The sequence below is a fragment of the Calonectris borealis genome, chromosome W (assembly GCF_964195595.1).
Source record: "Calonectris borealis chromosome W, bCalBor7.hap1.2, whole genome shotgun sequence".
NCBI lineage: Eukaryota > Metazoa > Chordata > Aves > Procellariiformes > Procellariidae > Calonectris > Calonectris borealis.
In genome coordinates, this window is record NC_134351.1 from 23,773,621 (window position 1) to 23,917,799 (window position 144,179).

The following is a 144,179-nucleotide window of genomic DNA, read 5'->3' on the forward strand; positions in this document are numbered from 1 at the left end:
ATAGTAAAGTATACAGTAATTACAACAACTTCATACCACAGTTCCTTAGAGTTGCAAATTATTGTAAAAACTCTGAGGTAAATTTCAGCAGAGATGTCCAAACTGAAGCAGTGCATATCAGCCACCATTTACCTTCCTGAAGGACAGCTGTGACACATATGCTTTGTAAATCAATGATAGAAAATGGACTTACAAATTACAATAGGCAGTAACAGGGATTGGTGATCATTCCTAAGGAATGATGCAACTCTCTTTGGAACAGATGATGATTAATTCACAGCAGGCTTACCACAGAATGCCAGCAAATGCATCTAAATGCCTTCTTTAATTTTAAAACATTTTTTATTCAAAATATATCCCAAGACATGAGAAAACAGAAAAATCATAATTGTTAAGTTGGAGACACTTGTTATTTATCATAAGTTATCAAACATACAAGAAATTCTGACTTTGGAGAAGAAATCACAAGGAAACATTGCATTCTGCTTGACTTATCTCCTTAAAGAAGCAAAAATACAGTTTTCATTGGCACACATTAAGTCTCACATTTAAAGAATATTGAAAAGCTTCATAAGAAAAAATCAAACCTTGTTTTTTTTATTAAAGCAAGCCATGTTGCCCTCTTACATTTTGTAATTTCTTTTGCCTAAAATTCTTCAAATGTGTTAATATATATCCTGAGAATTAATTAGAGATGCATGTATGGTTAACTATTTTTGGTTTTCCTCTTTCTTCTTCAGAAATGAGCTTACTCGTATTGAGTTGATGTTCATTCTATAAACTGCATGACCAAATGTTGTATGAAAATCTGAAATCGTTATCTTTATATTGTACTGGGTCAGGCCAAAAGTCCATCTAGCCCAGAATCCTGTATTTGTCAATGGCCAAAAGCAGCTGCTTAGGGGAAGAGTTTGCAAGCAAGACAGGAATATAGTCATGTTTCCTTTAATGTGCCCTTCTAGCTTCAGGCAATATATGACTTGTGAATGGAAATTATAAATGTGTCTTCGTGTTTAGAGGCTTTTACTTGATTTTTTTCTTCCATTATTTAGTCTAATTGCTTTTTAAATTCCATTTATAGTGTTTATGTTCAGAGAATCCTGTGGCAGTCAGTTCCAGCATTTAATTATTCACTGTATGAAAAATTTTGTCTGTTTAAAGATTTCTGCCTGATAATTTAATTTGATCCCCTGCAATGTTTTTTTTTGTAATAGAAGAAATTTTGGGCAGTCATTCCATGTTCACCTTCCACGTAGCATTCATCATTTCATAGCCCTTAATCATACCCCTCTTATCAGCTGACACTTTTCCAAGTTTTGTCACCTATTTAATCTCTAATTCTGTGGTAGATGTCTCATCATCTGTGTTGAATGCGCCAAAATTGTCTAGTTCTATTATGTTATTTTCAAGGTAGAGGCTGTCATGTTATGCAAGCTGTCCCTTTGCTACTTGGCCATTCAGCCTGGAGTCAAAATCAGTACAATACCGACCTTTTTTTTTTTTTTTTTTTTGGTAGGTGCAAAAGGTTGATTTACAAAGAGCTTTTGAAAGCTTACCAGCAGCAACTAGAAACAATATCTACAGCACTAATTGAACTGTTGGATTTTAAGCCCCATGCTCTGGCTGTGACCCCATCGGAGTAATTTCTTGGATTCTCAATCCTGTAGACTGATTTTATTAAATCAAAGTCCCTAAAAATTATGTGAAATATTACAAAAAGAAAAAAATACAACTTCAAAAAATACAAATGTATTACATTTAACTTATATATGGTCTGAGCCTAAGTACTTTAACATTTACACTCCTTGATCTGTAATGATACTATCATTCATGTTTCCTTTCAGAATACAGAAAGGTGGTTCTTCATACACCACTGTAGATCTGGTTAGACATGGAAACTCCCAAAGAGATAATTATTAACCATTACTAACCATAAAGTGATAGAGACAGCTCAGATGGGAGTTTTAAAATCAGTCACTCAGCATTGGTAAAATCCTTTTGCTGCAAGATGAATAGAGCTAGATTAGTATTAAATAAAGCATATTAATACATATATATAATATATATATTAGCGCATATATATATAATTGTCGTGGTTTAACCTGGCAGGCAGCCAAATACCACGCAGCCGCTCACTCACTCCCCCCGCCCCCCCAGTGGGACGGGGAGAGAATCGGAAGGGTAAGAGTGAGAAAAACTCGTGGGTTGAGATAAAGACAGTTTAATAGAACAGAAAAGGGAGAATAATGATAATAAATAATGATAGAATATACAAAATGAGTGATGTACAATGCAATTGCTCACCACCCGCGCTGACCGATAACCAAGTAGCGATCGGCCCTTCCTGGATCACGCCTACCCTTCATATACTGAGCATGACGTCACATGGTATGGAATACCCCATTGGCCAGCTGGGCTGGCTGTCCTGATTATGTTCCCTCCCATCTTGTGTACCTAGCTCAGTCAGTAGGCACGGGAGCTGTCCTTGGACTAGGAGGGCACTTAGCAACAACTGAAAACATCAGTGTGTTATCAACATTCTTCTCATACTAAATCCAAAACACAGCACTAGGAAGAAATTTAACCCTATCCCAGCCGAAACCAGGACAATAATATATATATTAGCATTTCTTTGGGAATTCTCAGTATGTGACAAATAGAATAGAATAGTTCAGTTGGAAGGGACCTACAACAATCATGTAGTCCAACTGCCTGACCACTTCAGGGCTGACCAAAAGTTAAAGCATGTTATTAAGGGCATTGTCCAAATGCCTCTTAAACACTGACAGGCTTGGGGCATTGAACACCTCTCTAGGAAGCCTTTTCCAGTGTTTGACCACCCTCTCAGTAAAGAAATGCTTCCTAATGTCCAGTCTAAACCTCCCCTGATGCAGCTTTGAGCCATTCCCACGTGTCCTATCACTGGATACCAGGGAGAAGAGATCAGCACCTCCGTCTCCACTTCCCCTCCTCAGGAAGCTGTAGAGAGCAATGAGGTCACCCCTCAGCCTCCTTTTCTCCAAACTAGACAACCCCAGAGTCCTTAGCCGCTCCTCAGAGAACATGCCTTCCAGCCCTTTCACCAGCTTTGCTGCCCTCCTCTGGATGCATTCAAGGACCCCTTCTGTGGGGCCCAGAACTGCACACAGTACTCAAGGTGAGGCCGCAGCAATGCTAAATACAGCAGGATAATCGCCTCTTTTGACCAGCTGGTTATACTGTGTTTGATGCACCCCAGGATGCAGTTTTGCCCTCTTGGCTGCCAGGGCACACTGCTGACTCATATTGAGCCTGCTGTCAACCAGCACCCCCAGATCCCTTTTTGCAGGGCTGCTCTCCAGCCACTCCTCTCACAGTTTATACTTGTGCCCAGCATTACTCCATCCCAGGTGCAGAATCTGGCATTTGTTCTTGTTAAATTTCATGCCATTAATTGATTGCCCAATGCTCCGATCTATCCAGATCCCTCTGCAAGGCTTCTTGTCCCTTGAGAGAGTCAAAAGCGCCTCCCAGTTTGGTATCATCAGCAAACTTGCTAATGGTGCATTCAACTCCTGCCTCCAGATCATCGATAAAAATATTGAAGAGAACTGGCCCTAGAATTGAGCCCTCAGGAACACCGCTGGTGACCACTCGCCAGCCAGATGTAGCCCCATTCACTACAACCCTTTGAGCCCTGCCGTCCAGCCAGTTCTTCACCCAGCGCACCGTGTACCTGCTCATCCCACAGTTGGACAACTTGTCCAGAAGGATGCTGTGAGGGACAGTATCAAAAGCCTTACTAAAATCCAGAAAAACTACATCCGCCTTCCCTTCATCCACGAGGCAGGCGACCTTATCATAGAAGGATATCAAATTAGTTAACCCATGTTGAGTGTGCCTGATGATTGCATTGTCCTTTAAATGCCTTTCAATAGCACCCAGTATGATCTTCTCCATAATTTAATCCTATGCACACTGAAGTTTTGCAATTCTTTATTGTAGTTGAAATGTATAACCTTTACTTTACTAAAGATAATTAATATGCTTTTATTAATCTAATCTAATCTAATCTTATCTTATCTTTCTTGTTTAATCCAAAAAATGCTTTTTTACAGTTCATGAGAAATATGTAGATATAATAATTCGAATGATGAGGAACCTTCTTACCAAAATCATAAATATGTGTCTTAAATTGAAATCATTTTATATAGATCAGCATTTTTATAGATAAAATTGGTAGTTATATGTATGGCAAATATGAGTATTTTTAGTTGTTGATATTTATTAGTTGTTAATATGGAATAAGTGTTTGTTTTATTCACAGCAAATCATTTCCATTCTGAGCATGCTGATTAGCAGGATGCTTTGTGAACAGAAGCCAGCTCCATTGCTGCGCTTGATGGGCAGAGCTTTTTAAGTCTGTGCAGTTCAGTACTGCCACCTAAATGCATGCCCATAAGCCTAAATGTGCATTTGTGAACCACTGAATAAGATAATTTTGTTATCCTAAAAAGGTTATTATTTAAAGTAGATAGGATTAAAAGAACATAGCAGATGGGCACAGAAAAGGTAAGGAGAAATAATCAGGAAGAGAAAAGAGCAGAAAGCATTTCTAGGAAAATGTTTTTTAAGGCAAGATTTTGAGAAAGAAGAGAATGGAAGAACTAGAAATGAGAATGGTAAGGAAAACAAGGGTGTCCTAGAGTTGCTAAGAAGGAAGAAAAAACAATATATGGCTTGGATGTATGAGACAAGGGAAAAGGAAGGAATACTTGTTTTCAAGATATAATGGACAGATGATAAAACTTCCCATGATACCTTCACCTTTGTTTGTTTTTTTTCCCCACTATTTTGCTAAGAAAACTCCTGGGTCAGCTAAGCTCACCTCCCACCCCATTCTGAAAAGCTTTCATGTGGTGGTCTTGACTGTGTCTGCACTGTGACTTCTTTTGCTGCCTTCCTTTACTGTGCTGCATGAACACAAAGCATAGTAAAGGAGAAAGGAGAAGGTGGCAAGGGTGGTAATGCAGTGCCTTACTGTTCCCAGACAAGAGTATTTTTCCCTGGGAGTCTGTGGTAGCAGGAATAACTTAGTTCAGATCTGAGGTATGAAGGCTTAACAAAGATTTGTAAGCTGCATGCTCCTTAGCTGTAACCAATTTGCCTTCCTTTTATCTGAACACTAGTGATAGGATTACGTCTCCCTGCCCAGTGTTATGCATTCAGTGCTTAGTATTTGAAAACATCTGCAGTTTTGCTGGAAATATGATCTCAATTTTGATTGACCTTTCTAATCCTTCTACACTTCAGCTTTTCTATTTTTATGCAAACTGGGAGATTTGTATTCCTTCTTCCTTGTCTCACATATTTAAGCTGTTCATTGCTGCTTCTGCTCCTTTAGCATCCCTTTTTCTTACCATTCTTAGTTGTATACCTTTAGAGCAAGCCTCAGTTACACTCTGCAGTAACTACTGCAACATTCTTTTTCTTGAGCTGATCCTTTAAAAATGCTGTCGCTGAAAGCCATGTTCCTGTCCCTCTATCTGATCATGGGCTTCCCATCTTTGCAAACTTTCCATCTGCCATCTCATTAGATTCAAGCTTCTTGTCCTTCATAACTTCTTACAATTCATCATTTTTTCTAGCATGAAGAGATTTCCCTATGTCAGGAACAACCTTCAGGCACAAGGAATTGTATGACCCATGTATTTGCCTCTCAAATATTACAAAGACTCTGAGCCTAGGCAGATTGTTCCTGTCCTTTTGGGGGATACTGAGGATCAGGGGGCTATCTATGTATCATTGTTACTATCAGGTTGCAATAGAGTTGCAAGTCTGTGTTGCTATTTGCAGGGTTTTTTTGTTAACTGTCAGATGGCATAATACCAAAATTTGGAATCTAAGGCTGTGGCTGGAATCTGACTCGTGCTGATTAGCTTTCCCATGCCCAGCAATTGAAAGGATGATTTTCACTAGATGATTTGATTTATAGGTTGTAAGATGAGAAAGTGCCCATTGTGGTAATGTAGTTTGATATACAGCTTTATAAATGGCTGTCTTAAATTGCATACTATTTGGGTATATCCATTTTATTAAGTGACCCCATTCTGCACCAGTGACCCATCTTTTTCATTGCTTACTACTCCTCCAAACTGTGTCATCTACAGGTTTTAGCAATGATGATTTTACCTTTTCCAGATATCTGATAATAGCAGTAAACAGTCATTAGGGAAAGAAATGATCTTATTCATATTGAACATCACATTGTTCAAATTAACCAGTTCTTAATCTTTGCAATACTCCTAGTTTTGTATTAGTCAAAATGCTGTGCAGTACAGAGTCAGTTGTCTTACAGAAGTGTCAGAACCAATACTCCAGTCTTGGAGTCTTAGCCAAAAAATAGTCGGTTGGGTTGTCAGGCTCTATTTTCATTAAGTTTCTATTGACTGGCCATATTTTAGTACATTTTAAAAATTCTATATTAATTGAGGCCTCTATCAGTGATTGATTTTGTTAGAATAAATCTCAAGTTGATAAATATGTAATTATCTGGACTGTTGACCTTTTAAATACATGTTCAACATCAGCTTTTTTCCAGTTTTCTGGAACTTTTCCATTGTTCCAACAGTTACTGAAAATGAAGTTATGGTTCAGATAACTCTGAACTCTCTAGTTCTTTAAAACTTTTAAATGCAAATTACATTGACCTGCTGACTTAAACATGTTTTTATTGTTTTCTAGTATTTGTATGGTATCTTTGCTTAGTTTTGGAATGGAAGTTGTATAATTATCTTCCTGGAATATATAAATCATCTGCTTTTTTCCTCTGCAGATACAGACCAGAAATAATAACTGTATGCTGCTGCCTTTTATTAACATTCTACCATATCTGTGTGGCCATTGTATATATCCAATATTAGGAACCTATTCATTGTTCCTAATGTATGGAAAATCTCATTATTGTCCTTGTACCTACTAACCATAAATTTATCCTTAGAGCTGTTGATTCCTTTACCAGTTTTCTACACTTTCCAGATTTTAGTTTCTTTTTCTTGCTGACACTTTCCTGCTTCTTCCATTTCTATATATAGTTTTGTATATAGATACAGACATACATACATGTCGTGGTTTAACCCCAGCCAGCAAAAATAAATGCCACGCAGCCGCTCGATCACCCCCCCCCCCACGGTGGGATGGGGGAGAGAATTGGGAGGGCACAAGTAGGAAAGCTCCCGGGTTGAGATAAAAACAGTTTAATAATTGAAATAAAACTAAGTAGAACAGTAATAATAACAGTGAGAACAACAACAATAACAGAATACACAAAGCAGGCAATGCACAACAGAACCGCTCACCGACTGCCGACCGCGTGTCACGAACCGGGGGCGAGCCCCCCCCACACACCTGGTTTTTATACTGAGCATGATGTCACATGGTATCGAATACCCCATTGGCCAGCTGGGTCCACCACCCCGGCTGTGCTCCCCCCTCCCGGTGCAAGCATCACCCAGCAACAGCCAAAGCATCAATGGGCCATCAACGCTCCTTTCACACCGAACCCAAAACACAGCACACCCCCCAGGCTACTGGGAAGAAAGTTAACCCTGTCCCACCTGGAACCAGGACAATATCCACCCCTTATTCTATACCATCTACATCATGCCCAGGTCTCACATTTTCCCATACATTCCAATTAGTCACCGCTACTTTTCCCTGCCTTTTGATATATATACGCACACAGAGATATCATTCCCTTAGTCCATGGGCCATCCCTCTAAAACGTCCGTTGAGTTCATGTAGTCCATGACTTCGGGTTCCACCTGTCATAACAGTCTTGCAGGGCAGGAGAGATGGTGTGTGGTGTCGGGCTCTTGCATGCGGAGGCCAGTTCTGGGCGCTCGTCTGGTTCTATCATTGTTGCATCTTGCTCAGTTTCATCGGCGTTCATCCTAAAATAATCTGGGTGATTCTTACTGTAATACTGTTAATATGGCATATGGTAACCATAAAAGTGATGACATACAGTACTATGTAATAACTAACATCGTACAATTCAGTTCATTGGCTATTTTCACCCAAAATTAAATCCCCCTGAGGTACACACCGGACTTCCCCATCCTTTCTCATCACCCACCAAGTGCACCCAGGTCCCTGAGCAAAAGCAATCCCACGGATGGGTTTTCCCTTGCCAGAGGCAGGAGCAACCCAGACCGTCTTCCCCAGCATATTTCTCATATGCACGACAGGGACTTTATCCCCCTCTACAGTACGTAAGGGTTTTGATTGGGCAGGGCCAGCTCGAGTGACAGATCCCCTAGTGTTCACTAACCAGGTGGCCTTTGCTAAATGTGTGTCCCAATGCTTGAATGTCCCACCACCCATTGCCCTCAGTGTTGTCTTTAACAGCCCGTTGTATCGTTCAATTTTTCCGGAGGCTGGTGCATGGTAGGGGATGTGATAGACCCACTCAATGCCGTGCTCTTTGGGCCAGGTGTCTATGAGGGTGTTTCAGAAATGAGTCCCATTGTCTGACTCAATTCTTTCTGGGGTGCCATGTCGCCACAGGACTTGCTTTTCAAGGCCCAGGATGGTGTTCCGGGCGGTGGCATGGGGCACAGGATATGTTTCCAGCCATCCTGTGGTTACTTCCACCATGGTGAGCACATAGCGCTTGCCCTGTCGGGTTTGTGGGAGCGTGATATAATCAATCTGCCAAGCCTCCCCATATTTATACTTCAGCCATCGTCCTCCATACCAAAGAGGCTTTACTCGTTTGGCTTGCTTGATTGCAGCGCATGTTTCACATTCGTGGATAACCTGTGCAATAGTGTCCATGGTTAAGTCCACCCCTCGATCACGAGCCCATCTATATGTTGCATCTCTCCCTTGGTGGCCTGAAGTGTCATGGGCCCACCGAGCTATAAATAATTCACCTTTATGTTGCCAGTCCAGATCTACCTGAGCTACTTCGATCTTAGCAGCCTGATCCACCTGCTGGTCGTTTTGGTGCTCTTCACTGGCCCGACTCTTGGGTACGTGAGCATCTACGTGACGTACTTTTACAGTCAGGTTCTCTACCTGGGCAGCAATATCTTGCCACAATGCGGCAGCCCAGATGGGTTTACCTCTGCGCTGCCAGTTGTTCTGCTTCCACTGCTGCAACCACCCCCACAGGGCATTTGCCACCATCCATGAGTCAGTATAGAGATAAAGCACTGGCCATTTTTCTCGTTCGGCAATGCCCAAGGCCAGCTGGATGGCTTTTACCTCTGCAAACTGGCTCGATTCACCTTCTCCTTCAGCAGTTTCTGCAACTTGGCGTATAGGACTCCATACAGCAGCTTTCCACCTCCGATGTTTTCCCACAAGGCGACAGGACCCATCAGTGAACAGGGCATATTGCTTCTCGTTTTCTGGTAGTTTGTTATATGGTGGGGCCTCTTCAGCACGCATCACCTCCTTCTCTGGGGATATTCCAAAATCTTTGCCTTCTGGCCAGTTCGTGATCACCTCCAAGATTCCTGGGCGACTGGGGTTTCCTATTCGGGCCCGTTGTGTGATCAGCGCGACCCACTTACTCCACGTAGCATCAGTTGCATGATGTGTAGAGGGGACGCTCCCTTTGAACATCCAGCCCAGCACCGGCAGTCGGGGTGCCAGGAGGAGCTGTGCTTCAGTGCCAACCACTTGCGAAGCAGCTCGAATCCCTTCATATGCTGCCAATATCTCCTTCTCAGTTGGAGTGTAGCGGGCCTCGGATCCTCTGTATCCCCGACTCCAGAACCCTAAGGGTCGACCTCGAGTCTCCCCTGGTGCTTTCTGCCAGAGGCTCCAGGTAGGACCATTCTCCCCGGCTGCGGTGTAGAGCACATTCTTCACATCTTGTCCTGCCCGGACTGGCCCAAGGGCTACTGCCTGAACTATCTCCTGTTTAATTTGCTCAAATGCTTGTCGTTGCTCAGGGCCCCATTTGAAATCGTTCTTCTTCCTGGTCACGTGATAGAGAGGGCTTACGATCTGACTGTAATTTGGAATATGCATTCTCCAAAAGCCCACAACGCCTAAGAAAGCTTGCGTTTCCTTTTTGTTAGTTGGTGGAGACATGGCTGTTATTTTATTGATCACATCTGTTGGGATCTGACGACGTCCATCTTGCCATTTTATTCCTAAAAACTGGATCTCCTGTGCAGGTCCCTTGACCTTACTTCGTTTTATTGCAAAGCCGGCCTTCAGAAGGATTTGGACTATTCTCTCCCCTTTCTTGAAAACTTCCTCTGCTGTGTTGCCCCACACGATGATGTCATCAATGTATTGCAGGTGGTCTGGAGCCTCACCCTGTTCCAGTGCGGTGTGGATCAGTCCATGGCAAATGGTAGGGCTGTGTTTCCACCCCTGGGGCAGTCGGTTCCAGGTGTACTGGACGCCCCTCCAAGTGAAAGCAAACTGTGGCCTGCACTCTGCCGCCAAAGGGATGGAGAAGAATGCATTAGCGATATCAATGGTGGCGTACCACTTGGCTGCCTTTGACTCCAGTTCGTATTGAAGTTCCAGCATGTCCGGCACGGCAGCACTCAGTGGTGGCGTCACTTCGTTCAGGCCACGGTAGTCTACTGTTAGCCTCCACTCTCAATTGGACTTTCGCACTGGCCATATGGGACTGTTAAAGGGTGAGCGAGTCTTACTGATCACTCCTTGGCTCTCCAGTCGACGAATCAGCTCATGGATGGGGATCAGGGAGTCTCGGTTGGTGCGGTATTGCCGCCGGTGCACTGTTGTGGTAGCGATCGGCACCTGTTGTTCTTGGACCTTTAACAACCCCACAACAGAAGGGTCCTCTGAGAGACCGGGCAAGGTGGACAGCTGTTTAATTTCCTCCGTCTCCAGGGCAGCTATACCAAAAGCCCACCGGTACCCTTTTGGGTCCTTGAAATACCCTCTCCTGAGGTAGTCTATGCCAAGGATGCACGGAGCTTCTGGGCCAGTCACAATGGGGTGCTTCTGCCACTCATTCCTGGTTAGGCTTACTTCAGCCTCCAATACAGTTAACTCTTGGGATCCCCCTGTCACTCCAGAAATACAGATGGGTTCTGCCCCTTTATAGCCTGATGGCATCAGGGTACACTGTGCACCGGTGTCTACGAGAGCCTTATATTCTTGTGGATCTGATGTGCCAGGCCATCGATCCACACAGTCCAGTAAACCCGGTTGTCCCTTTCCTCCACCTGGCTGGAGGCAGGGCCCCTCTAGTCCTGGTCATCATATTCGCTATCTACTTCTTGTAAGTATGAGTCAGAAGTCCCTTTGTTAAGGTCGGAAGTGGAATCAGCCCTTCTACTCTGTCTGGGGAACTCACTGGAGACTGGAGCAGCGGTTTTCCTGGAAGAACCCCCTTTTGTGGTTGTTTTCCCTTGCAACTCATGTACCCGTGCCTGTAGGACTGAGGTAGGTTTTCCATCCCACTTCCTCATGTCCTCTCCGTGGTCACGCAGGTAAAACCACAGGGTGCCCCGGGGTGTGTACCCACGATGTCTCCTCTCTTGAGCAGAGGGACGTTTGCTCCTAATGGCTGAGACGCTGGCCCGTGCAGGGGGGGAGCAGGACATATCCTCTTTGAGTTGCTGGACCTCCTGAGACAGTTTCTCCACAGCAGAGACACAGGCTCGTAGGGAGGAAGAGAGACTTTCTTCATATTGCCGGAGTTGGCCAGCCAGTTCATCCACTGTTTGTTCCTCTCCATCTCTCCAGGTCATTACTGCCAATGAGTTTGCATGTGACGCTGGTGCGCTCCGTACAAACTTCCGCCACATGGGTCGGGTGCATTTGACCTCATCTGGGTCTTTGGATAACTGCTCGTTGTTCAGGTCATCATAAATCACTTCCAGCACGGCTAATTCTCTCAGGTACTGGATACCTCTCTCCATGGTAGTCCACTTGCCTGGGTGGCATATAACATCTTCCTTGAAGGGATACCTTTCCTTCACACCTGACAGGAGTCGCCTCCAGAGGCTGAGGACTTGTGCCCCTTGTCCAATTGCTTTGTCAATGCCCCCTTCCCTAGCAAGGGATCCCAGCTGCTTGGCTTCCCTACCCTCTAATTCCAGGCTACTGGCCCCGTTATCCCAGCATCGGAGCAGCCAGGTGACAATGTGCTCCCCTGGGCGACGGCTGAAGTCTTTTCGCATATCTCGCAGCTCACCCAGAGATAGGGATCGGGTGGTCACCATCTCATTTACGGGTTCTGCCTCCTCCTCCTCCTGTTCTCGTGATGGCCCTGGTTCATCTTCATCCCTTACTAGACAAGCTGATTTTCTTGTGCATTTTCTTTTTTGTATAGGGGCGACTGATACCGGCATGGGTTGGTTCTCTGTCGCAGGGGGCGGAGTAGCTGCCGTGCCTGCCCTGGGGGGTGAGGGAGCCGCTGTGCTTGCCGTGGGGGGTGGGGTAGCCACAGGGCCTGTTGCTTTGTCGTCAGCTGCAGAGACGTTTCCTTCCCCTTGGGGGTTCTGAGTGGTGTTAAATAGGGCTCGGTAGGCGTGGGCCAGGCCCCAGCACATTGTAGTAATTTGCGTCTCCCTGGAATGGCCAGGGTGACAGCATACTTCTTGCAAATATTCTACTAATTTTTCAGGGTTCTTCACTTGTTCAGGGGTAAAGTTCCAGAACACTGGGGGTGCCCATCGCCCTAGGCATTTGCCCATGCTATCCCACTCGCCCTGCCACTCATAACTATCCAGCCTTGGGGCAGATCTCTGGATGACATTCTTAAATTGCTTACTAACCTTGGATAAAACCACAACAATATTCCCAAGGAGTACCAAGAGATGTATCTTAACTACCCAGGGATGTTCAAGGTACTGGCAAGTTATTTTAACAAAGGAGATGAAGGTAGTGAGGGTGCCATTCTCTATTTCCTCCATAAAAAATCTCTCAGAGGAAAAGGTATAATTGCTAATGGTCTCCATGAGGTGGTACCCGAAATGCAGAAACGGCTTCATTACGAATCCCAAATACCAAATAACCCCCAATGCCAGCGTTTTAGTAACAAACCTCCCAGGCAAAACATCATTAATCACGGCAGAGCACAACAGACTACAAAACCCAACTCCAATTTTTAACAGGTACAGTAAAAACAAAAGCATGGTGCAGAACAAACGAATATGTTACCAGATATAAATTCCTTAATATGTTCTAAATAATCTGTCGTTATCTCAACCCTTCGTGCCCCACGTTGGGCGCCAAAAAGGACTGTCGTGGTTTAACCCCAGCCAGCAAAAATAAACGCCACGCAGCCGCTCGATCACCCCCCCCGGTGGGATGGGGGAGAGAATTGGGAGGGCACAAGTAGGAAAGCTCCCGGGTTGAGATAAAAACAGTTTAATAATTGAAATAAAACTAAGTAGAACAGTAATAATAAAAATGAGAACAACAACAATAACAGAATACACAAAGCAGGCAATGCACAACAGAACTGCTCACCGACCGCTGACCGCGTGTCACGAACCGGGGGCGAGCCCCCCCCACACACCTGGTTTTTATACTGAGCATGATGTCACATGGTATCGAATACCCCATTGGCCAGCTGGGTCCACCACCCCGGCTGTGCTCCCCCCTCCCAGTGCAAGCATCACCCAGCAACAGCCAAAGCATCAATGGGCCATCAACGCTCCTTTCACACCGAACCCAAAACACAGCACACCCCCCAGGCTACTGGGAAGAAAGTTAACCCTGTCCCAGCTGGAACCAGGACAATACAGATCCTTGCTGCTGTCACATTTTCCCAAAAAATTCTTTGTTTTTCAAATTTTTCTTGATTGTGACTTTGTGCTGGTTTTGGCTGGGATAGTGTTAATTTTCTTCATAGCAGCTAGTATGGGGCAATGTTTTGGATTTGTGCTGAAAACAGTGTTGATAGTACGGGGATGTTTTAGTTACTGCTGAGCAGTGCTTACACAGAGTCAAGGCCTTTTCTGCTTCTCACACCACCCCACCAGCGAGTAGGCTGGGGGTGCACAAGAAGGTGAGAGGGGACACAGCCAGGGCAGCTGACCCCAACTGACCAAAGGGATATTCCATACCATATGATGTCATGCTCAGCATATAAAGCTGGGGGAAGACGGAGGAAGGGGGGACGTTCGGAGTGATGGTGTTTGTCTTCCCAAGTAACCGTTACACGTGATGGAGCCCTGCTTTCCCAGAGATGGCTGAACACCTGCCTGCTGATGGGAAGTAGTGAATGAATTCCTTGCTTTGCTTTGCTTGCATGCGCGGCTTTTGCTTTACTTATTAAACTGTCTTTATCTCAACCCATGAATTTTCTCACTTTTACCCTTCTGATTCTCTCCCCCATCCCACCCGGGGGGAGTGAGCAAGCAGCCGTGTGGTGCTTAGTTGCCGGCTGGGGTTAAACCATGACAGACTTTCAGTAAGATATCCTTAAAATGTTTTCTACTACCATTCACATTTTTCTCCCAGGCAGCTAATTCACTGATTTTTAGCAATATAAAATTAGCCTTTTAAAAATGCTGATAGATGTATAAATACATGCATGTATATTAGTAGCTTGAGTTTTCTTCCACTCGCATATAAAAATCTTCTCAAATTAGAGTTCCTTGCCACTTAACTACTGCTAATTCTTCTTTCAATGTCCATGTCTTCTTTATCTGTGCAGTTTCTTTAGAGTTACAAAATTGTTACTGATAATTATTTTTATTAATAATTATTGTCACTATTTCATTAGTGATACTTGGATATTAAAAAGTTGGAAAAATAAACATGGATATATTCTGTTCACACTAGGAGAGAGTATACTCCATTACCTGCATTTAAACTCCATGACATTATTTATATGTTTCTCAGATCGAAGCCCCCTGTGATAATATAGCTTTCTAGTCTATATATTATGGACTGGTTCTTAGTCATGATCATCGTGCTCCCTAGTGTGATAGGTATCAAGACCCACACAGTATATTGCTTTGTTTATCCTTTAGGACATTGATTTGTAAGCATTCAAGAACTTTTTTCTAACTTCTCAGTGACTTGGAAACAGGTAATGCCATTTTTGACATAGACTGAGACTCTCCTTCCATTTTTTGACCACTCAATTCTTCCTAAATAGTTGAGACTGAGTGTGAAGTGGAAAGTTACAGGTATGCCTGGGAGTAAACCTTCCAAATTTCAGGCCGAGGTCAGGGAAAACTGTGAGCAGTATCCTAACAGTTCTTTCAAATGAGAGCAAACAAAGCTTCAGACCTTGTAAAATATTTAAAGCTGTGTGAAACTCAGCAGTTTTTGTTGGGAGCATAATGTATATCTTTAAACTAAAAAATAAGTATATTATCTTGGCATCTTTCAACACAACTTTCCCCTGCTCGCATTTTTCATAACATGTTCCTTTCCATGCAGTTGGAGCAATTCACCATCAGATACAAAATCTACTGCTTACAGATCTGAATGTTCTCTTCTCTCCCTTTTACCAGAAGGAGGAAACTTTTTAAGGACTGAGTAGCAGTTAGAGTGGTTGTGATGCCTTTTTTTCAGGTTGGAGGTCTCTGGATGCTGGGGGGATATCAATCTCTCTTGGGTTTTGAAATTAAATTATTGTTAAGGCTGATTAGAAAAGCTCCCATGTGACAATATAGTACAAAATGTCCCTTGCAGTACAGCAGATAAATTGTTCATTATTAAAAAAAGTTTTCATATAAATTAGTAAAATGGCCATAAATTAGAGATTAAAACAGTGTTCCGTTTATAAACAACTGCATCCTCAGCATCCTGAAGGAAAACTGAATGGGAAAGACAGGATGTTTTTTCATACAAGAGCATGCTATGTCTTAACGTTAAGTAAAAAATGTATGACACCATGTTTCAGTGAAACCCAGTAATACTTTGTCCTTTCTGGAAACTGTTAACATAAAAACAAACCAGTTTCTGTCACTGAACAGTTAAAAATCCAGTCAGTTCCTCACTTCACTCATGATTTTCCTGCCCAGTTTACATTCTCTGACTAATCTGGACTGTGTCTGTAAATTTTAAAAGATATATATGGAAGTTACAATAGCACCTGATTAAAAGAACACTGTGGAAACCGAGCTTTCTGTAAAGATAGAAGTTTACAGTTGTCTAGCAGCTTGTTATTTTTATTTTTAAAAACATTTTCAGATTTTAAGGGACAAGATTATGGTCAGATGAACAAGGAAAATCAGATGGAGTAAATGATTATAATTATAAAGGCTGTTATGAATCCTATAATAATTACAAGAGAATCTAATGTTTTTACAGCTTTAAGTAATTTAAAAAGGAAATGATCTATATCTGGTCTCCCTCGAACTTTTTCACTTTTAAGTCTTTTGACAACAAAATTTGTAATTAGGGATGGATGTCACTGTATTTAAATGTATATATTAAAATTGCATATAATTCATTACATCATATTGGTATGTTTATATTGATAGATTTAGTCTCTTAGTAAAGAGGCAAAAACTGCAAAAGTGACAGAAGCATAAGAGTAATTTATAAATAGATATTATGATGTTCAATAAAATAAAACTTCCTTCTTGCAAGGAAATTTTAAAAGGCCCACCTTCTCAACATGTCTATTTTTTGTGGTTTAACCCGGCAGGCAGCCAAACACCACACAGCCGCTCACTCACTTCCCCCTCCCCGCAATGGGATGGGGGAGAGAAACAGAAAAAAAAGTAAAATTCATGGATTGAGATAAAGACAGTTTAATAGAACAGAAAAGGAAGGGATAATAATAATAATGATAATGATAATAATAATAGTAACAACAATAATAGTAGAATATTCAAACTGAGTGACGCACAATGCAATTGCTCACCACTCGCCCTGACCGATAACCAAGTAGTGATTGATACTTCCTGGACCACACCTCCTACTTATATACTGAGCATGCCGTCACATGGTATGGAATACCCCGTTGGCCAGTTGGGTTAGCTGTCCTGGCCATGCTCCCTCCCAGCTTCTTGTGCACCTGGCAGAGCATGGAAAGCTGAAAAGGCCTTGACTAGCAGGGTACTTAGCAACAACTGAAAACATCAGTGTGTTATCAACATTCTTCTCATACTAAATCCAAAACACACCACGAGGAAGAAATTTAACTCTGTCCCAGCCGAAACCAGGACAGTATCCACCCCTTATTCTATACCATCTACGTCATGCCCAGGTATCACATTTTCCAATACATTCCAATTAATCACCACCACTTTTCCTGCCTTGTGATATATACACACAGATATCATTCCCTTAGTCCATGGGCCATCCCTCTAAAATGTCCATTGAGTTCATTTAGTCCATGACTTTGGGCTCCATCTGTCATAACAGTCCTTCAGGGCAGGAGAGATGGTGTGTGGTGTTGGACTGTTGCATGCTGAGGCCACTTCTGGTTCCATTATCACTGCGCTTGTCCGGTTCTATCACCGTTGCAGTTTGCTCGGTTTCATCGGAGTTCATTCTTCATTAATCTGGGTGATTTTTACTGCAATACCATTGATATGACATATAGCAACCATAGAAGTGATGACATACAGTATTATATAGTAACTAACATCATACAATTCAGTTCATTGGCTATTTTCACCCAAAATCAAATCCCCTTGAGGTACACACCAGACTTCCCCATCCTTCCGCATTATCCACCAAGTGCATCCAGGTCCTTGAGCAAAAGCAATCCCACGGATGGGTTTTCCCTTGCCAGAGGCAGGAGTAATCCAGTGTCCTGGTTCCGGCTGGGACAGGGTTAACTTTCTTCCCAGTAGCTTGGGGGTGTGCTGTGTTTTGGGTTCGTGTGAAAGGAGCGTTGATGGCCCATTGATGCTTTGGCTGTTGCTGGGTGATGCTTGCACCGGGAGGGGGGAGCACAGCCGGGGTGGTGGACCCAGCTGGCCAATGGGGTATTCGATACCATGTGACATCATGCTCAGTATAAAAACCAGGTGTGTGTGGGGGGCTCACCCCCCGTTCGTGACACGCGGTCGGCGGTCGGTGAGCGGTTGCGTTGTGCATTGCCTGCTTTGTGTATTCTGTTAATGTTGTTGTTCTCATTGTTATTATTACTGTTCTACTTAGTTTTATTTCAATTATTAAACTGTTTTTATCTCAACCCGGGAGTTTTCCTACTTGTGCCCTCCCAATTCTCTCCCCCATCCCACCGGGGGGGGGGGTGATCGAGCGGCTGCGTGGCGTTTATTTTTGCTGGCTGGGGTTAAACCACGAAACCCAGACTGTCTTCCCCAGCATATTTCTTATGTGCACGACAGGGACTTTATCCCCATCTACAGTACGTAAGAGTCTTGAATGGGCAGGGCCAGCTAGATTGACAGATCCCCTAGTATTGACTAGCCAGGTGGCCTTTGCTAAATGTGTATCCCAATGCTTGAATGTCCCACCACCCATTGCCCTCAGTGGTGTCTTTAGCAGTCCATTGTATCATTTGATTTTCCCAGAGGCTGGTGCATGATAGGGGATGTGATATACCCACTCAATGCCATGCTCTTTGGGCCAGGTGTCTATGAGGGTGTTTCGGAAATGAGTCCTGTTGTCTGACTCAATTCTTTCTGGGGTGCCATGTCGCCATAGGACTTGCTTTTCAAGGCCCAGGATGGTGTTCCGGGTGGTGGCATGGGGCACAGGATATGTTTCCAGCCATCCTGTGGTTGTTTCCACCATGGTGAGCACATGGCGCTTGCCTTGGCGGGTTTGTGGGAGTGTGATATAATCAGACTGCCAGGCCTCCCCATATTTATACTTCAACCATCGTCCTCCATACCAGAGAGGCCTTACTCGCTTGGCTTCCTTGATGGCAGCGCATGTTTCACATTCATGGATAACCTGTGCAATAGCATCCATGGTCAAGTCCACCCCTCGATCACGAGCCCATCTATATGTTGCGTCTCTTCCTTGATGGCCTGAGGTGTCATGGGTCCACCAGGCTATAAATAATTCACCCTTATGTTGCCAGTCCAGATCCACCTGAGCCACTTCAATCTTAGCAGCCTGGTCCACCTGCTGGTTGTTTTGGTGTTCTTCAGGGGCCTGACTCTTGGGTACGTGAGCATCTATGTGATGTACTTTTACAGCCAGGTTCTCTACTCGGGCAGCAATGTCTTGCCACAACGCGGCAGCCCAGATGGGTTTACCTCTGCGCTGCCGGTTGTTCTGCTTCCACTGCTGTAACCACCCCCACAGGGCATTTGCCACCATCCATGAGTCAGTATAGAGATAGACCACTGGCCATTTTTCTCGTTCAGCAATATCCAAAGCCAGCTGGATGGCTTTCACCTCTACAATCTGGCTCGATTCACCTTCTCCTTCAGCAGTTTCTTCGACTTGTCGTATAGGACTCCATACAGCAGCTTTCCACCTCCGATGCTTTCCCGAAAGGTGACAGGACCCATCAGTGAACAGGGCATATTGCTTCTCATTTTCTGGTAGTTTATTATACAGTGGGGCCTCTTCAGCACGCGTCACCTCCTCCACTGTCGATATTCCGAAATCTTTTCCTTAACACGCTTTGCTCAGATCTATCGTTATCTCAACCCTTCGAGTCCCATCTGGGTCGCCAAAAAGGACTGTTGTGGTTTAACCCGACAGGCAGCCAAACACCACTCAGCCCCTCGCTCACTTCCCCCTCCCCGCAGTGGGATGGGGGAGAGAATTAGAAAAAAAAAAGTAAAATTCGTGGATTGAGATAAAGACAGTTTAATAGAACAGAAAAGGAAGGGATAATAATAATCTTAATAATAATAATAATAATAATGGTAGAATATACAAAGTGAGTGATGCACAATGCAATTGCTCACCACCCACTGACTGATAATCAAGTAGTGTTCGCTACTTCCTGGACCACGCCTCCTACTTATATACTGAGCATGATGTCCCATGGTATGGAATACCCCGTTGGCCAGTTGGGTTAGCTGTCCTGGCCATGCTCCCTCCCAGCTTCTTGTGCACCTGGCAGAGCATGGGAAGTTGAAAAGTCCTTGACTAGCAGGGTACTTTAGCAACAACTGAAAACATCAGTGTGTTATCAACATTCTTCTCATACTAAATCCAAAACACAGCACTAGGAAGAAATTTAACTCTATCCCAGCGGAAACCAGGACAAACAAAATACAAGTAGAATTACTAATTACATGCCATTTTAGAAAGATAGTGAACCAAAAGCTGTTTAAAAAGTTTTAAGACATCTGGAAAAAAAATTCAAAAACACCAACATCTTAAAACTCTTATAATATTTACAGCTTTTTCAGGTGAAAATTCTGTAAAATGGCATAATATTCTGTGTGCCAAATTTCAGGAAATATGACTTCATCTGGATGTGCTCATTTAGGAGGTATGCACTTAAAAACTGTGATTCTGATGCAGAGTTGGCTTCATTTTTTATTCTTGTTGCTTCTTACTTTATGTTTATTAGAAATTGTCCTTACAAATATCAAGTGCTGGTTGTCTTGTGAATATTGGCTATATATTATCTGCTTTTCTCCTTTCTGAGCTCTAAAGGACAAAGGCAGCAAAGCAAAAGTTTTTTACAAAGCCATTTTGAGATTTATGTGTATATATTAATTACTGTAGAAAGGCTCTCCCTTCCCATCTCCATAAATGTGCAGCTGATCTTCATCACATTCTTCTTGCTTCTGGCATCATCTCCCAATTAGATCCGTTCTCAATCTTGTGTGCTCAGTTGTACCCTCTCACTGTATCTATCTACGGTTCAGGAGCTGTTCTAGCAACCATGATTGCATTCTGAAGTCTTTTGTTTCCCTTATTGTAATTCTTTTGTCTGCTGCTCAGTGACCTCGGACTTCCTGTAGCCAGGGGCTCTGTGTTACATTGCCGTTGTCCTCTCTTTGTTTCATTCTCTACACTGATGGCTGCCCAAATGCTATTAACTTTCTCTTCTCCTTTCCACTCCTTCAGTCTATCCAAAACCACCCTTTCCTCCATCTAGAGTATTCAAGTTCCTTTTCTTCTCTTTTCCTGACTTCAGAGGATGGTTTGTTTTCCATACCACTTTAGCTGATTTAAGCTGGTTTTTAAACCCCCGAAGTCATCTTTCTGCTCATTTGTGTATGTGGATAAGTACAAATGGTATCAATCCAAGCAGTTAAGCTGAGTATTCTTCATGCAGAGGTCAGATTGTTCAAATGTTATTTCACTTTGAGTGGGACTTTTAGTCAAATGCTTAAAAACAATTAAATATAGAGTGGTTATTTTAAATGGTGTAGACAAAGAAAATTACTTCACAACTATTGTTGGAGCCAATAGTGTTTTTTGAAATTTGTGCAAAGGGCAAACTGTGCAAAATGAAAACTGAACATACTTATTTCTGACAGCTGGCAGTGTTAGTCATGAGCTGAAGTTGAAAGTTCTGGCATAAGTGTATTGGAAGTGGAGAAACCTATTTAAAGATTGAAAGATTGAAGATGATCTGCTTGTCTAGATGTCTTTTATGAATATTTTACATGGAAACAATTAATCAACAATTAAAACCTAGGCAGTTAAACTTTTTTCATATGTGCTAAAGCTTATTAATATATAGTAGTACTTTTGATAACTGATTTTCCTTTGTGGTATAACTTGCACCTTTTGACTTTGAAAAATTAGACATAAAATGTACTTCAGAGTCAAGAAAACTAAAGCAAGTTGATTAAAATGTGCATGAAACACAGCAAAGAGTTAAACTGAATTTCTCAAAACTGTTGTAGACTCTAAAGCTAATATATTTGAAGCCCTGTAGAAGCATTACACGTATATGATTAACTACATTATATATAAAGGGAGGCAGGAACCAGGAGTCATACTATCCCAGGAATATCATCTAGTCTGGAAGAAAGCCCTTATGATGGGAATCAAGTAGGGCCTGACACTCCCAGTCAGGTGTTAACACATTACTTGTGATTTTAAGAGATGGTACTGCCAAACTGGACTGAACCGCATGCAGCACAGTCCTGGTGCAAACACTGACTGCAAGAGTGAATACTTCACAGTGGCAGTCTGAATATTCATGTGATTTTTAAAAATTCCATTTAAAATGGATCTAATTAAAGAGCAGACAGGAAATATCCAAGCTAACAAATACAACTTCGATTTTGAATTTTAAATATCAAATACAACAAGCTGTAGAAGATCAAAATAAACAACTTGACCACATTGTGGCATTAGATTTTTAGCAAGTAGATTTTTGGAAATTCTTTCCTTGAATTTTCTGTGTGAATGTGACGATGTAAATTTTCCTCTATTTTAGCCCTCTAAGACAGTTGAGACATAAAGAAAAAACTTTTAGACAAACATCACAGGGTAAGGTCAGGGCATGGCTGACCTCTGCGGTACATTACTGTGACTGTGTAGTCTAAATACTTAAAGACCCATCCTGTTAATGCATTGACTCATTCAGATGAGGGTACATGCTCCTTTCCCTTTCTAAGACCACTTGTTAGGCTCAGGTGGTTGCCTTAATCTGTGATTCATGGGCTCACAGAACCAGAGCGCAGGAAGCATTGCAATGCTACACTGAAGCCAAGGAGTGTACCCCCAGCAGGGTTCCATTTCACCATCCTACCCCAGCATTGCAGTCCCTTCCCTGTTATGTTGCTCCATATGTCATATAGGTACCTGCCCCATGTTCCTAAATGTGTAGTATCCACGTGGTGAGATACCTCAGGTCTATTAGTCTCTATGCTCTACTAAAATAAAGAGAATATTGAACAAAAGGGAATCCTTGAAGGAAATTTTTTCATATCATCATGGTCTCCATTATTTCCAGAATTAAATCCAAATACATATTTTCTTGAATGACCTTTTGCCTCACTGGATTTATCTTCACTGCAGAGTTCATTGGAATCATAATGTGAGTGCTGTCCCTGCCTTAAATCCATTCACCCAGAAATCCTAACTCTTCTTTCAACTCAAGTTGGCCATTTACTGTGGGGTGAACTGGGTAAGAGCTCAAACCAGCACAACTCACCAGCAGCTAACACAACCATTCTGTGGAAGAGTTACTGGCTCATTTCATTTACCACTGCTAGGCCTTCATCAGTAAAGGGCACATGAGATCTTCCATGGTTCACTAGGAAGGATTGTGTTGAGTGGTTTGGTTAGCTGTGGTGCTGAGAACTCGGGGATGTGTTTCTGGAAGGGTAATTTCTATACAAGGGAAGGTAATACCAGCACAGACAGAACAGCTCAAGGCTTCTGACAACAGTCACAGCCAAACTGAGATTCGGCAGCTGACGTGATTGGAGTCACCAGTCTTCTGCCCTGCTGGGCTACCAGAAATCACTGCCTCAATGGCAGGACTGTTGTTTGTTGCTGAATGGAACTGTCGTATTTGTTTCTTAGCTGCATCAGTCCATAGGCCACTATATTAACACAGACTATCACTGACTCAATTTTGCATTAATACATGAGCTCTAGACTGCTGTGTTCAGTTACCAATTGGTGGCTTCCAGCACAAGGCCTGGGCAGCTAGAAGGGGGTGTTAACCATCACAGGTAAATCCCTTTGCAATTATCTGCAGCACATTTAAGGTAAAGCCATCATTGATTTTAGTTTGTTGTAGAGCACTGTACTGACATTTAAGTCAGCTGTTTTATGAAACAACTGTTTTATGAACAGTTCAGCCACCATTGCATCAGGAACGGGCCAAACTGAAGATGGAGATAACTTTGTCAGCTGCCTTCGTTCATTGATTTGGGCCCCAAGGTAGATGAGTTAACATCAGAACTTAATCTCATTATTTTAATCACCATTAATAAGACAGACACAGTGATTCACTTTTTCAAAATATGACCCCTATTAGCTGCTTGAATTTGCAGGCAACTAATTGATTGCTATCCTTCTGAAGACATTATAAGAGGTAAAGAACTGCTGGGATTTACACTTGTGGCTTTTCAAGTTTTGAATGCACATGGGTACAGTTAGGATAAAGCCATTGTCAAATCCAAGTCATTAAGTTGGTACTGAGTAGGTGATTTCCAGATAAACCTATCCCATTATATGCTATACAGATGCATTATGGAAAAAAGGGAACATTATCAGTAAGTCTGACTTGTTATCAGAAGTCATTGTTAGCCATTTGTAAGTGATTTATGATATGACATTTCTTTCACAGCTTCCCAGCATCTCAGTCAATTTAGCCTTACTGATGGGTATTTAGTTAGTTACTGGCAGAGTGTAAATAAATGAGCCCAAGAGAGGCTTCGCACCTTTCACTTTCTCTTTTTCTGGTTTATGTTATGCAGTAGATCCTATAGTCAATCAGTAAAGCCTGTTATTTTGTACCAAGCAAAAGTTTCCCAAGTTTCTTGGGCACAGCCCATGGAGAAGTCATATAGAAAAAGAAGCCATACAGAAGTCATATAGAAAAAGACAGGCTTCAGAAATGCTTTGTCAGTTTAACAGTACACAATAGAATGGCATACATTTGGATTATCTATGTCTTCTCGAACCCTTAGTGCTTTCTGTATTATTCACAAATACCCACTTTGACGTTGGTATGGGAAACATGTCTAAGGCAGGTTGAAGAGTAATAGAACCACTGCACATGAGAAGCTTGAATACAGAAATAATAAAATTGCTACAGAATTAATAATAGAATTTTATTGCTTTTAACTTTTAGTCAGAACTGGGCACATTTCTATTGCTCTTTTATAGTTTAAGCAAATGTTAAAGCTTTGTTGCAGAAATTAGTGGGTGCCATAATAATTTTTATGGCCATTATACAGCATGGCTGGCTATATTATTATAATCATATTGTAAGCATTAGGATTCTGTGAAGGTAACAAAGACTTTCCACCCTTTCTTAATACAGCAGTTTAAGTATGAAATTATGTAAAGAAGGTACATCAGCAAAGATTGCATTTTAAGCTATATATTGCTATTTGAAATATGTGGGTTGTGAATTATTTTGTGTCTGCATCATACACATCCTCTCAGTTTATTTCTCCTTTGCAGAAACCTCCATGGAAACATTGTTTGTAACTGTAAATAGCATTATCAGCCTCTATTTCCACTTAGTCATGGCTCTTGTTCTTTTAGCTCTGGAGACAGATGAAGACTTCAGTGGGCAGAATGAAGTGCTGAAGCAGATAACATTTTTCCAAAGAAATCAAATGCGGAAAAAGTCCTTACAATTTGATCATGACAATGAGCATTTTGCAAGATGCTAAGATTTCACATGGGAGTGCCAAACCTACCATGATGTCTTCAGCATGGCATGCAGGTAACACAATGATAAGCACATTAGAAATGCACAAAATAGGTCAGGCCAGATAAAACTAGTGTAGTTGCTTAAACTTTAATAATTGATTTCGGAATAATATTAAGTAGATCAAATTCCTGATTTGCAACTGTGAATTCATAAATTTGAATATTTATTTAGATGCTGTAATAATATGTACTAGCCATTTGATATATATGCTGACTTCACCAATAAGCTTGAATAAGCTAATACTTGGCACCTTCTGACCTCCATAGTCAGGAGACAAGCAATCAGCTAATCAATTTAAATTGTATATTGCTCCTTTGATCTGCTTAGCAATTCTCAGTCAGTTATTCCTGCACACTTCTAAATATAGACTGATTGTTCCAGGGTTTTATACAATTCTGATTATACTTTAGAGCCTCTGTAGTAAAATGAATTTAAAAATAGAAATATTAATATAAAATTTATTCTGTGAAAAACTCTGTCTTTCATGTTGCAGAATTCCCTCTGGGATTTGCAGATAGGGATCTTACATTTTGGAGTGTCAGATCCTTCAGCAAAGTGTCATCGCAATGAAATATCATTCTTCCTTTGTATGAGGGCAATCCTTCAAGCTTCCTAACTTAATATACATTTATCTCACAGGAAGCAAAATATACTTTCTCATCAGCTTTTGGAAAGCAGTGCCTCACACCATTTTACAACCACTTGATTTAGAAGTGTCAATATGCTCCAAAAGATTTGTAACCTAACTTTTCCGACTGGAAAAAATATCTACCTGTCTTCACAGGTTTGACCACTAAAACAGGTAGGGTAAATGGGGGATACCTTCGGTTCTATAAAGACAATCCCATGATCCATTACAAAGTAACGTTAGTTTGTGAACTCTTTGTTAACAGATTAGATTTGTGTATGTGTTTGAACAAGAACAACTGTCGTAGGACTTTTACTTTGAATGAGTCCACTGGGTGTAATTTATATTGTGCCTTGTTATTTTTAATCACATGAATCTAGATTTTTCAGTATTTGAGGCAGCACCAATAATTCATTGTCCCTAGTAATGTATATTCTGCCACAATATAGCTGTATTAACAGTCATGTATTTCTTTGCTTCTCTGTCTTTCATTTGAGAACACAATTTATTAAAGGAAAACATGGTGTTACAGATAGCTGGGACCCTGGGCAGTGGAGGCCCACAAATCAATACATTAAGCCAGTAGCAGCTAGAATGAGAACTGAGGCTGCAAATTCCCAGTTCTTAGCAATAGAAAAGTAGTAAAAGAACCTTATTGAAAAAGATGCTTTTTGAGTTAAATGTGTGTAGGGAGATCATATACCCAAAGTTATGCAATAATCTGCTTATTGTGAAACAGTGGATCATCCTGAATTCAAACAAGACTTACAAGAAGCAGAAGAAAGTAAATCTGGCATCAGTTTCTCTCTATCATTCAGGCATTTATATTTGAAAATTGAGCAGTAGCCCAGAAGGAAACAGGAAAACATTGAAGACCTCACCTTGGCTCTCTTTATGACTGGAATTCTCTGGAATATACAAAGACACTGGAACTACTGATATGATTAAGTAATATACATTATTCATATTTATTAAGCACTCTAGAACTGAAACCTGTTTCACTGAAAAAGCATGAGATATTCCTGATAAATTTATGATTGACAATAAGAATGTACATTCAGCCTTCTAGTTAAACTTGGGCAATACTCACAAGTAACATTGACTCCCTTTAGAAAGAAAGCAAAAGAAAGAAGGAAAAGTATATATCCTAAAGTGATTGGGTACGTCTCTGATAGTTGCTACTGAAAACCTAAATGGACAGATAACATTTAGAACCTGATAAATCTGATTAAATGTATATGATAGAGGAATGATCATATGGATTGGAAAAAAATAGTACAGTAAAGGCACCACAAACATAAAACTTGTGAAACAGTAATAGTAGGGCAGGTATATATGAAATCTATTCTCATCTTTCACATTAAAAATAATAAAAGGAAAAAATGGAGGGAATTCTTTAAGTTTAATGACTGAGATTTTCTGAACATATGTATAAAGCCAGGTTCCAGAGTTTTATCAGAGAACCTAAATAGTGGTATTTTCCAAATAAGTGATAAATTGTGTTCCAAATAACTGATAAATTGTGGTGCCTGTTGAAGTTAAAGGGGATTTTTTCATTGACATCAGGGAGACCTGGATTGGTCCCTAACACCTAAAACTGCCAAATAAAATGGATGGTGCATATTAGTGAAAGGCAGAGTATAAAGGATTCAGTCTGGTAACAATCTTTTTAATGAATGAAACATAATTTAGCAATCATCATAACATATACTTAGAGTAGGTGTTCTATAATAAAAGTTTTTCTAATGATTAATGGTTTGATTAATATCAAAATGCTTTACAAGTACCAATTAATTATTCGGGTGACTGAGGAGACAACATTCTTTCCATTTTATATATGAGATACTAAGACAGGAAGCTGATTCACGAGTGAAGGCCAAGAACAAATGTCAGAGAGGATCAGAACATAAAATTGTTTAATTCTATGCAGAGATCTCTCTCCACGGGAAGGAGCAAACAAATAAAAACATGTTTCCTTTTTGCCTCTTCCATTCTCTCCCTTTCCTTCCCCCTCCATACTCATTTTTCCTGTAAGGCTGCTCACCTTGTCAACTTTTACCCAGGAAAAACAACTGTTGGGTTAAATGAGAATACTGACTACACAAAGGTTCAGTAAGGAGGGGAAGATGTGGCTGTACACTGTACTGTAGCTGCCAAGAAGAGCATATCTCAATTGATGTCCTGTACAAACTGCTTCCATTCAGCTTTATTGCTCATTCTTCAGAAGAATAGTTTCTTGAGAAGCTATTTTTACCCAGGAATGTCCTTTTTTAGTATTGAAAAGCTATGTGAAGAGAAACATTGCCTGAAACTGCTAGTACCATTGTGTAGAAAGAAGGTCATGATTTCATTCCTCATCATTTAAGGCAACAATACACCATTCTGGGTACAGTAGGTTTGAAATAGCACTTGGAAAAGCTGTGAAGGAGCAAAAGAGGTTAACTAACTTCTGGCAAGCAAAATAGTATCAATGACTCAAAGTACAATTCTGCAGTTTCTGATTGTCATTTAAAAGTCAAATACTGGCAAGCAATCAACCCACAATGGTCAAAGCTGTTCTACTCTATTGTAAAATAATTGGGATATCTTTGGCTACATTTAAACTAATGGGCTAAAACAGAATGCAACCAGTCTCTATAAGTTACAAAGAAAAAACATACGCACTAGATCAGTGACTTTTGCTTGGCTTCCTCCCTTACCCAGAACTCATGGTCCATCTCCATAATGGGTCGACAGATGAAAAGACTTTAGATACTCTCAAATCGGGTCTACAGAGTTTTCCATCACTCATTCCACTCATTCCCAAACCTTCACATTACAACTGATTTTGTTTAGGAGAGATACAGCTCCCAGATTCATAGAATCATAGAATCATAGAATCATAGAATCATAGAATCATTAAGGTTGGAAAAGACCTCTAAGATCATCGAGTCCAACCGTCAACCCAACACCACCATGCCCACTAAACCATGTCCCTAAGCACCTCATCTACACGTCTTTTAAACACCTCCAGGGATGGTGACTCAACCACTTCCCTGGGCAGCCTGTTCCAAGGCCTGACCACTCTTTCAGTAAAGAAATTTCTCCTAATGTCCAGTCTAAACCTCCCTTGGCGCAACTTGAGGCCATTTCCTCTCGTCCTATCGCTAGTTACTTGGCAGAAGAGACCAACACCCACCTCGCTACAACCTCCTTTCAGGTAGTTGTAGAGCGCGATGAGGTCTCCCCTCAGCCTCCTCTTCTCCAGACTAAACAACCCCAGTTCCCTCAGCCGCTCCTCATAAGACTTGTGCTCCAGGCCCTTCACCAGCTTCATTGCCCTTCTCTGGACATGCTCCAGCACCTCAATGTCCTTCTTGTAGTGAGGGGCCCAAAGCTGAACACAGTATTCGAGGTGCGGCCTCACCAGTGCCGAGTACAGGGGCACGATCACCTCCCTGCTCCTGCTGGCCACACTATTTCTGATAGAGGCCAGGATGCCGTTGGCCTTCTTGGCCACCTGAGCACACTGCCGGCTCATGTTCAGCCAGCTGTCAACCAGCACCCCAAGGTCCTTTTCCTCTGGGCATCTTTCCAGCCACTCCTCCCCAAGCCTGTAGCGTTGCATGGGGTTGTTGTGGCCCAAGTGCAGGACCCGGCACTTGGCCTTGTTAAACCTCATACAGTTGGCCTCAGCCCATCGATCCAGCCTGTCCAGGTCCCTCTGCAGAGCCTTCCTACCCTCGAGCAGATCAACACTCCTGCCCAGCTTGGTGTCATCTGCAAACTTACTGAGGGAGCACTCGATCCCCTCATCCAGATCGTTGATAAAGATATTGAACAAGACCGGCCCCAAAACTGAGCCCTGGGGAACACCGCTCGTGACCGGGCGCCAACTGGATTTAACTCCATTCACCACAACTCTCTGGGCCCAGCCGTCCAGCCAGTTTTTTACCCAGCGAAGAGTGTACCTGTCTAAGCCGTGAGCCGCCAGCTTCTCTAGGAGAATGCTGTGGGAGACAGTGTCAAAGGCTTTACTGAAGTCCAGGTAGACCACATCCACAGCCTTTCCCTCATCCGCTAGGCGGGTCACCTGGTCATAGAAGGTGATCAGGTTGGTCAAGCAGGACCTGCCTTTCATGAACCCGTGCTGGCTGGGCCTGATCCCCTGGTTGTCCCGGACATGCCTTGTGAGCGCCCTCAAAACGAACCGCTCCATAATCTTCCCCGGCACCGAGGTCAGGCTGACCGGCCTGTAGTTCCCCAGATCCTCCTTCCAGCCCTTCTTGTAGATGGGCGTCACATTGGCAAGCCTCCAGTCATCCGGGACCTCCCCAGTTAACCAGGACTGCTGGTAAATGATGGAGAGTGTCTTGGCAAGCTCCTCCGCCAGCTCCCTCAGCACCCTCGGGTGGATCCCATCTGGCCCCATAGACTTGTGAGCGTCCAAGTGGTGTAGCAGGTCATTAACTGCTTCCTCTTGGATTATGGGGGGTTTATCCTGCTCGCAGTCCCTGTCTTCCAGCTCAGGGGGCTGAATACCCTGAGGATAACTGCTCTGACTATTAAAGACTGAGGCAAAGAAGGCGTTAAGTACCTTAGCCTTCTACTCGTCCTTGGTGGCAACGTTCCCCCCCGCATCCAATAGAGGATGGAGATTCTCCTTGGCTCTCCTTTTGTCATTAATATATTTGTAAAAACATTTTTTGTTGTCTCTCACTACAGTGGCCAGGTTGAGTTCTAGCTGGGCTTTTGCCTTTCTAATTTCTACTCTGCACAACCTAACAAGATCCCTGTACTCTTCTTGAGTTGCCTGCCCCTTCTTCCAAAGGTGATAAACTCTCCTTTTTTTCCTGAGTCCCAGCCAGAGCTCCCCATTCAGCCAGGCCGGTCGCCTTCCCCGCCCATTCTTCTTAAGGCACATGGGGACAGCCCGCTCCTGCGCCTTTAAGACTTCCTTCTTGAAGAACATCCAGCCTTCCTGGACCCCTTTGCCCTTCAGGACTGTCTCCCAAAGGACCCTCTCGACCAATGTCCTGAGCAGGCCAAAGTCTGCCCTCCGGAAGTCCATGGTAGTGGTTTTGCTGGCCCCCCTCCTTACTTCACTAAGTATTGAGTATTCTATCATTTCATTCCTCCCAGGACCACCAAAATCTCTCAGCGTTGTGTCATTCTCAATTCTTTTGTGCCGTGCTTTAGGAAGATACAGGCCACTGAGGCACAGGCAAGAGTAGACAGCGTAAGTAATGGAGTCCATGTATGGGGTGAAGGAAAAACTTAAAGATGGTCTGGCTGACTGTTTATGAATAACAGACAATAGGTAGAGAAAGGAGCCTGGGCATGAAGAGAGGTGGAGGTTTGTTAATCTTATAAGCACCCATGGAGGCATGTGTAGCGAATCTGTAGATCCTGAAACCACTGACTGCAAGGCTGAAGTGTTACTTCTGAGAATACCAAAGAGGAGCAGTGACCTGGCATGCAATATGAGCAGGAGAATGAAAGGGTATTCACAGAGCATCTTCTGCCCGAGTTTATTATTTCTCCTCTAGCTTCACTGTCGCAACAGGATGTGGCTGTTTCCAGGGCAACCTGTAACACTTTGCCAAACCCCAGAACGTGAGGGCTCTAAGGTGCCACCGCGAGAACATTTTGCTTATTAATGGCAGTCAGAAAACACACCCCAGGCAGTGGATGCAGGGTTATATTAGCATCATTCTGCTGTCACTATCTCCCTGCCATGGATGGCAGCACGTGGAAGCCAGGCTACAGGGTGCTGCGGGGCTGAAGGAAGGGCTATATTGGGGCCCGGTGTCTTCACAGGAGAGTGCTCTGAGCTGTGCTGCTTCAGAGAGCAGGTCAGCTGGGAAACAGCCAGGGTTTTGCAGCTTTCTGTCAGCAGTGTTGCTGGTACTGGCAGCCTGGAGCTGGCAGGAAGTGAGGAGATTAATGCTGAGGGATGGGGTGGGAGAAAGATGAGTAGTTTGGGGAGGGGGGGTGGTGGTGGGGAGTCCAGGTACTCATGTTTTATATACCAGTCAAGGCGATGTCTTGTCAGTTTTTATCTTTCTGTATAAAAGGAGAGAAAAAACACATCCTTCTGTAAGCCACGATGTTGTTTATTAAAAAATGGTGTGGTGAGTCAGACTGTCAGAAGTAGGGAGATGGAAAATAGCCTGAGAAAGCACAGCCGTGGCTATAAATGGTAGCTGCTGAGGAACAAGATGGTGTCATGTCTGTCAAGGCATGCTAACCATGGCTGTTCTGGGTTTTGAGGTAGCTAGTTGCTAGGCAGATTTGGGTCACCTGGCAACCTGGACTTGTTTTCTGACAGCTGTGTTAACTCTTTGCTAAAGCCCAGGGCAGCCCTGGACATGGCATCCAGACAGCTCTCTGTGCCACTGCTGGGAAAGAGGCCGGCTCTGGCTCTGGAGGTGGCTGCTTGTGTGGTCCTTTTGTAGGGAGAGTCTGTGAAGGGTTTATGTGGTGTGAGGGACCCTTATTCTTGCTGCTGGCCAGCATGGTCAGTAACGGTTAGAGCCAGAAACCACGCCTGTGCCAGAGGATGTGTGTGGGGCTCACCATGTACTGGTAACCAGGGGTATGATGTCATGGAGGAGCATGTTCAGCCATGACACAATGGTGGGATGTTTAAGACTCATCTGGGAGAAAAGCCTATGGGGGACCTACGTTGCCAATGGAAACAAGCCAAAAAGTACCAAACAACTGCAAATTGGTTAGGTGGACCACCATGGACAGAATCATGTACCATAGAGAAATGTCCGAGATACAGTCTAAAAAATAGGGGATACTTTCACCTAAAGGTGTTTGAATAAATGTATAAGAGGACTTACACTCCTGCTGACTGCCAACTTCTCATTACCTCATCCCTTTATTAATTTTATTCCTTTTAAATTGTCTTCTTTTATTTCTCCTCTTATTTATCTTTTTAACTGCTTTCCCTATTATTATTCCTTCATTCAGTATAACTTTGGTATAGATATGGTTGGTCTGTCAAATACAAATAATTGCCATATATTAAGAATTCATATCATGCATAATTATAAATGGTATGGATATAGATACTGCATTATTATGAGTGTGTATAGCTTTTTATATTTCATTTACTTTATTTATGTAAATAATTAGAAAAGAATCTGAACAGCTTTTTCAGTTTGTAGAGGATATATAACACATTCAGCTCTGGATCACTGAGATTTTTTTAAAACTGTATTTCTACATACATAGCCTCTTAGTTGGCTTGCCTTTGTGTTTTTCTTTTTACTGGGTCTGCCAGTCTGTTATCTAGGTAAACAAATCCTTTGCAAATTTCTGAAGCGCCTGTCCAGTTTTTACTCATCTGTCCTGGTTTCGTCTGGGATAGAGTTAATTTTCTTCCTAGTAGCTGGTAAAATGCTGTGTTTTGGATGTAGTATGAGAATAATGTTGATAACACACTGATGTTTTAGTTGTTGCTAAGTAGTGTTTACCCTAGTCAAGGCCTTTTCAGCTTCCCATGCTCTGCCAGGTGCACGGGAAGCTGGGAGGGAGCATAGCTAGGACAGCTGACCCAACTGGCCAACAGGGTATTCCATACCATATGATGTCATGCTCAGCATATAAAGCTGGGGGAAGAAGAAGGAAGGGGGGACGTTTGGAGTGATGGCGTTTGTCTTCCCAAGTAACCGTTACGCGTGGTGGAGCCCTGCTTTCCCAGAGATGGCTGGGCACCTGCCTGCCGATGGGAAGTAGTGAATGAATTCCTTGTTTTGCTTTACTTGCATGCGCAGCTTTTGCTTTCCCTATTAAACTGTCTTTATCTCAACCCACGAGTTTTCTCACTTTTACCCTTCTGATTCTTTCCCCCATCCCACCCGGGGGGAGTGAGCGAGCGGCTGTGTGGTGCTTAGTTGCTGGCTGGGATTAAACCACGACATCATCTTTTGTCTTTTCTGAGGTAAACTCCCAATACAAATCTGCTGGACGTTCAGCAGAAGTTCATGTCACTTGATTAAGTAATAGATCTTGATTTAGGACCAAGACTTCAAGAAATGTATTTTTTATATTTTATTTTATGAAGTTTACATGAAAATTAACAGCTGTCTGTAGAGTTTAAGAAGTACAGACTATTTATTGCTTTAAAAACTCTAGAGGAAAGATGTCTCATACATGTATATCCTTAACTGGGATAAGCATAATCTCATTTCCAATTCCTAAAAGTGAAATACAAGCCAAATATAAACCAAGTTATTGTAAAATCAAATAAGTGTGTCTGAATTTAATACTAAGGATCTCCTGAGAAGAATAAAACTCATAAAGCTCACAGTTTCAATTACCAATAAATATCTTTTCATCTTAGGTCTACCTTAGGCTTTTGTGTATCAGCTCACTGTAAACACCAAGACTCAGCACTAGATATAGCAGTTAATTATTTCTGCAAAGAGCAGTTCTAGTAAGCGTTTCAGAATGTAAGGCTAGGATTTCAAAGGAGCCTAACTGAGTTAAGTGCTCATCTCCCAACGGATTTTAAAGCGCCTTAAATCCCTTAAGGATTCCTAAAGGGAACATGAGGACGTCTTGAAAGTAGAAACAGTAGGCCTCTTTGTTACAGTAGAAATAAGAAGAGTCTGGATCCAGGCAAATTTACAAACACAAAATATTTATTGTTCACCAGCAGTAAGTTTCCTGTTAAAACTGCAAGAGTAATGAATCTGATTTCTTTTCATATTTTACTGGGAAGCTAAGAAGTTACTTGAAGACAACAAGGAGCTCTCCTGGCTACCCTTAAAAACATCTATGTGAAAACAGTTTGAAATATTTTACCACAATAAATAAATAAAACAAAATGGACAATACTACACAAAATTCAAAAAAATCTTTCCTGGCCTTTCAGCAACAAGGACAACAGAGATTATAAAATAAAGAAAAAAAAAATTATTTTTTGTTTATCAAAGCTCCTAAACTCAAATTAAAATAAATTAATTCAGAAAACAGCCAAGCCAAACAAAACTTTCAACCAAAGATTCAGGAGAGTTTTCAAGCCTTTTGTTTCTTCTCCTGAAATTCTGCTTCGGCTAGGCTGTATGGCAGAATCTCTGGTATCCTGTGAACAACACCCTGCGAACGACACCCTACATTGTGCAGTGCTGAATATTCTCCTGAAAAGGCTCTATGTACTTCTGGGAGGCTGCAATACACTTCCATCACATCATAAGTCGAGACCACCTTTCCAGATATACTCTTCGCCTTCCCCTTTGAATCTACTGTCGTGGTTTAACTTGGCAGGCAGCGAAATACGACGCAGCCGCTCGCTCACTCCCCCCCACCCCAGTGGGACGGGGAGAAAATCAGAAGGGTAAGAGTGAGAAAAACTCATGGGTTGAGATAAAGACAGTTTAATAAAACAGAAAAGGGAAAATAATAATTATAATTATAGAATATACAAAATGAGTGATGCACAATGCAATTGCTCACCACCCGCACTGACCGATAACCAAGTAGCGATCGCTACTTCCTGGATCACGCCTACCATTCATATACTGAGCATGACGTCACATGGTATGGAATACCCCAATGGCCAGCTGGGCTAGCTGTCCTGGCTGTGCTCCCTCCCAGTCTCTCCTTGGTAGCATGGAAGCTGTCCTTGGCAGGGTACTTAGCAACAACTGAAAACATCAGTGTGTTATCAACATTCTCCTCATACTAAATCCAAAACACAGCACTAGGAAGAAATTTAACCCTATCCCAGCCAAAACCAGGACAGTATCCACCCCTAAGTCTATACCATTTACGTCACGCCTAGGTCTCATATTTTTCAATACATTCCAATTAATCACTACCACTTTTCATGTCTTTTGATATGTACACACAGATATCACTCCCTTAGTCCATGGGCCATCCCTCTAAAATGTCCATTGAGTTCATTTAGTCCATGACTTCGGGCTCCATCTGTCATAACAGTCTTTCAGGGCCGGAGAGATGGTGTGTGGTGTTGGACTGTTGCATCCTGAAGCCAGTTCTGGTTCCGTTATTGCTGCGCTCGTCCGGTTCTATCATCGTTGCACTTTGCTCGGTTTCATCGGAGTTAGTTCATTCGTCATTAATCTGGGTGATTTTTACTGCAATACCATTGATAGCAACCATAGAAATAATGATGATATACAATATCATATCACATTTAACATCATACAATTCAGTTCATTGGCTATTTTCACCCAAAATCAAATCCCCTTGAGGTACACACCAGACTTCCCCATCCTTTCGCATTACCCACCAAGTGCACCCAGGTCCTTGTGCAAAAGCAATCCCACGGATGGGTTTTCCCTTGCCAGAGGCAGGAGTAACCCAGACTGTCTTCCCCAGCATATTTCTTATGTGCACGACAGGGACTTTATCTCCATCTACAGTACGTAAGAGTCTTGAATGGGCAGGGCCAGCTCGATTGAAAGATCCCCTGGTGTTGACTAACCAGGTGGCTTTTGCTAAATGTCTATCCCAATGCTTGAATGTCCCACCACCCATTGCTCTCAAAGTAGTCTTTAGCAGTCCATTGTATTGTTCGATTTTCCCGGAGGCTGGTGCATGATAGGGGATGTGATAGACCCACTCAATGCCGTGCTCTTTGGCCCAGGTGTCTATGAGGGTGTTTCAGAAATGAGTCCCATTGTCTGACTCAATTCTTTCTGGGGTGCCATGTCGCCATAGGACTTGCTTTTCAAGGCCCAGGATGGTGTTCCGGGCAGTGGCATGGGGCACAGGGTATGTTTCTACCCAGCCGGTGTTTGCTTCCACCATGGTGAGCACATAGCGCTTGCCGTGGCGGGTTTGTGGGAGTGTGATATAATCAGACTGCCAGGCCTCCCCATATTTATATTTCAACCATCGTCCTCCATACCAAAGAGGCCTTACTCGCTTGGCTTGCTTGTTTGCAGCGCATGTTTCACATTCATGGATAACCTGTGCAATAGCGTCCATGGTCAAGTCCACCCCTCGATCACGAGCCCATCTATATGTTGCATCTCTTCCTTGATGGCCTGAGGCATCATGGGTCCACCAGGCTATGAATAATTCACCCTTATGTTGCCAGTCCAGATCCACCTGAGCCACTTCAATCTTAGCAGCCTGGTCCACCTGCTGGTTGTTTTGGTGTTCTTCAGTGGCCTGACTCTTGGGTACGTGAGCATCTACGTGATGTACTTTTACAACCAGGTTCTCTACCCGGGCAGCAATGTCTTGCTACAATGCGGCAGCCCAGATGAGTTTACCTCTGCGCTGCCAGTTGTTCTGCTTCCACTGCTGCAACCACCCCCACAGGGCATTTGCCACCATCCATGAGTCAGTATAGAGATAAAGTACTGGCCATTTTTCTCGTTCAGCAATATCCAAAGCCAGCTGGATGGCTTTCACCTCTGCAAACTGGCTCGATTCACCTTCTCCTTCAGCAGTTTCTGTGACTTGTCGTATAGGACTCCATACAGCAGCCTTCCACCTCTGATGCTTTCCCACAAGGCGACAGGACCCATCAGTGAACAGGGCATATTGCTTCTCATTTTCTGGTAGTTTATTATACAGTGGGGCTTCTTCAGCACGCGTCACCTCCTCCTCTGGGGATATTCCAAAATCTTTGCCTTCTGGCCAGTCCGTGATCACTTCCAAGATTCCTGGGCGACTGGGGTTTCCTATTCGGGCCCGTTGTGTGATAAGTGCGACCCACTTACTCCATGTAGCATCGGTTGCATGATGTGTAGAGGGGACCCTCCCTTTGAACATCCAGCCCAGCACCGGCAGTCGGGGTGCCAGGAGGAGCTGTGCTTCAGTACCAACCACTTCCGAAGCAGCTCGAACCCCTTCCTATGCTGCCAATATCTCCTTCTCAGTTGGAGTGTAGCGGGCCTCGGATCTTCTGTATCTCCGACTCCAGAACCCTAAGGGTCAACCTCGAGTCTCCCCTGGTGCTTTCTGCCAGAGGCTCCAGGTAGGACCATTCTCCCCGGCTGTGGTGTAGAGCACATTCTTTACATCTTGTCCTGCCTGGACTGGCCCAAGGGCTACTGCATGAACTATCTCCCGTTTAATTTGTTCAAAGGCTTGTCGTTGCTCAGGGCCCCATTTGAAGTCGTTCTTCTTCCTGGTCATGTGTTAGAGGGGGCTTACAATCAGGCTGTAATCTGCAATATACATTCTCCAAATGCCCACAACGCCTAAGAAAGCCTGTGTTTCCTTTTTGCTAGTTGGTGGGGACATGGCTGTTATTTTGTTGATCACGTCCGTTGGGATCTCACCATTTTATTCCTAAAAACTGAATCTCCTGTGCAGGCCACGGTAGTCTACTGTTAGTCCCCACTCTCCATTAGACTTTCGCACTGGCCATATGGGACTGTTAAAGGGTGAGCGAGTCTTGCTGATCACTCCTTGGCTCTCCAGTCGACGAATCAGCTCATGGATGGGAATCAGGGAGTCTCGACTGGTGCGATTTTGCTGCCAGTGCACTGTTGTGGTAGCGATTGGTACCTGCTCTTCCTCAGCCCTCAGCAACCCCACAACAGAAGGATCCTCCGAGAGACCAGGCAAGGTGGACAGCTGTTTAATTTCCTCCGTCTCCAGGGCAGCTATACCAAAAGCCCACCGGTACCCTTTTGGGTCCTTGAAATACCCTCTCCTGAGGTAGTCTATGCCAAGGATGCCCGGAGCCTCTGGGCCAGTCACAATGGGGTGCTTCTGCCACTCATTCCCGGTTAGGCTCACTTTGGCCTCCAATACAGTTAACTCTTGGGATCCCCCTGTCACTCCAGAAATACAGATGGGTTCTGCCCCTTTATAGCCTGATGGCATCAGGGTACACTGTGCACCAGTGTCTACTAGATCCTTCTACTCCTGTGGCTCTGATGTGCCAGGCCATCGAATCCACACAGTCCAGTAAACCCGGTTGTCCCTTTCCTCCACCTGGCTGGCGGCAGGGCCCCTCTAGTTCTGGTCATAGCATCCATTACTCACTTCTCATAAATACGAGTCAAGAATTTCTTCAGTAAAATCCAAAGTAAGATCAGCCCTTCTACTCTGTCTGGGGAACTGTTCACTGGAAACTGGACCGTTGTGAGACAGATTTTTCCTGACAACTGGAGCAGCATTTTTCCTGGGAGAACCCCCTTGTGTGTTTGTTTTTCCTTGCAACTCACGTACACGTGCCTCTAGGGTCAAGGTAGGTTTTCCATCCCACTGCCTCATGTCCTCTCCGTGGTCACGCAGGTAAAACCACAGGGTGCCTCGTGGTGTGTACCTTCTATATCCTCTCTCTTGAGCAGAAGAACGCTGACTCCTAATGGCTGAGATACTGGTCCGTACAGGTGGAGAATAGGACATATCCTCTTTGAGTTGCTGGACCTTCCGGGACAGTTTCTCCACAGCCAAGACAAGGGAGGAGGAGACAGTTTCTTCGTATGCTAACCACGTCATCCACCGTTGGCTTTGTCAATATCCCCTTCCCTAGCAAGGGATCCCAGATGTTTGGCTTCCTTCCCCTCTAATTCCAGGCTACTGGCCCCATTATCCCAGCATCGGAGAAGCCAGGTAACGATATGCTCGCCTGGATGACAGCTGAAATCTTTCTACATATCTCGCAGCTCACCCAGGGATAGGGATTGCGTGGTTTCCATCTCATTTATGAGTTCTTCCTCTTCCTCCTCCCCTCCTCGTGATGGCCCTGCTTTTCCATCATCCCTTTCTAAATGACTTGACTTCCGCTTCCAAGATTTCTTCTTCTGTACAGGGGCGACGGATACCAGCAAGGGTTGGTCCTCTGGTTCAGCTGTAGTGCCTGTTGCTGGGGTTTGGGTAGCTGCATTGCCTGTCGCGGGGGTTGGAGTAACTGTAGTGTCTGTTGCCGGGGTTTGAGTAGCCACAGTGCCTGTCATGCGGGTTGGAGTACCCGCAGTGTCTGTTGCTGGGGTTTGAGTAGCCACAGTGCCTGTTGCGGGGGTTGGAGAAGATACAGTGCCTGTCGCAGGGGTTTGAGTAGCCATAGGTTTTGTCGTGTGGGTTGAAGTAGCCGCAGTGCTTGTCGTGGGGGTTTGAGTAGGCACCGTGTCTGTTGCCGGGGTTGATCTCTGGACAGTATTCCTGAATAGTTGTTTAACCCTAAACAAGGCCTGAACCCCATTCAGGAGACATAGCAATATGAACACGCTTGTTTGAACATCCCAAGGATATTCAAAATTCTCAGGGAATATTGTGGACGTCTTCATGAAGAGGATAGAAGAAAAAGGAGTTTCTGACGATATGGAGGGGAAGATGAACAAGTGGGAGAAAGTGTCCCATCCTGTCTCCCCCTTAAATTCATTCTCCGAGGAGGAAAAAGTGTAATTACTAATAATTTCTAAGAGGTGGTTCCCGAGGTACAGAGATGACGGCAGTGCCGAGTACAGATACCAGATTAGACTTACGACCAATGATTTTATCGCCTCATAAATCAGCAGCAAAATGATAACCTTGACCCAGTTCCGAATAGTGATAAACAGCACAACTGGGAACATATACTGCAAGCAAGGTATTACATGACCCAACATTGAGAGCCAGCCCCACAACTTTGACAGCCAATACATCAACATTGTGACCAATCAATATAATGAATGCTTATAACAATTTTGCCTTAACACACTTTGGTCAGATCTATCATTATCTGAACCCTTTGAGCCCCACGTTGGGTGCCAAAAAGGACTGTCGTGGTTTAACCTGGCAGGCAGCCAAATACCATGCAGCCGCTCGCTCACTCCCCCCCCCCACCCCAGTGGGACGGGGAGAGAATGGGAAGGGTGAGAGTGAGAAAAACTTGTGGGTTGAGATAAAGAGAGTTTAATAGAACAGAAAAGGTAAAATAATAATAATAATGATAGAATATACAAAATGAGTGATGCACAATGCAATTGCTCACCACCCGCACTGACCGATAACCAAGCAGCGATCGCTACTTCCTGGATCACGCCTACCCTTCATATACTGAGCATGACGTCACATGGTATGGAATATCCCGTTGGCCAGCTGGGCTGGCTGTCCTGGCTGTGCTCCCTCCCAGTCTCTCCTTGGTAGCATGGAAGCTGTCCTTGGCTTGTCCTTGTACTTAGAAACAACTGAAAACATCAGTGCGTTATCAACATTCTTCTCATACTAAATCCAAAACACAGCACTAGGAAGAAATTTAACTCTATCCCAGCCAAACCCAGGACATCTACAGAGGCATGCAAATGTCTTTAAAGCTAAAAATCAAATGTTAAAGAGAAAGTATCCTGAATATACTTTTAAAAATCTGAGAATATTTGAAGAGTCACTTTTTTTTAGTCAGTGGGAGCTGGTAATACTAGTTTGACTTCCCTGGCTCACACCAATTGGAAGAAAGATATGGGCCATGTTAGTTTATTGCCTGTCCAGTAAATTGCTGATACTTTTTTGCTTTTTCTTGTGCTCCTGACTGTCCAGGTATTTGTGTTAGGACAAAAACTGAATCATTTATATTCATAGGCAATTCCTTTTCACATGGAAAGAAGATAGCAGTTGATGAGATTACATCATGGATGAAGTAGGCAATTTTGAATGAGAATGCATTTGAAAGGAAATGCTTCTCTTGCCATGGAAATGTTTTGGGTCATTAGCATTGATAGGAAAGGAAATACAGATTATAGGTTTTATCTGTATGAACTACCAAATTCTAAGCAAGTACACTTGTGTAATAAAAGCAGTTTAGCCTTAGCATAGATCTTTTCTATTGTTGCTATATCACTGGAATATATTGGCAATACACTGCAACATTCCGTGTAGACACTCTCAAAACAGGTTCACAAAGCCAGTGGTTGGCTATTACCCTTGAAGAAGATGAATCTTGCACTGACTGTTAGAGGGTAATGAAGATTCCTAAAACAGTAACAAGAGTTAATTTTTTCTATTTAAGAAATCCTAAACACAAAGTATGATGTTGAAAAGGTAGTCAGCAGAAGAAAAAAAAGGACATTCTCCTCCTACAGCTGTGAAAGCATTCATGTAGATGTGGCATGAAGAATAGTACAAAGGATACTTTTGGAATGTAAGTGTTTAACAGCTAACTGGAAGGTGAATATAATTAAGGTTTTTAATATCCTAAAGAAGGTGGTTTGATGATTCCATGTCTGTGAGTATTATAAGCCATTGTACTTTCCATCATATAGCTAGTTCTGCTTCAATACCTGTGACTTTGCTAATGTTGCCTTTGGTTAGTGTTTCCTTTAACTGCCTTCAGGTGTTTGCCAGCTTTTGACTAATACTATGACAGATTGTGAGATACCAAATCCCTGTTTTTATTATCATTCACTATGGTGCTTACTTTAGTGTTCTGCTGATAAATATTTTCACAGGCTCACCCTTGTACAACATACTGCTGTGTAGCATGTGTGGTATTAGTTCTGTACACTCTTCCAGACTAACAGTTGTGACTTTTCCATAATGTAGCTGTGAACAGACAGCACATATTTATATCAGGTGCACACTCCTAGATTGAGCTCTTTATTTAGCTTGGGTTTGTAATGTTGTGTCCAGATGTGAAATTGATTAGTCAAGCTTACTTCCTTTGAAGAATTTCAGCCTTTGAGTTCTGAGGAGTACAGGTCCAATTCTGCCTCAGAGAAGGAGAGGTGAAAAAGGACAGAGACGGACCCAGGCAAGATCAAGTTAATATTCTACTCTCAGTGAGGAACCAGAGCTGTTAGCCACAAAAGAGGAGTAGGATGCACACCTAAAGAGACATAATAAAAGGGTACAATTTATATGAACTTGGGAGATGCAGAAAGTACCTGCCTGTGTTCTTACTAGGGTTCTGCATGTACTCTTTTCAAAGGGTTATATATGACTGCCAGATAAACCTTTGGGAATCCTGAAGTCCCATTTATTTCTCTGGGAGTCTTGCCACTTGATGGAATACAAATTCAGGGCTTTTACATTATGTAACATTGTTCTCCATTGGATTGAAAGTAGACTGAAGCAGTGGTCCCTAGTAGTTGGATTTCCATCCCTGCCCTTGGCCTGGGCTCCTTTGCTTGTAAACCTCTAGTTTTCATTCATTTGTCATGTCTTGAATTGTTTTTCTTCTTCCTCCAAATCCTTCATTTATTTCAGCACCCTCTTGCTTTTTCCCTTCCCTTATGGGTGAATCACTTTTGAGGAGGAATGTTTGTGCAGATGGTTTTGTCAGTTGTTTTGTCTTCCCCATCTCTTCCCAATCCTCCTAGTTATTTTATCTTTTTACCTAATTATTCTCAGAGTGTGCTCAGGTCTTTAGTAAAAGTCACCTGATAAATGAAGTCAGAAAATAAATAGTAACAAAATCATAGTATCAGAGAATCCATGCTTTGATAGGAAGCAGAAATAGTTTCTTTATGAGGAAAGACATTGTGTGACTAACATGTTACAGTTCTTAACATCCCATAGGGATGTTAATACACAGCTTTCTGAATCAAAAGAAATCCAATATTTCATAAAATGCTTCACACAAATCTAAACGCAGGACTTAAAAGAAACCAGATCCTGTTTTAAGGCTGTTATTTTTAGACACATAGGAGATCAATGGTTTGTTATTCTGTCCATGAAAGTAGCTTGAGTGAACTTCAGAGGAAGGTGCAATCCCATAACATCTCAATGGGGAATTTCTTCCCACCTCTTGTAAATGCATGGGTGGTTTATGCCTTGGGTCATGAGAATTTATCCCTTACTCATTTATCAGTCTATATAATGTGTTATTCCTATATATAGTACCTTTTACACTCTTACTATCTTGTTAAAAGTATGTCTTGTGGCAGAGAGTTCTATTTGTCCATTCTGTAAAGAACTGTTTTTCTCAGTTTTAAGTTTTTTTATTGAGCAGTTTCAGAATGAGCAGCTGTTACCTGAGCTGGGGCTTGGTGCAGGAACACTCAGCTCAGAGTACAGAGAGGTATCTATTCTTTTGACTCGGGAAATTTTCCCATTTGGTCAACTGATTGGTTGAACTGCTTTAATGTAGTTGCACAATAGGATATAACACTGGCCAGATCTCATTTCTCACTAGTTTTACACAAGTAAATTATCTCCATCATTGTTTTCAATGAATTTAAGTCCAGTTACAGAGAAGCAAAGGCATGTAATTACTTGTGCTTGGACAGTATGAAAACACGTTTTATTTTATAGGCCAAACACAAAGGGAGATGTCTGTCATTACATTTCCTGGGGGAAAAAAAAACCACAATTATATATTTAACAATGCTGTCTTTTACCTTTTTTATTTATCCTCAGCAACTGTGCTTTTTATCATTTGCATTTCTCTGGCAACTTCTGTCCAGTCATACTGAGGAGCTCTGCAACCATTATTAATGAATTAAACCTTTCTGGACCATAGTGAAATCTGTCATTATCCACTATTCTTGTTATTGTTATCTCAATTCAACCAAAAAGGAAACTGATAAAGCATCTGTGATTAGGAGAGACAAAACTACTTGCCTTTCCATGCTGAACTTGTTCTACCTCATTTCCTTTCAAAAGAACATAAATGCTTCTCTTTTTCTCCCTGATTTTCTTTTCACTTGCTGATCTCTTACACAAAATCCCAAACAATCTCTCAATCCCCACACTTGCCATCAGTCCCAGTGACTCACTTTAGGCTTTCTGAATTTGTATTTATTCTAACCTTGAGCAGTAGCTTTTGTTTCCAGCCCTTACTTTGTGTATTAGCCTGCTTGACTCTCTGATTTTCTTGGAATAAAGGATAATAAAAAGCCAGCATTTGTAACAGTTCCTGTTTGTGTTTGTCTAGTGATGAAAAACTCACCTGATAATAAGTTAATAGTTTCCACTGTAGCAATGCTAATTATAGTAATTTTAATATACTGTATGACAAGCTATCACATGAAAACATATGCATGCAAAGCTACTTCCTTTAGGGTCTTGTTTACTCTTAAATACTATGAACTGGCAACTGTGAGTAGTTAGCTACTTGATCAACTGTGTACTAGTACAAACAAAGGTAAAATAATATAAAGATGTTGACACTAAAACTAAAACCAAAACAAATTACTCATTGATGGGGAGATTATATCAGCATAGTAGCTTTTGTGGGGCTTGATGAAGTTTCTCTGCCCAGAAAAACTATGTTTATTAAGAGGAAGTTCAGAGCAGCAAAATACATCCTTGCCATGTCTCTGTGTCAGCAAGGTCCACCAGCCACTGTGGGATGTGGGAAGTGACCTTCTTTCTGTCCTTTGTGCTGAACATTAAGAAACCATTCACAGATGTTGTCCGAAAAGCGGATTCGTGCCCGGTGTGCAAGTAACCAATTCCACACGCTCAGGAGAGATATTGTTTTATTCAGGCCTGGGTGCTCAGTGGACTTGCCACAAATCAAGCACACCTGGTCTAGTCACCTTTCTGTTTATATCCATGCTTCTCATACATATTTTAAGTTTCTCTTTTACATATTCATTACATTTCCGAGAACTAATTATAATATTACATCATCTTAAACACATGTGCACTAAAGCCTTTAGGGTCTTCCTGAGGGTCTCGGGTGGTCTCTGGTGGTCGGCAGGGTAGTGAACTCTTCATGAACTTATTTCCTCTTTACCTTATAGGGTCGCAGTTTGTCCCTGAGCCATGCTTGGACCACGTTTGTTTATAGTTTCCAAGGTTATTCTTCACTAGAGCCTAACGATGCTTCCAGGATACACAATTTAGACTAGTTACAATTCTACACACCTGCAAACACAACACCTGCTAGTTACCTAACTTCTAAGCAACAAGTCTTCACTGTTTAGAATTACAGAAGCGAACAGTATAGAATAGTAGATACTGTACCTACTACATCACCGGGATGGGCCTGGGTGAATGAGACCGGGCACCAGAAAATATTTCCTTCCTATTGGCCTCTGATCAATCGCATGAAAAATATTACCGTTGTTGCTGAAAAATGTTCCTGGAGTAATGATACCAGTGCTTGGTCCTGTTCCATTTACAAGATATCTGGCAACAACGTACACATACCATTAAACCATCCACTCGGAGCAGACAATACCACATATTTCCAATTACCACGGACCCCCACATGTCTGTTTGAAAATGGTACCTGGGCAATGAAAGGACATTATTGGATCTGTGGACAACACGCATACAAGCAATTGCCCAAAAATTGGACTGGGGTGTGTTATGTGGGGCTAATTCGCCCCTTGTTCTTTTTGCTCCCTGTCCTGGTTTTGGCTGGGATAGGGTTAAATTTCTTCCTAGTGCTGTGTTTTGGATTTAGTACGAGGAGAATGTTGATAACACACTGATGTTTTCAGTTGTTGCTAAGTGCCCTACTAGTCCAAGGACAGCTCCCGTGCCTACTGACGGAGCTAGGTACACAAGATGGGAGGGAACATAATCAGGACAGCCAGCCCAGCTGGCTAATGGGGTATTCCATACCATGTGACGTCATGCTCAGTATATGAAGGGTAGGCGTGATCCAGGAAGTACCGATTGCTACTTGGTTATCGGTCAGCGCGGGTGGTGAGCAATTGCATTGTGCATCACTCATTTTGTATATTTTATCATTATCATTATCATTATTATTTTCCCTTTTTTTTTCCCTGTTCTATTAAACTGTCTTTATCTCAACCCATGAGTTTTTCTCACTCTTACCCTTCCGATTCTCTCCCCGTCCTGCTGGGGGTGGGGGGAGTGAGTGAGCGGCTGCATGGTATTTGGCTGCCTGCCAGGTTAAACCACGACACTCCCGGAGGATGAAGGTGACGGTTTGGGTGTTAAGTTATATGATGATCTTAATCGATATCGGCGGTCCATTGATACCTCTATAACAGGTGGAAGTGGTCAAACCTGGGGTAAAGACGAGCGGACCCCTCAGCGTATAATCCAGCATTATGGACCTGCCACCTGGAACCCCAATGAGTGGATTAGCGGTGCTCAAGAACCTATCTATAATTTAAACCGCATCATCCGGCTACAAGCCGTCCTAGAAATTATTACTAACAAGACGACCCGTGCCCTGGATCTATTAGCAGACCAGGCTACACAAGTGTGAACAGCAATATTCCAACACCGCATGGTTCTCGATTACCTGCTAGCTGAAGAAGGGGTGTCTGTGGTACACTGAATGATTCCAACTGTTGCTTAAAAATTGATGACAGCGGTAAAATTGTTAAACAAATTACCGCAGGAATATGAAAACTGGCCCATGTTCCTGTCCAGACATGGAAAGGCTGGGATGTTGACTTGTTTTCCTGGCTCCCAGGCGGCCCATGGGTTAAGCAAGTCTTATTTTATTTGTTATGTAGTTTTGCTATGCTGTTGTTTTCACCATATATTATTCCATGTTTTATACAGTTAATTCAACATGTTATAACCAATATGCAATTTGTAACTACCATTTCACCTGATGGCGTTAAACAAATACGCGCTGTGCGTCAAACCACGCCGTCAGTAGTGCGGATTGTATGAATTGCTCTTTTCTAGCCTTTTCTACATAACTATCTTTCTCAAAACCGACATGGGTCCTGAAGCAATCTTTGAGCCACGGGGTGGTGTGAAAGACTGAATTGTAGAATTTTTGTCTCAAAGACTGCTTATCTGGGCGAGGGTTCCTTTGACTGCTGAATATTATAATGGCTGCAAGGCCACAGAGATCTCCGGCTGGCAAGGTGTGAAAGACTGAATTGTAGATCTGGGGGAGGATTCCTTTGGCTGCTAAGAACGGCTGCAAGGTGTGAAAGATCTCTGGCTGGCACGTGCTTGGACGGTCAAGACTCGGGAATGTGGAGATGTGTCATTGCCATGGAAACCGCAGCCCTCGAATGAGAATAAAAGGAACTGCCAAGAGGGTCCCGGCGCGATTGCCGCCCCCGCCGAAACACCGCGGACCCCGGAGCTACCGCCCACCGCTGGAACACCGAGAGACTTGGACCCCCGGGACGCTGCGGATCCATGGTGGTGACTATTCTTGCAACTCTATCCTGAATGCCTGCTTGACTTCTGTCTTTTTACTCTATTCTATCCTATCGCTACTAATTTTCTACTTTTGATATTAAAAGTTGCTTTTTTGGGTATACGGCATTTGACCTCGTTTATGTCTTAATCTCGCTCTTGGGATCATATCGAAACCTCCCCCGACATCAGATCGGGACATTCCCGACATTGGATTGGGACAGGCCGCACAGCAGAAGAAGTTTTTGAGAAAGGGGAGGGTGCTGTATGGAGTCCTATATGCCAAGTTGCAGAAACTGCTGAAGGAGAAGATGAATTGAGTCAGTTTGCAGAGGTGAAAGCCATCCAGCTGGCCTTGGACATTGCTGAATGAGAAAAATGGCCAGTACTTTATCTCTATACTGACTCATGGATGGTGGCAAATGCCCTGTGGGGGTGGTTGCAGCAGTGGAAGCAGAACAACTGGCAGCGCAGAGGTAAACCCATCTGGGCTGCCGCATTGTGGCAAGATATTGCTGCCCGAGTAGAGAACCTGGTTGTAAAAGTACATCACGTAGATGCTCACGTACCCAAGAGTCAGGCCCCTGAAGAACACAAAAACAACCAGCAGGTGGACCAGGCTGCTAAGATTGAAGTGGCTCAGGTGGATCTGGACTGGCAACATAAGGGTGAATTATTTATAGCCTGGTGGACCCATGACGCCTCAGGCCATCAAGGAAGAGATGCAACATATAGATGGGCTCGTGATCGAGGGGTGGACTTGACCATGGACGCTATTGCACAGGTTATCCATGAATGTGAAACATGCGCTGCCATCAAGGAAGCCAAGCGAGTAAAGCCTCTTTGGTATGGAGGACGATGGTTGAAATATAAATATGGGGAGGCCTGGCAGATTGATTATATCACACTCCCACAAACCCGACAAGGCAAGCGCTATGTGCTCACCGTGGTAGAAGTTACCACCGGATGGCTGGAAACATACCCTGTGCCCCATGCCACTGCCCGGAACACCATCCTGGGCCTTGAAAAGTAAGTCCTATGGCGACATGGCACCCCAGAAAGAATTGAGTCAAAAAATGGGACTCATTTCTGAAACACCCTCCTAGACACCTGGGCCAAAGAGCATGGCATTGAGTGGGTCTATCACATCCCCTATCATGCACCAGCCTCCGGGAAAATTGAACGATACAATGGACTGCTAAAGACTACTTTGAGAGCAATGGGTGGTGGGACATTCAAGCATTGGGATAGACATTTAGCAAAAGCCACCTGGTTAGTCAACACTAGGGGATCTGTCACTCAAGCTGGCCCTGCCCAATCCAAACCCTTACGTACTGTAGAGGGGGATAAAGTCCCCGGTGCAAGCACCACCCCGCAACAACCAAAGCATCAATGGGCCATCAACGCTCCTCTCATACCAAACCCAAAACACAGCACACCGTGCAAGCTACTGGGAAGAAAGTTAACTCTGTCCCAGCCAGAACCAGGACAGCAGGTTAATTAAAGCCAAGCCTTTTGTACATAGCATTAAGTAATGTAACAATGTCCTAGAATATCTATTACAGAAACACTGGAAAGTGACCAGGGCATTGAATGTGATGTAGTAGGTACAGTATCTACTATTCCATACTGCTTGCTTCTGTTATTTTACTGTTCGCTTCTGTAATTCTAAACAATGAAGACTTGTTGCTTAGAAGTTAGGTAACTAGCAGGTGTTGTGTTTGCAGGTGTGTAGAATTGTAACTAGTCTAAATTGTGTATCCTGGAAGCATCGTTAGGCTCTAGTGAAGAATAACCTTGGAAACTATAAACAAACGTGGTCCAAGCATGGCTCAGGGACAAACTGCGACCCTATAAGGTAAAGAGGAAATAAGTTCATGAAGAGTTCACTACCCTGCCGACCACCAGAGACCACCCGAGACCCTCAGGAAGACCCTAAAGGCTTTAGTGCACATGTGTTTAAGATGATGTAATATTATAATTAGTTCTCGGAAATGTAATGAATATGTAAAAGAGAAACTTAAAATATGTATGAGAAGCATGGATATAAACAGAAAGGTGACTAGACCAGGTGTGCTTGATTTGTGGCAAGTCCACCGAGCACCCAGGCCTGAATAAAACAATATCTCTCCTGAGCGTGTGGAATTGGTTACTTGCACACCGGGCACGAATCCGCTTTTCGGACAACAAATGGAGCTAATTTTTTCATGTGACCTACAGCAGAACATACAGTATTGTAACAGTGACATTGCAGCACAGTATCAAACAGTCTGATGTTACACATTGTAATGTCATGATGCTGTTAACATAGTGTAAAATAAATTAGTTTGATGTGGTAGATAGACGATGAATAACAAGAAATTAATCTTTCTTTATACCTTATCTTTTCACACAAAGATACTCCAGTGGTAAATGACTAACAAATAAAATAAAAAACTAAGAAGGCCTGTCTGTTGTAATATACCTCATTTTATAATAAGAAGTGGTGCTAAGCATTTTAATGCATATAAAAAATAGGTATGATTCTACAAATACTTGAAACACTTGGCTTTTTATGTATTTATGTTTATGCATAAGTTATAGCAAAATGTTCCAGAGACTTCAGAGGGTCAGTTCCCTAAGTGTGGACTATTCAAGATAGTAATGATTTTCAGGATTTGCATAGTTTACTAAATACCAGCCAAAGAGGACACAAAGTTATCCTGCTAGCTTCAGAATTCTTTTTAAAGAAACCTGATGCACACATTCTTCTTGTACCTTAATTAAAATACTTTTCCAAGTGAGCTCTTTTTTTCTAAGTTGAGCTTCATTACAATGAAGCTTTCTAAAGTTTGGAAAAAAAAGACTGCCTGATTTTCATTAACAAGCCCTGCTGATATTGCTTGGTAGTCAGTTTCCTAAACTGATTTTGAAATATGTTCTACATAGTGAAATTTTCATGTTGAGGATGGGATCCATTCAACCTAACTGCAGTTAGTAGGCATCTACAGCTGGGGCAATGACCCTTGGGTTCTTTTACAGTCACTGCAGGCAAATTTACATCTCTAGGGCATGAGTCATCTGACCTTTTTCAAACCTCTCTCTTTAAATGACTATACATACAGTGCCTTCTTTCCTTATGTTTGGAGTGAGAGCTACCACAGCGGGGCTTTGGCGAGTCTTTATATTATGGCTTAAGAACGCACTGCTCCCAGTAGAGTTACTAACCCTATAGGTACACTTGTGTTTTCACTCATCACAGTTCAGAGTCTGGCATTAAACTCACTGTCACTGGCCACTTAAACCAACACACACTAGCCCATCAGCTGGCATGCAGGTACAGATTTCATTCTATTACAGGACAGTAAACTCTGATGCGTGAAAAACTGGGAGGCAGTAAAACATGAAACTGCCACAGGAACTAATTTCAAAATATGAGAGTCAAAACCCTAGCTAGCAATGCAGTTAGCAGCACAGTAATGTCCACTCTTAAAAGCAATGGAATTTTCTTTATCTGTATTATTGCTATGTACAGGAATAAAGCCCTGCACATGCTCTGCTTTCAACACCTGACATAGGGCTCACAGAAGAGATTCTCACAGATGATTTGCTGGAGAGGAGGAGAGTAAAGAGGGAGAGAGAAAGATAACAAAGATTCCCATCCCTTGCTTCGCAGGCTGTATCTATCTATTGAATTGCTTTTAACTAAGCTTCATATTATATTCTATCTTTTCTTAGATGTGAATTCATCTATCTCACTTTGTAAACCTAAATGAGATGTCTGAAGGAAGGAACCTTGAGAATCTAGGCTCCTTCCACAGTCAGTGGAGAGAGAGTGTCCATCCAGAGGCAGTTCAGACCACAGGAATAAATCACCCTCTTTGAGGTACAATATAGAAAAAGAGCAATGAGGCTCTTAATTTAGATGCCTTACTTAAGTGCCTAAAATTAGATGGGTGTAATTTCAGGCAATAGTGCTTTGGATACACAGAACTGGAATGTGTTTTCCTTGAGTAACTACGCTCTCCAGGACCGCAGCGGGCTGCACCTTGTATCTCCCTCTGAGTGGGACGCCTCTCAGAGCTTTGTATCCACCCCTTATTCTATACCATCTACGTCATGCCCAGGTCTCACATTTTCCAATACATTCCAATTAATCACCACCACTTTTCCTGTCTTTTGATATATACACACAGATATCATTCCCTTAGTTCCTGAGCCATGCCTCTAAAATGTCCACTGAGTTCATTTAGTCCATGACTTTGGGCTCCATCTCTCATAAAAGTCTTTCAGGGCAGGAGAGGTGGTGTGTGGTGTTGCATTGTTGCATCCTGGAGCCAGTTCTGGTTCCATTATTGCTGTGCTTGTCCGGTTCTATCATCGTTGCACTTTGCTCGGTGACGTACTTTTACAACCAGGTTGTCTACCGGGGCAGCAAAATCTTGCCACAATGTGGAAGCCCAGATGGGTTTACCTCTGCGCTGCCAGTTGTTCTGCTTCCACTGCTGCAACCACCCCCACAGGGCATTTGCCACAATCCATGAGTCAGTATAGAGATAAAGTACTGGCCATTTTTCTCATTCAGCAATGTCCAAGGCCAGCTGGATGGCTTTCACCTCTGCAAACTGGCTCGATTCACCTTCTCCTTCAGCAGTTTCTGCAACTTGGCATATAGGACTCTATACAGCAGCTTTCCACCTCCGATGCTTTCCCACAAGGCGACAGGACCCATCAGTGAACAGGGCATATTGCTTCTCATTATCTGGTACTTTATTATACAGTGGGGACTCTTCAGCACGCGTCACCTCCTCCTCTAGGGATATTCCAAAATCTTTGCCTTCTGGCCAGTTCGTGATCACCTCCAAGATTCCTGGACGACTGGAGTTTCCTATTCGGGCCCGTTGTGTGATAAGTGCGACCCACTTACTCCACGTAGCATCAGTTGCATGATGTGTAGAGGGGACCCTCCCTTTGAACATCCAGCCCAGCACCGGCAGTCGGGGTGCCAGGAGGAGCCGTGCTTCAGTACCAACCACTTCCGAAGCAGCTTGAACCCCTTCATATGCTGCCAATATCTCTTTCTCAGTTGGAGTGTAGCGGGCCTCGGATCCTCTGTATCCCCGACTCCAGAACCCTAAGGGTCGACCTCGAGTCTCCCCTGGTGCTTTCTGCCAGAGGCTCCAAGTAGGACCATTCTCCCCAGCTGCGGTGTAGAGCACATTCTTTACATCTTGTCCTGCCCGGACTGGCCCAAGGGCTACTGCCTGAACTATCTCCCGTTTAATTTGTTCAAAGGTTTGTTGTTGCTCAGGGCCCCATTTGAAGTCGTTCTTCTTCCTGGTCACATGATAGAGGGGGCTTACAATCAGGCTGTAATCTGGAATATGCATTCTCCAAAAGCCCACAACGCCTAAGAAAGCTTGCGTTTCGTTTTTGCTAGCTGGTGGGGACATGGCTGTTATGTTATTGATCACATCCGTTGGGATCTGACGACGTCCATCTTGCCATTTTATTCCTAAAAACTGGATCTCCTGTGCAGGTCCCTTGACCTTACTTTGTTTTATGGCAAAACCGGCCCTCAGAAGGATTTGAATTATTTTCTTCCCTTTCTCGAAAAATACTTCTGCTGTGTTGCCCCATACGATGATGTCATCAATGTATTGCAGGTGTTCTGGGGCCTCACCCTGTTCCAGTGCGGTGTGGATCAGTCCATGGCAAATGGTGGGGCTGTGTTTCCACCCCTGGGGCAGTCGGTTCCAGGTGTACTGGACGCCCCTCCAAGTGAAAGCAAACTGTGGCCTGCACTCTGCCACCAAAGGTATTGAGAAGAACGCATTAGCGATATCGATTGTGGCATACCACTTGGCTGCCTTTGACTCCAGTTCGTATTGAAGTTCTAGCATGTCTAACACGGCAGCACTCAGTGGCGGCGTGACTTCGTTCAGGCCACGATAGTCTACTGTTAGTCCCCACTCTCCATTGGACTTTCTCACTGGCCATATGGGACTGTTAAAGGGTGAGCGAGTCTTGCTGATCACTCCTTGGCTCTCCAGTCGACGAATCAGCTTATGGATGGGAAGCAGGGAGTCTCAGTTGGTGCGATATTGCTATCGGTGCACTGTTGTGGTAGCAATTGGCACCTGTTGTTCTTTGACCCTCAGCAACCCCACAACAGAAGGGTCCTCCGAGAGACCAGGCAAGGTGGACAGCTGTTTAATTTCCTCCGTCTCCAGGGCAGCTATACCAAAAGCCCACCGGTACCCTTTTGGGTCCTTGAAATACCCTCTCCTGAGGTAGTCTATGCCAAGGATGCCCGGAGCCTCTGGGCCAGTCACAATGGGATGCTTCTGCCACTCATTCCCGGTTAGGCTCACTTCGGCCTCCAATACAGTTAACTCTTGGGATCCCCCTGTCACTCCAGAAATGCAGATGGGTTCTGCCCCTTTATCGTTTGATGGCATCAGGGTACACTGTGCACCAGTGTCTACGAGAGCCTTATACTCCTGTGGATCTGATGTGCCAGGCCATCGAATCCACACAGTCCAGTAAACCCGGTTGTCCCTTGCCTCCACCTGGCTGGCGGCAGGGTCCCTCTAGTTCTGGTCATAGTCTCCGTTTCTCACTTCTTGCAAACGCGAGTCCAGAATTCCTTCGTTACAATCCAAAGTAAGATCAGCCCTTCTCCTCTGTCTGGGGAACTGTTCACTGGAAACTGGACCGTCGTGAGAGAGGTTTTTCTGGAAACCGGAGCAGCATTTTTCCTGGGAGAACCCCCTTGTGTGATTGTTTTTCCTTGCAACTCACGTACCCATGCCTCTAGGGTCAAGGTAGGTTTTTCATCCCACTGCCTCATGTCCTGTCCATGGTCACACAGGTAAAACCACAGGGTGCCTCGTGGTGTTGTCTACCCTCTATACCCTCTCTCTTGAGCAGAAGAACGCTGACTCCTAATGGCTGAGATACTGGTCCGTACAGGTGGAGAATAGGACATATCCTCTTTGAGTTGCTGGACCTCCCGGGACAGTTTCTCCACAGCCGAGACAAGGGAGGAGGAGACAGTTTCTTTGTATTCCCGGAGTTTGCTAACCGCATCATCCACCGTTGGTGCTTCTTCCTCTTTCCACCACAGTACTGCCAACCAATTGGCATGCGACGCTGGTGCACTCCATACAAACTTCTGCCACATGGGTCGCGTGCACTGGACTTCATCTGGATCTTTGGGCGTTTGGTCGTTGTCCAGGTCACTATAAACCACCTCCAGCATGCCTAGTTCTCTCAGGTACTGGATACCTCTCTCCATGGTGGTCCACTTGCCTGGGTGGCATATAACTGTTGGAGAAAGTTAGCCAGACTAGGCCGCGGTGGGAAAATTCTGAGTCATGCTGACAAGGGAGAAAAGAAAGTTATGCTGACCTTGCTCTGTGCAGATAAGCAACTTTGAGAAAGTATAGTATAGGGAAAACAGGATGGAACCCGGACCACGTAGCAGTAACCGAAAGTAGGAGGAATATGATAATGTAATTTTTAGAGCTAAGCCAATGATTGTGAGACAAGTATGCATAAGGTAGAACTTAGTGTATAAATATGTGTAGGGTTTTACAATAAAGTTGAAGCTGGCCTTATCACTCACATTGAGTCGACTGCCTGCCTTCCCTCGCTCGTCGCATATAACATCTTCCTTGAATGAACATGCCTCCTACTTATATACTGAGCATGATGTCATATGGTATGGAATACCCCTTTGGCCAGTTGGGTCAGCTGTCCTGACTGTGCTCCCTCCCAGCTTCTTGTGCACCTGGCAGGGCACGGGAAGCCGAAAAGTCCTTGACTAGCGTAAGCACTACTTAGCAACAACTCAAACATCAGTGTGTTATCAACATTCTTCTCATACTAAATCCAAAACACAGCACTAGGGAGAAAATTAACTCTATCCCAGCCAAAAGTAGGACAAAGGCATTGACAGCTCTCACAGTATTTGTTAACAATTTTTTTTTGGTTCCTGTTTGAAAACCAGATATGTCAGGATTTTTTTGCTAGGTTTTTGCACTGTATTGAATGCTTTTTTGGATACTTACTTATGTACTCTAAAATGTTAGAACAAAGTAATATTGTTGTCTTGCAAATTGTCATGATTTATTTAAAATAAACGTCCAAATATTTAGACTTTAATCATAAAATTAGGCTCTGGAGTAACAGTTATTTAGTACATCTGTGTTTAGGTTAATGATATGGTCCTTATATATTTTCAAATAAAGTTTTGCAAGACTTCTGATTTAATACTGCATCATGTCCTGATTAAAATGTTGTACTCTACAATATAAATAGAGCACATGTAGAATGAATTAAAAATTGCCTGGTGTTGCTTAAAAAGTATTTGTCTTTGGGGAATGACCAGTGAACATGTGTGGGGTTTTCCAGAGACTGGAAGCCTGCAGCTGTTCTACATTTGCATCAACAGTGTATGGATGGCATAACGATTTTGGAGGGGGGTGTCTAGATGGCTTTGTAACTCAGGCCTATTCAGACAAATAATGTTTTAATATGGCAAAATATAAATTACAAGTCTAGCAGTGGGAATGTGTGCATATGCACACAGTGGGGAAATGTATTGTGGACAGCCCTAACTCTGGAAGGACTAGAAGTCATACAGGGTGCACTTGTAATGTGGTGTTAAAGCAGTCCTGGTCCCCAGCCCTGCATGTTCAGAGGATGTGCTGGAGGGAACTAAAGGTCTGTGTCTGCTTAGATTTCCTTGGTATGAAACCAGAGCATATTGGGGGTAGAGAGTGGGAAGAATAAGGGGAAAAAAGTAATGATAACAGTGATTTTCCAGGTTTTATCAAGACAGGAAGTCAGCATGCAGCCTGAGCACACACACGACAACTCAAGAGCTGGGAAATGCTCTTGGTACCACGATATAAATGTAAGAGAACAGCTCAGGAAACAGTTTGTAAGCTTGCAGGTTGTTTTACAAGACATTGTAAAACAAGCTAATGGGTGTTGTGGGCTAAAGAGGTAGTTTTATTTCTTTATAAAATATGGATGACCAGATACTGGATAGTACATATTATTTCATACTACATTATTTTATATATTCATGGCATATGAAGGAGAAGGTGATTGGCAGTTGCCAATGTGGGTGATTATTCCCCCTTACTCAGCACTTAGACTGCACATGGAATATTGCGTTCAGTCTGGGGGCCCCCAGTACAAGACAGACATTGATAAACTAGAGCAAGTTCAGCACAGGGCCACGAAGGTGATCAGCGGTCCGGAGCACTTGCCATGTGAGGAGGGGCTGAGGGAGCTGGGCTTGTTCAGCCTGGAGAGACAGCTTCAGGGGGATCTTGTAGCAGCCTTCCAAAACCTTAGAGGAGCTTATTAAGAAGATGGAGCCAGACTCTTTACTGAGGTGCACAGCAGGAGAACAAGACAGAGTGGTCATAAATTGAAATGGGGGAAGATCTCACTGAATATAAAGAAAAAAGAACAGGATGTCCAGAGAGGTTGTGGAATCTCTGTTCATGGAGGTTTTCAAGACTCAACTGAATAAAGCCCTGAGCAATCTGGTCTGATTTCAGTGTCCACCCTGCTTTGAGCAGGAGGTTGGACTAGATAATACCCTGAGGTCCTTCCTAACCTGAAGCATTCTGTTATTCCATGATTTTGATACATAATTTTTGACATGGAAAAACAAAAGAAATGAAAAAAATCCAAGCCAATGATTTAAAAACTGAAAAAAATTACTTATATTGACATATATATAGTTCCAGTTCTTTAGTGCAAAATATGTACTATAAATATATTCAGTAGTGCATATAATACTTTCACAAATAAGTACATGGGAAGCACTGCACATGCACAGTCACACAGACAGACATCTTTGGAAAATGTGCCCTTAAAATAAAGTGCATTCCCCCAGTCTTACATAGGATTACTAGTAATAATACACTGTATTTTTATAATGTCTTTAATTTTTGGACTTCAAAGTACTTGGAGGATGATATAACAAACATAGAGTTAATTCTGAACTGGCTGCTGTCTCTTAGTCTTTAATGAGTTTGATTTGGCAGCTCTGGGGAGAAAAAATGAATGCGTATGTTCTGAATGAGCAACATGCCTGGGAAGTCAGTTCATTTTCCTGAGCTGTTGGTTAGCAGAACACCACATGACCCCAAACTGTTAAAAATACTCTTGTTTTGCACTGCATGTTTGTTCTGGAATACCATAGTGGAAATTTAAGTAGCAACTTACTGCCAAACACATCCCATCAACAGTCTTCACCAAGCTTTGTACCTCCTCCTAATCCCTTGTCAGGCAGCTGTGCTAAGTGACCCAGCAGGGCTCAGAGCCTCTTTCCTTTCCTTCTGCGTGACTCTGCCAAAGTTAGGAGCTAGATCTCACTTACCAGCCCTGAGGTTGCATAAACATCCAGTCAGTAGCTCTCCCCATGTGTGTAAGCAGTAACTAGAGCTGGCAGCAACATGCGCTCTCTCACCACATTCATGCCTCCTTCCCATTCAAAGGCCGAGTGTGTTGCAACCCAAGCTCTAGTCCTTGCCTTCGGGGCAGGTGAAAGGAGAACATGCTGTGAATACTCACAGCATAACAGGCACATACATACTCAGTTACCTCACTGAGCTCCCCTCTGTTCAGCTGGTTTACCACGAAACTGAACAGACAGGCAGGCCAGAAATTCTGGCACACAGACCCATCTCAAATACAGCATTGCAACTGGTCTGAGAAAAGAAATGTGGGAAGGGATTAAAAATAAAAAAAATGTGCCACTGCATTAGGCCAAACCGAACAGAGTATAAACTCTGTGTTATGGGAAATTATGAAAGGACAATGAGTAAAGTACTAAGAAAACTGCTTTTTAAGTATTTGTTACTTGAAACTAGATGTCGGCTGTTATGAAAAATCCCATATCCGTTCTTTTGTTGTTCAGATGTGGAGAACAGAAATGTTGCCGCAGCTGCAGAGTGCCATTATAGACTTTATTTGTTCATTAGGGTGGGGAGCAAGGTGACAGATACTGTCAAATGAATGATATTCCCTCCTAAAATGTTAATAACTGGAGAGTGCTTAGAGCATGGGTGTTGTGGTTTAACCCGGCAGGCAGCCAAACACCACACAGCCGCTCGCTCACTGCCCCCCGCCCCCAGTGGGATGTGGGAGACAATCGGAAAAAAAAGTAAAACTCGTGGACTGAGATAAAGACAGTTTAATAGGACAGAAAAGGAAGGGAAAATAATAATAATGATAATGATGATAGAACATACAAAATAAGTGATGCACAATGCAATTGCTCACCACCCACCGACCGATGCCCAGCCGCTCCCCAAGCAGCGATCGCTGCCCCCCAACCAACTCCCCAGCTTATACACTGAGCATGACGTCATATGGTATGGAATATCCCTTTGGCCAGTTTGGGTCAGCTGTCCTGGCTGTGCCCCCTCCCAGCTTCTTGTGTATCTCCAGCCTTCTCAGTCGGTAGAGCATGAGAAGCTGAAAGGGCCTTGATTCTGTGTAAACACTGCTCAGCAATAACGAAAACATTTCTATATTATCAACACCGTTTCCAGCACAAATCCAAAACACAGCCCCATACTAGCTACTACGAAAAAAATTAACTCTATCCCAGCCAAAACCAGCACATTCTCCACCCCTCATTCCATACCATTTACGTCATGTTCAAGTACCACACTATCCAATACATTCTCATTACCCACCATCCCCCTTCCCATCCTTTGATATAAAACACAGATATCATTCCCTTAGTCTATGGACCACCCCTGTAAAATGTCTGTAAAATGTCCACAAATGCCCACTGAGTTAATTTGGTCCATAACTTTGGGCTCCATCTGTCATAACAGTCTTTCAGGGCAGGAGAGATGATGTGTGGTGTTGGATTGTTGCATCCTGAAGCCAGTTCTGGTTCCATCACTGCTGCGCTTGTCTGGTTCTATCATTGTTGCACTTTGCTCGGTTTCATCAGAGTTCATTCTTCATTAATCTGGGTGATTCTTACTGCAATACCATTGATATGACATATAGCAACCATAGAAGTGATGACATACAGTATTATATAGCAATTAACATCATAAAATTCAGTTCATTGGCTATTTTCACCCAAAATCAAATCCCCTTGAGGTGCACCCAGGGCCTTGAGCAAAAGCAATCCCACGGATGGGTTTTCCCTTGCCAGAGGCAGGAGTAACCCAGACTGTCTTCCCCAGCATATTTCTTATGTGCACGACAGGGACTTTATCCCCTTCCACAGTACGTAAGAGTTTTGATTAGGCAGGGCCAGCTCGATTGACAGATCCCCTAGTGTTGACTAGCCAGGTGGCTTTTGCTAAATGTGTATCCCAATGCTTGAATGTCCCACCACCCATTGCCCTCAGCGTAGTCTTTAGCAGTCCATTGTATCGTTCGATTTTCCCAGAGGCTGGTGCATGGTAGGGAATGTGATATACCCACTCAATGCCACGCTCTTTGGCCCGGGTGTCTATGAGGGTGTTTCAGAAATGAGTCCCGTTGTCTGACTCAATTCTTTCTGGGGTGCCATGTCACCATAGGACTTGCTTTTCAAGGCCCAGGATGGTGTTCCAGGCAGTGGCATGTGGCATAGGATATGTTTCTAGCCATCCTGTGGTTGCTTCCACCATGGTGAGCACATAGCGCTTGCCTTGTCGGGCTTGTGGGAGTGTGATATAATCAGACTGCCAGGCCTCCCCATATTTATATTTCAGCCATCGTCCTCCATACCAGGGAGGATTTACTCGCTTGGCTTGCTTGATGGCAGTGCACGTTTCACATTCATGGATAACCTGTGCAATAGCGTCCATGGTCAAGTCCACCCCTCGATCACGAGCCCATCTATATGTTGCATCTCTTCCTTGACGGCCTGAGGTGTCATGGGCCCACCAGGCTATAAATAATTCACCCTTATGTTGCCAGTCCAGATCCACCTGAGCCACTTCAATCTTAGCAGCCTGGTCCACCTGCTGGTTGTTTTGGTGTTTTTCAGTGGCCTGACTCGGGTACGTGAGCATCTACGTGACGTACTTTTACAACCAGGTTCTCTACCCGGGCAGCAATATCTTGCCACAGTGTGGCAGCCCAGATGGGTTTACCTCTGCGCTGCCAGTTGTTCTGCTTCCATTGCTGCAACCACCCCCACAGGGCATTTGCCACCATCCATGAGTCAGTATAGAGATAAAGTACTGGCCATTTTTCTCATTCAGCAATATCTAAAGCCAGCTGGGTGGCTTTCATCTCTGCAAACTAGCTTGATTCACCTTCTCCTTCAGCAGTTTCTGCGACTTGTCGTATAGGACTCCATACAGCAGCCTTCCACCTCTGATGTTTTCCTTCAATATGACAGGACCCATCAGTGAACAGGGCATATTGCTTCATAGAATCATAGAATCATAGAACAGTTTGGATTGGAAGGGACCTTTGAAGGTCACCTAGTCCAACCCCCCTGCCATGGGCAGGGACATCTTCAACTAGATCAGGTTGCTCAGAGTCCCATCCAACCTGACCTTGAATGTTTCCAGGGATGGGGCATCTACCACCTCTCTGGGCAACCTGTTCCAGTGTTTCACCACCCTCACTGTAAAAAATTTCTTCCGTATACCTAGTCTAAATCTACCCTCTTTTAGTTTAAAACCATTCCCCCTTGTCCTGTCGCAACAGGCCCTGCTAAAAAGTCTGTCCCCATCTTTCTTAGAAGCCCCCTTTAAGTACTGAAAGGCTGCAATAAGGTCTCCCCGAAGCCTTCTCTTCTCCAGGCTGAACAACCCCAACTCTCTCAGCCTTTCTTCATAGGAGAGGCGTTCCAGCCCTCTGATCATTTTCATGGCCCTCCTCTGGACCCGCTCCAACAGGTCCATGTCTTTCTTGTGCTGAGGGCTCCAGAGCGGGACGCAGTACTCCAGGTGGGGAGCAGAGTAGAGGGGCAGAATCACCTCCCTTCGATCTGCTGGCCACGCTTCTTTTGATGCAGCCCAGGATACAGTTGGCCTTCTGGGCTGCCAACACACATTGCTGGCTCATGTCCAGCTTTTCATCCACCAGTACCCCCAAGTCCTTCTTGGCAGGGCTGCTCTCAATCCCTTCATCCCCCAGCCTGTATTGATAGCAGGGGTTGCCCCAAACCAGGTGCAGGACCTTGCACTTGGCCTTGTTGAACCTCATGAGGTTCACACGGGCCCACTTCTCGAGCTTGTCCAGGTCACTCTGGATGGCATCCCTGTCCCTCAGGCGTGTCAACCGCACCACTCAGCTTGGTGTCGTCTGCAAACTTGCTGAGGGTGCACTGAATCCCACTATGTCATTGATGAAGATATTAAACAGTACCGGTCCCAATACAGACCCCTGAGGGACACCACTCGTTACCGATCTCCATCTGGACACTGAGCCGTTGACCATTACCCTCTGGATGCGACCATCCAACCAATTCCTCATCCACCGGACAGTCCAGCCATCAAATCCATACCTCTCCAGTTTAGAGAGAAGGATGTTGTGGGGGACCGTGTCAAAGGCCTTACAGAGGTCCAGATAGGCGACATCTGTAGCTCTTCCCATGTCCACTGATGTAGTCACTCCATCATAGAAGGCCACTAGGCTGGTCAGACAGGACTTGCCCTTGGTGAAGCCATGCTGGCTGTCTCGAATCACCTCCCTGTCCTCCATGTGCCTTAGCATAGCTTCCAGGAGGATCTGTTCCATGGTCTTCCCAGGCACAGAGGTGAGACTGACTGGCCTGTAGTTCCCCGGGTCTTCCTTTTTTCCCTTTTTAAAAATGGGGCTTATGTTTCCCCTTTTCCAGTCACCGGGGACTTCACCTGACTGCCACGACTTCTCAAATACGAAGGATAGTGGCTTAGCAACTTCATCCGCCAGTTCCTTCAGGACCCTTGGATGGATCTCATCGGGTCCCATGGACTTGTGCACCTTCAGGTTCCTTAGATGGTCTCGAACCTGATCATCTCCTGCAGTGGGCGGCTCTTCATTCTCCCAGTCCCTGCCTTTGCCTTCTGCAGCTTGGGTGGTGAGGCTCAAGCACTTGCTGGTGAAGACCAAGGCAAAAAAGTCATTGAGTACCTCCACCTTCGCCATATCCCAGGTAACCAGGTCTCCCCGCTTCGTTCCGGAGAGGGCCCACGTTTTCCCTAGTCTTCCTTTTATTCCCGACGTACCTATAGAAGCTTTTCTTGTTGCCCTTGACATCCCTGGCCAGCTTTAATTCTATCAGGACTTTAGCTTTCCTAACCTGATCCCTGGCTGCTCGGACAATTTCTCTGTATTCCTCCCAGGTGTCCTGGTTTCGGCTGGGATAGAGTTAACTTTCTAGTAGCTGGTGGGTGCTGTGTTTTGGGTTTGGTATGAGAGGAACATTGATGGCCCATTGATGTTTTGGTGGTTGTTGAGCGGTGCTTGCACCGGGGACTTTTCTGCCTCCTATGATCTGCCAGGTGCAGGGGAAGCTGGTGGGGGGGAGCATAGCCGGGGTGGTTGACCCAACTGGCCAATGGGGTATTCTATACCATGTGACGTTGTGCTCAGTATATAAACTAGGAGGCGTGGTCCAGGAAGAGGGGGACTCTCACAGCTTGGGACGGGCTGGACGTCGGTCGGCGGGTGGTGAGCCGTTGCATTGTGCATCGCCTGCTTTGTATGTTCTGTTATCGTTGTTGTTATCATTATTATTATTACTGTTCTACTTTGTCTTATTTCAATTATTAAACTGTTTTTATCTCAACCCACGACTTTTTCTACTTGTGCCCTCCTGATTCTCTCCCCCATCCTAGCGGAAGTGGGGGGTGAGCGAGCGGCTGCGTGGTGTTTAGTTGCTGGCTAATGTTAAACCACGACACCAGGCTACCTGTCCTTGCTTCCACCCTCTGTAGGCTTCCTTTTTGTGTTTGAGTGTGTCCAGGAGCTCCTTGTTCATCCATGCAGGCCTCCCGGCATTTTTGCCTGACTTCCTCTTTGTTGGGATGCATCGCTCCTGAGCTTGGAGGAGGTGATCCTTGAATATTAACCAGCTTTCTTGGGCCCCTCTTCCCTCCAGGGCTTTGTCCCATGGTACTCTACCAAGCAGATCCCTGAAGAGGCCAAAGTCTGCTCTCCTGAAGTCCAGGGTAGTGAGCTTGCTGTGCACCCTCCTCGGTGCCCTAAGGATCTTGAACTCCACCATTTCATGGTGACTGCAGCCAAGGCTGCCCTTGAGCTTCACATTCCCCACCAGCCCCTCCTTGTTGGTGAGAACAAGGTCCAGCATAGCACCTCTCCTCATTGGCTCCTCTACCACTTGGAGAAGGAAGTTATCATCGATGCATTCCAGGAACCTCCCGGATTGCTTATGCCCTGCCGTGTTGTCCCTCCAACAGGTATCGGGGTGGTTGAAGTCCCCCATGAGGACCAGGGCTTGTGGACGTGAGGCTGCTCCTATCTGTCTATAGAGGGCCTCATCCGCTCGGTCTTCCTGGTCGGGTGGCCTGTAGCAGACCCCCACCGTAATGTCACCTGTCCCTGCCCTCCCTTTAATCCTGACCCATAAGCTCTCGGTGGGCTCCTCATCCAGCCCCAGGCGGAGCTCATGCACTCCAGCTGGTCATTGACATAGAGGGCGACACCCCCTCCTCGTCTCCCCTGCCTGTCCTTCCTAAAGAGCCTGTATCCTTCTGTCGTGGTTTAACCTGGCAGCAGCCAAATACCACACAGCCGCTCGCTCACCCCCCCTGCCGGGTGGGATGGGGGAGAGAATCAGAAGGGTAAAAGTGAGAAAAACTCGTGGGTTGAGATAAAGACAGTTTAATAGGGAAAGCAAAAGCCGCGCACACAAGCAAAGCAAAGCAAGGAATTCATTCACCACTTCCCATCGGCAGGCAGGTGTTCAGCCATCGCCAGGAAAGCAGGGCTCCATCACGCGTAACGGTTACTTGGGAAGACACACGCCATCACTCCGAACGCCCCCCCTCCTTCTTCTTCACCCAGCCTTATATGCTGAGCATGACGTCATATGGTATGGAATAACCTATTGGCCAGCTGGGCCAGCCGCCCTGGCCACACTCCCTCCCAGCCCCCTGCACATCTGGCAGGGCATGGGAAGATGAAAAGTCCTTGACTAGCGTAAACAATACCTAGCAACAACCAAAACATCAGCGTGTCATCAACATTATTCTCACACTACATCCAAAACACAGCACTATACCAGTTAATAGGAAGAAAATCAACTCCATCCCAGCCAAAACCAGGACAGTATCCACCCCTTATTCCATACCATTTACATCATGCTCAGGTCCCACACTATCCAATACATTCTCATTACCCACCATCCCCCTTCCCATCTTTTGATATAATACACAAATATCATTCACTTAGTCTATGGACCACCCTTGTAAAATGTCCATAAAATATCCATAAATGTCCACAAAATGTCCACTGCGTTCATTTAGTCCATGACTTTGGGCTCCATCTGTTATGGTGGTCACTCAGGTCAGCAGAGGTGGTGTGTTGCATGGAGTTACTGGGCACCAAAGCCAGCTCAGGTCGGGTCACTGCTGCACTTGCGCTGCTTCTTGTAAAGTTTGTCCTCCGTTGGTTCAGGTGGTTCCTGCTATAGTAATTCCTATAACATGCAACTCAAATCATGGGTTACAACAATTTAAAGGTATATCCATTACAATCTCCACCCCTGGTCCCTTTGGGCCAGATCATAGGGTTTAACATTGCAATGAACTCCTCCCCTTGCCCCTGCTCCGGCTTGGATTTATCCACAGACTGCAGTCCCTTAGGGTGTACCTGCTCCAAGTGGAGCCTTACCTATGAGCCACAGTCTCTCCAGGGGTATACCTGCTGCAGCACAGACTTGTCCACAGCCACAGTCGCTTCGAGGTGCACCAGTTCCAGTGTGGCCTTCTCCATGGGCCACAGTCCCTTCAGAAGTAAACCTGCTCTAACATGGCCTTACCCATGGCTGCAATCTCTCCAGGGGTGTACCTCCCCTGTCATGGGCTTATCCACGGCCACACGCTTTGAGGTGCTCCAGCATGGCCTCATGCACAGCCACTGACACTTCAAGGTGTACCTGCTGCAGCATGGACTTATCCACAGCCACAGATGCTTCGAGGTGTACCTTCTCCAGCGTGGACTTATCCTTAGGCCACAATCCCTTCAGAGGTATACCTGCTGCGGCACAGACATAATCACGGCCACAGATGCTTCGAGATGTACCTGCTTGGGCATGGGCTTATCCTCGGTCACAGATGCCTCGGGGTGTCCTGTCCCGCATGGACTCAGCCACAGGTCACAGTCCCTTCAATTCGAGTTCACGCTGCAGTTCCAGCCTGTCCAGCACAGCAGCACAGAAGCAGCAGCGATGCCATGGCCATCTGCCAGCCCAGGCGCATCCCCATTGCTGTTATCAGAGTGTTCCCAGGCACAGCACAGTAAGACGATAAGCCGTGCAGCAGTACAGCAAGCAGCGAGAGCAAAAAAGCAGCCACTAACGAGCACAAGACTCTAATACACATTAAGGCAAGCAAGCCCCATGGCAAGCACAAGAGCCTGCGAATTAATAGCTAAACAGCAGTAACAGCTATAAATTCAATCTAGCACATTCCAATCAAACCTGTCGTTATCTCGAACCCTTCGAGGCCCCACGTTGGGCGCCAAAAAGGACTGTCGTGGTTTAACCTGGCAGCAGCCAAATACCACACAGCCGCTCGCTCACCCCCCCTGCCGGGTGGGATGAGGGAGAGAATCAGAAGGGTAAAAGTGAGAAAAACTCGTGGGTTGAGATAAAGACAGTTTAATAGGGAAAGCAAAAGCCGCGCACACAAGCAAAGCAAAGCAAGGAATTCATTCACCACTTCCCATCGGCAGGCAGGTGTTCAGCCATCGCCAGGAAAGCAGGGCTCCATCACGCGTAACGGTTACTTGGGAAGACACACGCCATCACTCCGAACGCCCCCCCTCCTTCTTCTTCACCCAGCCTTATATGCTGAGCATGACGTCATATGGTATGGAATAACCTATTGGCCAGCTGGGCCAGCCGCCCTGGCCACACTCCCTCCCAGCCCCCTGCACATCTGGCAGGGCATGGGAAGATGAAAAGTCCTTGACTAGCGTAAACAATACCTAGCAACAACCAAAACATCAGCGTGTCATCAACATTATTCTCACACTACATCCAAAACACAGCACTATACCAGTTAATAGGAAGAAAATCAACTCCATCCCAGCCAAAACCAGGACACCTTCCATCCCAACACTTGAGTCATAGGAGCCATCCCACCACGTCTCCGTGACACCAATAAGATCGTAGCCCTGCAGGCGTCCGCACGTCTCTAACTCCTCTTGTTTATTCCCCATGCTATGTGCGTTTGCATAGAGGCATTTAAGTTGGGCCCCCGATGAAGCTGTCTTACTGGCTGGAGTTCCTTTTTTGCTGCTCTTCAGGTGCTCTCCTGCTGACCTGTGGTCCTTCTCCAGGCTCTGGGCATCTATTGCTGGCCCTGGCATCAAACTGGTAGGAGTGGGATGGATTGAGGTTCCCCTCCCCCAGCAACTTTAGTTTAAAGCCCTCTTCACCAGCTTGGCAAGCCTATGCCCGAAGATGCTCTTCCCCTTCTCTGACAGATGTATCCCGTCAGCCCCCAGTAGACCAGGTTTCTCAAAGCGAATCCCATGGTCTAAGTAGCCGAACCCCTGGCTGGGGCACCAGTCCCGTAACCATTTGTTGATTCACCAGATTCGACTGGCCCTTTCAAACCCTTGCCCTTTGACTGGCAGGATTGATGAAAAAACCACCTGCGCTCCAGAGTCCCTTACTGTCGCTCCCAGGGCTCTGTAATCCTTCTTGATAGTCCTCAGACTGCTCCTGGCTGTATCACTGGTGCCCACGTGAAACAGCAGCAGCAGATAATAGTCAGTGGACCGTACGAGGCTTGGTAGTCTCTCGGTGACATCCCCGATACGAGCCCCCGGTAAGCAGCACACCTCTCTAGAGAGTGCGTCCGGTCAGCAAATGGGTGCCTCCGTACCTCTCAGAAGAGAGTCACCTACTACTATCACCCGTCACCTTTTCTTAGTTGCGCTGGTTGTTATACAGGGGGCAGATCGGGCTGCCTTACTCAGCTCCAGTGCCTCTCCTGGTGTGGTGGGTCTTTCCTCTTCAGCCTGCAGAGCAGTGAAGCAGTTCTGCAAGGGCACCTCAGGCTTCGGGGCAAGTCTCTTCCTCCCGCCGGTCCTTGCGATTGCAACCGTCCATACTTCTGCATTTTTGGCCCCCCTCCCTTCTGAGTGTGCCGGTGGGGGAGTTTTTGGCTGTTTGGCCGTGGGCTGCGGGTCCACTGCAGACTGCGCTTGGAACCAGCTATCTAACTCCTTCTCCGCCTCCCTGATGTTACGCAGCCTTCTCACCACCTCCTGCAGCTCAGCCACCTGCTGCAGGAGGTCCTCCCCCTGGGCACACCTTTTGCAGGCAGGTCTGTCGCCTGTCCCTGTCCCAGGGGAGAGGTCTAGGCACTTCCTGCAGTCTGAGGTCTGCACTGCAGCCTCTCCCTTCAGCAGCTCCGTCTGGGTGGAGCATCGGGGTAGATGGTGCAGGCCCCAAAGCCGGAGCTGCAGCCTTTGATCTCAGACGACTGCCCACAATTCTGCCTTGAGGGTCAGGTAGGATGAGTGCCCTTGCCCTGTGCAGATGGTCACAGAACGGTGCCCGGTTGCTGGGTTATGTGTACGTCGAGTCCCCCACTCGGCCCGTGGAGTGCCCCTCCTTCGAAGAGGCGACCTCCCGCACAAACTGCCGCGCCACGCCCTGTTTGCCTGTCCTGTTCGCAGCGCTCCTGGTCGCGAGCGCTCCTTGGGGCTGCCTTTAGTGGGAGTGGGGGTGGCTGCCGTTACTCCTGGCGCCGCCCACACCTCGTCAGCTGCCCTCGTGGGAGCTGCCGGCTCCTGGCGGGTCTCTGTGCTCCCCTGGGGTTTCCCCGGCTCAGGAAACACCCCTGTACGCATCGATCCGCCGCTCTGCTGCGGGACGTGCCTGCACCGGAGCTGATCGCCTCTGCGATAGTTTTATACTATCTTTGTGTCAGTAGCAACAAATTATGAGGTCTTGCTGAACATGTCAAAATTATAAGCCAAGCCAAGCCAAGCAGAAATGCCCAAACCAGTCTTAAAGGAAGAACTCGCTCCTTGGAGCAAGGCAGGCATAGACTTGATTGAAAGGCTCTTCAAAGGATCATGCACAGATTTTAAACTATCATTCTTAAGAAGAAATTACAGTAGCAAAACAGCACAATCATTTTTGTTAGATACCCTATATCCTGTATCTAACAAAAAGCTCCTGGACATGCATTTAAACAACCTGTACTAATTTAAATCCAAATGACTTTCAGTGCAATTTAAGCAGATGTATTAAAGTTACTGATGGCTACTGAAAACAACATTAAAATGATAAATAAACTACTCATTAATGATGAAGAGTCAGACCCTTATCCATCCTTAGCGTTGTTAAATCAAGGACAGCACTAATGAAATCTGGTTTGTCACCTTTCAGTTTAAACGAAGGCTAAGAAATAGAAAGCTTACTATGATCAAAACAGGGTTCAAAAGGAAAAGTATACAAAATCCCAACACAATATGAGATCATGAAGCTACCATTGCTGAATGAACAAAAGATCATGCTTCTGGGGCAGAAATTAAAATGGTCACGAAGAGTGGTGTTCCTTGTGTGGTCTCATGTGTCTCTGATGTGACTTGTCATCCCAGATGACATACATCTATATGTGAAGAAGAGGAAAGTAAGACACAGGGTACCTATAATTTGGCCTGGAAGAAATTAAAATTATGCAACAATCACACCCAAGGCAGGCAGTTAGGACATAACCAGACCAAATGAGCTTGCAAAAGGTGTAAATCATCTGCTTGGATTTAGTTCTGTTAATAGAAGGAGATAGGGGAGCATATTTCCATTCTCTAATAGAATTGGTACTAAACTTGGTTAGCCACGTGGTAAGGAATATACTGCCATAATGAAGAAGTAAAGCAGCAGGTAAAGGGGAGGTTCTAAGCACTGGTACCACATGGCTCATGCAAGTCCTTCCCCTTGGATGTGCTGCATCATATGGTGCTGCACTGCATGCTTTTGCAAACAGAACTATCCAGGCACAGCAAGGTTTCTGCTGAGAGACAGCAATGCCACCATCAGATTTCTTAAGAAAATTGTGTACCTGTGACTCATCAAGAGTTTAGTAAACATTTTCTAAAATAACACATTCAGCCTTCTGTTTCCACTAATGAGATTTCATCCCTTCTTCAGGTCACTTACAATTCAGTTATGTCAAGAAAAATAAGGCAGAAATGTAGCAAGAAGTAAGAAATCTGTTTTAATGATGAATGCTACTACTAAATCATAAAAACTTTTCTAAACTGATGAAAACAGAGGTCAGGAGACAACATTGGATTTCACATCATATTTCTGATGTCAGAAGAAGAGATTGGAATTTATTCTGAAAAGTAACATTGTTGATATAATCAGTTACATTTACCTAAAATTGACACTTCAATGTTTCAGAAATTGAGACAAGAAACAAAGAATTTGTTAGGAGTTGCTGGTATTTGGAAGCTTTAGACACATTGCACCTTTCACCTTGAATGTGAGGCCTTCGATCCTTTACAATATCTTCTTCTGAACTGATAAGATTTTTTAAAAACAGCTCTTATTATAATAAATGTAACTAAGATCATGGCAAATATTTTTAAGGAAAGATGCAATTAACAATCAGAAAAAGAAGTCCTTCTCAGAAACAAAGTTTTTAATGAATTCTAAAAATTCAGGTCTTAACAGATGTGCAGTGACATATTCTAGTTCAAGCTGACCTTTTTATCAAAAGGCCAGAGGCAGACAGGATATCTGGAGTTAGGGCACAGTAGAAGCACTACGCTACTTGTGGTAATGAGAAAAAGTAATATCCACTGGGTACACTTGGAGATGACAAATATGGCTACTTTGGATTAGGATTTATGGAATCTTTTCGAGACTTAAAATAAGGTATTACAAAAATGCCTTAAAAAGATGACACCCAAGACTCATTGTTTTTAAAGGATACAAGCATCTGATTTACCTGAAACAATTACAAAAGGTTCTTAAATACCTTAGAATCTCACCCTGTCCTCACTGTAGTGATTGTTCAAGGTTTGTATCAGTAGCATTTATAGTCTTAATTTCTGATCCGATCACACATCCTCAAATCAAACATGTTCTAACCCTTTCTATAAAAGAAAGGCAGTCAGATAGTATCATCTTTTTGGTAATCCAGTACATGCTGTGACTATAATAATCTCTAACATATTACTCACTTTGCATGCTTTATTGTTTACTACACAATTGGCGGGCTTGGTGGATGAGGGGAGAGCAGTGGGCGTTTATCTCAATTTCAGTAAGGCTTTTGACACTGTCTCCCAAAACATCCTTATAGACAAACTGATGAAGTACAGATGAGATAAGTGGACAGAGAGATGGACTGAAAACTATCTGAACTGCCAGGCTCAAAGGGATGTCATCAGTGGCACAAAGTCCAGCTGGAAGCAAGTCACTTGACCGTAGGGATCAGTACTGGGACCAATACTGGAGTGAGTCCACTGAAGGGCCACAAAGACAATTAAGGGATTGGAGTGTCTGAATACAAGGAGAGGCTGAGAGAGCTGGGACTGTTCAGCCTGGAGAAGAGAAAGCTCAGGGGGATCTTATCAATGTGTAATAAATACCTGAGGGGAGGCGGGACAGACTAAAGAAGATGGAGTTGGACAAGAGGCAACAGGGAGAAACTGAAATACAGGAAATACCGTTTAAACAGAAGAAAAAACTTTTTTACTGTGAAGGTGATTGAACACTAAAACAGGTTGCCCAGAGAGGTTGTGGAGTTTCCATCCTTGGTGATATTCAAAACCTGAATGGACACAGTCCTGGGCAGCCTGCCCTAGCTGACCCTGCTCTGAGCAGGGAGGTTGGACTAGACAATCTCTAGAGGTCCCTTCCTACCTCACCTATTCAATAATTCTGTGATTTAATTCAGGTCATAAATTCCTCTAAACAGGCATCTTACTGTCTTGTAGTATTAATAAAGTGACTGATTCAATTACACTCTGAAGTGATCTAGAAGCTTTCTGTCATGTTTCCCTAGTGGGACACTTGGAAAAGGAGGGTCTTCTACTTTCTCTGATATGCTTTTTCCAAAAGCTGAAGAATTATTACCACCTGCAAAACATTAACTGAATAAACAACACCCAATAATTAAAAACATCTGCTTTTTGTGAGCAAATCTGAAAAAACAAACTAAAAGCTTTCTAATAAAAATGCTGTATATCAGCATAATCTTGAAACAGTCTGACAAGTTGCCCAATTCTTTCATGGCTGGTGCCTTTTAAAACTACTCCCTGTTGTGCAGCTGTTTGCTGAAGTTCCTAAAGTCTGTTTTGTCTTGCCAACGTGACTCTCCTTGCTCACAGTTCAAAGACATGCCATGCAGAGCACAGCATTTTTATGACATTAATAATTATCATTGTTTATTATTTTATCTTACCCTGAGTATGCCAGACATTTCTCAGAATATGTATCACAGAAACACATGGGCCTGCCTTTATCTCATTGATAGTCTGCATGCCTAACATGGCACATTTCCTTTTTGACATGTTGGTGTCGTGGTTTAACCCCAGCCAGCAAATAAACCCCACGCAGCCGCTCGCTCACCCCCCCACTCCGGTGGGATGGGGGAGAGAATCGGAAGGGCACAAGTAGGAAAGCTCCCGGGTTGAGATAAAAACAGTTTAATAATTGAAATAAAATGAAGTAGAACAGTAATAATAACAATGAGAACAACAACATTAACAGAATACACAAAGCAGGCAATGCACAATGCAACTGCTCACCGACTGCCGACTGTGTGTCACGAATTGGGGGCGAGCCCCCCCCCCCCCCCCGGTTTTTGTACTGAGCATGATGTCACATGGTATAGAATACCCCATTGGCCAGCTGGGTCCACCGCCCCGGCTGTGCTCCCCCCCCCCGGTGCAAGCACCACCCAGCAACAACCAAAGCATCCTTTCATACCAAACCCAAAACACAGCACACCCCCCAAACTACTGGGAAGAAAGTTAACTCTGTCCCAGCCGGAACCAGGACAGTTGGGTATTTGGTGGTACAGAAACAGCAGCTTCTAGCATTCGTGAAATCACTTCCCTTATCATCTAGAAAACTCAGGACCAGTGCAGCCTCCTCCCATAAGCAATTACCATCTGCAATCAGAGCTACAGACTGGAGCAATACAATGAACAGTCATTTTGCCCCTTCACTGGGATGCAACAAGAGAAGAGGTTGAAAAGCCCGTTCATTCCTCCCTCTCTAGCCCCTGGCAGGTGACAAGTTCAGCACACCTGAATTACTACGTAACCTCAGTCTTACACTGAGGCTATGCTTGATTACCACCATTTTTTTTTCTGAAAAGCAGAGATCCCTATTCACTTGCATAGCAAAACTCTTCAAGCTTTATTATCATATTTCTATTAGTGCTTTTCTGCCTTTGACAGATGATATGTTGTCTTGCTCATATGTATGAAGAAGAAAACTTTTTTCAACTTGTTATTTTGGCCCTGATATAATCTTCTGGGCAGTTTTTCACTGACATATTTTTCTTCTTCTCTAGAAAATATGAGCTATTGTCTTCTTTCCCCATCTCTAAGACTCTTTAGGACCCACAGCCCTATCTACTATGTCCCATTTTTACTGCAATATTGACTTCAGTATTCCATCAACTGCTTTCTCCTGAAATATCCTTGACACTTGTAAGCAACACTCTAAAAGAGTCTTCACTAGACTGCCTACAAAAGCATGATAATTCAGTTTGTGGTTTGTTTATCATGCTGACCAACAATATCTCAATGTTCCCTTGTACTTGTCTGATGGTAACTATCTAATGTCACTTGTTCTATATTGTTAGATTTTTGACAACCATCTTTTGGGGACTGAATTTGTGCAATGCCTAGCACAGTGGACTCCTGGTCCATGAGTGAGGCTTATTGGCATTAGAGTAATGCTATTATTACTTTATGAGATAATGTGAGTAATTAGGTAATAATAGTTATTATTATTAATGTAAATAAATTTCTTTAAGATATTTATCTTGCTACAGTGTAAAAACTGACAATATCATAGAGTAATAAATCCAAATACAGACTTTCATTAATAAACAAATGGGATCTCCTCTATTCCTATAATTCCTGAGAAATACTAGTTTTTACCAGAAGGTGGTGCTTATGTGCCACTAAATAAAAACGACGACACAGTCCTCCAATTTCAGAAAAGTTCCCACACAGTAGGACAGAAAATAAAAAAATCATTTACAATTCCTGCGCTTTTTTTTGAAAAGATAGACTGAACTGTGAAGATAAGGAACCAATATCTTTCTTCCACAGCAGAAGACTTTTCCAAGTTTTTAAAACTGGGCTTTCATCTCATTTTACATGCAGACTGATAGTGAAAAAGGTTTTTAGTGCTGTCAAATATTAGTCCTTGCACAAAACAATGAGAAATAATTTATAATTTAAAAAAAAAATTAATTTTTTACAGAAAGAGAACATGTAAGATGTAAGTATGGATTATTTAAGATTGTATTGCTAAATACCTGACTAGAAGCTGCAGTTTTGATAACTGATTTTTACTATTTTGGTTTAATAAAATGTTTTTTAAAGCCAAAAAGTGAAGATAAAAATATATTCTCAAAAATTAACTCAAAGGGGCTCTTTGAAATTAAACTGTGAGGAGTCTGGATGTAACAAGCTTCTATAAAGAAACCAATTTCTTTTAAACAACAACATTTTCATTTATGCAGTATCTTTCATTTCACAGGAACACAGAAATTATTTTAGAGGCTTTGGTGTCTAATATTTAGAATTTCAGAAGTTCTGTTTAGAAAGCTGATTTGGAGGGGTGGGGATTGTATCCTCTCCTTCTGTTATTAGTTGCTTGTAAATTCTTGAAAACTACCTGTCTTGGTCTGAAAATTTGCTTAGTCTGCCTTAAACAAGTGGTCTCATTCACTGATTTCAAACACAAGACTGAAGGCACAAGAGACCAGAAATTGCTCTTCTGTCATGCCTGTGCCTCCACAGATTTGCTGCTAGCTCAGAGCACAGCATCTCCAGAGATACCCAAACTCAGAAGCTATACTGGTATCTAAAATGGCATGATGCATAGCAGTGCTACGGTCATCCCAGTTTTTCCTGGCCATATGCCCTAATTCTTGCACTGTAAGCATGTAGCCTTCACTGTAGACCTCTGTGTCTTGCTAAAGTTCTCTACTGGGTAAGTGCATTTAGTTGAGTTTATAGATTGGATTGCAACTCTGTGATGAATCAGGCAGATACCTCTCCAGTCTTGGTATGGTAGAGTTTGTCTGTATCTTTTCCTCCAGGAGGAGACCATTATTCTGTGAACCTGAATTAATCTAAAGCTTTAAAAAAACCACAGAATTACAGTTAAAGGGAAACAGGCAATCCGGTATGGCTGAATAATTTCGGTATTCAAATTTGGATGTTCATTACACTAACTATCTGCTTTTTTGGCAGAGCCTATCATCTTCACACCTCTATGTATTGTCACACTACTGGGCTGAAAAGTTAGCCAAAATTCAGGGCCCTGCTGGGTTGTTTCCATTAGGATCAGGAATGGGGAATCTGAGTCAGGTAGTCTCCTGATCTATTTACAGAAAAATGCAGTTGAGGTTTTGTTTTCTTGAAGATACTAAAACCAGCAACAGGTAGATTCTTCAGATAGAAATTGGCCAATCCATTACCCTGGCAAGTTTTGTGTTCAGGAACTTCTATCTCTCTTCTCAGGTTCACATTCACAATTGTTTCGCCTCCAATTTAAGTACATGCTATGTCTGTTCTAAAAGTTTTGCCATTAGAAGCTACTTTGACTTGCTGCTGAAGGTGACCGACAGCCAGAGACAGTAAATCCTGCCCTAGGCCTGGGGAAAAGCAGGACATCACCTCCATTTCCTTTACCTGCCTCACCATGCACATCCAATGAGTGTGGATATAGTACTTTTACCCAGGGTGCTGGCAGCTGGACCACATTTGGTGCTTTACAGGAAAAAATAAGAAAAGAAAAATATCCTCAAACAACTCAAATGTGCTATCTCAGTCTGTGGTAGGGCAGCAGAAAACTACAGAGATAGCACTGTTTTGCTTCGTATCCCTACTGCTTGGTTACCAACTGAGTAGGCAACTATACCATTGAGAGGAATTGGGCATTATGTGGCAGAAGACTCAAATCTCTGAGCTGCAAAAGGAGTGAGTGCCTGCAAAATAAACAGCACTTTCAGCCCTGTATTATTTGTTGTATATGCATGAGCAACAAAGGGAGTTATTTTCAAACCTGGTTTGGTAGAAGGCCAAAGGACAAAAGGAATATGCTGCATGAGGAGGAAAAATTACATCTACCAGAGCTGTCCTCACTTTAGTTTGTTTCCTGGAACTAACTCTACCTCTTTTGAACTGTATTTTTAATAGCTTAAATAACTTAAAGTCTGAATGAAATCTACCTAGACCTTGCCCCTTCCTGGTTAGGAGGTTCTTTTCCTTTTATTTCACCTCTTCTCTATGGAGCTGAGAAACATGGTATCTTGCACAGTTGCAGCTGTGCAGTGTGTGCCCCCCTTAAAAGAACGATATGAGGCTCCCTACAAGAAGGAGCCTGTCTCAACAGCTGCTCCAGATTTTTTGGCCTGATTTCTGGAGGAAACAAGGCTCATAAGAGATCACACTCTCACAAGTCTTTGTGAGCCAAGGATTCTCCTCTGTTTAGGCTCTCCGGTATCTCACACAACACAAATTTCAATTGAACCTTTTCCCACAGCACAGACATTCCTAGTATTTTTCTCTCATTTTCTGATGTCTGATAAGGGCTGAGCTGAAAGCATAACCTCAGCATGATTCAGTTAAACAGTTAACATACAGGAAACCAGGCTTTACTAGGTCCAGCACTCACTGAAATACTTCTTGTTCCACGGAGTCACTTCGGTATCTCTGGCAGGGATGTGGCACTGCCTCTCATCCCACCCTTCTACCTGGTGCTTGAAAGTCCTTCAGTAACTGACTGTAGATATTTCTTTCCCTGAGTTTCCCAGGAAGTGTGGCCTGCATGGTCACTGACCTTTCTTCACAACTACTTGATCTACCAACATAATGGGATTGTAGCATTTGTTCCTCTTTAAACACTTGGATTGGCAAAATCACACTTTTTATTCAAGGCTTCTAAGGGGAGCTTCTGCTCAGCCACACCTCAGCCAGCAGAGCTGAAACCTCTGGCCAAGAGGTTGGCATAAGGCATTGTGGGACTGTTATTGCAGAATTGTTAAAGGCAAGAAGAGCAAAGGCATATCTATACTGGATGTGGAGTTACTCAGCCCACACAGAGCTGAGGACTTGCTGCCTCATATGTGGAGGCATATTGGGATCCTTTCTAAGGAAAGATCTGAACCACAGACCTTGATTTTTGCAAGTGTACACACAGACCGCTGACCAAACCAAAATCACAACCTCCCCCTTAAATAAAATGCAATATTTTACAAAATACGGGCTTTTCCATCCTAATGTACCCTAAGTAGATAAAATAGATTAAAATATTAATATAGATACTGTTCTTTCTATAACTGTAAATCTTTTGCAGGATTTTTTCATCAGTAGTTCTGAGAGGCTTGATAGCACTATACATCCATGCAGCAGCAGCATGAAGGTTACAAGACTACCCTGTGTTGGATCGTTCTGGATCCCAGTTTGCCAAACACCTATTTCATATGTTTATATGTTGTTTTATATATTTTTGACTGACATTTAACTTTTAGTAACACTACATTTGCCTATTACTCTTATGTTTCTTTTTCATCTTCAAGCACTCTGCATACATTAACTAATGTAATCCTCTTAATCCTCTTAATTAATCACTTCAGTACTTCTTGTTATTTCTGTTCCCCCCCCGAAATGTTAAGGACCAAGCTGAAGAGTTGCTGCTACAGCATTAATTCCATGTCTTATAGGAATCAGCACAAACCTCACCAATATGCCTGTAAAACATTTGATTCTACTGCAGAAACATTTGAGGCTTTGCATGAAAGCAGTGGAAATTTACAGTACACTGGAAAGAAATTTGATAAGACTTTCTTACCGCATACAAAATAATGAAAGAGTTTTTGAGAAAAGTTTGTCATTGCAAAGGAGTTAGAGGAATTAAAAAAAAAATCTCTAAGAAAAAGCCAAATACTTATGAAACACTGGTGACATATGCATACATATGTTCAAGGATTTATTTTAAAAGATCACTGTTTTATGTGCATCATCTTTTACACAAAACCAGTATTGAAAAACACTGCATATTGAAGAAATAGGTTAATTCTCTAACTTAATACATAAGATGTTTTCTTCAGAGGTAAGAAAGATGAACATGGAGTTAAAAGAGAGAAAGGACTGGTTAATTAGGACAGGCAAAGTTACAGGTTTTTCTGGAATTCTAACTTGAGATCAGACAAAATGGATTAACCTTTTAAAAACAAACAGAAGGTTTGATGCGAGAGACTTCTTTGAGGAGAAAAGGATTTTCAGAGAAGTTACGTGCTTGGGGAGAAAATGAAACAAAACTAATTCTAAGAAAAGTTTGAAAGCTGAGAAAAGAAAACCTACCAATTCTAATAATGTTAAGTGCTGTCAGTGGGAATGTTAATTTTCTTTTGGTTATAAAATTTGGATCAGACTGGAAAATGAAGTGCCTGAATTTTAAGGACTGAGTCAATCTTTAGAATATTTTCTGCTGTTATGCTCTCCCCATAATTCTTTCTCTAACTTTATCCCAAGTAATCTTCACATGCGTGCATTGCATTCTAAGTCATTAAGGGTTTTTTTCCACCTTGTTTTGAACGGACCAAGGACCTGCTCCAATAGGGCAACTGCTGTACCCTAAATCAGTAGTTCTCAAACTATTGTTTGCAGTCATCCGCATTTGCTTGTCACATGGTGCTGGCTGTAACCTTGTAAACAGAAATAAAAGACACTAAAAAGATGTATTAAATACTTTCCCATGACACGGTCTCAGCAAATAAAACTGAAGTGACCATGCAGTGCTGTAAGAGAATTGGGAGTGTTCTTTGACAAATCTTGGATGCTGGATGTGATTTTGTGCACTTGTAAAAATTCAGAAGCCTACCACTGCTTCTCTGGAATATCAGAACTACTTACCACAGAGAAATCTGTTATGAGAATAATGGTAAAGAGCAGTGAAACCAAAGATAGAAAAGCAAAATAAAACCAATAAACTTCAGGAAGGTAGATTCCAGTAAACTCAGGGAAATGTTAGTTAAGAATTTATGGGAGGCAAGTTCATGGGGAAAAGGAGTTAAAGAGATCTGGCAATTCCTCAAAGAAATGGTATTGAGGCACAAGTACAAACTGGCCCAATGCAGAGGAAGGATGGAAAACGTAGAAAGAGACCAATATGGCTAAGTCATGAACTTGTTATTAGCCCCAAACACAGGAAGAGAGCACAGAGAAAGTGGAAATTAGGTTAGACTGCTAGGGAGAAGTATTTTTCAGAAGACACAAAACTCAGGCCAAGGTACAAACAGCCGCAATTAGCAAGGAAGACCAAGAGTAACAAGAAAGAAATATATAAGTAATAATTACATTAGTAAAAATAAGAAGAGAGAGGATAATAGAGCTTTGCTCCATAGGAGAGATGAAAAGTTACAGGGCATCAGAATTCACTAAAGAGATCATTTGTGAACAGGAAGCTAATACAATTAAGTGAGGAAAACATATGACTTTAGCTTAAAATAAGGAAAGAACAAGCTAGACAATTTTTAAATATGTTAGAAATGAAAGCAGCTTAAAATAATTTTCATATCAGTTTGACCCACTATCAAAATGTACTTAGCAAAATGCCTGATATAACCTCATGGCATAAGCAGTCCTCTAAGTACCTGTGAAAGAAAACTGAGAGAAGACCCTACAGAGGGAAAATGCAATACACAACTTTAAGGGGGGAGGAGGGAGATGGAAAGAAGAATTAAATTTTCAGTTACTGGAAAAATCCCACTGACAAATAAACAACTTGCAAATACGTTGTCAAGAATAAATCATGTCAAGTCTTTTATTATAAAGTAACAGGACTTGTAACTGAGGATGCAACACATAATGCCATGTTTCCAGACACTAGTAAGGCTTCTGACAACTGTCCCATATGACATCCTCATGAACAACTTAGGAAAACTTTTTCTTGACTTTACTAACACAGCGGGTGCATAATTTGTTGGAAAATCATACCCAGAGTGTACTTATTGAGTTTTCAAATATTATACAAACTACTACTTTTTCTGCTGTCACCAGCAGATAGTAAAAATTCAGTCTCTCACAATATATGAGTGCAAGAGCACATATAAGTGCAGGTACACAAGTGCAATCATATAGGTACAAGAGCACGATAGCACTCTGTTTATTGCATGAGTGCAGATTCTTGTGTTCTTGACGGCAAGGGGCTTTAAATACTTACAGACAATGGCTAAACAACAAGCAAATGGGTTAGATGCAGTAGTTCCATATTTAGGAAATAGCTATGAAAACTTGATTAACATTGCAAAAAACAAGCACTGAAGAATTAGGAAATCCCCTCTGCAACCTTAGCTTTTACAAGTTCACAGTATTTTCACACCGAATATCCTTGCAGATATCCTGCTCCAACAAATGGCACGTTCCTGACCCAAAACATTTTTGAGTTTTTCTAATATGATGTGAGGAAAAGATATCTTCTTCTAGTGTCATTTTGGAAACAGCTAAGCTGACACTCCCACAAGAAATTCCAGCCCAAGACACTTAAAGTTGGGAAACATTCTGAGCAATGAAAATTTTATAAAGTTTTGACAGAAATGTGAAGGAAAAATTGTTAATAACAATTATGAAACACACACACAGATGCAGGCACATACAGACATACACAACTTTTCCAGATTGGCAATAACAGAGAAACTTTGTGCCATTCTGGCAGTTACAAGGATACTAAAATAGGCAAAGGTATAATTTGTAAAAATATTCATAAAGTACGCCTAACATAAACTTGTTCTGTAGGTAACATCCAGGCAACTTGTTTTTTGTGGTGACACTTAAATTCTGGTTAGATATAATATAATCTATTTTTTTTTCAATTTAGACCAGTGGTACTTTTATCATGTAGTGATCTGCATAATGCAGTGTTCAGACTTTTTGTGAAGGATTGTACTGTTTTTTCTTCTTCATTTCAATGTGCTTCCTTTCTCACAGAGTGCTATTCTCTCTTTCATGGTGAATCACTTGCAAGTAACCTAGAAATTCTACATCTTGCAACTAATCTGAAGGCTTATGTTCTATCCCTTGTTTCGGGGGTCTCTGTATTTGCTGCAAAAGGGATGACAGTTACTGTAAGCTCAACTAATTTTTTTAAGGACCACATTTACTGGTTGCCTAAGAAAAGGGTAAAATCACATACCTGCTACTAAGCAGGTACTGATAAAATAACATTTCTGTTACATTTCTGTGCTACATGATTCAAAAGGTCTTACAAAACACCAGATGATAAGGCTGGCAATGAAAGGAGGTAATTCAAGTAATTTATCTAAAAAGGAAGGAAATAGGTTTTTTGAGGTTGAATCGCAGTTCCTGTGAAATCAATTGCTTCAGTGAGACCAGCTATTCACTCTGGTAAGGTAACTTTGTAAAGGTAGCTCTAGTATGCATTTACAGATTGAAGAAGTACAATTGAAGTTCATATTCTATTATTTAGAATTTTCCCCCTGTTTTGGTGAATGAATACACACACTATTCCTTTAGATCACAAGTCTTATTTTATTCACTAAGCACATTTTTGAGGAAAAGAAACACTTCATTTTATCAACAGAATTCTTATATACTAATATTTCTCTTCAACTGTACTCATAACACCACAACAGGCACAGCAAGTCTCTGAGCTGCTCTTTCTCTTTGCCTGCTCTTTCTATTCTCCTGGCTTTCATTTATGACCACTGCTGGAGACAAGAGTTTGATGGACACCTTTGGTGTGATGCAGAATGGCCATTCTCATGTTCTGATGTGGTGATCCTTCCTGTTCAGGAACAAAGAATGACTGATGTGATTAGGTGCAGTTTAGCAGATGGAAACTACACTGCAATATGCTAATCTTTGATTCAGCTCAGACATTTGATCTTGTCTTAGCTGTGTAACTTAGGCTACTCTCAACTCCTGGTCTGTAAAAATGTAGAATATATATCCGGGAGGCTTAAATCAATTCATATCACTATCATAAGAACGATCAGAGGTCCAGCTAGTGGTTGCTTCTATTGTAATTCCATGTGTCAAACCTAATACATGGCTCACATGCCCACCTTTTTCTAAAGAGACTTCTGAGATATTTGCTCCATTCATCTACATAGTCATTGCAATAAAGTTGAGATGCATCTTTAGACATAAAAAGTTACCTGCAATAACATATTAAACACTGTCCAAATTAGAAGTGTTTAATACAAGTTAAATTAAAGAGCATAACACTGGAAACAGAAGACTATTGGAAGCTTTAGAAAGGTAAGTATTATAAAAGGAATATAGTCACATTGCCTGGATTACTGGTGGGTTTATGAAAATATTTTCCAGTGCAAAAGGAGCATAGTGTTCCATTTCCTGACTAGAATGCCTAAAACTTCCAGCCTGCAAGCAACAAGAGGAAATATCTGAAGGGTCCTACAATAGCACAGAACCTCAGTCTTTGTCTTGCATCACTAGTGTGAGACTTTTATCATTTGTTTCTATGATTGTCCTGGTTTCGGCTGGGATAGAGTTAATTTTCTTCCTAGTAGCTGGTATAGTGCTGTGTCTTGGATTTAGGATGAGAATAATGTTGATAACACAGTGATGTTTTAGTTGTTGCTAAGTAGTGCTTAGGCTAGTCAAGGCCTTTTCAGCTTCCCATGCTCTGCCAGGTGCACAAGAAGCTGGGAGGGAGCAGAGCCAGGACAGCTAACACAACTGGCCAACGGGGTATTCCATACCATATGACATCATGCTCAGTATATAAGCTGGGGGGCAGCAATCGCTGCTCAGGGGCTGGCTGGGCATCAGTCGGTGGGTGGTGAGCAATTGCATTGTGCATCACTTGCTTTGTATCTTCTTTTATTATTGTTGTTGTTGTTGTTATTATTATTACTACTATTTTACTTTATTTTATTTCAATTATTAAACTGTTCTTATCTCAACCCATGATTTTTCTTACTTTTACTTTCCCGTTTCTCTCTCCCCACCAGAGGTGGGGGGAGTGAGTGAGCGGCTGTGTGGTGTTTCGTTGCTGGCTAGGGTTTAACCACGACAATGATGTATTTGAATTGCTTTTATTGCAGGCATTTGCTGCCTCCAAGAGTTGACAGCTCAGTTCCCGTGGTGCTGTGTACTTTCTTAAAAGATGTTTCATGCATACAATATTACGTGTTTCTGTGGTTGCTATGGTAATGAAAGTACTTGTCTTTTACAAAATTGTAGAGTGAAAAACAGGGATATAAAACATGAGGACTAAACAGCAGAGTTTTAAGTTAATTTCTGATGTTTTTTTGGCTAATTCGGTACTTCTTTTCTGTTTAATATTAACTTGAAACTGAATTAATATAATGAAAATAATCCCTATATCCAGACAATAGAAGTACTGCATATTTGATTTGTGCATTATTTGCACAAATGCATACTTGAATGTGTACATTTGTGAAAAATGTATCAATAACTGATCAGAAACCAAATATCTCATTAATTCTGCATTTTCTTCTACAATATATTCATCCCATTACTTTCTAATGCATATCTTTATTAGTGTTTTTACTGAACAATGGCAATGTGGCTATTTGTGTCCAAAGTTAGAACAGAAAGCAATCCCTGCACTATAAAACTAATATTTTGAAGCTTAAATGCCCCATCCAGTCTCATGTAAAGAGGGGAGCACAGTGCCCCTCACCAAAGGTTACTAATCTACAGAGGAAGAGAACCAACTGGGATACTGTATTTTGGGAGAAATCCAAATATCAAAGAAGGCAAGGAAACAAAGGACAGAGACACTGACAAAACAGAAGTATGAACACAAAATAACAAAACAAGATCTATTTGGGGAAAATAAAAGCTAATCCACTGTGGAAGTGATTCAGCACCTCACACACATATTGTTATATACCTTATATGCAAACACACAGAAACACATGTAAACATAGTCCTATACACACAAAGTATAAATGCAGCATATACATAGGAAAGAGAGGAATGAGAAAAAGTGGCAACACAGACAAATCAGATAACAGGCCACGGAGTCTATGTGAGTTAGCTATAGTGCCATACAGCAAGTCTGTAAGTAAGCCAAGACATGATCCCAGATCACCAGGGTCTCAGGTCAAAGCCTAAACTGCAAGACAGTGCTTTGTGGGTGGGAGTAATGCTAAGCCACCTAGTCCCTAACACCATCACTGACATGACAAACTTTTTTTCTTCCTCTTAATGATATCAATGGTAACAATTTTATTTGCAATAAACATTTGTCACATGTAAGCATTATCTTGCATTGTTTATATATCACAAATATTTTTTCTGCTTGTTCAAAGAATAATGGGGGTGTTTCTCACTTAGTAGTACTTCTAGATCTTATTTAGCACATACTATTAAAATCCTGTCTGACAACAAGAATTATTACTTTCCTTGTGTGCTTTTCTCTGGCATTTATGAATATAATATCCAAGTTGTTCATTCATGTTAATTAACTTTTACAACACTCATGTGAAATGAAGGGGAGAGGTATCACTTTACGGATACAATAAAGTGGCTGAGTAGAAAGATATTTACTACTTCTAGGTAATTACTCTGAGGCATGCGTTATTTCCTAGGCTTTCCCTGAAAGCAAATGAGAAAAACCAAACAAACAACAAAAAGCCCCCAAACTTCATCATGGGGTTTCCTTTTTTTTTTTTCTCCTTTTTTTGTTTGTTTTTGGGGTTTATGTTTTTAAACCAAGAGAACAAGAATTTTAGACTTATGGCACAGCAACTGTGCTAAAGGAGTAACTCGCATCATTAGCAGTTGCTATCCTTAATAAGGCCCTGAGAGGAACCAAAACAAACTGCTACTTGTCCAGATGCATGGATACTTATTGAGAGAAGAACAGTGAAACACAGAAAACCTGGACATGAACGTTCTTTAATGCACTCTTTTCCACATCTTCTGTTCTCTCCATACTGCATTATGCTAAAAGGTGCTAACCAGATGCTATTAAGAATGTGTCATGTATTCACACTCACAGGTCTTCTAAAAATTGTTAAGCAATCTATATTGCATCCACCCTTTGGAGGGAAACAGTTCTAAAGATACATTGTTATCTTCTTAATTTCAGTCCCATTCCCCTTGCCTACCCAATCTACCACAAATTGAATGGGGTTATCTTTTGTTTTCCCCTTTTCATTTTCTCCATGTTTTGACTTATAGTCCCTAAGTATACAGTGATAAAAACAAAAAGGAAGTAAATTCACCCTCTTGGTTTACCATTCACTTTACCATTACCAGCAAAATTCCTAAGTATCAGTCAAATCCCATACCCTTTTCAGACCTTATCACTTGTCTTTTTGTTCCAGTCAAACCCATCTTGCTTCCATACTAAATCTTGTCAGATTTCTCTCCCTTGACCTGCAGCCCATCTCCTAATGTTGCTTAAGACAAACTCAGTAGAAAAAGCTGGGTAGGTTTCTACTGAATGTAGTACGTTAAGGCAGCTAAGGGAAGCATCATCAGCATCAAGGCAAGGGATAGGATAATGTATCTAATGCAAGAAGGGGAAGGTGGAGGAGCAGGAAGGGAGTGGGGATTAAGGGATGTGGCACAGATGATCTCTGTCTTGGTTGGCTCACTCTCATAAGGAACTGCAGCCTAAATCTTGTTTGCATCTACCTCAGCATTTTCCAGTCTCATTTCTTATCAGTTCCCTGCTCATAATGTCACTGCCCCTCCCCCCCAATTCAGTATTCCATTCCCCTTGCCCGTCTGGCCCTCACAAGTCAACACTCAGCTCCCCATACTGCCCCTGGTTCAATCCTTGTCTCCACTGCACTCCATTCAGGTGTCTTTTGCCCCTGCATTGTCTGCACAGGTGAGTGCAGGAGAGACCCCGCTGCTCCTAGCATTTGCTTGCCTGGAACTGAGCTGGCCCACAAGCAGCTGGGAGTAACTATGCCAAGAGAGGTTTTGTGCCTTGGCTACGTAGCACACACAGCTGTGTTTTCAGAGTGACGTGTACAGGCTAGCCAGGATCAAGAACTGAGAGATGCCGTCTCCATCAATCTTCAATTTAAGGTGCTGAACTCTTAAGAAGTCTTGGAGCATGTTCCAAGTAAGATAATTCAAAGTATAACTTGACTATGTGTGGGTGGAGCTCCACGCGAATAGCTATATGCACACTGCCAAACTGCAAATACCATAGTAAAGAGATGGCAGAGCTTTTCAAAGAAAAGGTTGATATAGATAACTTTTTATAATTTGAAAGAGAAAAGGTTTCTTCCATCTGAATGGAAGCATTACATACAAAAACATTCCTCCAAATATTCAGTTTATGACAGACATTCAGTCTGAAAAGTGAGTAAAAGCTTGAAAAAGTTATAAGCGACCAAAGGTAGATTCTTAATAAAAATGTCAGTCAGCTTTCATAAAAGAAAGTGCTACCATCCCTACCGATAATTATTGTTATATACATTACAGCTACAGGGTTGTGTGTTTTCCTACTAGTTTACACAAGTTACAGCCTATTTCTTGCAAGTTCAAGGAAGTGGGTCTCACAGAATTATCTGATAGGAGAAAATAATTCCACATGAATTAGTTTAGGCAGCGCATTTGCACAAAGAAAAAAAACAAAACCATGATGTTTTAAGAAACGGTCAAATTCACAGTAGAAGTCAGGATTATCAGCATTTGTAATGGGACAATATGATATAAGTCAGTGCAGACAAACAGGGAGAAGTAAATTATGAAGGGCCTGAAATGCAAAGACAAGAACTATAGACAATGGGCAGAAGTTAGCTAATCATGTTATTCCAAAAGGTAAGTAATGTGATCAGACAGTGAACTAGAAAGATTTCATTAATTGCTTTAAATGCTGTAGTGGGTTATAGTATATGTACTCAAAAGGCTTGTTTTACTACTAAAGAAATCTAGCTTAAAGCAATTTACATAGCATACCGAGACAGCAAGAATTTTACATTTAGACTTCCTTAAAACCAGACCTTCCTCCAAGTTTTAATAACTAACATTCAGTATGTTCTGGAAAACCAGCCTACCTATGTGAGAGGTTATTTCTCTTTTTGCCTTGTCATTAATAAAGTTTGTTCATCCTTTTAGATTGAGTTTATGGAAACTAGACACCAATGACTATTTTTTTGTATAGGCATAAATGAAGTGAGGATTCACTCGAGATTACTTTTCCAGATGACACTTTATTTTCTAATTCCCCCCCGCTCCATTTGTTCACTTATGTTTTGAGTCTTGGTTAAACTGGTTGATTGTGATTATTTAAAAATTTATAGATTCAAATGAATTCTATTTGGGAAAATGTTAAGCAGTAATTTCTTTTATAGTTTTAAGAATTTTGTTCACCTGTTAACAGTGATAAATGTAGTAGATGCAGTTCAAAACAGCAAAACAAAACAAGAAAAATCCCCAAATATACCAGATTACTGTTAAAACTTGTTACATTGATTACCTTGGTTCTGCGTATCTCTAAGAAATACATGATGAATGAAGAAAGATAACAAAGATCAATAGCAGCAGGCATTGTTTCTGAAAAGTAGCCAGCACTATATGACAAAACTAAAAGCTGTACCCTTGTAATGCTGTTGGTCATGAACTTGATCAAAAAATAAAATGTGACCTAAACTAGTCCAATCTTTTTTTGTGAAAGTGACAGAAGTATTCATGTGCACTACACTTCCTCTGTTAACAGAGAAAATACTATTATCCATCGTGGCCAGAGTAAACACTGTCCAGATTCTTTTGAATTCCTATTGAAAAAAAAACATGATGGAATGATACACTTCTCCCAATGTCGCTGGGGTTTTTTCTTTGTTTTTTAAACAGAATTTATAAGAAGTCTCATTTTTTTGAACATGGTAAGATCAAACTACATCCAGCAATTTTTTGCTCACAATTCCAAGACTGTCTTTCCAGCCAGCACGCTGCCTGCTTGCTTGTATCATAGTATGTGTGTTTCCACTATCCCTCTGCTCTTTAGATAGTTTTAATACATACACACACACCTTCGTCCTCACCTTCCCTTTCATAGATATTGTACAAGACACAGCAAGTATCTGAAGTCTCAGCTAGTGATCTACAAACAACTTAGCCTTTAGATACTAAAAGGGCACTCAGTCATCATCCTTCATCTGCCCAATAAATAGCTCACATTGCAGAGCTCAGCATCACTGAGAAACAGCAAGGGGAGCTGGAGTCAGTATTATATGTTAGCAGCATTTATGCTTCAAAAATTTCTGGCAAACTTTTCTTTCCTAATTGGGGAAATCAGAGTGGCCTTGTTCACAGATGAAGCCAAATCATTCCCCAGGTTTTGTATTTGGATGATGTCTCACTCTGTTTTAGCTATCAGTCAAAGAACAATAAATGTACTTGTTTTAATAAATTGCTTGCCTGGCCAAAAGAACTTGCTGCGAGACAGGGAGACACAGAGGGGCACAGAACATTTGGGGAGAAAACTAGTGACCACTGAAACAAAAGCATCAGTCTGTTTGAGGCTGTTTGAGAGTCAGTTTGAGACCAAACTGATATTTGAGACTGAACTGACATCATGGAGGCTAAACGGACTTGGATACCAAAGCACATTCAGTCACAGACATGTTGTTGAATGTTAACAAGTGCCAAAACTTGCCTGTTGTGTAGCAGCCACGACACAGCCCAGGAGAGAAACTGGGCTGGTCAGCATAATGGTTTCTCACACGACCTCCCTGTCTTTCAGCAGGGCACAGTGTGGTCCAGAAGAAAAGTCCAAGTGGGCCAGCGCAGTGGTCCCAGCCAACAGTGCACACACAAGGCATGAGGCTGCGGGGTCCCCCCCCTACTGCCATTAGCCCTCAGGCACTTAGGAAGCCTCTCAGGGGTCTCTGCTGAGTCATCCTAGCAACTGCAGAAGGGGTGGAGAATGCCTGATTCTGATTGGCTCAAAATAGTACAGTGCCTGCCAATTGGCTGTTGCAATGCTCACAGTCTGCCCTTCTAGAAGGTTCTCCACATGTCGGCAATGACTCAGCTATGGGCAGCTTAGTTATAGGGGAGCAATTTGCATGATCACAGGGGGACTGGGGTTTGTACCTTTTTGCTCACAGGCTTCATTTAAGGAGTGCGGACCCTATGTGACACAGAGGGTACATCCATGGGTTTGGGTTACCTTAGCAAATTACTGTCTGTTGTCTGACCCATGGTGACTGACCGCTAAGTTTCAAGCTGGTTTATAACTAGTTTAGTAATATTTATCACAATTTAAAAACCAGAATAACTGCATTAAGGTATGCAGTGTATTATGGATGAGGTGGCCTGAGATCCACCTCTGAACACACATCCGCTTTGTCCTGGTTTCGGCTGGGATAGGGTTAAATTTCTTCCTAGTGCTGTGTTTTGGATTTAGTATGAGGAGAATGTTGATAACACACTGATGTTTTCAGTTGTTGCTAAGTGCCCTCCTAGTCCAAGGACAGCTCCCGTGCCTACTGACTGAGCTAGGTACACAAGATGGGAGGGAACATAATCAGGACAGCCAGCCCAGCTGGCCAATGGGGTATTCCATACCATGTGACGTCATGCTCAGTATATGAAGGGTAGGCGTGATCCAGGAAGTACCGATCGCTACTTGGTTATCGGTCAGCGCGGGTGGTGAGCAATTGCATTGTACATCACTCATTTTGTATATTTTATCATTATCATTATTATTTTCCCTTTTTCTGTTCTATTAAACTGTCTTTATCTCAACCCACGAGTTTTTTCTCACTCTTACCCTTCCGATTCTCTCCCCGTCCCACTGGGGGGGCGGGGGGAGTGAATGAGCGGCTGCGTGGTATTTGGCTGCCTGCCAGGTTAAACCACGACACACTTGGACATTTTTTTCCATATTTGAGTCATATTCAACAATGCTGTTACACTTTTGAGATATTTGGTATTTAATATATTATAAATTATGAACAGCCTTATTTTCAGCTGTAGAAAATATAACATACAAACAGTCTGAACTGTATTCATGCTTTTCGATTACTATATTACTGTATAATATATGAAAATCTTTCAAAGAAAGCTACAAAATAGTGGGTAATAAATTGTGATTCCTGCCTTAGGAAGGTTAACAGAAAACTCTAAATGAAGATTCAAAGCCAGACACTGTACTTCCTGTCTTTTAGATCTTCTAACATGTAAATCAACCGTTACAAAGAAGATTAACTATTAGAATTGTACGACTGAAGTCCAACATTCAACCCTGCTCTTTATTCACCGCCAGAGCAGACCAGGTGTCCAGAATCCTAATGCTCAGCTTTACAGTTGAGGTTTGTATGGTCCGCATACTAAGCACAAGTCACCATTGTTTTCTAGCCTTAATTTATTGGTGGCCTTAACAACTGGCTATTTTACTGCTAATTGTACTTTAAATTGCTAATATAAAATCAAACAGCAATTGGGACTCTAAACACGCACTTTCATGAAGTACAGTTATTTTTAAAAATAAGCTATTTATTTTACTTCACAACTGTTTATTTTAGCAGAGAATTAGATTTATGCTCAGAACCTTCAGGCTTTCTCACAGAAAATTACCTTGTGGTATTTTAGTTATGTTAATGGATTAAGCTTATCATTATTTTCTTAAGAAAGCTTTAGAAGATGTACTAGAATTGGGATGATGGTGTAAGAAATCGTCTTCAAAAGCTGCAATAATTGAATCACAGACGTATCTGTGTCATTGCAAAATGAAGCCTCGGGCATTTGAGAATCTCCCCTCTTAGCACTTCTTGCAAAAACAGGCCCAAGTATTCCGACAAATTCCATTTTGGAAAATCTGTCTTATCTACCAAAAGTCACCACATGGCTTCAGTTTGTAGTTTAAAGTATATCTTGTCCTGGTGGCTGTGGAACAGAGCTGAGGGCTGGCAGGGAACAAGGAGTCCAGCATGCCTGACGGCAGATCTGGATGTTATTCTGGTATAGTCCAGTCCATATCTTCTAAGAAGTAATTTCCACTTGGAGGAAGTGAATTTAAACTACATGGCTTGCCAGATATTTTGGGATCTGTCTTGCTGAAAGACACCATGAAATAATAATATCTAGCTTGTATCCCTGGAGCTCAGAGCATTTTACAGGTCTAGAAATAGATGTCTCTTATTAGCCCATTTTTGTAGATAAAAAAACCTCAGGTTTAAAGAGTGTAAGTAAGTAAGTGACTTATCCTGGGTCACACTTGGCACCCCTTGCAAAGCTGGAGACAGACACTCAACCTCTCATTTCTATCCTGTGCTTCGATATGTCAAACAGTTGTGTTTCCATCCTGTGAAATATGGTCTTAAAAGTCTTCATGTTGTCAGCCACAGAATAGCCTGTGATGCTGTGGTGGTGCATTTCCCCCCCCCTCCCCGGACCACTCTACGATCTCAGGAACCCCCGTTAGGCCTTAGCCTTTGTGTAATGAGTTGGGCAGTTAAGCGTCCCTTGACTGTACCAGGCACTCTTGCATGGCTAAGGTGGGGAGCAGCACTGACAGTACCAGGAACACCTGTTGCCTGACCAAGGTAGGGAACGAGAGCGGGCATAATTCATCATCCCTGACAGCCTTGAAACATTCCCTACCTGGATCGTAGCTCGAATGGAACAGTACCATTGTTACTGTTCCAGATTGTGGCCAGGATGGAAATTTACTGATGACTGAAGTCAATCATCTTGCGAACCTATAAACAGTGGTCCTAAGTGAGACCCTTTGAGTTCTCCTGGACCGCAGCAGGCTGCGCCCAGAGTCTCCCTCTGAGTGGGACGCCTCTCAGAGTTCACAAACTCTCGAGTCTGCGATATTCGGAGGACCATCGGGACCTGGGCTGAAACACTCCTCAGCCGAGACACTCCTTGGGGCTCAACCCTTCGCCTGTTGAGAAATGCCAAGACATTTAATGTATTTCATGAGACTCGAGGGGAATTTTTAACAGGTACCTTTATCTAGCTTTGGGCCCTTGTGTGTGTGAATTGATTTAGATAACCCTTGTGTGTGTGTGTGTGAATTGATTTAGATAACCAATAGTAAGCATAATCTGTAATTAAGTCACTGTTGTGATTGTAGCAGACCTTATTAACTCACTTTGTAAATGTTAAATTAGTTAATGATTAAGTGCTGCTAGAATCTTGTGATCCAGCTTAAAACTGTGAATGAACCTTAGATTGCTGCTAAACACATATAACCCCTTAGACATAAACCGTTGCCCAAGTCTGAGACTAGGGGTAGATCCAGCCGCACCTAGACTCCTCTCTGAGAAGGAGTTTAGAAAGCAAGGGGGGTCTACTCTGAACCTCGTGACTCAACGAGAGGGTCTCCCTTACCCTTTTTCTCCTCGGTCTCTGTATAAATCATTCCAACTCAATTCTGATATGATTTTCCCTGTGTATGCTTAATCCATGTAGTAAGTGATAGAGTGAACCTTGCTATCGAATTCTGTTAAGTCACGCTTTTATACATTTCTATTAAAATCACTTTCTGCTAATACCTTTGACGGTGATTCTTTAAGCGGCCTCAAACCACGCATTCACAACAAATTGGCGTAGTCGGCAGGATGGCAAGTAATATCACTGATTACTTACAAAAACATGGAATAAGTCCAAGTCCCAAATTCTTGGATGAATGGGCTTGTGATAATTGGCATAATTGGGAAGCTGTGGAAAAACAACTAAAAGTAGCTAGAGGCCATATAAAAGATGGAAAAGGAAAAGGAGTTATTTTCAAAATGTTAGGCACCTGTCTAGAAGCCGCTTGTCAGTTCAGGAAGGATAGTAATAAAAGGGACCTGGACCAAAAGGGAGAAATAGAAGGCAGAAAGGCAGCTGAATTAATACTATCCTTGAAAATCGAGCAGCTGCAAAAACAATTACAGGAAGAAAAGGAGAAAACACAAAAGTTGGGAAAAAAGATCGAGATGATGCTTATGCGGGCTCCCAATCCCCCTGACATTGTACAGATTAGGAAATTAATTGTATCCCCTGAGGAATGGGATGGTGATATTTGGGGTGATCCTGATGACTATGATGAGGGAAATGATGACCCCTTGTTCCCCTCAGATTCCTCTGAATATGAGGCTAGACCCATCATTAAAGCAAAATATATTCTGATTCCAGTTGGTCCTCGATGACAATTGGTAAAATTTCTAATAGATATGGGAGCACAAATTTCAATACTAACACAACAGAATGCCGAGAAGCTGGGTGTGCGACCCGGACGGCAGAGAGTTAAAGTCACCGGAGTGAACAGAGCAAGTGTTATGTGCCAAACTGCAAAAGTTAATTTATGACAAATTGGTGTAGTCAGCAGCATCCTAAATAAGTATTTTGCGACAGATGCTCCTAAAAGCAATGAAGCAGTGTCCTAGTTTCGGCAGGGATAGGGTTAAATTTCTTCCTAGTGCTGTGTTTTGGATTTAGTATGAGGAGAATGTTGATAACACACTGATGTTTTCAGTTGTTGCTAAGTGCCCTACTAGTCCAAGGACAGCTCCCGTGCCTACTGACTGAGCTAGGTACACAAGATGGGAGGGAACATAATCAGGACAGCCAGCCCAGCTGGCCAATGGGGTATTCCATACCATGGGACGTCATGCTCAGTATATGAAGGGTAGGCGTGATCCAGGAAGTACCGATCGCTACTTGGTTATCGGTCAGCGTGGGTGGTGAGCAATTGCATTGTGCATCACTCATTTTGTATATTCTATCATTATTTATTATCATTATTCTCCCTTTTCTGTTCTATTAAACTGTCTTTATCTCAACCCACGAGTTTTTCTCACTCTTACCCTTCCGATTCTCTCCCCGTCCCGCTGGGGGGGCGGGGGGAGTGAGTGAGCGGCTGCGTGGTATTTGGCTGCCTGCCAGGTTAAACCACGACAAGCAGTTTAAAGTGCTTGGAGTAAAAGAATGAACAAAATGAAAATAGAAACATAAAATTTAATGCCAAGAAACAATACTAAAACCAAATTATATCTGACTCACATAGTAAAAGTTAAATCCTGGTTGCAAATGCCACTTGTAAAAATATAAATTTGTTACGAAATACTTTAGAAGGATATTTTAATTAAATTCTTAAAAACATTAAACTTAGTTTGAAAACTGTAAAAATTGGATGGGTTTTAATATGTGATAAGCAGTAGATTTTAAATTCTCTGGGGAATATGTAAGCTCAAGTATGCTCTGCTTTTTAACTCCCAGAACTGAAATCCTCCCCAAATGCATTGTAATCTCTGTAATTTACTTGAATCAACTCACCCACTGCTGAAATGCAGTCCTCCCCCTCAGCCCCCCGCTCCTTGAAGAGGCACACAGTAGTTGTTTCATACCATGCAGCAACTCAGCGAAGAGTGGGATAAAATTGTAGGGTTACTTCAACAGATAGTAACCAGGCTGGATTTTCTTTTCTTTTTTCTTTTAACCTTGGCAAAGACACAAAGGTAATAACACTACTTTTAAGAATAGTGCTGTAAATATTTTCACTATTCAGATGAGGGCAAGGGCTTGATTTCATACTTCATTTGAGTGGTACCAGCAGCTATTGTGCTATAACATTACTGAGACAACATGTAAGATAATATCTAGCGCAGAGAAACTACTATGAGCTGAAATGCTAACATGGTAGCAATAGCAGCAACACTTTTTTCAAGCTATGTCAAAGAACTATTGAACCTATCGGAATAATTTGAGAAACCTGTTTAGATTACAGACTGACAGAGGATTTGGTTAGTCTATGTAAAACCTACAGCATTTTCTCCAAAGAGAAAGGGTTGAGCAGCTGGAAGGTGACACTTTAAACTGTGTTATTGGAAAATAAGTGTTACCTTGTTGCTGCTACTCCACTTTGAAAGCAAGAAGAATTAAACCACCATTATTTATAAACTCTGACAAACATAAACAGAGTACTGAAATTTTACTGAACTTTCTGTTTTAAAGATTCTTGGTTATTTGTCTTTAGAAATTTGATACTGCCATGTGACAGAGGCTTGGCACAGCTCTAGTTTGTGCACAGTCATTTTTTTGTTGGTATCTAGAGCTGAATTAAGTTGTATTAGAAACACCAATTTATGATTCTTTCCCATGCGTTTAAGGCGTATTGTGTGTAAATAGAAATGAGGAAAAAAGCCTGGAACACGGATACAGTGATTCAACCTGCTGTTGTGGTTTAACCCAGCAGGCAGCCAAACACCACACAGCCGCTTGCTCACTCCCCCCAACACACAGTGGGATGGGGGAGAGAATGGGGAAAAAAAAGTAAAATTCGTGGATTGAGATAAAGACAGTTTAATAGAACAGAAAACAAAGGGATAATGATAATAATAATAATAATAACAATAATGGTAGAATATACAAAGTGAGTGATGCACAATGCAATTGCTCACTACCTGCTGACCAATAACCAAGTAGCGATCGCTACTTCCTGGACCACACCTCCTACTTATATACTGAGCATGACTTCATATAGTATGGAATACCCCATTGGCCAGTTGGGTTAGCTGTCCTGGCCATGCTCCCTCCCAGCTTCTTGTGCACCTGGCAGAGCATGGGAAGCTGAAAAGGCCTTGACTAGCAGGGAACTTAGCAACAACTGAAAACATCAGTGTGTTATCAACATTCTTCTCATACTAAATCCAAAACACAGCACTAGGAAGAAATTTAACTCTGTCCCAGCCGAAACCAGGACAGTATCCACCCCTTATTCTATAACATCTACGTCATGCCCAGGTCTCGCATTTTCCAATACATTCCAATCAGTCATCACCACTTTCCCTGCCTTTTGATATATACACACAGATACCATTCCCTTAGTCCATGGGCCATCCCTCTAAAATGTCCATTGAGTCCATTTAGTCCATGACTTTGGGCTCCATATGTCATAACAGTCTTTCAGGGCAGGGGAGATGGTGTGTGGTGTTGGACTGTTGCATCCTGAAGCCAGTTCTGGTTCCATTATTGCTGCGCTCGTCCAGTTCTATCATCGTTGCACTTCGCTCGGTTTCATTGGAGTTCATTCTTCATTAATCTGGGTGATTCTTACTGCAATACCATTGATATGACATATAGCAACCATAGAAGTGATGACATACAGTATTATACAGCAATTAACATCATACAATTCAGTTCATTGGCTATTTTCACCCAAAATCAAATCCCCTTGAGGTACACACCGGACTTCCCCATCCTTTCGCATTACCCACCAAGGGCACCCAGGTCCTTGAGCAAAAGCAATCCCACGGATGGGTTTTCCCTTGCCAGAGGCAGGAGTAACCCAGACTGTCTTCCCCAGCATATTTCTCATATGCATGACAGGGACTTTATCCCCCTCTACAGTACGTAAGGGTTTTGACTGGGCAGGGCCAGCTCGATTGAAAGATCCCCTGGTGTTGACTAGCCAGGTGGCTTTTGCTAAATCTGAGTCCCAATGCTTCAATGTCCCACCACCCATTGCTCTCAGCGTAGTCTTTAGCAGTCCATTGTATCGTTCGATTCTCCCAGAGGCTGGTGCATGATAGGGGATGTGATATACCCACTCAATGCCATGCTCTTTGGCCCAGGTGTCCATGAGGGTGTTTTGGAAATGAGTCCCGTTGTCTGACTCAATTCTTTCTGGGGTGCCATGTCGCCATAGGACTTGCTTTTCAAGGCCCAGGATGGTGTTCTGGGCGGTGGCATGGGGCACAGGATATGTTTCCAGCCATCCTGTGGTTGCTTCCACCATGGTGAGCACATGGTGTGTGCCTTGGCAGGTTTGTGGGAGTGTGATATAATCAATCTGCCAGGCCTCCCCATATTTATATTTCAACCATCGTCCTCCATACCAAAGAGGCTTTACTCGCTTGGCTTCCTTGATGGCAGCGCATGTTTCACATTCATGGATAACCTGTGCAATAGCGTCCATGGTCAAGTCCACCCCTCGATCACAAGCCCATCTGTATGTTGCATCTCTTCCTTGATGGCCTGAGGCGTCATGGGCCCACCAGGCCATAAATAATTCACCCTTATGTTCCCAGTCCAGATCCACCTGAGCCACTTCAATCTTAGCAGCCTGGTCCACCTGCTGGTTGTTTTTGTGTTCTTCAGGGGCCTGACTCTTGGGTACGTGAGCATCTACGTGATTTACTTTTACAACCAGGTTCTCTACCCGGGCAGCAATATCTTGCCACAACGCGGCAGCCCAGATGGGTTTACCTCTGCGCTGCCAGTTGTTCTGCTTCCACTGCTGCAACCACCCCCACAGGGCATTTGCCACCATCCATGAGTCAGTATAGAGATAGACCACTGGCCTTTTTTCTCATTCAACAATATCCAAAGCCAGCTGGATGGCTTTCATTTCTGCAAACTGACTTGATTCACCTTCTCCTTCATCAGTTTCTTCGACTTGTCATATAGGACCCCCTATAGCAGCTTTCCACCTCTGATGTTTTCCCACAAGATGACAAACACCCATCAGTGAACAGGGCACTTGATAGAGAGGGCTTACAATCTGACTGCAATTTGGGATATGCATTCTCCAAAAGACCACAACGCCTAAGGCAGCTTGTGTTTCCTTTTTGCTAGTTGGTGGCGACATGGCTGTTATTTTGTTGATCACATCCATTGGGATCTCATGACGTCCGTCCTGCCATTTTATTCCTAAAACTGGATCTCCTGTGCAGGTCCGTTGACCTTACTTTGTTTTATGGCAAAACCAGCCTTCAGAAGGATTTGGACTATTCTCTCCCCTTTCTCAAAAACTACTTCTGCTGTGTTGCCCCACACGATGATGTCATCAACGTACTGCAGGTGTTCTGGAGCCTCACCCTGTTCCAGTGCAGTGTGGATCAGTCCATGGCAAATGGTAGGGCTGTGTTTCCACCCCTGGGGCAGTCGATTCCAGGTGTACTGGACGCCCCTCCATGTGAAAGCAAACTGTGGCCTGCACTCTGCCGCCAAAGGGATGGAGAAAAACGCATTAGCGATATCATTTGTGGCATACCACTTGGCTGCCTTTGACTCCAGTTCGTATTGAAGTTCTAGCATGTCTGGCATGGCAGCACTCAGTGGCGGCACGACTTTGTTCAGGCCACGGTAGTCTACTGTTAGTCTCCACTCTCCATTAGACTTTTGCACTGGCCATATGGGACTGTTAAAGGGTGAGCGAGTCTTGCTGATCACTCCTTGGCTCTCCAGTCGACGAATCAGCTTATGGATGGGGATCAGGGAGTCTCGGTTGGTGCGATATTGCTGCTGGTGCACTGTTGTGGTAGCGATTGGTACCTGCTGTTCTTCAACCCTCAGCAACCACACAACAGAAGGATCCTCCGAGAGACCAGGCAAGGTAGACAACTGTTTAATTCCCTCCATCTCCAAGGCAGCTATACCAAAAGCCCACTGGTACCCTTTTCGGTCCTTAAAATACCCTCTCCTGAGGTAGTCTATGCCAAGGATGCCCGGAGCCTCTGGGCCAGTCACAATGGGGTGCTTCTGCCACTCATTCCTGGTTAGGCTCACTTTGGCCTCCAATACAGTTAACTCTTGAGATCCCCCTGTCACTCCAGAAATACAGATGGGTTCTGCCCCTTTATAGCCTGATGGCATCAGGGTGCACTGTGCACCGGTGTCTACAAGAGCCTTATACTCCTGTGGCTCTGATGTGCCAGGCCATCGATCCACACAGTCCAGTAAACCCGGTTGTCCCTTTCCTCCACCTGGCTGGAGGCAGGGCCCCTCTAGTCCTGGTCATAGTACTCCTTATTCACTTCTTGTAAATGCGAATCAGAAGTCCCTTTATTAAGGTCGGAAGTAAAGTCAGGCCTTCTACTCTGTCTGGGGAACTGCTCACTGGAGACTGGAGCAGCAGTTTTCCTGGAAGAACCCCCTTTTGTGGTTTTTTTTCCTTGCAACTCCCATACCCGTGCCTCTAGGGCTGAGGTAGATTTTCCATCCCACTTCCTCATGTCCTCTCCGTGGTCATGCAGGTAAAACCACACGGTGCCCCCATGGTGTACCCACGATGTCTCCTCTCTTGAGCAGAGGGTCGCTTACTCCTAATGGCTGAGATACTGGCCCGTACAGGTGGGGAGCAGGACATATCCTCTTTGAGTTGGTGGACCTCCTGAGACAGTTTCTCCACAGCAGAGACACAGGCCCGTAGGGAGGAAGAGAGACTTTTTTTGTATTGCCGGAGTTGGCCAGCCAATTCATCCACTGTTTGTTCCTCTACATCTCTCCAGGTCATTACTGCCAATGAGTTTGCATGTGACGCTGGTGCACTCCGTACGAACTTCCACAACATGGATCGGGTGCATTTGACTTCATCTGGATCTTTGGATAACTGCTCGTTGTTCAGGTCATCATAAATCACCTCCAGCACGGCTAATTCCCTCAGGTACTGGATACCTCTCTCCATGGTGGTCCACTTGCCTGGGTGGCATATAACATCTTCCTTGAAGGGATACCTTTCCTTCACGCCTGACAGGAGTCGCCTCCAGAGGCTGAGGACTTGTGCCCCTTGTCCAATCGCTTTGTCAATGCCCCCTTCCCTGGAAAGGGATCCCAGCTGCTTGGCTTCCCTACCCTCTATTTCCAGGCTACTGGCCCCCTTATCCCAGCATCGGAGCAGCCAGGTGACAATGTGCTCGCCTGGACGACGACTGAAATCTTTTTGTGTATCTCGCAGCTCATTCAGGGATAGGGATCGGGTGGTTACCATCTCATTTATGGCTTCTGCCTCTTCCTCCTCCTGTTCTCGTGATGGCCCTGGTTCATCTTCATCCCTTACTAAACGACCTGGTTTCCTTGTGTATTTCTTCTTCTGTATAGGGGCGACTGATACCGGCACGGGTTGGTTCTCTCGTTCAGCCGCAGTGAATGTCGCTGGGTTTTGGGTAGCTGCAGTGCCTGCCGCCGGGGTTTGGGTAGCCACAGTGCCTGTCGTGGGGGTTGGAGTACCTGCAGTGCCTGTTGCTGGGGTTTGAGTAGCCACAGTGCCTGTCGCGGGGGTTGGAGTAGCTGCAGTGTCTGTCACGGGCGTTGGAGTAGCTACAGTGCCTGTCATGGGGGTTGGAGTAGCTACAGTGCTTGTTGCCGGGGTTGAAGTAGCTGCAGTGCCTGTCACGAGGGTTTGAGTAGCCACAGTGTCTGTCACCGGGGTTGATCTCTGGACGGTATTCCTAAATAGTTGTTTAACCCTAAACAAGACCTGAACCACATTCAGGAGACATAGCAATAGGAACATGTTTGTTTGAACATCCCAAGGATATTCAAAATTCTCAAGAGCTGTTGTGGAGGGCTTCATGAAGAGGACAGAAGAAAAAGGAGTTGCTGGAGATATGAAAGGGAAGGTGAAGGAGTGGGGGAAAGTGTCCCCCCCGTCTCCCCCATAAATTGGTTCTCCGAGGAGAAAAGGTAAAGAGTGTAATTATTAATAGTTTCTGAGAGGTGGCTCCCGAGGTACAGAGATGACAGCAATGCTGAGTACAGATACCAGATTAGACTCACAACCAATAATTTTATCATATCATAAAGCAATGTTACACAGTGCAGCAAAATTATAACCTTGACCCAGTTCCAAGCAGTGATAACAGCACAACAGGGAAGATATACTGCAAGTAAGGTATTGCATAACCCAACATTGAGAGCCAGCCCCACAACTTTGACAGCCAATAAATCAACGTTGTGACCAGCAAGTATTAAACCAATATAATGTATGCTTATAACAAATTTGCCTTAACATGCTTTGGTCAGATCTGTCGTTATCTCAACCCTTCGTGCACCACGTTGGGTGCCAAAAAGGACTGTTGTGGTTTAACCCGGCCGGCAGTCAAACACCACACAGCCGCTCGCTCACTCCCCCCAACTCACAGTGGGATAGGGGAGAGAATGGGAAAAAAAAAGTAAAACTCATGGACTGAGATAAAGACAGTTTAATTGAACAGAAAAGGAAGGGATAATAATAATAATAATGATGATGATGATGATGATGATGATGATGGTAGAATATACAGAGTGATGCACAATGCAATTGCTCACCACCTGCTGACCGATACCCAAGCAGTGATTGCTACTTCCTGGACCACGCCTCCTACTTATATACTGAGCATGACTTCATATGGTATGGAATACCCTGTTGGTCAGTTGGGTTAGCTGTCCTGGCTATGCTCCCTCCCAGCGTCTTGTGCACCTGGCAGAGCATGGGAAGCTGAAAAGTCCTTGACTAGCAGAGTACTTAGCAACAACTGAAAACATCAGTGTGTTATCAACATTCTTCTCATACTAAATCCAAAACACAGCACTAGGAAGAAATTTAGCTCTATCCCAGCCGAAACCAGGACACCTGCTAACATTGAAAGATACATTATATGAGTGCTTAATTTTAAACATCATATCCATATATCATATGTCAAGAATTGTACCCTTTGTCAGCTTGTTCTACGGATTTGTGAGAAAAGGTTAGACTGTCACTCTGGCTGCAGGTATACATATTTATATTTTGACAGTGTTGTCATTTTTCCTGTTCTGTGTTCCTTACTTTCACTCTGAAAACCTTAGTGGTAACTCAGCTGGTGTTTGGATTACTTGATAATAATTCATGTGTCTACATTATGTGGAAGAGATTTCTGTCTTTATAATCTAGAGTAATCCACATTTATGTGGCACTTCCTACTGGAGGAGAACTAAGTGCTTTTCAAAGATTTGTGAGCTGATGTGAAGAAGACTTTTCAATTTTATTTTTTTAAAGAATAAGGCACAGAAAGACTGTATTTTCAAAACTGTCCCAAGTAGCTGTGAATGGCTCATTTTTCAGAAAACTCACTTGAAATATTTATAGTGAGAACATGATGCTGAGCCCCTATCACATTGCTTTGTTTGAGTGGTAACTGTAGATGCTCAGTCCTTTTGAAAATAAAAAAACAGCTCTCTCAAATGACCTATAAAAATGGTGTGCACTTTTGAAAATGTTGAGCTATATGATATCTCAAAAAATACGCAGGAGTTCTGTGAAATATTCAGAATTGGAACATAACTCTTCTGAGTATGATTCCTGCCCCAGAATTCTCCTATACTGCCTGTTTCATTGCTCTCAAAGAGCTTTTAAATTTGCTCTGTGGTGGTCAGCAAAAGGTACAATAGACTTGACATATGCAGCCCAGCTGCTTTCGGAGGAGTCACTCCTTTTCATTTTGACTTTGGCATTTTACTGCTGAACAGATTGAGTGAAGGGGCTTTTCATGAAAAGCTATTTAGTTTAAGGAGTCATACAAAAGAACAGAAAGTATATTTTTCTGAATCTATAAACCCACTTTTGAAGTTTTAGTTCTTATCAGTCATTTACTAAAGGATAATCTTTCTCATCTCCCAGTGATAAAGCCAAGTCTATAAATGTGGTAAGTTTAATAGAGAATTTGAAAGTGATCTGTAATACTTTAACAGGAAAGCATCTGACTCCTATTTATGTTATTGAGACCCATACGCATGCAGCTTAGGTCAAAATATGCCCCAAGTGATTTATGTGGTTGGGATTGGCCCATATCTCATAGAAAGACATAAAAAGATTCTCATTGAGTAAGAGAATTTTACAACAGAAAATTTACTCTCTAGTTTACCCAACCAACACTGGTAGATTTCAATGGGAATAATGCATTCATCCACACATGGGAGAGTAAGAAATAGAGAAGAAATCCCAGAAACATAAACACTGACTCTGTCTGTCTATCTAAGTAAAAAGAATTATATTAGATACTGGTCATCTAAATAGAACACTAGTAATAGAACTTTATGTAACTACTGAACAAATGAGAAAGAAATAAAATTAAGACTTCAGAGATTAAATCTAAATTTATTAGGGTCCTATTGGATACTAAGCTTTATACTTATTTCTTTTATAACTATAGTTTCTATTTCAGAATAAACTAAGCTTCTTATAGACATGCAAGAATGTTGTAGTTTAAAAGCTATTAAAACACTCAGTTTCTCCTATTTAAAAGCCTGTACCTCAGTACTAGAACTCTGAAATTCTGTAGGGGTATCTTTATTCAGGGGGAACAACTCAAGAAGATTCATTCAAAAAAGTCCATTCAAAAAAGTCCATTAAGTTCTGAATTACAATAGCTGTAGGTGCTAAATATGCCACATATTTAGTCCCTTCTGTATCTGTGTAGTTCTTTGATTATTCTGTTTAAATGGTTGCAATTCAAGTAAACCATCTTTATTTAACAAAAATTTGAATTTTTTATTTTAGTTAGACCACGTATTCAAAATCTTTACTGTCATGGGATTTAACTTCTGTTCATTATCAGTCCAGAGATCCCCAAAATGTTTGCAGCGTAACTCAGATAAATACAGTTTACAAGGAAACAAGAAGGGAGCTAAGCTCTCTGGAGATCTATTTCAGTCCTGTCCATTCATGACCCTATCTATACATGTAACTTTTTACTCAATTTAGCACCAAAGTTAGCTTACCAGCATTGTAAGCATACACCCCCTGTCACTCTCTATTTACTGAAGTAATCATTTTAAAAGGGGAATGCCTCATTTCTGTAATTCTTCCCTCAGTGTAAATACTATTTGTGATAGGTTAGTCACCAAGTTGAAATTTGTTCTTCCGTTTACACAGCAAAAACAGTCTTTGTGACATAAAATAATTCAAGCCACCTATGCTAGAGAACATAAAGAAATGCTAAGAAATAATCAACCCCAAGTCCTTTCTCCTCCTTTCACTATATTTTCCCCATCTGTAAAATGAGTAAAAGATACTGAGTTACTTCATGAAATACTTTCAAATCTGCAGATGGGAAGCACTACATGAGAACTAGGTATTATTTTTTATTATTATTAATGTTAGTAATATTGAGAAAAATCTACATTTTGGGAGAGTAGCTTACACATAGAAGTTTTGCTAACTTAGACACTCTATAAAGATGCAGATAAATGTAAATATACATTTACTTTAATATCTCCTTTCACATCATAACCTGTCCAAGCAGTTTTATGGTAAGTAAGTGTCCTGGTTTCGGCTGGGATAGAGTTAAATTTCTTCCTAGTGCTGTCTTTTGGATTTAGTATGAGAAGATGTTTTCAGTTGTTAAGTACCCTGCTAGTCCAAGGACAGCTCCCATGCTCTGCCAGGTGCACAAGATGGGAGGGAACATAGCTGGGACAGCTGGCCCAGCTGGCCAATGGGGTATTCCATACCATGTGACGTCATGCTCAGTATATGAATGGTAGGCGTTATCCAGGAAGTACCGATCGCTGCTTGGTTATCAGTCAGCGTGGGTGGTGAGCAATTGCATTGTACATCACTCATTTTGTATATTCTATCATTATTATTTTCCCTCTTCTGTTCTATTAAACTTTCTTTATCTCAACCCATGAGTTTTTTCTCACTCTTACCCTTCCGATTCTCTCCCCGTCCCACTGTGTGTTGGGGGGAGTGAGTGAGCGGCTGCGTGGTATTTGGCTGCCTGCCAGGTTAAACCACGACAGTAAGTATTTGACAAACTGAGTTTATTGCAGCATTCTTTCAAACTCTAATAGGAGACAGGATTCTGGATGTGTGATGAAAGGCATTCAACAGTCTGAAAAGACATGCCTGAAAATTTAAAACCTTAGGAAAACGTTTGCAATAATCTGGATAATGCACACAATACGCATATACTTTTTCACTGTACACGTGTGCCCTGACATCACTCTTTGCCTTAAGAATTGAAAATGAAGGCCTAACAAAAGTTTCCATATTTCCATAGACAATGCTGCCTTCCAGTAGACGTGGGTTTAACTGTACTTACAACATTCCAGGAAAATTCATTTTATGTCTTTTTCCTTTGTTCAGACATCAAAACTCTTTATTTAGTCCAACCTACCTTTCACCAGAAGCAATTTGTGTTTTCATGTCTGACCTACAAAATAAAATACTACATGCTGTGGTGTATGATTGCACAGACCCTCACATATACATGCACAGAATCCTTTATTGTTACAATACTGGAGAAAATATCCTTTATCATAACAGGGTAGTCCCACTGTCTCTCTCTCCTTTGCCTCTCTATCATCACCCGATTAGTCTCCCTCATATACCAAGAAAAAGTCTCTCTTCCTTCCAGCAATGATCACATGTTTGCTCACAATTCCCTTCACCTGTTTCAGCTCTTGAATCAGCTAGTGCTCATTAGGCCACCTCTTCTGCCTTATTCAATTCTTCTTTAGCTTCCACATCTACCACCTCAGGGTGACTGCAAGCAGCATCCCTAGCTGAGAGCTTTTTCATTTTGATGTTTACAGTTTCCTTACAGAGGAGACAACTAAGCCAGGTGTTCAAGTCTTATCTCAGGCGTATGTATGCGTCTGCTAGTTCTCAGCGCACAGGCTGAAGTCCTATCTTATCTTGGCCGAAACTCCCAATTCCACAATTCTTCTCCACAACATGCTATATCAGTGAAATGAGTAACACTGATCTCTACAGCAGAGCATAAAACAAAACTGTAGTATCTCTTCATATGAATGTTAATGTATTAATTAATTTTAAAATATTGTAATTCTTCAAGTTGAGAACATCTTGCATAATACATTTTCTTAGGGTTTTTGGGTTTTTGCTTTGGTGTCTTGCTTTTACATATTTGGACAAAAGAAATGAAGTAATCACTTGGGTCATAAGTAATTTCCAGTCCATTCTCTTGCCTAATTCTCTCGCCTAATTCTCTCCACCAGGATGACACTAATCCATAGATAGTGCACATGAAAATGTAGTCTGTCAAGTTAGTGAATAAAACAGAAACCAATCCATACCCTTTACTGGAACTGGAAGCTATAAATTCTGTGAAGACTCAACTATGACTTTGTTACAAGTTTCAAGTAGTTGGCTACTGTGCAGGTATGCTGCCTCAGGATCACACCTGAAACCAAAATATAAATCAAAATATTGTAATTCAATCACTAGGTTTCCTCCATTCCATCTCTTTAAAGATATCAAAACCACTACCCTTGCCTTAAGCATTTTTTGTACCATTCTATAAATTTGATGAACATAATTTTGTCTGAATGCACATAAACTGCTCTCTCTAAATTAAATGAGGAACTATAAATAACATACACCTCAACTGACTAGGCAGATGAAGAACCTACAGCAGAAAACACAGTAAATGCAATTTAAACATTTTCTGCTAAGAATTATCTGTGAATGATTAGATATTAACAGATTTGTTTGTTGTTTCTGATATTAACTGCTCAGTTATTGATAAAATTACATATTTCAAACTGATTTTCCATACGCTTCTAATATTTCTTCACTAGAACGATTTTTATTAGTGGCTGGTACACAAACTCACATTGTATCATTTCTGGATGGCTATTCTACAGGACTGCTTTTAGCAAGCTTCATTAATATTCTGGGACATATATTGGGGAAAAATTAAACTGATATGAATCTTCTCAGTACTGTCTTTTTTCAGAAATTTTCTGATAACAAAGCAAAAATATATTTCATGTGCATGTCCAAGTAAACAGTACTTCATGACAGATGCCAAAAACTACCTTCAATATATTACCTGCTGCATATTTTGTGATATTTACTTCATGCTAGGCTTCATAGGAATATAGCACTTCCCTACCATCTAGTTTACTAGTAGATCGTGCTAGTAAAGGATGGAAACACGCTTATTAAACAGAGCACAGCAACATACTGTTTGAAGCTCCTATGGCAGACCAACACATATATAAAGCTACTGCAGGAATACAGCCAATGAAGCTGGGTTGCCTGCAGCTTGTAAACATGACTGAAAAAACATAAAAGGTAGGCAGAATTAAAGAGGAAAATGAGACAAGTATGTAACTTCCTTATGTGCTCTGAAGTACAATACATACCAACAGAAGGGTGGGGATGTCCTCCAATAAACTTTGCTGCACTAGCATTTTAGTAAATGAACAATAGTGACAAGTGTTAGCAGAATTTATGTCCTCCAGCAATACAAAATCAAATTTACACCTACTGCCTATTAGTTATCCAAGTGGTCAGAGATTACATCTTTATGCGTTATATTAAGTGTAAGTCACATTTGTGGATTTTGGGCACCTCTCATGAAAAAGTTTTACAGAATTTTATATTCTTGCAGGAGGCCTTGAAAGCATGGATATATATGGATTCAAAAATGGACAAGCAAGGTATATAGGAAGAGTAAATTTGTCTTTATTAGACCAACTGATAAGGTTGGAAAAAACAGACAAGTGTTATCCTTTGTTATCCTTTGTTACTTTGTGTTTACTTATTTTGAAATTATTTGTATAGAACTATATCTGTTTCACCCTACTAAATTTGATGATTTCCCCCTTACAGTTTCTCTTTTAAATAACTGGGCAATGTCAGCCTTTTGATTGATTTCTTTAATAATTTTGTATGTAAGATTTTCATGTCAGCAGCAGGAAAAAAGCTGGGACAGAACCAATCTCCATATGTAGCACGAACACTTGATATTAATATTCAGATTAGTGGAACAGATAGGGTCAGCTTCCCTTTTTTGATGGAGATAATTCTGAGTGTGGTAGCTCTTGTTCCTGGCATACTATAATCATTTGTTGTTCCTTTTAAAATACACTTCCATTCAGACATATTTGTCTGCATTTTACTGGTAAAGCGAGCACAAGAATCCACAAAGAGGAATTAAGATGCCTGGCTCACACATCTCTTCAATTCCACAGAGGCTAGCCAAACTGAGCAGCTACACAGCTCACGTCCAGCCTCAGTAAGCCAGAAGCTGAGGGAAGATGCATTGTATCTGAACATTTTCAGGTGCAGTTGTGATCTCTTGTAATTGATTTTTTTTTGTTCAGATTGAACTGAACACTGATTGTTTCATATTAAAGGCTAACACATTACACCTATGCATGAAATGCAGCTAAATTACTAAGAAAATGCTAGACCTTTTTAGTTGTTTTTTGTATTGATAAACATTGCAACTTCTGAATGTGAACTTCAGAAATCCTAGGAAGAGGAAAAAAGAGGAAAAAATGGAAGAATCATTCATGGAAACATATGGACCTATGCTACTCTGTCACACAGCAGAAGTCATAGAATCATAGAATAGTTTGGGTTGGAAGGGACTTTTAAAGGTCATCTAGTCCAACCCCCCTGCCATGGGCAGGGACATCTTCAACTAGATCAGATTGCTCAGAGTCCCATCCAACCTGACCTTGAATGTTTCCCGGGATGGGGCATCTACCACCTCTCTGGGCAACCTGTTCCAGTGTTTCACCACCCTCATCGTAAAAAATTTCTTCCTTATACCTAGTCTAAATCTACCTTCTTTTAGTTTAAAACCATTCCCCCTTGTCCTGTCGCAACAGGCCCTGCTAAAAAGTCTGTCCCCACCTTGCTTATAAGCCCCCTTTAAGTACTGAAAGGCTGCAATAAGGTCTCCCCAAAGCCTTCTCTTCTCCAGGCTGAATAACCCCAACTCTCTCAGCCTTTCCTCATAGGAGAGGTGTTCCAGTCCTCTGATAATTTTTGTGGCCCTCCTCTGGACCCACTCCAACAGGTCCATGTCTTTCTTGTACTCAGGACTCCAGAGCTAGATGCAGGACGCCAGGTGGGGTCTCACCAGAGCAGAGTAGAGGGGCAGAATCACCTCCCTTCGATCTGCTGTCCATGCTTCTTTTGATGCAGCCCAGGATACGGTTGGCCTTCTGGGCTGCCAGCGCACATTGTCGGCTCGTGTCCAGCTTTTTGTCCACCAGTACCCCCAAGTCCTTCTTGGCAGGGCTGCTCTCAATCCCTTCATCCCCCAGCCTGTATTGATACCGGGGGTTGCCCCGACCCAGGTGCAGGACCTTGCACTTGGCCTTTTTGAACCTCATGCTTTGTGTCATCTGCAAACTTGCTGAGGGTGCACTCGATCCCACTATGTCGTTGATGAAGATATTAAACAGTACCGGTCCCGATATGGGCCCCTGAGGGACACCACTCGTCACCGATCTCCATCTGGACATTGAGCCGTTGACCACTACCCTCTGGATGAGAACATCCAGCCAATTCCTCATCCACTGGACAGTCCACCCATCAATTCCATATCTCTCCAGTTTAGAGAGAAGATTGTTGTGGGGGACCATGTCAAAGGCCTTACAGAGGTCCAGATAGATGACATCTGTAGCTCTTCCCTTGTCCAATGATGTAGTCACTCCATCATAGAAGGCCACTAGGCTGGTCAGACAGGACTTGCCCTTGGTGAAGCCATGCTGGCTGTCTCGAATCACCTCCCTGTCCTCCATGTGCCTTAGCATAGCTTCCAGGAGCAAAATCATGAAGCAAGTTCTAATAACTATTATTTTTCACTGTGCACTGGTACATTACAAACAGGTCTGAACAGTAATTCCAGAAAAACACAATAGGAGAAAGTGTGATTTTTTTTGTACAATGACTGCAGTCTTGAGCATACTGCATTGAAGTGAGTCCCATCACTTGTAACTGAATCCCCTTACTCACAATGCCCCAGGGAACCTCTGTTCATTTTTATGTGCCACTTAAGGATGGTGAGTACTCATTTTTTTAAAAAAAGCTTCCTTCACTCTCTGGTAGTGACAGGAACTGCCCACAGGGCTACTGTTTGTGTGTTCTACCGCGTCCAACTTTTGGTCACATAATTCATTTGTTTACAATTACTATGGCAACGATGACTGCTATGGCAACTTTTAATAAACTGTCACAAGAAAAGAAAAGAGAAAAGTGTTGGAAAAGAAAAGAAAAGAAAAGAAAAGAAAAGAAAAGAAAAGAAAAGAAAAGAAAAGAAAAGAAAAGAAAAGAAAAGAAAAGAAAAGAAAAGAAAAGAAAAGAAAAGAAAAGAAAAGAAAAGAGAAAGAACTCAAAACACATCTTGCACTAAACTGCAGGAAGATAAAACATTTTAATCTTCAGCTCACTTGCTGCAGGACCAGCTTCCATTCCCCTTTCTCATTCAGTGAGTTAAGGCACAGAACTAATTATGGAGAAAAAAGCTAGCAGAAAGAATCAGACTATCAGAATTAATCCCATAAGCTTAAGTTACCCACTTCTGAAGAGCTCTTTTCAACTCTCACTATATTGTTGACTGAAAAAACTTCTTTTAATAGACCTCAGTTTTAAATCGGTCATTATCACTGTTTTTACAAGTTACATGGATCATACAAGTACATAAGTATGAGACAATTCTTAGTGTATTTAGTTTCACAAAACTCCTGTAAAAACACTCCAGTGAGCTGGGCAAGCATTTTTCAGAGGGGAGACTGAGAGAGAGTAAAGTATCAGACTCATGGCTGTGCATACAGTGTAATGAATTGCAGTCAACAGCAAAGGCACGATACCACTTTATGCATGCTCCTAGCAAACATGAATTAAATGCATTACCTTATACTTCAGAAATGTTATATGAGAGACATCATGGTATCTTAAAGCCTAAGTTAAAAGTCATGGAACCCAAATCTATTACAGGAATACTTCATCACTACCATATTCAGTCTCAGGAGGCTTAAAACAAACTGTATATGTTATTTTCCTCATGAAAAAATTTGATAACACTTAGCACGTTGTGTCTGTTGCTTGGATAGAAGACTTTTCAACCTAAATAGGCCCTGCTGGCTTTATTTTTTTAATAAATTATGTAGAAGTGGTAAACCCTCCCAAAAAAGGTCAACATCCTTATTAAGTTATGTTCACAGAAATCCGAACTGAAGAAGAGAAGGGTGCAGATTAAGTCTGAGTAAGAAGGCAGTTTGATGACAGGGCACCACATTCTTATGAGCTTTGAAAACTGGAAGGCAGGACCATTCTGAGAGCATCCAGTATCTCAGTGAAAATATTAAGGGTGTCCAAGCAGTAACAGGATTCTTCAACTCCCAGCATGGGCAAGTCTGGAGGCTGTGATATGTGAAAGGGAGATCTTTAGGTGAGTAGATTAGAGGTTCTTTGACATCAGTGTGACAGCAGGGAAAGTACCTAAACTCCAACAGTCTCCCAGAGAGTTTGCAATGTATCATCGCTCTTGGATACAAATCCAGTAATTTTTTTTTTAAACTGCCAAACAGAAAAGCAAGAAATGGCAACTTTTTTTCTTCTCATAACCATTTTCAAGAAATCTTTATCTGACTCGCAGAATAAGCAGCACAGGAGTATCACACACAGCTATTTCCAGAAGTATCATTTGCAACTACCGAGAATACCTGTTTTGTTAGTATATTATTTAGTAGGCCTCGGTCATCAGTCTTGGAAAGAAGATATAATTATAAACTAAAGAAAGAATGCAATTTTACTACTCACTACCACCATGAACGATAGTTAGCAATGGAATTATAAAATAAGGAGTCACAGAATTGCTTGTAAATGCAGTTCGATTCCTCTTTGATTTCCCCAGTATTTCTCCAGGATGTCAAATCGCACTGCCCAAACAGACGTTTTCATCATAATTTATTCCATGTAGAGGAGCTATTGTTGCAAGAAAAAGATGCCATACAGAAGTCTGGAATCACAGAATCATAGAATCATAGAATATCTCAAGTTGGAAGGGACCCATAAGGATCATCAAGTCCAACTCCCTGCTCCTCGCAGGACTACCTAAAACTAAACCATATGACTAAGAGCATCGTCCAGACGCTCCTTGAACTCTGACAGGCTTGGTGCCATGACCACTTCCCTGGGGAGCCTGTTCCAGTGACCGACCACCCTCTCAATGAAGAACCTTTTCCTAATGTCCAATCTGAACTTCCCCTGACGCAGCTTCATTCCATTTCCTCGTGTCCTATCGCTGGTCACCAGAGAGAGGAGATCAGCACCTCCCCCTCCACTGCCCCCCTTGAGGAAGTTGTAGACTGCGATGAGGTCACCCCTCAGCCTTCTCTTCTCCAAGCTGAACAAACCAAGTGACCGCAGCCGCTCCTCCTAAGTCTTGCCCTTGAGGCCTTTCACCATCTTGGTTGCCCTCCTCTGGACACACTCTAATTGATGTCTTTATATTGAGGCGCTCAAAACTGCATACAGTACTCGAGGTGGGGCCACACCAGTGCAGAGTGGGACAATCACCTCCTACGACCGGCTAGCTATGCTGTGCTCGATGCACCCCAGGACACGGTCGGCCCTTTTGGCTGCCAGGGCACACTGTTGACTCATATTCAACTTGCCATCAACCCAAACCCCCAGACCTCTTTCCGCGGGGCTGCTCTCCAGCCTCTCCTCCCCCAATTTGTATGTATAACCAGGATTACCCTGTCCCAGGTGGAGAATCCGGCACTTGCTCTTGTTAAATTTCATACGGTTGGTGATTGCCCAGCTCTCTAGTTTATCCAGATCTCTCTGTAAGGCCTCTCTACCCTCGAGGGAGTCCACAGCCCCTCCTAGTTTAGTATCGTCGGCAAACTTACTTAATGTACATTCGACTCCTGTGTCCAGATCTTTTATAAAAACATTAAAGAGCACTGGCCCTAAAATTGAGCCCTGCGGAATCCCACTGGTGACTGGCCGCCAGCCTGATGTAATCCCATTTACTATAGCCCTTTGAGCCCGACCCATCAGCCAATTGTTCACCCAACATATTTGGACTTGTCTAGCTGTATGCTGGACATTTTATCCAGAAGGATACTGTGAGAGACAGTATGAAAAGCTTTGCTAAGATCAAAAAAACCCACATCTACTGGCTTCCCTTGGTCAACTAGATGGGTGACCTTGTCATAAAAGGAAATTAAGCTGGTTAAGCAGGACGTTCCCCTCGTGAACCCGTTGCTGGCTATGACCAATGACTGCATTGTCTCTCAAGTGTTTTTCAATAACTCCCAGAATAACCTTCTCCATAATTTTACCAGGCGCTGAAGTGAGACTGACAGGCCTGTAATTACCAGGGACTTCCTTCTTACCCTTCTTGAAAATTGGGACAACATTTGCCAGCTTCCAGTCGACTGGGACCTCTCCAGACTCCCAAGACCATTGAAAAATAATGGAGAGGTATCCCGCGATGACATCGGTCAGCTCTTTCAGTACCGATGGGATGAATCCCATCGGGCCCCATCATAGACTTATCTGCATCCAGCTGGAGCAGCAAGTCTCGAACAAGTTCAGGGTCGGCTGGGAGTTTATCATCCCCCCAGTCGCGGTCTTCCAACACAGGACTCTGTGGGTCCCAGGGCCCATCATCGGTGTTGAAGACAGAGGCAAAAAAGGCATTAAACATCTACGTCCCTATTTGTGAGGTGACTGACCTCGTCAAGCAAGGGCCCAATGTTATCTCTGATTCTCCTTTTGCTATTAACATATTTTTAAAAGCCCTTTTTGTTGTCCTTCACAGTGCTGGCCAGCTTGAACTCTAATCAAGCTTTGGCCGCACGAATTTTCTCGCTACAGTAGTGAACAGCATCTCTAGTAGTCCTCCCGTGTCGCCTGTCTTTGCTTCCAATGTCCATACACTTTCCTTTTCTGCCTAGAGTTCTAGAAGAAGATCCCTGCTCAGCCAAGCTGGCCTTCTGCCCCGCTTGCTTGACTTCCGACACTTTGGAATTGCCTGCTCCTGCGCTCTTAAGAGATGGCTCTTAAAAAGTGACCAGCATTCCTGGACCCCAATACCTTCAAAAGCAGATTCCCAGGAGACCTTACTAACTAGCTCCTTCAGCAGCCCTAAGTCTGCTCTCCCCACATCCAGGGTCGAAGTTTTGCTGGCAGTTTTTCTCCTATCGCCAGCGATTTGAAACTTAACTACTTCGTGGTCACTGTGACCAAGACAGCCACCACCACTTCGCCCACGAGTCCCTCTCTGTTTACAAACAACAAATCTAGGAGGGCACCTTTCCTAGTCGGCTCCCTTAGTACCTGCACCAAGAAGTTATCTTCAACATGCTTCAGAAATTTCCTGGACCTGTTTGTGTCCACTGTATGATATTCCCAGTCGATGTTTGGGAAGTTAAAATCACCTATAAGGACAAGGGCAGATGATCTAGAGATATCCCTTAATTCCTTGTAGAATAATTCATCGATGTCATCGTCCTGGCTGGGTGGTCGATAGTAGACTCCCACAACAACATCCGCTTTATTTGCTTTCCCCTTCATCCTTTCCCAGAGGCTCTCAACCGTGTTGTCACCAACTGTAAGCGCCATACAATCCAATCCCTCCCTTACATACAGCGCCACCCCCCCCCGCCTTGCCTGCCCTGCCTATCCCTCCTGAAGAGCCTATAACCATCCATCAAGGCACCCCAGTCACAGGACTCATCCCACCAGGTTTTGCTTATGCTAATGATGTCGTAGCTCTGGGACTGGGCCAAAGCTTCTAGCTCCTCTTGTTTCTTGCTCATGCTGCACGCATTAGTATAGAGACATTTCAAATGCGCTCCAGTGTACTCAGCACATCGTGGAGCAGACTGAAGGACCTCGCTAGTGCACCCGTCCCTCAAACATTGGCGTGCCGCCCCCAGGCTTATCTCTAGTGAGCCTGGTTTTATCCCTTTCCCCCTTCAAATCTAGTTTAAAGCTCTTTCGATATGAGAAAGCAGTAAAAGGGCAGAATAAAGAAAGAGCAATAAATGAAATCCACATCATCTCTTTCCATCTTGTAGAGAATTTCTAAAGCTGTAAGAATGGGGGTCCATTGTGAAGCAGACCTATTAGCCAGAACGACTCCTGTGCCTGTTGTGCTCTCTGGAACTCAACCGGAGGTGTGAGGGGCACAGAGCCATGCAATCTCTGCCGAGACTTCTGTCTGTCCTTGGATATCTGCCGTGTTTGGGGAACAGACACTGTTCCCAGTTTTTTCTACTTAGGGAGTATGCAGGAGTATTCCCCTGCAGTCCCAAAAGAAGGATGGTTCACCTACACGTATCCTTGCACAGACTCCTTGTGCCACCTTCTTTTGTAAAGGGATCATTTAGACAAAAAGTCTCTCTCATGCAATCTTATCTTTTAGAGTTATTTCTAGCTCTTCTCCCCAGCTTGCTGTGTCTCATTCGTAGCTGGCTCCTATCAAATTCTTTAAATGCTTAATGTTCATGGCTTTCTTAAACAAAAGCATACTACTTGCATATATCCTAGCTGCATTAGTAGGATAACCACCACCACTAAACACACACACTCCAACATTCTTGAAGAAAAGCTTGTGTCTTTCCAGCATAATGCCAGGTACTTTCTGCCTTTCAGAAGCTCTCATAAAATAAAAGAACATGTTGTAAGGTAATACTTGACATTTACCCCAGGAAGACAACACATCAGAGGGCAAAACAATAACTGAAATTGGGAAAGTACCTGTGGCAGAATTGATTCCAAGACAGTGTAAGAGGCGGACAGAGAAGACAGTTGTTACTCTGCACCTTCTGCCTCTAAACAGCTGTTATGCCTATATCATTTCATACCAATAACTATCAGTGACAAATACAGTAACAAATCTTTCATCTTCACATCAAAAAGACATCTTTCCAAGGGGTACTGATATGAGAGGGAAAATCCAGCTTTTTATACCCAGGTTTTCAGAATGCTTAATTTACATACAATGCAGGTGCAATTTAATCAATTACATAAAATTAACAACATTTTTTTCAAAGCATTGTGACCAAGAGGGTAACTTTTATATTAGTATCTTTGTAAACAGGAGTCTAAACTCAGGATTTATGTATAAGACTTAGGGAAGCTATTTATTCCACATACATTTATAATATGCTGTTAGCAAAAAAAAAAAAACCACCACAAAACTAGTTGAGAAAGTAATATATTCAGTAAGGAAAATCAGGATTACTCTGACAGGCTTGGTGCCGTGACAACTTCCGCAATATCAATAGCTTTGCTAAAATCCCAAACCACCACATCTACTGCCTTCCCTTTGTCAACTAATGGGTGACCTTGTCATAAAAGGAAATTAACATGATTTGCCTAAGGTTATACTATATATAAGGACTGGGTACCCCAAGAACAATTGGTCTTACTATTAAAGACTGAGGCAAAGAAGGCATTAAGTACCTCGGCCTTTTCCTCATCCTTTGTCACTATGTTTCCCCCAACATCCAATAAAGGATGGAGATTCTCCTTCGCCCTCCTTTTGTTGTGAATGTATTTATAGAAACTTTTTTTATTGTCTTTTACTGCAGTAGCTAAATTAAGTTCTAGTTGGGCTTTGGCCCTTCTAATTTTCTCCCTGCATAACCTCACAACATCTTTGTAGTCCTCCTGAGTTGCCTGCCCCTTCTTCTATGATGATATTGTGCTTTGGGAAACCTTCCTCTTAAAATTCCAATAACTAATTGGAAGATACTTTATCTTCCACCAAATCCCTCCATAAGGCCTCAAGCTCCTGGCAAATTTCCAGCTATAAAGATTTTGTGGCTGTTTCCCATCCCTGTATTCCTTTTAATGCTCCTTCCTTCCCAGTCTCCAGACTCAGAAGAAAAACAAAAGAAATGAGTACATTCCATACAACTCTGACAGCAGGGCCAATTCCCCAACAAATTGATTTGTTTGATACCAGCTACCCTTATTCTGTGTCTTCAGACAGAAAGCCTTTCAGGGCACAGTCTGTCTCTTTTCTGTTCTTAAAGGACACAAAAGGCCCAACCCTCGCTGGGAATGCTGGACAATATTTGGATTCTAACAGATGCTTTGATCTCCCTCCATTATCAGGCCATCCCTACAAGACATCAGGCTCAGACTGCTGAGGATCTTCTACATTTGTCATCAGACATTAAATCCATATACAAACGAATGTACATTTCTTCTTCTTCTTTTAAAGACTCCTTGTCCTTCTTCTCTCTGTATGTCAGCTTAAGCACAATGAATCCATCCCTTACAATCTCTGAATCTGTGCTCACAATTTACCGCACACAGGCCCCTGTAGTTACACGCAGCCTAATATGAGCTGGCCCGATAGTCAGAAACCAAACATCTCAATACACCCATTCAAATATGGATTTTTGAACATGCAAAAATTGCAGATACAATAGTCATAGTGGTAAGTACACGGAACACAAATCCCTGTGAGGGTTTTGACTCCACTGTCCATATGGAGTTACAAAATCACCATGCAAACACAAAAAATGTTTTCTAAACTGCTCATCACCCTAGGCCCAAACTGAACAAGCACAGAGACTGAATTACCTCTTGCCCATGGAGAAAATATTGCTTTTGATCGCAGGGTTGAGGTTTTTGGCAGGGTACCAGGGAGCTCCCAGTGTAGCTGCCTGTATCACACAGAACTGTATATAGCTAGAGGGCAAACATAAGATTCCCACTGTGCCAACATATCAACCTTTGTAAACACAAATATGGAATGAAAAATAAGAAGCAGCAAGACTATATCATGCCAGTGGTACATGCTGTATTTATTATTCTAGTGCATATGCTCTGAATCAAAAGATCTTTGCGGGGGTTCCACTGCCATTCTCCTTCAAAATTAGGCATTTCTAAATGCACAACAGCTGATGAGAATACTTTTCAAGTTGAAAAAGATCCTATGCGGAGAAATCTGGTTTAAGAATGCCTATTTTTTTCTTACTGCCTTTTCAGTTTTTATTTTCCCACTATAGTGTATCTTGAATCACTGTCAGTCATTGAATTGTATCCAAAAGGTATCCTTGCAATGCAGTGTTTAAGGACAGCTCTCCCACCCTCTTCAGTCACCAACTCCTTGCCATTGAGTGGGTTACGGAGAAGGTGCATACTGTAGGAACAGAATTTCACATAAACCATCTGTGACAAAAGGAATTTTAATAATTTGAATTGTCTCTTTTCACAGTTATAATTTAATTCGAACTTTAATCTGAAACAGATCTGAGGAAAAAAAATCATTTTCTAAAGTTGTTTTGATTGTTCTATTTTTAAATTTTGATAGAAGATATCATAATGATGGGAAATAATGGGATAACCAGTTTGATCCAGTTTCACTCTTTCAGTTAACTTACATCTATGTTTTACATGAAATTTCTTCACAGTAGCCCTGGGAAGGAATTCATAGCTGTTACTGTAAGCTATGTGAAATGTTGTCATTTTTTTCTCTGAGTTTGCCCAGAGACTGCACATTTTTCTGAAAACAAACCAGCAAATTTCTATACTTCATCTGAATCACAACTCTCACATTCTCTTATGCTTGGAGACTACTTTTTACTCTTCACGAAGAATCCACAGGCGCCACTGGAATGAGAGTTTTGCCAGGGGTAAGGCAACTTCAAGATCAAAGTGCAGATTTATCAAGAAAACAATAAAGAATAGGAAAACAAAACCACTTTAACTATACAAAGTCATTGTACATTCATACTAAGAAGATTTCACTCATTACCACATTTGTGAACAAAAGGGAGAGGCAGGCATAAAGAGGAAAGGTAGACTGACGTTAATGAGGTTGCAAAAATGTAGCTGAGAGATTCGTCCCTCAAGTTTCATATGTGTGTAATATAATCAGTGATGGATTAACATGCTGGAAGTGAGAGGTTTGGAAGCTTTTCTGAACCCAGAAGAATGTCTGGTTTAAAAGTGGTGATGTTGCTATTCAGAACAGTCTCCCCCAAAATTTCCTGAGAGTTACTATGGCAAAAATATTGCAATATTAAACTTTTCTAATAATATTCTTGTTTTAATCTTGGTAGAATTCGCAATGAGAAAATGCAGGAGGGAGAAGGAAGTTAATGTTTTCCTGTCTACAAGACTCTTATTCAAATATATTGCAAAATGTTATATTGATGGCCCCAAAATACTGTAAAAAACATTTTCCAAATTACATGATCTAGACAGTTTAACAGAATAAGCTATAGTGTCAGTAAAACTAGAGAAACAGTACATAAAGGTGGTCCTAATGCATTTATTCTTTGAGGATCCCTTTTAAGGCTTTTCTGTCCCAACTCCTTCAATCCAAAACTTTTCTATTTGCATATTTGCTAATCAGTTGTGCTGTTTACACTGAACTACTGTGATTTAAAAGTCAGTGCATGTACGGACTTTCACATGTATGAGTACAGAAAAAAGCCAGGGAATTATCTTACATATTATATTGTTAGAAAAAGGAGAAAGCATAATTTGTAAAGGGGAGGCTCTTTTAGCTTGTTTGTTTAGGAAAGGCCAGGCTGTTTGTGATCAAATTCAGGAAGAGAAGGATATTATTAGGATAGCAAGGTAGGCAGGATGTAAACTACTCAGGTCTAGTTGCTCTCATTAATTCCAAGTAAAACTGTGTCTACTTTCTCTGCCTTATGGCAGAATTAACAATCCTGTCAAGAGAGTGAAAGACTTCAAAGATCTTAGCATGAGAAGAATAGTTTTAAGATTAACACATATAGCTTATTTAAATATTAAAGCCTAGTGTTTAGAATCAGAATATTTGTACTCACTCTATGGCAGCATCCAGATTTTACTGAGTATTTCTCTCACTCAAGAGCTATTTGATCTGTTGATAATGGTAAAGAGGGGCATGTAAAGATGTAGAGCCCTCTGTCCTCAGCATTTAGCACAAATAAACAATGAATAAACAATGGAAAAACAGTTCTGTGTGTGTCAGTAAACACAACATATGCTTAAACATGCTCCTTTGCTTCCCTGGCAATATTTGCATATCCTATGTCAGTTAATTTCATAAAATGGGTGAGACCATCAAAGACCTCAGCTCTTCCAAAGGGTCCTCTTCCCTCAACTCTGCCCACCTTTCTACTCCCAGCTGCACTCTTCTGTCTTTTATTCTTACTTGGCTCTGGTGCTTGTTGGATTCTTTTGTGAGTTGGTTCAAGTTACAAAGCAACAAGGAGTTTTGAAATAGAAAAGTTCCTAAACAATTCGTAGATGATTGTGTAGCCAGGTTATATTCCAATAATTTCACTTGTTGGTCAAGGATTCATTCAAAAGCCACATATAGCTCTTAATACAAAATTGCAAACTTTGCAGGCTCATAAAAGGCAAATAAAGATGTCAGAAAAGTCTTCTGTGGACTGTTCCTAGCAAGTAATGTGATCAAATGGCCACCTACAGAATAGTCATGAGGGTAATGGTCTTTTTAAAGATCTTTTAAGAAATATCCAAAGCAATTGGTGGATACCTTAACACATTATCTCAGACTGAAGAATATCTTCTGAACAAGATAAAAATCAGCTACTATACACAAGTGTCCTGGTTTCGGCTGGGACAGAGTTAAATTTCTTCCTAGTGCTGTGTTTTGGATTTAGTATGAGAAGAATGTTGATAACACACTGATGTTTTCAGTTGTTGCTAAGTACCCTGCTAGTCAAGGAGTTTTCAGCTTCCCATGCTCTGTCAGGTGCACAAGAAGCTGGGAGAGAGCATAGCCAGGACAGCTGACCCAACTGGCCAACGGGGTATTCCATACCATATGACGTCATGCTCAGCATATAAGGCTGGGCGAAGAAGAAGGAAGTGGGGGACGTTCGGAGTGATGGCGTTTGTCTTCCCAAGTAACCCTTACGCATGATGGAGCCCTGCTTTCCTGGAGATGGCTGAACACCTGCCTGCTGATGGGAAGTAGTGAATGAATTCTTTGTTTTGCTTTGCTTGTGCGTGCGGCTTTTGCTTTCCCTATTAAACTGTCTTTATCTCAACCCACGAGTTTTGTCACTTTTACCCTTCCGATTCTCTCCCCCATCCCACCGGGGGGGAGCGAGCAAGCGGCTGCATGGTGCTTAGTTACTGGCTGGGGTTAAACCACGACACAAGTTTCACAGGATCTTCCACAGTGACACCTTTTGAAAACATCTAGCTTTCAACACAGTCAAAGATACTGACTTATGCTAATGCCAACTAAAATCATAAGCTTGTATCTACAAGGGATCTTAACGTTACAGTGTAGGAAGATGTTGATTCATACTAGGAAGGACAGACAGTTTCTGCTACTTTTATGATGATTAAAAATTACCTCAAAACCTTCTAACTCTCGTAGTTAATTTAGCATCTGGTAAAAGTCACTAGAATAATTTCTCTCATTTTACATTTAAAAAGGAAAAGTTCATAACATGCAAGGGTTGAATAATATACATTCAGATAGTTTAAATAGTTTCAATAGTTAGCCCCCTGGTTGGATGACTCATGTCTTCTTGTTCAGAAACTTGTCAAAATAGTGGCATATATGGATAACTTAGTTTGAATTTTCAGACTGAGCATGATTATTCAGACAGAATTACACCTGTGTGGTTGGTTCATACAACATTTTCCACGTAAAGAACAAAAGTTGCATCATATATAGAATATCATTGCCAATATTTCACAGTAAGTTGAGATTTCCTCTTACTATTTGATTTTAATCAGCTTATGCAGAAATTTTATACTAGTTTTCTTTTTTAGTAGTTACTCTAAAAGTCAATATTTTATTAAACTCAAACTGCTTCAGCCTGCTACAGGTTTAAGGTTCAAAACATCAAGAAACACATAGTTCATAGGACTTTCACAGTCCTATTTCACAAAATATCAACGAAAACAAAACCCATTTTCCCATGTTGGGCTCCTTTTGTAGCAATAATATTTACTTACATATATAATGAGGCCTAAAACCTACTGAATGTTACTCTGTCTTCAAGAATCATCTACTAGGTCAAAATGTACCTGACTGATTTATAGACAACTTTACTATGGATAGATGTGAAGGGTACATGCTGTTTTGCTAAGAATGAAAGATTCCAAAGTGACAATTTCATTTTTTAAAATTTATAAATAACTTAGTAAAATATTATTGCTATTGCTTATAATGTCTTTAGCAAATAAAAATAAAAAATCATGAAAAAATAACTGAAATTTTATGTTCATGTTGCTATCCTCTGATGTACCATAACATTTATAGTCTGTTACAAATAGTATTTTTAAAATGACTGCTGGGGTTCTACTTTACACATATACTATACACATTCATACTCTTACTTACACACAAGTATTAAATATGTGTGTATGTTTATTTTCAGAGAGCATGTCAAGGAAACCAAACAAATATAACATGCTCTGAAAACAGTTTTCTTTATAGAAATGTTCTGCTGAATAAGAACTCAAGTGTGCAATTTAATAAAAAGCAGAAAAAAAAAGAAAAAAAAGAGAGAGACTGTAATAGAAATTATCTTGCTACTTGAAGATTGCTATGCATCCTGGGTGAGAGCTCAGCTGGAAGTGATGTATGAGGACTTTGAAAATCGTGTTGTATTGTACTGTGTTAAAAGTCCCACTGACTGGAAAAGGGGAAACATAAGCCCCATTTTTAAAAAGGGAAAAAAGGAAGACCTGGGGAACTACAGGCCAGTCAGTCTCACCTCTGTGCCTGGGAAGATCATGGAACAGATCCTCCTGGAAGCTATGCTGAGGCACATGGAGGACAGGGAGGTGATTCGAGACAGCCAGCATGGCTTCACCAAGGGCAAGTCCTGTCTGACCAGCCTAGTGGCCTTCTATGATGGAGTGACTACATCAGTGGACATGGGAAGAGCTAGAGATGTCATCTATCTGGACCTCTGTAAGGCCTTTGACACGGTCCCCCACAACATCCTTCTCTCTAAACTGGAGAGGTATGGATTTGATGGCTGGACTGTCCGGTGGATGAGGAATTGGTTGGATGGTAGCATCCAGAGGGTAGTGGTCAACGGCTCAATGTCCAGGTCGGTGACGAGTGGTGTCCCTCAGGGGTCTGTATTGGGACCAGTACTGTTTAATATCTTCATCAATGACATAGACAGTGGGATCGAGTGCACCCTCAGCAAGTTTGCAGATGACGCCAAGCTGAGTGGTGCGGTTGACACGCCTGAGGGACAGGGATGCCATCCAGAGTGACCTGGACAAGCTCGAGAAGTGGGCCCGTGTGAACCTCATGAGGTTCAACAAGGCCAAGTGCAAGGTCCTGCACCTGGGTCGGGGCAACCCCCGGTATCAATACAGGCTGGGGGATGAAGGGATTGAGAGCAGCCCTGCCGAGAAGGACTTGGGGGTACTGGTGGACAAAAAGCTGGACACGAGCCGACAATGTGCGCTGGCAGCCCAGAAGGCCAACCGTATCCTGGGCTGCATCAAAAGAAGCGTGGCCAGCAGATCGAAGGGAGGTGATTCTGCCCCTCTACTCTGCTCTGGTGAGACCCCACCTGGAGTACTGCGTCCAGCTCTGGAGTCCTCAGCACAAGAAAGACATGGACCTGTTGGAGTGGGTCCAGAGGAGGGCCACAAAAATGATCAAGGGGCTGGAACGCCTCTCCTATGAGGAAAGGCTGAGAGAGTTGGGGTTATTCAGCCTGGAGAAGAGAAGGCTTTGGGGAGACCTTATTGCAGCCTTTCAGTACTTAAAGGGGGCTTATAAGCAAGGTGGGGACAGACTTTTTAGCAGGGCCTGTTGCGACAGGACAAGGGATAATGGTTTTAAACTAAAAGAGGGTAGATTCAGACTAGATATAAGGAAGAAATTTTTCACTGTGAGGGTGGTGAAACACTGGAACAGGTTGCCCAGAGAGGTGGTAGATGCCCCATCCCTGGAAACATTCAAGGTCAGGTTGGACGGGGCTCTGAGCAACCTGATCTAGTTGAAGATGTCCCTGCTCATTGCAGGGGGGTTGGACTAGATGACCTTTAAAGGTCCCTTCCAACCCAAACTATTCTATGATCTCTGATTCTATGATACCAGAATGAAGAGAATAGTTCTGAGATCTTGAGACTGGGAGAGGCTATTATCATGTACTGATGCCCTACTGAGGGAATTGAATATGTCCCTTCTCCAGGGCTCTTATCTGAAGCACTGAGAAAATGAATAGAACTGTAAATTGTTCTAACATTGCTTAGAAGTTCAGAGCTGAAACCTTCCTCTGGAAAGCAGTTTAGTAATAAATTTTAAAAAAAATTAAAAATCAAGAGGAAGCTATAAGATCTTTTGTAAGCCTCTTCAAACAGCTTTCTCATTGTAATCTACATAATCACAATAAAAAAAAAGAAAATAATTTAAAGGTTAGAACGCACTGTTTACTTATAAAAAGAGATGTGATAGATTCTTTTACATTCATCAATGTGAGGAAAACGGTTAAGGAAACAGTCTGACACAGAAATAATAATCATTTTCAAGTTATATTTACCTTTCAAGATTGTATGGAAATTTAGGCTTTTATGGAGATTAGTTTGTGATGTTTACTGGAAGAATCTTGAGGAACCCGATATTGGGATGGGAAGAAGGCCTGTGATTACCCTGTATCAACCACAATAGCCAACATTATAAGCAATAGGAAAAATCTGGTAGGAAAAGGTTACCTCAAAAAAAAGAAAAACCACACCTCAGTAAGTTATTAAAAGTAAATAAAAAACCTACAAGGAAAAGATCCATCAGCAGAGAGCTTTCTCTTGAAGGATGAAAAATGTTGGAATATTCTATATGAATACTATGTCTAAAAATGATCTTATACAAGAGGATGCTGGATACCTAATGGGGAAAAGGAAAGAACCAGAATCCCAGTGAAAGCAAAATTCTGATTGATTACTGGCGATGGAAATCTGATACCTAGCTAATCTCCATCCCAGAATACTGGACAAAATGCCTTTCCAGGATTATCTAAAGATTTCTATTTAATAAATTCCCCACTAATACGTTCATCTGATATACATACAATGTGCTTCATGTCTCCTACACTATGCTGTCATTTTTGAGGCTTTGAGGGGCTTTTACTGAAGATCTACGTTTTTAATGTAATCCAAGGGAAGTTCTGTGGTATGCAGAGAGCTATATTTTTTAGATCATTGCTCCCACATCTTACAGAGCAGTGAGTTATCTGCAGAAGGTGGGACTCTGTTCCGGATGGTTCCTACAGTTTCTGGTAATGCATATAAAATATATTAAGGGCTATGGTTCATATCTATTTAGAGTATAATTTTGTAGTACATTGTAAATGTGTAAAAAACAGCCTCTTATCAAAATGTTTAGAGAATAAACATTAAATATACACAACTTACACAAGCATTCACGTATACATTAAATATACACAACTTACACAAACATTCACGTCAGTGGGATTAGTGGGAAGTGAAATTAGTAGCATTTTTACACTTCTTTTGCACTACTTTTAAAGAACCTGTAGGTATCAGAGGAAAAAAAGGAATGAAGTTGTTCACACATCACTAATAAAATACAGAATAAAAAAATTAATCTGAGGCAAAGCATATTTTATTTTCATGGTATTCACATAGGTCCAACACAGTAAAATATTATTCCCACAGTTCAAACAAGATTTCAACTGTTCTAACTACATTTTGTGGGCAAACGGGAATTCTGAGTTTCATTTGTTACTGAATCATTGTAGACTTTAATAGCTTGTGATTATACAAAGTTCACATATCTTGTTTTAAGCTGTTTGAATATAGCATGACAAAAGCAGCTGAATGTGATCGTCTCATTTCATTCATCTCTTGTTTTATTCTCCTATTTTGAGTCACTGAATCACTGGAATTCTGTCTTTAATAACTTATCAGAAACCTGATCAAAGAATTAAATTCTTTCAAATTCCTGGGCTTAGCAGGAAGTCGAGAGTAGCAAATACTTTTCAAGAAGTATTCAGATCTCAGAGAAAATACTGCTTTAGGGATACTTTTCCCAAGATGACACATTCTCATAGGTGATGTGTTTTTAATGTTTAGGCTAAACCAAAATTGCTGGATAATTGTACAAAGAATTCGATAGTGATTTTACAGAATTAATGAATCATCAGGTAATTAATATCAAAGCACAGCTGACTGGGTTCCTATTCAGCACTTCTGAATCACTGCTCATTGAGCAAAGCAGTCACTGGACAATGGGGGTTTTGCCTAAGCAAAATGTGAGTCAGGAGACCTGGACTCCCATTGTCTTCACTGGGAGTTTTGCCTGCATATGGAGTGAGCTGGGACTTCTGGTGAATAGGACCCACTCACAAAGCAGTTAAGTAAAGCACCCAATACATCACTATTTTGAAGTTAACACTAGGTGGTAGACATAACTGGAAGAAATACAGACATTTTTGGAGCCATGTGAAAGACTTGTATAAAGCAGCACTTCAAATGTATTGTCTCTTATTTCCTCCTGTTTTGACCTAAACATTTTTGGTTTGAAAGGTATCTGGCTCTTCACTCTGACATTCCCTTTGGTTTAACAAATTAATTAAAATAATTTCCTTTTTGCATGCAGTCTGTAGGCAGAAGAGACATCCCTGTTTGAAGGGGAAGAGCTGACATCCTTGCAGCTGAAAATGGAAACCTGTTCCACTGTCCATACCCTCTATTATTGTTTAGTTGGAGGAGGGAGAGATTTATACCTAACCAATTCTCAGCATGCTGCTATGTAAGTGCATATTCACTGATCTATAAACACTTCCAGCTATACACTTGTGATACAAACTCCTCCATGAACACAAGTCAGTATGAGTGAGACCTTCAATCCCATTTCCCAACACAACTGAGAGTCGGTATAAGCAGAACACAGAGAAAAGCTCAAGGTGAAAAAGGAGACAGAGTCAAGTAAAGAAAAAGAACAAAATAGCAGGACAAGAAAGCCTATAAGGAAAAGACAACATGAGAGAACAAAAAGCAAAGGAGTATTACAGACTAGACACAGAAGGAGCATAAAATAAGGGATGATTTGGAATAGGTGTCTAAGAACCAAATAGGGGCAAGATCTAAGCTTCCCTCAAAACTTGGATTCACTGATTCAAATGAAAACAAGACCTGTCCTTAATCATTTTTCTCTGACTCAAAGGAAAGTAGTGGTGGACTAAGGAGTAAAAGGGGAGCTAGACTTAATGGAAGCAGAAGAGAGGAGGAGAGCAATGAACCTGCAAACACATGGGGAGTACTTGCTCTACCAAGGAAAAGAGGGGGGAAGGTAGCACTCTTGGGGTAGAAGTTCAGAAGGGAGCAGAAGGGATGGAGCAAGTGACTGCATGAAAAAGCAAACCTGATATGTATTATATAGTGAATCTGTAAATGAAGGGTAGGATACTATACTATGTCTGAAATATTTGATTTACATCTTTCTTTTAACAATTTCTGGTCTGAATGAAAAGGCTACTGTTTGTGTTCTTTCTACAGATGCATTTATAATATATGGCAGAAGAGCTTTCATTGTATACCAAATAAATCTAAATAAAAACAATATGTACAGTGTATCAATCCCTTGTATTGATACAGAAAAGAAAGACAGTTTTAAAATATGAACTCAATACATTTTTCTTTCTTGATTTTTCTTAATTTTGAATTACAATTTTCTGGATTTCTTTTGTACAACAGTAATATTCATATCCTCTCAGATACTGAGTAAAGAACCTAGTCCTTCCGAACAGAACAAATTCAGCTAATATATAACACCAGTGATATGTCATCTCTCCTTTGAAACATACTTGTTCACCCTGCTATCTAATGCCTTCATAGGCTTAATTTTTCTATAGATCTGATGACAGGCATTTGATCACATTTCAAGAAGAACAATGAGTAATAAATATTAAATGACTGTTCCTATTTTCTTTTAAGTAAATCGCAGATTACCAATGAGTTCTGTGGGCCCTGGATCCCAACAGAGAATGGAATTTCAGAATGAAAAACACAGCAAGAAAATAAATGCTGACTACCACACAGCCTGGATGCCTGGATGCCAGGGATACTATGAAACAGAGATATTTTGAGATCTTCCATGGTATATGAAACAGAGATTGTCCAGGAGAACCTAATGACTCAGCCTATGTGGACTGCAAAGTAGACTTTCTGCCATTCTGTTTTCCAAACCTGATGCTGCTTTTTCCCTTGCTGAAAAATTGCATGTTTTCTCAGAGCCTGTTTCTTTCTCACAATAAACAATGCAAAGCCCTCCTGCCAAAAAAATGTCCAAATGCTAAACAGTTGCTATTATAGTCATTATTAGAACAGCAACTTTGAGCTGTGTGCTTTTAAATAATAATTATTTTTACAAAAGGTTTTTGTGTCTTGATTGCAGTAATTATGATGCTATAGTAGTAAATGTGTATTTAAAAAGTCATGTTAGCTTACTGCTCCAAATAAATGAGTTTCCTTAACTGAACTCCATACAAATGAGTGGTTTTCTTTGTATTTATCTTACTTGCTATTCTAACAACACACTAGGGTGTATTAAACAGCTCATAAACCATTGTTTCATTACAAACATAACTATGGACAAAGATGTCAAATGAAAAGCAATGTTTTATATGAAATGTGTTTCATTCAGATAAAATCAGATTCTAATTTAGAAATGAGCATTTCTCTTTAGTCTTCTTTCTCACCTATCTGCCCTTGCTTTGTTTAAGGAGATCATGTCAAGAAAATAAAGCAATGAAAAAGGAAAAAGGAATCTGAGACCATGTCTGTTGTACAGGCTAGCACACATGTACTAGCGATAAGCCTGTACCCTGTGTAAAGAACATCCAGTATAAAGAGCATCACAGGATCCAAGAAATGGGCTTCTTCAACAACCAGTCTGGTAGGGAATAAAGACAGAAAACAGTTCAGCCAGTGGGACACCCACCAACGGTGCTATTATCCCAAAATAGGACCAATGTGGGATCATCGTTTTGTTGCTACTGTGACCAGCAGGGATCGGAGGTAGTAGAGTACCCATGACAGCGTATACTTCCAGCCAGAGCTTCCCCAGGGGACTTTCAGTAGCTCAGTCGATTCACAAGCTACTGAAGTTTACAGCTGATCAGAGAAAAGGTTTAAAAAAAAAGAAATCAGGAAGAGGAAACAGAGAGGGACCTGAGAGAAAGGGGGTAGCAATTTTCTGGCTCCAATGCCATGCTCTTTTGTAACTAGCCACAATGCTGTATTAACTTTTCAAATGAACCTGTCTGTCCCTCTGAGCCCATTTAAGTGGTTACCACTAGCTGTGGGAAAGCCAGTGAAGCCATACTGTACAGTGGTTTGGATCTGAAACTCTATCAGCTATCGATGTGATGCCATTAGATTTCTTACAATGACACAATCCCATCCTATCTCCCATCCTTCCTAGACATCCTTGCCTATTCTTTGGTGAGAATTGCTCCATTGTACATACAGACATTCATATTCTTGATAAGACATTCAGGGGAAAAGTTCATGAGCCACATCCTCTGCTGGTATAACTTCATTTCCCTTCCCCCTTCTCCCAAGAGTGAGTGGGTGATCTGACTCCTTGTGTTGAAAGGAAACAAGGTTGTCTATTCAGCTGCAGTCAGACATACAGTATGTGGTAAGGCCCAGACAGCCCATGATGCTGAATGGAGGAGATACTAGAGGTTCGTGTTTCTCTGCTGGGAATTTTCACAGAGCAGAAAGGAATGCCGCGTTTTTGTTGTACAACTTCCGACTGAAAACTGACAGAGCTCCAAAGCATAAAATCAGTTATTCTCATGGCACAAGACCTCAAAATGTAGGAATAAAAATGACCAAGAGGATTTGTTGGCTGGCTTGAGTGAGCAATGTTAAGACTGTAATGGGACAATAAATAGAAATGTAGATCACTGAAAATCTGAGTCCTGCTGATTAGATTGGTCATTACTACTAATCATTCTGCTTAATCTCAGGCAAAACACTTTGCTTTTGAAATGTTCTTTTGATGGAATAGTAGCATTTAATAATAATAATAATAATAATAATAATAATAATGATAATTTAATCTTTACCATCAACAGAACATTTCACAACATAATTTTTATTGATAATTGAGTTTGACCAATGATTTGCAATGTATCAAAGATAAACTCAAGTTCAGAGTAATCAGTAGAGGAAATTTTCTACTAAAAGTGACCAACATGCTTTGCTTTTTTTTTTTTGCTACATGCTTTGATTCATATCATGGAGTGGTCTTAGAAGGTGTGAACTGTATTCTTTTAGGAGAAAACAAAACCAGATCATACAGTCCAAGCACTAACAGTTGTTTGGGCCACAAAATGAGGTTAGAACTAATTCAAAGTAACCCTCCCGCAGTGCATACAGTGCAAATGTCAGGTCCTCAACAGCAACTATGGATCTACAGATCTTTTCCTGCAGATCTTCATATTTGCTAACAGAACATAGCCTATGCGTTTTTTGATGTGTGCAGAGCACACACAAGTATATAAATTACAGCACACTATCTCTTCCCACTGTCTTCAATAAAGCAATGTGTTAACCTTCATTGCATCAGATGTTAATAAAAAATAAAGTATATTTTTCACATTTGGCTGGCCAAAACTGAGGTATTTGTCAAATCCCACTGTGATAAACAGATTTGAAAAGAAACAAACACCAAACCACAATTTCTCATACTCATTTTAGCATGCTCAAAAAAAGCAAGAGCCAACCAAGTATCTCAGGAAAAAAAACATGCCATGGTCCTGTGGAAATATTCAGGAGCCTAAGGCTGTGTCTTAGCTCTGCCAACTATTTGCTAACTTGTATGGATTAAATTTGACCCCTTAGAGACTCAGTTTCTTCATTGGTACAACAGGGTATAATAGTAATTAACAGTTCTAAGCTAGATTGAAGCTTGCAAGGGAGTGATATATATTCTTATTTTGTCCAACTTTACTGAAGACTGGGGACATACCGACATACCATTTACTATGAATAAACATATTCTTTCACAAGAATTTAATTCCAATTTCACCATTGTGGTTTCAACAATATTTCACTGAGCTTCTACCTAAAACTCCAAAACTTCAAAGATTCAGCCAGTATTAACTTATGGTGCTGATTTATTAATGTGAAGACTGGGTTATTTTGAATGTTAAAAAGCTTATTTCAACTGGGATCCATGCACTCTCATACTAGATTTATTACCATCTAAGACATGAAACAGTTGTACAATTTGTTACTTCATTTCCACTTCTTGCATTTGCTATAACTGACTTCCCTGGGTTTTTGTTTGATAGCTCTAGTCAGCTGAAAATAACAATACTTTATGTTTGAACAGCAGCTTTCACTCTAATACCTTTACTTAATTTACAAAGGCACTCAGATACTTTGCCGACATGCAAAGTACATTTACTGACTGATATTGTTAGCCACAACCAAACAGGGCTTGAGTTTACCATGACACATGATTTCAGCTGGCTGAATCCACACCGCCTGGGAGGACAAGGTTCAAGTTAAAGCCAGTCCTTACCCTACGCTTGCATTTCCCTGCTTTGCAAACCACCTGGTGCATTCTCAAAGAAGGGCTGAAACCCAAAGCACAAATTAAGAGTGCAGAGATAATGTGACAAGACAGACAGGCTCATCAAGGCCTTAGGTCATTCCTTGTCTATTTTTACGGAAAAAAACCCTGAAGCACATAGAAATTATTTTGTCAATGTAAAACTGGTGGTAACACCAATGACTGCTGCTCTGTGTTACTCTACAAAGCATACCAATGCTTTCATATATTCTTAGTGTTGGCTAATCCAATCTAAAGTCTACAATGCTTCTAGTAACTTTTATGTTTGAAGTTGTTCTTCCTAGAAACTAATACAACTACTTAAAATTACAGACTTAACCAGTAACATTTTAAATTTGTCCTAGTCCTAGTCTTAAATATTGTATAATAAATCTGTTAAATCTATTGTGTATGTAAAAGGAAATTCCAATAGGTGCATAGTAATTTTATGTATTGCAAGGTGACACTGTACTATGAACTGTAACTTATTTATTGTTATCCAGGGATATCCAAAACACATGCTTTTTGTAATAGAAAGGGTAGTAATCTTTATATAGTTTAGTTTCCTTATTTCACTATCAAAGCTAAGAAAATCAATAAAAGAAATGGATGTCAGGAAAGGAAGCAGAGAGGAAAAAAGCCAGAAAGAACATTTTTAATAAGAACATGTTGCCAAAAAGCACTTAATATTCTGTTTTTCTAAGCACTGTGTAATAACGTCTAGTCTGTCATGGTTTAACCCTAGTCAGCAAATAAACCCCACACAGCTGCTCGCTCACCCCCCTCCTCCGGTGGGATGGGGGAGAGAATAGGGAGGGCACAAGTAGGAAAACTCCCGGGTTGAGATAAAAACAGTTTAATAATTGAAATAAAACTAAGTAGAACAGTAATAATAACAATGAGAACAACAACAATAACAGAATACACAAAGCAGGCAATGCACAATGCAAGTGCTCACCGACCGCCGACCGCGTGTCACGAACGGGGGGCAAGCCCCCCCACCCCGGTTTTTATACTGAGCATGATGTCACATGGTATAGAATACCCCATTGGCCGGCTGGGTCAACCACCCTGGCTCTGCTCCCCCTCCCCCCAGCTTGCCCTGCACTTGGCAGAGCATGGGAGGCCGAAAAGAGAAACCAAAAGTCCCCGGTGCATGCAAGAACCACCCTGCAACAACCAAAGCATCAATGGGCCATCCACACTCCTCTCATACCAAACCCAAAACACAGCACACCCCGCAAGCTACTGGGAAGAAAGTTAACTCTGTCCCAGCCGAAACCAGGACAATATCCACCCCTTATTCTATACCATCTACGTCATGCCCAGGTCTCACATTTTCCAATACATTATCACCACTTTTCCTGCCTTTTTATATATACACAAAGATATCATTCCCGTAGTCTATGGGCCATCCCTCTAAAATGTCCATTGAGTTCATTTAGTCCATGACTTTGGGCTCCATATGTCATAACAGTCTTTCAGGGCAGGAGAGATGGTGTGTGGTGTTGGACTGTTGCATGCTGAGGCCAGTTCTGATTCCAGTATTGCTGCGCTTGTCTGGTTCTATCATCGTTGCACTTTGCTCGATTTCATCAGAGTTCATTCTTCATTAATCTGAGTGATTCTTACTGTAATACTGTTAATATGGCATATAGTAACCATAGAAGTGATGACATACAGTATTATATAGTAATTAACATCACACAATTCAGTTCATTGGCTATTTTCACCCAAAATCAAATCCCCTTGAGGTACACGTTGGACTTTCGCATTACCCACCAAGTGCACACAGGGCCTTGAGCAAAAGCAATCCCACGGATGGGTTTTCCCTTGCCAGAGGCAGGAGTAACCCAGACTGTCTTCCCCAGCATATTTCTTAAGTGTACTACAGGGACTTTATCCACCTCTACAGTACGTAAGGGATTTGATTGGGCAGGGCCAGCTCGAGTGACAGATCCCCTGGTGTTGACTAACCAGGTGGCTTTTGCTAAATGTGTGTCCCAATGCTTGAATGTCCCACCACCCATTGCCCTCAGTGTAGTCTTTAGCAGTCCGTTGTATCGTTCAATTTTCCCGGAGGCTGGTGCATGGTAGGGGATGTGATATACCCACTCAATGCCATGCTCTTTGGCCCAGGTGTGTCCTGGTTCCGGCTGGGACAGAGTTAACTTTATTGCCAGTAGCTTGGGGGGTGTGCTGTGTTTTGGGTTTGGTATGAGAGGAGCGTTGATGGCCCATTGATGCTTTGGTTGTTGCTGGGTGGTGCTTGCACCAGGGACACATTTGGTTTCTCTTTTCGGACTCCCATGCCCTGCCACGTGCAGGGGAAGCTGTGTGTCAGGGGGAGCCTAGCTGGGGTGGGTGACTCAGTGGGCCAATGGGGTATTCTATACCATGTGACATCATGCTCAGAATAAAAACCAAGCGGGGGGGGTTCACCCCGGGTTCGTGACATGCATGCGGCGGTCGGTGAGCAGTTGCATTGTGCATTGCCTGCTTTGTATATTCTGTTATTGTCGTTGTTTTCATTGTTATTATTACTGTTCTACTTTGTTTTATTTCAATTATTAAATTGTTTTTATCTCAACCCATGAGTTTTCCTACTTGTGCTGTCCCAATTCTCTCCCCCATCCCACCAGAGGTGGGGGGGTGAGCAAGCGGCTGCGTGGGGTTTATTTGCTGGCTGGAATTAAACCACAACAAGCTGTCTATGACGGTGTTTCGGAAATGAGTCCCATTGTCTGACTCAATTCTTTCTGGGGTGCCATGTCACCATAAGACTTGCTTTTCAAGGCCCAGGATAGTGGTCCGGGCGGTGGCATGGGGCACAGGATATGTTTCCAGCCATCCTGTGGTTGCTTCCACCATGGTGAGCACATAGCGCTTGCCGTGGCGGGTTTCTGGGAGTGTGATAGAATCAAATCTGCCAGGCCTTCCCATATTTGTATTTCAACCATCGTCCTCCATACCAGAAAGGCTTTACTCACTTGGCTTGCTTGATTGCAGCGCATGTTTCACATTCATGGATAACCTGGGCAATAGCGTCCATGGTCAAGTCCACCCCTCAATCACAAGCCTATCTATATGTTGCGTCTCTCCCTTGATGGCCTGAGGCGTCATGGGCCCACCAGGCCATAAATAATTCACCCTTATGTTGCCAGTCCAGATCCACCTGAGCCACTTCAATCTTAGCAGCCTGGTCCACCTGCTGGTTGTTTTTGTGTTCTTCAGGGGCCTGACTCTTGGGTACGTGAGCATCTACGTGACGTACTTTTACAACCAGGTTCTCTATCCGGGTAGCAATATCTTGCAACAATGCGGCAGCCCAGATGGGTTTACCTCTGCGCTGCCAGTTGTTCTGCTTCCACTGCTGCAACCACCCCCGCAGGGCATTTGCCACCATCCATGAGTCAGTATAGAGATAAAGTACTGGCCGTCTTTCTCATTCAGCAATATCCAAAGCCAGCTGGATGGCTTTCACCTCTGCAAACTGGCTCGATTCACCTTCTCCTTCAGCAGTTTCTGCAACTTGGCGTATAGGACTCCACACAGCAGCTTTCCACTTCCGATGCTTTCCCACAAGGTGACAGGACCCATCAGTGAACAGGGCATATTGCTTCTCCTTTTCTGGTAGTTTGTTATACAGTGGGGCCTCTTCAGCATGCGTCACCTCCTCCTCTGGGGATATTCCAAAATCTTTGCCTTCTGGCCAGTTTGTAATCACTTCCAAGATTCCTGGGCGACTGGGGTTTCCTATTCGGGCCCATTGTGTGATCAGTGCGACCCACTTACTCCACGTAGCATCGGTTGCATGATGTGTACAGGGGACCCTCCCTTTGAACATCCAGCCCAGCACCGGCAGTCGGGGTGCCAGGAGGAGCTGTGCTTCAGTACCAACCACTTCTGCAGCGGCTTGAACCCCTTCATATGCTGCCAATATCTCTTTCTCAGTTGGAGTGTAGTGGGCCTCGGATCCTCTGTATCCCCGACTCCAGAACCCTAAGGGTCGACCTCGAGTCTCCCCTGGTGCTTTCTGCCAGAGGCTCCAGGTAGGGCCATTCTCCCTGGCTGCGGTGTAGAGCACATTCTTCACATTTTGTACTGCCCGGACTGGCCCAAGGGCTACTGCCTGAACTATCTCCTGTTTAATTTGGTCAAAGGCTTGTTGTTGCTCCGGGCCCCATTTGAACTCGTTCTTCTTCCTGGTCACATGATAGAGGGGGCTTACGATCAGGCTGTAATCTGGAATATGCATTCTCCAAAAGCCCACAACGTCTAAGGCAGCTTGTGTTTCCTTTTTGCTAGTTGGTGGGGACATGGCTGTTATTTTATTGATCACGTCCGTTGGGATCTGACGACATCCATCTTGCCATTTTATTCCTAAAATCTGGATCTCCTGTGCAGGTCCCTTGACCTTACTTTGTTTTATGGCAAAACCGGCCTTCAGAAGGATTTGGACTATTCTCTCCACTTTCTCATAAACTACTTGTGCTGTGTTGCCCCATACGATGATGTCATCAATGTATTGCAGGTGTTCTGGAGCCTCACCCTGTTCCAGTGCAGTGTGGATCAGTCCATGGGAAATGGTGGGGCTGTGTTTCCACCCCTGGGGCAGTCGATTCCAGGTGTACTGGACGCCCATCCAAGTGAAAGCAAACTGTGGCCTGCACTCTGCTGCCAAAGGGATTGAGAAGAACGCATTAGCGATATCCATTGTGGCGTACCACTTGGCTGCCTTTGACTCCAGTTTGTATTGGAGTTCTAGCATGTCTGGCACGGCAGCACTCAGTGGCGGCGTCACTTCGATTAGGCCACGGTAGTCTACTGTTAGTCTCCATTCTCCATTGGACTTTCGCACTGGCCATATGGGACTGTTAAAGGGTGAGCGAGTCTTGCTGATCACTCCTTGGCTCTCCAATCGACGAATCAACTTATGGATGGGAATCAGGGAGTCTCGGTTGGTGCAATATTGCCGCCGGTGCACCGTTGTGGTAGCGATTGGTACCTGCTGTTCTTCAACCCTCAGCAACCACACAACAGAAGGGTCCTCGGAGAGACCGGGCAAGGTGGACAGCTGTTTAATTTCCTCCGTCTCCAAGGCAGCTCTACCAAAAGCCCACCGGTACCCTTTTGGGTCCTTGAAATACCCTCTCCTGAGGTAGTCTATGCCAAGGATGCCCGGAGCCTCTGGGCCAGTCACAATGGGGTGCTTCTGCCACTCATTCCCGGTTAGGCTCACTTTGGCCTCCAATACAGTTAACTCTTGGGATCCCCCTGTCACTCCAGAAATACAGATGTTTGGTGGTGCATTCATACCCCCCCTTTCTTCCCTGGGCCACTTGTTGATCTGGGCCGCTTGTTGATCTCAGAAATTTCCATGAAACCTCGGCCTCGGTGTATTGAGTCTGGTGGTTGAGCGCTCCTTGACTGTATCAGAAACTCTGCATAGCTGAGGCTGGGAACATACTCCTACTGCCTGGCCCACGTGTCCAGTAGAACAACACTGAAACCTTGAGAATTTTTTAGTAATTACCACCTGGGACTGTGGCCAGGATGGAAATTTACGGATGACTAAAGCCAACCATCTTGCGAACCTATAAACGGTGGTCCTAAGTGAGGCCCTTTGAGCTCTCCTGGACTGCACCCAGCATCTCCCTCTGAGTGGGACGCCTCTCAGAGCTTGCGATCTTTCAGGCCTACGATATTCGGAGGACCGCTGGGTCCTGGGTGAGTCCCTTTCGAAGCTCAACCCTTCGCCCGTTGAGAGGGAATGCCTAGACATTCGACGTGAATATTTCTTCACTGAAATCGAGGGGAATTTTTAACAGGTATACCTTCTGTATATTTTTATATATATATATGTTTCTCTGTGTGTGTGAACTAATAGTAAGCATAATCTGTAATTAAGTTGTGATTGTAGTAGACTTACTAACTCACTTTGCAAATATTGAATTAGTTAATGATTAAGCGTTGCTAAAGTTTGTTAATGATTAGTTGATAATTAAGTGTTGCTAAATTGTGAATGAAACCTAGACTGTCCCTGAAATATAAACCCTTAGATGATTTTCCTTTATATGTTTCACCCATGTAATAAGTAATAGAGTGAACCTTGCCATCGAATTCTATTAGGTCGCACCTTTATAAATCTCTATTAAAATCACTTTCTGCTAATTTCTTTGACGGTGATTCTTTAAGCGGCCTCTAAACCACTCATTTGCGACAGATGGGTTCTGCCCCTTCATAGCTTGATGGCATTAGGGTACACTGTGCACCGGTTTCTACGAGAGCCTTATACTCCTGTGGATCTGATGTGCCAGGCCATGGAATCCACACAGTCCAGTAAACCCGGTTGTCCCTTTCCTCCACCTGGCCGGAGGCAGGGCCCCTCTAGTCCTGGTCATCGTATTCGCTACCCACTTCTTGTAAGTACGACTTAAAAGTCCCTTCATTAAGGTTGGAAGTGGAATCAGCCCTTCTACTCTGTCTGGGGAGCTGCTCACTGGAGACTGGAGCAGCAATTTTCCTGGGAGAACCCCCTTGTGTGATTGTTTTTCCTTGCAACTCACGTACACGTGCCTCTAGGGCTGAGGTAGATTTTCCATCCCACTTCCTCATGTCTTCTCCGTGATCACGCAGGTAAAACCACAGGGTGCCCCGGGGTGTGTACCCACGATATCCTCCCTCTTGAGCAGAGGGACGCTTGCTCCTAATGGCTGAGATACTGGCCCGTGCAGGTGCCGAGTAGGACATATCCTCTTTGAGTTGCTGGTCCAGTTTCTCCACAGCTGAGATGAGGGAGGAAGAGAGACTTTCTTCGTATTGCCGGAGTTGGCCAGCCAATTCATCCACTGTTTGTTCCTCTCCATCTTTCCAGGTCATTATTGCCAATGAGTTTGCATGCGACGCTGGTGCGCTCCGTACAAACTTCCGCCACATGGGTCGCGTGCACTTGACTTCATCTGGTCTTTGGGTAACTGCTCGTTGTCCAGGTCATCATAAATCACTTCCAGCACGGTTAATTCCCTCAGGTACTGGATACCTCTCTCCATGGTGGTCCACTTGCCTGGGTGGCATATAACATCTTCCTTGAAGGGATACCTTTCCTTTACACCTGACAGGAGTCGCCTCCAGAGGCTGAGGACTTGTGCCCCTTGTCCAATTGCTTTGTCAATGCCCCCTTCCCTAGCAAGGGATCCCAGCTGTTTGGCTTCCCTACCCTCTAATTCCAGGCTACTGGCCCCGTTATCCCAGCATCGGAGCAGCCAGGTGACAATGTGCTCGCCTGGACGACGACTGAAATCCTTTCACGTATCTCGCAGCTCGCTCAGGGATAGGGATCGGGTGGTTACCGTCTCATTTATGAGTTCTTCCTCTCCCTCTGAGGAAGAGGAGGAACCCGCCCGCTGAGTTCTTCCTTGGAGGTAAGCGGGGAATTCTTCCTCTTCCTCCTCCTGTTCTCGTGATGGCCCTGCTTTAGAGCAGTCTGCCTCCTCGCTGGCGGGACAGTATGCTGCTTCCTCCTGCCCCCTCTTAGGAGGAGCTTCTTCATCCCTTTCTAAATGAGCTGATTCCGCTTCCAGTATTTCTTCCTGTGTATAGGGGCGACTGATACTGGCATGGGTTCGTTCTCTGGTTCAGCTGCAGTGCCTGTCGCTGGGGTCTGAGTAGCCACAGTGCCTGTCGCCAGGGTTGGAGTAGCTGCAGTGCCTGTCGCGGGGGTTGGAGTAGCTGCAGTGCCTCTTACCGGGGTTGGAGTAGCCACAGTGCCTGTCACTTTGTTGTCAGATGCAGAGACCTTCTCTTCCCCTTGAGGGTTCTGAATAGCGTTGAACAGGGCTCGGTAGGCATGGGCCAGGCCCCAGCACGTTGCAGTGATTTGTGTCTCTCTAGAATTGCCAGGGTGACAGCATACTTTTTCCAAATATTCTACTAATTTTTCAGGATTCTGCACTTGTTCAGGGGTGAAGCTCCAAAACATTGGAGGTGACCACTGTCCTAGGCACTTGCCCATACTATCCCACACACCCTGCCACTCATAACTATCCAGCCTCAGGGCAGATATCTGGGTGGTATTCTTAAATAGTTGTTTAACTCTAAACAAGGCCTGAAACACATTGAGGAGACATAGCAATAGGAACATGCTGGTTTGAACATCCCAAGGATATTCAAGATCCTCAAGAGCTATTGTAATCAGCCTGGAGGAGAAGGGGAAGGGGAAGGAAGCTGTCTCCCCCGTAAATTGGCTCTCCGAGGAGAAGAGGTAAAAAGTGTAATTATTAATAGTTTCCGAGAGATGGCTCCCGATGTATGGGGATGATGGCAGTGCTGAGTACAATCTCACGACCAATGCTTTTGTCATACCATAAGCCAGCGTTACACAGTACAATCAAGCGGTAACTTTAATCCAACTCCCAGAGGTGATAAACAGCACCACAGGGAGTGCATACGGCAAGTACGGTGTTACATAGCAGAACTCTGAGAACAAGAATAACAACTCTGAGAGCAAATGAATCAACATTGTGACCAGCAACTATTAACCTAATATAATGAATGCTTATCACAAATTTGTTTTAACACACTCGGGTCAGATGTGTCGTTATCTCAACCCTTCGAGCCCCACGTTGGGCGCCAAAAAGGACTGTTGTGGTTTAACCCGGCAGGCAGCCAAACACCACACAGCCGCTGGCTCCCTCCCCCCAGAGTGGGATGGGGGAGAGAATCGGAAGAGTGAAAATGAGAAGACTTATGCATTGAGCTAAGAACAGTTTAATAATTGAAATAAAATATAATAATTATAATAATAATAATAATAAATTGTAATGAAAAGGAAGATAAGAAAAAGAGAGAAAAATAAAACCCAAGGAAGACAAGTGATGCAAATGAAAAACAATTGCTCACCACCAACCGACCAATGCCCAGTCAGTCCCCGAGCATCAGCCCCCCAGGCCAGCTTTCCCCCAGCTTATATACTGAGCATGACGTCATATGGTATGGAATATCCCTTTGGCCAGTTTGGGTCAGCTGTCCTGGCTGTGCCCCCTCCCAGCTTCTTGTGTATCTCCAGCCTTCTCAGTCGGTAGAGCACGAGAAGCTGAAAGGGCCTTGACTCTGTGTAAGCACTGCTCAGCAATAACGAAAACATCTCTAATTATCAACACTGTCTTCAGCACAAATCCAAAACATAGCCCCATACTAGCTACTATGAACAAAATTAACTCTATCCCAGCCAAAACCAGCACAGTGCTGTACAGAGATGAATGGATGTGACATATGCTGTATTTATAAACACTTTTGCAGGCTGTCAGCTGAGTTTCCATGGCTAAAGAGTAGCAGTATTTTATTTTTTAAATCTCATATGGCATGCTATAGTGGAAGCTAGGAGTAATAAATGGAATTGTTTGGGTAAAAGAACCCTTCCACACTGATCAATAAAAATGTATTTATATTTTGTAGCATTGAGAAGAGTGACTGCAGAGAATGTGAACATGCCTTAAAAAGTTAGGGCCTGATTCTGCACAGCTTTGCCTGGATGAAGAATCCTTGCTGTCATAATTGGTCTCAATGATGACAGTGAAATTATTTATGAGGGTTATGAACAATTTGTATGACAAAGAATGTGCAAGACTGGAGCCTTAATAGTACAGTAAAGCTGTCCTAGGACAAATTCTTCCAGAAGTTTTATTTTGCAATAGTCAGTTGTGATGTAGTGGATACAGTTTGTTAAGATTTGTTGCTTAAAAGTTAGGTAACTAGCAGGTGTTGTGTCTGTAGGTATGCAGATAAATTGTGTATCTTGGAAGCATTGTTAAGAAAGGAACAGTGAAGACACATGAGATTCTTTGGTTGAAATGATGTACATGGGTTAGGAATGCTTTATGAATAGATAGGCCGCACATTCAGTAAATAAAAGAACCTTGAAACTTGGTACTCTACGTAAATTAGATATAGAGAAGCTAACCCTGTAGGGTAGATAGGGAAGGTATACTGGAATAAGCTAGCTTGTTACAAGTGAAAAACATGTAAACCAAGTCAAGGGATAGACGGAGCAGGCGTAAAGACTGAGTTCAACCAGAGGGCACTGTGATGAAGACTATCGACGACCACCAGAGGACCCAAAAGACCACCGAAGAGCACAAGGGCGCATGCGTCAGAGACTTCTGCATATGTTAATGAATTCCGGGAAATAACATGAATATTTAGATTATTTCTCGGAAATGTAATGAATATGTATACTCTAATTGTATTTAACCCCTATGGTTAAGTGATTTGGCACGCACACTAGGTGGAGCGATCCCCTGTGTGTCCAGCGCTGCAATAAAGAATATTTGCTTTCTAAAACTCTAAATTGAGTCTTAGAGAGTTTTTCGGAGACTTCTTCGTTTCAGTTGGATGAACTTTACCTTTCCTCTTTCTGAGTAGGATGAAACCGAAACTCACTTCTTTGACAACGTACTCACTGTTGATTCAAACAGGGATGTGTAAAGTTATTTATCAGTTCCCCAAACTGTATTTACAGGATGCTATCTGAACCCAAGATAAGCAATGTATACTTCGTATTTAATACAGAGTGTTTGAACAGCATGCAGTGCTGTGTTCAGCGATCTCTTCATGGTCCACTGAAGTACAGTCACTTCTGTAGCAAGCAGAGCCAGGTGGCCAAATGTCTGTTATATATGTTTAAGTTCTCTAGAAACAAAATTCTCAACAATGTTGTTTTTCAAAAAATGAAAGGGTTTATCCAAAATTTCAACTCAATATGTTTGAAGTACTTTATTTTAATAATGCTGAAACTATGTCTTCTCATAAAACACTTCAGCATGGTTTTGGACCAGTTATTTTGAACAATTTCTACTGAATATTTTTGCAAAATCAGGATTCATGAGAACTTGTTGCAAATTTATTGATTCACTGACACTCTTCAATAGAAGAGTATTCTAAAAGAAAAAATTCAATTTGCTTACAAGTTAGGAAGTATGACTAAGATACTGAACTTGAAAATTTGTTGCCTGTATAGAAATATGCGTCTCTGGTACCTCTGTGTATGGAAAACTCTTCTGATTAGCACCGGAGATTTGACCAGATTAAACTTTCGTTTGATTTATGACCCTGTTTTATTTTCCCATTTTGTTTTTAGTGGTTACCGATAAAAAAAAAAACACACCGTGTAGGTAAAATGGATTTAGATGCAAATGAATTAATCAATCTTATCTCACAATGTCTTAGCAAAAAAAATAATGTACATTTCCTTGGAAAATCCTGCCATCTTGGCGTTAAAACTAATTGTATTAACTGGGGAGAGAAGTAATCTTAATTTTTAAGGGAGTTGTCCTAGAAAGTACTGAATATGCTTCATAAACAGAAATCAAAAGCGTGAAGGGTAAAAAACAGGAATCTAAAAGTAGGTTTCCAGGTCCATATTTAGAGTCTTAAATAAGTGACCTGATTTTTCAAAGGTGATGAGCAGCCAGCTGTGTGTGCGAATTCCACCAGAGTTCTCAACTGCTCAGCGATTCCAGAAACAGACCTGTTGTTCAGGATCGACAATGTGAAATTTTTAAAAGCTTTTTCTGTATGTCTTAAAGTTGGTCAATTTTATTAAGAAAGATCATATAGAGCTCAACGATTGTGATGATAAGGTTGAGTGCTTGTGGGTAAGGATGAGGGGGAAGGCCAACAAGGCAGATATCCTGCTGGGAGTCTGTTATAGACCACCTAGCCAGGACGAGGAGGCAGACGAAATATTCTACCAGAGGCTGGCAGAAGTCTCACAGTCGCTAGCCCTTGTTCTCGTGGGGGACTTCAACTTTCCGGACGTCTGCTGGAAATACCACATGGCAGAGAGGAAACAGTCAAGGAGGTTCCTGGAGTGTGTGGAAGATGATAACTTCCTGACGCAGCTGGTAAGGGAGCCCACTAGGGGAGGTGCCTCACTTGACCTGCTGTTTACAAACAGAGAAGGACTGGTGGGAGATGTGGTGGTTGGAGGCCGTCTTGGGCTTAGCGACCATGAAATGATAGAATTCTCAATACTTGGTGAAGTAAGGAAGGGGGCCAGCAAAACTGCTACCATGGACTTCCGGAGGGCGGATTTTGGCCTGCTCAGGACACTGGTCGAGAGGGTCCCTTGGGGGACAGTCCTGAAGGGCAAAGGGGTCCAGGAAGGCTGGACGTTCTTCAAGAAGGAAGTCTTAAAGGCGCAGGAGCAGGCTGTCCCCATGTGCCTTAAGAAGAACGGGTGGGGAAGACGACCGGCCTGGCTGAACAGGGAGCTCTGGCTGGGACTCAGGAAAAAAAGGAGAGTTTACCACCTTTGGAAGAAGGCGCAGGCAACTCAAGAAGAGTACAGGGATCTCGTTAGGTCGTGCAGAGAGGAAATTAGAAAGGCAGAAGTCCAGCTAGAACTCAACCTGGCCACTGTCGTGAGAGACAATAAAAAATGCTTTTACAAGTATATTAATGACAAAAGGAGAGCTAAGGAGAATCTCCATCCTCTGTTGGATGCAGGGGGGAACATTGTCACCGAGGACAAGGATAAGGCTGAGGTACTTAATGCCTTCTTTGCCTCAGTCTTTAACAGTCAGAGCAGTTATCCTCAGGGTACTCAGCACCCTGAGCTGGAAGACAGGGACGGCAAGCAGGATAAACCCCCCATAAGCCAAGAGGAAGCAGTTAATGACCTGCTACACCACCTGGATGCTCACAAGTCTATGGGGCCGGATGGGATCCACCCGAGGGTACTGAGGGAGCTGGCGGAGGAGCTTGCCAATCCATTCTCCTTCATTTATCAGCAGTCCTGGTTAACAGGGGAGGTCCCGGATGACTGGAGGCTTGCCAATGTGACGCCCATCTACAAGAAGGGCCAGAAGGAGGATCCGGGGAACTACAGGCCGGTCAGCCTGACCTCGGTGCTGGGGAAGATTATGGAGCGGTTTGTCTTGAGGGCGCTCACAAGGCATGTGTGGGACAACCAGGGGATCGGGCCCAGCCAGCACGAGTTCATGGAAGGCAGGTCCTGCTT